Here is a 131,095-nt window from a genome sequence, read left to right on the forward strand (position 1 = left end):
GGGCAAGGCAGGAAAACTCTAGCTACAAACTCCTTTGACCAATGACTAAACACGATGTCATCCATTCCTGGCACTCAAGGTGACATGTTACTTGGTGACATAAAATGTCTTGTTGGGACATTGTCTCCCTCATTATATTGTGACTCCATTTAAATTCTTCTCATGTGTGTATATATTTTAGGGTGCTCCTATGGTAATAAGTTTGCATATGGCTTTTAAAATGGCCTTTAGTGTTAGATGTCCCTCCCCTTATTCCCTCCCTTATCTTGTCTCCCATCCCCCTCCACATTAAATTTTCCTATTCTTGTTTTCCATTTACCTCTTTATAACACTATACTCTTATTTCTCCTTCCTTGGAAGGTCCTCTTGTCACCTCTGGTCCCTTACTAGCTGCTAATGTCTGTTATTATTCAGATTGAGCACTCATGTCTAAAGCTTAAAGCCAACATCCCCATATAGAAGAATTCCTGCACGGTCTTTTGTTGTTTGGGTTAACTCAGTCAGAGTAATTGCTTCTACATGCGTTCATTCACCTGAAAATTCATTTTTTTTTCTTAACAGCTGAATAATGTTCCATTGTGTAAATGTAACAAAGTTCCAGTATCTCTTTACCAGATGATGGACATAGAGGCTGTTTTCAATTTCAGGTGTTATGAATAGAGAAGCAGTGAACATGGGTCACCAAGTGTCTCTATAGTAATACACAGAGCTCTTTGGGTCTATAAACAAGACATTCTAGCTGGATCTTAGAGTAGATCACTTTCAGAGTTTTGATATGGTGCTGGATTCTGGCAGAGGCAGATGTCTTCATTGGCCATGTTTGTATTTTCTGCACTGGGATAAGGCACATGGAATAATGACATCTGAAAAGTTTCCTGATGTAAATATGTGGTCTTGTCTTCATTGGGTGGGTGTTCTGTTTTGTTGTTGTTGTTGTTGTTGGCTGGTGTTGCCAACTCTGGTCCTAGTCACTTGTGGCCAGTGTGTGGGCCATGAGTTCCAGCCTACAGTGAGGGCTGTTCTGAAGGTCAGCAGATACTCACACAGGAACAGAGGTTGGCTAGAAGGAAATACTGACAGTGTGGGTGGAAAGAGTTCTGAGTTCTCTAGGTCATTAACAAAAACCGGAGTCCCTATGGGGGGAGATAGGCTTGGTGAGTGGGGTGGCACATGGGACAGGCTGTAGCAGGACTGATGGTAAGTCTGGAGAGACCAGAATGGAGGACAGGAAGGAGGATGAAGGTCCCCTACCTGAGTACTAGCCTAGTGTGGCAACTGTGGGTCCCTGCTAGAGAGAGTGCGTGGGTCAGCAGGGTCCCAAAGGAATGCAGATGGGCTAGAAGGAACCACAGAAAGGGCCAACAGGAAGAACTATGGGTACACTGAGTATGTACCAAGAACCAAACTGGACTTTTTGTTACATTATGCACTACTTTGTAAGATGTTTAAAAACACCCATATTGCTGATGAGTACTATCCTGTTATGAAATAAGACTAAATGAAGAACTTATGAATATAAATTATGGAAACACAAGGGAACTACAGACATGTGACATTGCAGATACAGCAACTACTAAACACAGCCTGTAATCACTAGGGCTGCAAAGGATCTTGAAACCTAGCTGATCTAGGACTAGGCAAGTATTCCAAGAGGCAGTTTCTATAGATACTGATGTACAAGGCTGGGCCCCAACATCTGTGTCTCAGCAGTATTCCTAAGGAGAGTCTCTTGCCAAATACTATAACACTGAGTTACCCCGGAGTTTAAATGACTTCACAGATCACAGTCCCCATGAAGAGTCACAAGGGCCATTTCATATCACAGGAATCCTGTCTTTTTACTGCAACTATAGTCAAAGCCCCGCCCCCTGTCAAGACTCCTGAGTCATTACATCACCACAGAGAGGTATCCATCTGTCCTGCCTGGTTTTATGACAAGTTGGCACAAGCTAGAATCATCAGAGAAGGAGTCTCAGTTGAGGAAATGCCTTCATAAGATTCAGTTGTAAGGCATTCTCTTAGTAAGTGATCAGTGGGGAGGGCCCAGGAACTGTGAATGGGGCTACCCCTGGGCTGATGATCCTGGCTTCTGTAAGAATAAGGCTGAGTAAGCTATGATGAGCAACCCAATAAACAGTACCCCTCCATGGCCTCTGCCTCAGCTCCTGCCCCCAGGTTTCTGCCCTGTTTGAGTTCTTGTCCTGACTTCCTTCATTGTTGAACAGTGATATAGAAGTATAAGGCAATTAAACCCTTTTCTCGCCAATTTGCTTGTTGGTCATGGTGTTTCTTCACAGCAATAGAAATTCTAACTAAGACACCATCCATAAATTTTATTTAATGAGCTCATGAAAGATGTTTCTATGGTCATTCATTATGTGTAGTTTTCTGTTTGTTTGTTTTTGTTTTGTTTTAAGGTAGAGTCTTTTGTAGCCCAGGGTAGCCTCAAACATACTATCTACCTGAAGATGACCTTGAACTCCTGATGTTTCCACCTCTCAAGTGATGACACTGTAAGCTTGCACCACCACATCAAGTTTATTGATTTTTTTTAACCTTAGAAGTAACATAGGTTTTTATAACATTTTTTAGAAACATGCTTTTAAATTAGAATCCGTACTTATCTGATGTACCAGATAATGACTGAGGATGGATTCATTTGGTGGATGATAGGTTATGTTCCCACTGTGATGATGAAGATGTAAAAACATAAAGAATATAAGGTTTTCTAAGATGAATTTTTCTTTTTAGGTAAAAGAAATTTGATTAATTACCTCTCATAATTATCATCGATGAGATGAACTAACATGCTTTGTTAATAACTTAGTAACATTACCTTGGAGCTTAGACCCTTTTACTTACAATATTGTATGTCACTATGTTGTGGACTTTAAAAGAAAATTAACCATTGCTCATTTACAGCAAAACAGAAACCAAATAGAAAAAAGACTTCATTAGATACTGTACACAAGAAGTTCCTTTTTGTATTTGTAATTTTTATTTTAAAAACTTGACATTCAGCCATTCTTCCTCCCTCCCACCTTTCTGTTTTCCCTTCCAACCCCTTCAAATGCCCCTCTTCACAAGTCCCTTTCTCACATCCACATCTTTGCATTTTGTCTTGTGACCCAAAGAGTTTAACCAGAGCTGTTTGTGTGGCTCTGGGTTTCAGAAATCCACTGGAGCCTAGCTGGCTCTCCTGTGAGTATACATGTGAAATCAGTGACTGTCTCTCTCCCACAATCTACCAGTAGCGGTAGTTCAGCAGAGTGGAGTATGGTCTTGGTGAGTCCCTCTCTGAATCTTGCTGCGCTGATGAGGGACCCAGTCTTGTGCAGGTAGCTGTAGATGTTGTGAGATGGACCATGGTTGCAATGGCTGTGTGTGTCCTGCACACAATAAAGCATTTCCAGCCCTTCCTCTCATCTTGTGGCTCCTGTACTCTTTCCACTCATGTTACACACTGTCCTAAGCTTTAGAGGAGATGGTACACATGTCCTCTTTAGGGTTAAGCACTCAAGTGTCACTTACTCTGTTACCTGGAGCAGCCATGAGCCTCTGCATTCACCACATTTCATTACAGAGGGAATCTTTTCTGGGTAATGCTGATTGTAGCATTTGTCCATGAGTATAAATATAAATACTTAGAAGACAGATTGCAATCACATCTCTTTAAACAACTGTAGAAAATTTCCACCAATGAACCTGAGACCTCTGTAGCTTGAAGTTTTTCTATGTTCTGTCCAGTCCTGCAGCTGCTCAAACCCAAATAAACACACAGAGGCTTATATTATTTACAACTGTATGGTCTTTGGCAGGCCTCTTGCTAGCTAGCTCCTATATCTTAAATTAACCCATTTCTATAAATTTATACCTTGCCAAGTGGCTTGTGGCTTACTGGTACATTACATTTTGCTTCTCCTGGTGGTGGCTAGCAGCGTCTCCTCTCCACCTTCTTTCTGTCTCTCTATTGGCCAATCAGTGTTTTATTTATCAACCAATCAGAATACATATATTCACAGCACACACAATGACATTCCACAACACTTCCTCTTTTCTATCTAATCAAAAGGGAAGGTTTTAACTTTAACACAGAAAAAAATTACATATAATAGAACAGTTATCAAGTAAGAATTACAGTTTCAATATCTAGTCTATTTGTATTTGGCAAAACTAAAGAAAAACCTTACAGGAACTGCCAAATGTTCATGTACAAGCTATCTGAACTCCAGTGGAAATGTTAGGTTTAAGGAGATTTAAAGAAGCTATAGTATCATATGGTATGCATTCTCCATCTGTAAAGCAGATGTTAAACTCATGGTCAACTTGTAATAGAATTATCCCTCAGGACTGGAATAGTCTGTGAGGCTGCATTCTGTGCAGCAAGGTTCAGAGAGGAACTCAACAAGACCATACTCCACTCTGCTGAACTATTGCTACTGGTAGATTGTGGGAGAGAGGCAGTCACTGATTTCACATGTATACTCACAGGAGAGCCAGCTAGGCTCCAGCTGATTTCTAAAACCCAGAGTCACACAGACAGCTCTGGTTAAACTCTTTGGGTCACAAGACAAAATGCAAAGATAAGGATGTGTGAATGGGACTTGTAAAGAGGGGCATTTGAAGGGGAGCCAGTTGCTTTGAAGCTGATTTTGGGTGTTGGATGATATGGGCCATGGTGTCACTGGAGAGATTTCAGGGGGTCTTGGCTGATCAAACCATATTATCCTGGAAGCAATCTACAGGTTCTCATCTTCTGTGGAACCAAAAGCAGAACCTCTTTTCCAAAGCAACATATCCTTAGACAAAAATTTTGAAGTCAAGATACATTTAAAATATACATATTGGTTTAACTCAGCAGCCTTTGCAATCAAATGTCTTTCTGCAGTTAAAAATCCCAAAGATAATATGATCTAGACTCTGTGTGTGATTTCCATCTTTACATGGCTTATTTTTATATTACTTTTAATTTCTCTTTAAAGGTCTTATTTTTTAAAAAACTTTCTATTTCTTTATATAACTGTCTATATACCTTTTCCTCTCTCTTTTAAGCCTACATACATTTTTACGCACATTGTAAACTGTTTAGGGTTTATCCCATCTGAATCTGTCTTATTGTGAATCTATTGCTTTAAACTGCAGAGTGGTTAGGACAGAGAAGCAGCAGCCTTGGTTGCTGACTCCACCCACCTCAGCTTTTCAACATGGCAGTGGTACATTTACTGCCAGCTCTGGGGGAACCATGCTCAAGGATATCTCTGTGAAGCAGTGGTTTGTGGTGGTATTGTGTTCCCCAAAATATTGTACACTCTAATAAACTTATCTGGTGTCAGAGAACAGAACAGCCACAATATTAAACATAGATGTTAGGTAGTGGTAGCACATGCCTTTAATCCTAGCATTCCAAAGGCAGAGATCCAGATCTCTGTGAGTTCAAGGTCACACTGGAAAGAGCCAGGCATGGTGACTCACACCTTTAATCCCAGGAAGGATGGCTGGAAGCAGAAAGGTATTTAAGGCATGAGGACCAGGAACTAGGCTGGTTAAGTTGTTAGGCTTTTGAGCAGCAGTTCGGCTGAGATCTATTTGGATGAGGACTCAGAGGCTTCCAGTCTGAGGAAACAGGATCAGTTGAGGAACTGCTGAAGTAAGGAAGCTATGGTTTGTTCTGCTTCTCTGATCTTCCGGCATTCACCCCAATACCTGGCTTCAGGTTTCATTTTATTAATAAGACCGTTTAAGGATAGACGGGCCCAGCAGCGGCCTGCTGAGGTAAACGGGCCCGGCGGCAGCGGCCGACAGAGACATTCAGGCCCGGCAGCAGCCGGCAGAGACATTCAGGCCCAGCGGTGGTCCACAGAGGTAGACAGGCCAGGCGGCAGAGACAAGCAGACGCAGGTAGGCCTGCGGAGGGGGCCCGTGGAGGTAGACGGGCCCAGCAGCGGCCCGCTGAGGTAGACGTGCCCAGCGGCGGCAGCCGACAGGGACATTCAGGCCCGGCGGCGGTCCACAGAGGTAGACAGGCCCGGCGGCGGTCCACAGAGGTAGACAGGCCCGGCAGCGGAGACAAGCAGACGCAGGTAGGCCTGTGGCGGCGGCCTGTGGAGGTAGTCGGGCCCAGCAGCGGCTCGCTGAGGTAAACGGGCCCGGCGGCAAAGGCCGACAGGGACATTCAGTCCCGGCTGCAGCCTGCAGAGACATTCAGGCCAGGCGGCAGAGACAAGCAGACGCAGGTAGGCCTGCGGCGGGGGCCCGTGGAGGTAGACGGGCCCAACGGTGGCAGCCGACAGGGATATTCAGGCCCAGGGGCGGCCCACAGAGATAGACGGGCCCAGCAGCGGCCTGCTGAGGTAAACGGGCCTGGCGGCAGCGGCCCACAGAGACATTCAGGCCCAGCGGCGGCCCACAGAGGTAGACAGGCCCAGCGGCAGAGACAAGCAGACGCAGGTAGGCCTGCGGAGGGGGCCTGTGGAGGTAGACGTGCCCAGCGGCGGCAGCCGACAGGGACATTCAGGCCCGGCGGCAGCCGGCAGAGACATTCGGGCCCAGCGGCGGTCCACAGAGGTAGACAGGCCCGGCAGCAGAGACAAGCAGACGCAGGTAGGCCTGTGGCAGCGGCCTGTGGTGGTAGTCCGGCCCAGCAGCGGCCCGCTGAGGTAAACGGGCCCGGCGGCAAAGGCCCACAGGGACATTCAGTCCCGGCTGCAGTCTGCAGAGACATTCAGGCCAGGTGGCGGCCCCCAGAGGCAGACAGACCCAGCGGCAGCTGACAGGGACATACAGGCCCGGCGGCGGACTGCAGAGGTAAACAGGCCCAGGGACGGAGACAAGCAGACACAGCTTGGAACAGGGACGCCCCTAACTCCAACATCTGGGGAAGAAGCTATCTCGGTGGGTCAGAACCAGAACGAATCTGAACACTCCGTCTGAGGACAACCCAGGGCCCAGCTGCTGATCCTGTGAAACCCAACAACTTGGAGGTGTTGGTGAGACTACCCTGCTCAGCTGAAACCCTTCTGGGAGAGGATTCAGATGCCTACAGTTTAAAGTCTGAAGAAACAAGATCAGCTGAGGAGTTGACAAATGAACAAAACGTGACCTGGGAACACAGAAGAAGGCGCTACCCAGACACCAAACCAGATCACCAGAATCATAAGTATATAATTCACCGATCGAAATCAACTGCCCCTGAAGAAATAGCCCAATAGCACCAATTTAACCAAGAACCACTACTAAACCAAGACTAAAAATTAGAGCAAGAGAGGCACTCTCAGACACAGACACCACCTGCACCTCACAGAGGAAGAGATGAGTAGACGCCAGTGCAAAAATACAGGCAACAACATAAAGACCTATATGGCAACATCAGAACCTAGTGATTCTACACCTGCAAGACCTAAACATACCATGACAGAAGAAACAGAAGAAATCAACCCTAAAAATGACATTAAGAAGATGATAGAGACCCTTAAAGAAGAAATAAAACATTCCCTCAATGAGGAAATAAAAACTTTCCTTAAAGAAGAATTGAAAAACTACCTTAAAGAGGAAATAAAAACTTTCCTTAAAGAGGAAATAAAAAACTCCCTTAAAGAGGAAATAAAAACTTCAGATCAATCTCCCTCATGAACATTGATGCAAAAATACTCAACAAAATATTGGCAAGCCGAATCCAAGAATACATCAAAACAATCATCCATCACGACCAAGTAGGATTCATCCCAGGGATGCAAGGATGGTTCAACATATGAAAATCAGTCAATGTAATACACCATATAAACAAACTGAAAGAAAAAAACCACATGATCATCTCCCTAGATGCTGAAAAAGCCTTTGACAAAATCCAACACCCCTTCATGATAAAGGTCTTAGAAAGAATAGGAATACAAGGAACATTTCTAAACATAATAAAAGCAATTTATAGCAAGCCAACAGCAAACATCAAATTAAATGGAGAGAAACTCAAAGCGATACCACTAAATTCAGGAACAAGACAAGGCTGTCCACTCTCCCCATATTTATTCAATATAGTACTAGAAGTTCTAGCTAGAGCAATAAGACAACAAAAGGAGATCAAAGGGATACAAATTGGCAAGGAAGAAGTCAAACTTTCACTATTTGCAGATGATATGATAGTATACATAAGTGACCCCAAAAACTCTACCAGGGAACTTCTATAGCTGATAAACTCCTTCAGTAAAGTGGCAGGATACAAGATCAACTCAAAAAATCAGTAGCCCTCCTATACACAAATGATAAAAGGGCTGAGAAAGAAGTCAGAGAAACATCACCCTTTACAATAGCCACAAATAATATAAAATACCTTGGGATAACACTAACTAAACAAGTGAAAGACCTTTTTGATAAGAACTTTAAATCCCTAAAGAAAGAAATTGAAGAAGATATCAGAAAATGGAAGGATCTCCCATGCTCATGGGTAGGTAGGATTAACATAGTAAAAATGGCAATCTTACCAAAAGCAATCTACAGATTCAATGCAATCCCCATCAAAATCCCAACACAATTCTTCACAGACTTGGAAAGAAAAATACTCAACTTTATATGGAAAAACAAAAGACCCAGGATAGCTAAAAGAATCCTATACGATAAAGCAACCCTTGGAGGCATCACCATCCCGGACCTCAAACTCTACTATAGAGCTATAGTAATAAAAACAGCTTGGTACTGGTATAAAAACCGACATACGGACCAATGGAATCAAATTGAAGACCCTGACATTAATCCATGCACATATGAACACCTGGTTTTTGACAAAGGAGCCAAAACTATACAATGGAACAAAGAAAGTATCTTCAACAAATGGTGCTGGCATAACTGGATGTCAATATGTAAAAGATTACAAATAGATCCATATCTGTCACCATGCACAAAACTCAAGTCCAAGTGGATCAAAGACCTAAACATAAATCCAGTTACACTAAACTTAATAGAAAAGAAAATAGGAAGCACTCTTGAACACATTGGCACTGGAGACCATTTCCTAAATAAAACACCGACAGCACAGACCCTGAGCACAACCATTAATAAATGGGACCTCTCAAAACTGAGAAGCTTTTGCAGGGCAAAAGACACAGTCAATAAGACAAAAAGACAGCCAACAGATTGGGAAAAGATCTTCACCAACCCCACATCTGACAGAGGATTGATCTCCACAATATATAAAGAACTCAAGAAACTAGACATCAAAGCACTGAACAGTCCAATTAAAAAATGGGCTAAAGAGCTAAACAGAGAATTCACAAAACAAGAACTACAAATGGCTGAAAGACATTTAAAGAAATGCTCAACATCCTTAATCATCAGAGAAATGCAAATCAAAACGACTCTGAGATACCACCTTACACCTGTTAGAATGGCTAAGATCAAAAACACCAATGACAACCAATGTTGGAGAGGATGTGGAGCAAAGGGAACACTCCTCCACTGTTGGTGGGAATGTAAACTTGTACAACCATTGTGGAAATCAGTATGGCGGTTTCTCAGAAAATTAGGAATCGAACTACCTCAAGACCCAGCCATACCACTCTTGGGCATATACCCAAAGAATGCTGATACATACCATAAAGATACATGCTCAGCTATGTTCATAGCAGCACTATTTGTAATAGCCAGAACCTGGAAACAACCTAGATGCCCATCAACGGAAGAATGGATGAAAAAAATGTGGTACATATACACAATGGAGTACTACTCAGCAGAGAAAAACAATGAAAGCATGAAATTTGCAGGCAAATGGATGGAACTAGAAAAAATCATCCTGAGTGAGGTAACCCAAACCCAGAAAGACAGTTATGGTATGTACTCACTCATTGGTGGATTCTAGATATAAAATGAACAATCAGACCACAACCCATAGATCCATAAAGGCTATATATATATTGAAAAAAAAATAGCCAAATGAATGGAAACACATGAACTATGAACCAAAGGCTGAGGGCCTCCCAGCTGGATCAGGCCCTCTGAATAGGTGAGACAGTTGATTGGCTTGATCAGTTTGGGAGGCATCTAGGCAGTGGGACCAAGTCCTGTGCTCATTGCATGAATTGGCTGTTTGAAACCAGGAACTTATGCAGGGACACTTGGCTTAGTCTGGGAGGAAGGGACTGGACCTCCCTGGACTGAGTCTACCAGGTTGATCACAGTCCTTGGAGGAGGCTTTGCCCTGGAGGAGGTGGGAATGGAGGGTGGGCTGGGGGTATGGGGAGGGCGTGGGAGGGGGGAGAATAGGGGAACCCATGGCTGATATGTAGAACTGAATGGTGTTGTAAAATAAAAAATATATATCACAAAAAAAAAAGACCGTTTAAGATTCATGATACAGTGGTTCTACATTTTCATCCAATAGCGTGTAGCCAAAAAACCTTTTCTTTCTTTCCTTTTTCTTTGTGTGTGTGTGTGTGTGTGTGTGTGTGTGTGTGTGTGTGTGTGTGTGTGGACTAGCAAAAGCTATATCCACCATACACCATGGTACATGACTTAGATACACCTCTGTGTCCCACAGCAGGATTCTGCCATGCTACACTCAAGTACCCGCATGCCTCAAACCCATCATAATGTAGTTCAAGCTCACAGGCCACAGCTGGCCTGAAGGACACACTAGGAAGCTGGTTTTGCTCAGTTTTAGAATTTTGGTTTTTTTGAGGTTTTTTTGTTGGTGGTATTTTTTTGGTTTTTTGTTTGTTTTTTGTTTTGGCTAGATTTACATGGGAAAAAATTTGATGCTATAGAAACCAGACTTCAGCAGGCCAGGAATCAGGAATTGAAGGGAAACCACCCCAGGAAATGAAGGACTAATCACTCCATTGACTTTTCTGTCTGTGACTGTAAACCTTAATTCTCTTAGTCCAGCCAAAAGGGAATTATACATTATACACACACACACACACACACACACACACACACACACACACACACACACCTCCAACATGCCAGGATCTCACTTAGGGTGCTGATGAATGGCAAGCCTTCAGCAGGTCAGAGAAACTGAAGAGGAGATGCAGAGCAGGTGAGCTACTGGACAGACAAACAAACACACTAGGACTTTTCTGAGGGTCAAAGCTTAGTTCTTCATTTTATTATTGTTTCCATTGCTATTGGTGAAGTTATTAAGGCCACTCCATGTAGTTAAAAGGGAGGTTTATTTTGTGGGGTAACTTACAAGTGAAGGGATAGTTTACATGGTCTGGGAAAGGCATGGCGCAGTCCAGAGGTGTTCTCTGGAGAACTCTGCTTGGTCTACCTCCAGCATCCAGGGTCCAGGAACTAAGAGAGCCTGTGCATCTGGAACTCGGGTCTTCAGGGTCCTCTCTCAGCCCCCCCTTGTAGGTGTGACCCTTACCAAAGCCTCAATGGGGGTTAAAGCTTCCAAGTCAAAGCTGGAATGGCTTCCCACTACACATTGCTTATTCTATTATATCCTTTTTTCTGTTCTGTTCTTCTACCCTGGTGTTTCCCTTCTTTCTCTTTCCTAGTGACTTCCTTCTCACTACTTCCTGATGACTTCCTAATGTCTTCCTTCTAAATTCTGTATTTTTTCCCTTACAGCTTATATACCCCAGTAGACTCTTTCAAGAAAAATAAAAATTACAATGTAGTTACAGTGAAAATTACAATGTAGTTACAGTTTAAGTGAATGATTACAATGAATACAAGTTAAAAAAAAAGCATTTTTCCCATTTCCCTTACATGATTAAACATTTTAAGTATTACAAGTGAAAAGCAAATTGTCCCCAAGCACCCACATTTTAAACATTTTTCTTTTAAAACTCTCATAGATCAGGAGCCTTTAAGCCATAACTGCTAACACAGACAGTAGTTTTTACAATTGCCATAAAAAGAGATAACTAGTTTCATTTTTCTTATTTTAGAGTTTGCCCAATTATTTTAACTAACCATCCAATTCTTTGTTTTCTAGTTACATGAAGTATTATTTAAAGCTTTGTTTTAGCTATGATGCACTCCAAACTCCATGAACACATTTTCCAATACCGAAAAGATTTTGAGCTAATTCCTCTGACTCTATTGTTTTCCTTAATCATTCACCTAAACCACAGTCTATAGGCTCCTCAAGAGAAACTCATAAGTCCCAGCTGATGACACTTCCTTGGTCCTATTTTCTATGCTTTGCAGCCCTAATTCATCAGGGGCGAGGTCAACACTATATCTTATGTTTACCTATAATAAATTTCCCACTAAACTAACCTCTATCATAATCCCTTACTACATGTGTTAAAAACCCTTAATCATCAAAATTCTATTTAAACTACCACTACTATTGTATAAAATCATTACTTCAGTTAAACAGTACAGGTCTGGAGGAAATCGTCTTCATAATAATCCACAGTTAAATGCCCAATAGAACAGGAAATTTTCATGAGATAATCACATTACATTTAAGGCAGTGGAGATCCCCCACCACCATTCACACCATGCCAGATGCCAGAGAAATACAGCAGCAGCAAACATGTAAAGGCACAACACTAGCAAGAGACATTCTGAAACCAAAGCCCTCAGGGCCTTGCCTATCAGAGATTCACCCATCAGGCCAAACTCCTGAATTCAAGTGCTCCCTGATGTTCCTTTGACATGGCCGCCAGCATAGTTTTATTTTTTTAAATGTCAGATTAATTCAAAGAAAGGGGAAGAGTGATTTTAAAATGTCTCTTTTTCTTAAAAGCTAATAACTGCACATAGGTAATTGATAAGGAGACAATCATTATACAAGCTAAGGCCACATGATTATTCCAGAAACTCCATGTTGAGAGGAAGACTTCATGGAGATAGAGAGAAACCAGGTGCTAGGAAGTTCCCAGGAATCCCCAGGGAGGTCCCTAACTTGGACTACTAGGAATAGTGGGGAGGGTGCCTGAACTGAACTGCTTGCCCCAGAGATCAGATTGGTGAATACCCTAACTGTCATCACAGAACTTTTCTTCAATGACTGATGGAAGCAGATGCACAGATCCACAGCCAGGTACCAGGCCGAGCTCCAGGAGTGCAGTCAGGGAGAGAGAAGAAGGATTCCATGAGCAAGTGCACCAAGATCATAATGGGGAAACCTTCAGAGACGACCAAACCAAACTAGTGGGAGCTCATGAAAGTTGGGTCAAAGGCTGTGGAGGTGGGATCAGAATCCATCTCTGGTGCCTGAGTGGGCTTTTTGGATCCCACTGCCTGTGATGGGATACCTCTCACAGCCTTGAGGGGGAGGGGCTTGGACTTGCCTCTTCTGGATGTGCCTCCTCATGTGAGGCCTTGCCTTCTTGTGGGGAGGAGTTGGGTGTGGATTGGGAGGGAGAGGTGGGGGAGGTGATGAGGAAGACGGAGATCTTTGATTGGTGTGTAAAAATGAGTGGAAAATTTTTCTTAATAAAAAAATTAAATAATAAATAAATCATACCAAAAAATAATGTCAAATTAATTCAAGGAATGTGGAAGAGTGATTTAAAAATGTCTCTTTTTATTAAGAGCTAATAACTGTACATAGTTAATTGATAAGAAGATAATTGTTATACAAGATAAGACCACATGAGTCTTCCAGAAGCCCCATGATGAGCGATCAAAGCCCTGGATCATCAAAAATTCTTCACCAGTACATCTGTAATTCAACACACACACAAATAATGTCAAAGATTATTCAGTACATTCACTGTTGCTTCTTTTTTAAAACTCATAGTTTCAACACATCATTAAAAATTCCTCTTGGCGGGCGGTGGTGGCGCACGCCTTTAATCCCAGCACTCAGGAGGCAGAGGCAGGCAGATTTCTGTGAGTTCAAGGCCAGCCTGGGCCACCAAGTGAGTTCCAGGAAAGGCGTAAAGCTACACAAGAGAAACCCTGTCTCGGGGGAAAAAAAAATTCCTCTTTATATTCAATTGATGGTAGTAATGAAGTACTTAGAATTTTGTTATATATTATGTCAATCTAACCTACTTGTATTAGGTCACTTTGTTGATATAAAAAACATCCAAAGAGGCATAGCTATCACATTTATTTAAATGCATAGAGGAAGTAGGCTCAGTAAAGTAGGTTGAGTTAAGAGAGTCACACTAAGGTCCAACTTTGTAGTCTTCAAGGTGTCATCCACTTCTAAATCTACAGTGCTGCTCTCTCCTCAAAGGGCAAAGGCATGGGTGAAGTCCACATTTCTCCCGTAGTGGAAAACCTCAGCTTCCTAATGACACACAGACACTCTAAGAGATCAAAGCTTTGTGCAGTTCAGCTGACTCAGTGGACAGTCATGCAATAAACACAGCATCAAATTCTAGACTGAGAACCAGAGAGACTAAGGGTTTCTGACAGGAGTCAGTCCATTCCTGTCAGGCACTCTACTAAGGGAGCATGACAACCATGGATGCTCAGCTATGGAACATCCCCAGCAGCCCATGGCTACAGAGAGAGCCTGGGTAGCAGTTGGAGCACAGCAGGATGCAGGGGCCTTGACACAGGTTAGAAAAGCTGCTATTGCTAAAAGTTCTGAATATAATACAATTACCACCTGTGTATCTCCATCTCTGTGTGTCTCCATCCCTGTGTGTCTCCATATCTGTGTGTCTCTATCTCTGTGTGTCTCTATCTCTGTGTATCTCCATCTCTGTGTGTCTCCATCTCTGTGTATATCCATTTCCTTGTGTCTCTTAGAATTTAACAGTCTTCAAATCTGCTGAAAGGGCAGATTTCTTATTCCTCTTGTAAGGACAATTCTTTTGTGAGTATGAGGTCTGTGGAGGGCCCACCTCTGGTTTCACTTTACCCATCCCCATCATTCTGACAAGAAACTGGTAAGGAATTTGTATTAGAAGGATGGCAGACCACACCAGGAGAGAGGAGATATCAGAAATAAGATGTCCCCGCTTTTTTGTTTTCTTATCAGTAATTCAAACATAATTTGGGTTACTATTATTCATTATTATTTTGAACATCCAAGAGAGATTTAAAACATCAGCATATTCCTCTCTCACTTATATATCAAAATCAAATTAATGAGAGCAATTGTAGAAAGAGAAGGTATTGTAACTTTAGAATAATACACTTTAATTTTATTAAATTTTTTGTTTCTATTTTAATGGTATTAAACATAAATAATATTTCCTTCTTAAGATAGTGAAATATGTGTTTCTTTCATTGTAGGACATGTCCTCTGGTAGGACATTTTACACATACACACACACACACACACACACACACACACACACACACACACACGGCAGCCATTGATTTCTTGAAGTCCTCTAGAGTGTGAGGCAGAGGGAAGACCCTGAATGCTTACAGGCAAAGGTCAGTTCTTTTGGCCCTTGCTGCCCTGATGTCCTTGGGCTCTGCTCACAGGTACCATAGTCTGCTGTGGGATGGTCTGTATGTCAAATCTGTTGCTTTGATTGGTCAATAAATAAAACACTGATTGGCCAGTGGCCAGGCAGGAGGAAGTATAGGAGGGACAAGGAGGAGAAGAATTCTGGGAAGTGGAAGGCTGAGTCAGAGACACTGCCAGCCACTGCCATGACAAGCCACATGTGAAGACACTGGTAAGCCACCAGCCACATGGCAAGGTATAGATTTATGGAAATGGATTAATATAAGCTATAAGAACAGTTAGCAAGAAGCCTGCCACGGCCATACAGTTTGTAAGCAAAATAAGTCTCTGTGTTTACTTGGTTGGGTCTGAGCGGCTGTGGGACTGGCAGGTGACAAAAATTTGTCTTGACTGTGGGCAAGGCAGGAAAACTCTAGCTACAATAGTCTATATATGTAGAAACTGAGTGTCCTTGTTAACTATCAGAGCAGCCTAGGTCAAACTCAAATGTTCTGAAACAAGGAACTCAAAGCCACATTCAAGACACTAAAATCATTTTTAAAAGCCCCCAAAGAACCCTTTCTGCACATTCTACACCATAGAGCAGTGGGATTAAAACACATCCATGTGTGCACTGGTTACAGTGATTCTCTCTGGGGAACTGGGAGAGGACAGAGTGTTAACCCTGAAAGGATCGTTTCCCCTCTAGGCCTAGGATCATTCTATGTCCCCATTATGACACTGAACTCAGGCTTACATTACGTAGTTCTGACATCTACTGACTTCTGCTGTGTTATGTTCTGTACAGAAGTTTTGTCCCAGGAATTCATTGTGTTGCAAAGCCTGTAACACAAACAGGAACAGAGAAAGGCAAATAGTTTAACATTTCCATAAGTTTCCAAAGAATAAAAACAACTATAAAATCAAATTCAATCTTGACTGTAATTTGCAAAAAAAAAAAAAAAAATTTAAACAAACAAAACCTCACCAAGTTCAGTCTGCCCAGCAAAGCAGTGCCCCTCCCTCACACTCAGGAGGTTTAGGATTGAAATGATGGGGCTTCCCAACTACTAAGAGGTGGACTCTCCAACTAGATTACTTCAGGCACCTCCTTCTCTGTGCAGTCCATAACCATGTCAACACTGATATTAAAACAATACCATTGATTTATAGTAACAATATTTCTTGCTTCTTTTCATCAAAACCAGTTGTGATCATGGGAGTGAGAAAGTCTATTAAGACACACTTTACTGCAGAGAAAATTTGGCAAATCCAATATGTCTATGGCTATCACATGGATTCTATAGTTTTAATTTCCTGATATAAACTATATATCTTAGTCCCAGATCCTTTCATTATTACTGTATTGAATAGAGTCACAAATGCATACTTCTCATTATATCATCTATCTTTCCTCTTTACCCTGGGGTTTTTCTCACCCTTTATGTCTCTCAAATAACACGTGACTGGGGAAAACCCCAGATGACTCACTGACCTTTGGCTAGAATTAACAGGAAAGTTCTCATCTTTTGCTCCTGGAAGGAAAATCCTGGACAGCTGCTGGTTAGAGATTACAGCTGGGGAAAGGATTTGGCTGGGATTCATTTCAGTTTCTAAAATTGGAGACCCCAAGTACAGTCACAGAAGGACAACTTACTGTAAATCCATAATGAGGAATGTTGAAGTACTGAATCCATGAGAGTCCAGGTACTAAGCTTTCTGAATATATTGACAGACCTGAGAAAAACTATGAAGAGCAAAACCATGAATTAGAACCAGTCAAGTGATTAAGAATTCTAGACAAGATCCTCCCTCTTCAAGACCCCTATATCCTGCTGACCATTTCTGCTCAGACCAGTTCTTTAAAACATTCTTTCAGTAAACTCTACACAGAATTCTTTACTGTGAAAAGCCAAGGCTCTTTGTGCTTTTTAAAAGAAGGACCTGCCACCCCTTTCTGTAGGAGCTAAAGCTTACAGATATTATGTTGTCTTTAAAATGGCATGCAGCCTATGAACATTCTTTAAATTTTAAATACTTCCATCCTACATAATTAAAATGCTCTTTAGATTCATTGTAATATCTAATTTGTGTAGGGGATGATGATATTCAGAGCAGAAGTGTCATTTGTTTCATAATTTTCAATATATGATTGGTTGAATCTCTGACAATATGACAGGCCAACCGCAGTGACTATACTAATAAAACTCCTGCCATCTAGGAACATATGCTAGAAGAACACGGTCTTGTCTCATTTTATATCAACTTGATACAAACTAAATTCACTGGAGAGTGGGGAACCTCAAGACACTAGAAATGTCTCTAGGGAGGAGCTTGATCCTACCTCTACTTGATGTACCATGTTTTGTTCAAAGAGGCCTGCCCTTTTCTGAATGGGGGAGGAGTAAATGTGGAGGGAGGGAGAAAGAAATTGGGGGAGGACAGGAGAAATGGAGGGGGGAGAAACTGTGGTTGGTATGTAAAATAAATAAAAAATTAGTTAAATAAAATTAAATAAAAAATAAAATGTCTCTATAAGATCATCTGTAGGCAAGCCAGTGGGCATTTTCTTAATTAGCCATTGAGGTGACAGTACCTAGCCTAATTGTGGATGTGACTATCCCTGCTCTGGCCATTCTAGTTTCTAGAAGAAAGAAGGCTGAGTGAGCCATTAGAACAACCAGTATGCAGCACCCCACCACGGTCTCTGCATCAGCTCTTGCCTCCAGGCTCCTACCCATTTGAGTTCCTATTCTGACTTCCTTCAATGATGAGCAGTGATGTGGAAGCGCAAGCCAAATAAACCCTTTCCTCTCCAGTTTGCTTTTTAGTCATGGTGTTTCATCACAGCAACAGGAACCCTAAGTAGGACATGCGCTGGTCATCATATACCCACTTCTACTTCCAAGGATCAGTAAGTCTTGTTATTTATAAGAGTTTTGACTTTCTATTCATGACTTTAGGAATAATTTTTGGATTCAGTTAAAATACCACCTTAAGACAACTTCAAGCTTAGAACAGATAAACCACACAATGTGGTGAAGAGCAGCAGAAAATGTGCCCAATCCCCATTTAAAAACAGTACAAAAGTCAGAACCACAATGGAGAAGACAGAAAGCACTGATGGGGAGGAACAAGAGGCAGTTATGAGGTTCACATAAAACTTGTCCTGACTAAAGTACAGTAGAATTTGCAAAGCAATGACTGTGTGTGCATGCATTCAGACTGCACCTGACAAAATGCTTTAAAAAACATTTGGCATCATAACTAGTTTTTAAAGTTTCATTTAGAAACTTTGTACAATAACCAGTTGTCTTAGTTCCTCTCCTGTGGCTGTGATAAAACACCATGACAAACATAGAAAAGTTGGGAGCTTTTCTAAGTACAAATTACAAACATATGGAAAAGAAATGAAGGAAACAATCTCATTCACAAAAATCTCAAAAGGGGGGATTAGTGGGGGGTCTTGGAATAAACTAACCAAATGTAATACTTGTTCAATAAAAACTTTAAGACACTGGGAAAAAAAGATATTGAAGATACTGGACAATAGACAGACCTCCCATCCTTGTAGATTAGTAGGATAAAAATTATGAAAATACACATCCTACCAAAAGCAACAAACTTTTTTATTGCACTCTTCATCAAAATTTCAATACAATTCTAAGAAATTGAAAAACAATACTAAATTTCATATGGAAATACAAAAGACCCAAGTTAGGGGAACAATCCTTAACAACAATAAAACTGTGAAATAATCCATCCCCCTGTTGTAGGAGAAATAATTCATCTTCTCTATGTATAAGAGACTTTCTGTGTGCCTGCCTGAACATCTGGGAACAAGAGCAACAGACTCTGGCAAACTTGAGCTTAGGGATGTGCTGTGGGATGTCCTTCTGTATGTTGTGAATGTGTGTTGCTCTCATTGTTAATAATAAAGTTAATTGGCTGGTAAGTAGAGAGGAAATATGGACAGGACAACCAAGCTAAGGAAGGAAAAGGGTGGTGGGGTCGGGCAGATGCCAGCCAGCCAGTGAGGAAGACATGTAAAAAATGAGGTAACAAGTCATCAACCATGTGGATAAACATAGATAAGAATTATGGGTTAATTTAAATATACTAGCTAGTTAGAAATAAGCCTGAACTAACAGCCAATCATTTATAATTAATGTAAGCCTGTGGGTGGTTATTCTAGAATTGGTGAGCAGGATAGAACTGTCTGTTTACAGAAATGTTCTGCCATACAAATGTAGCAGTCATTTCTTGGGCACATGTGCTGTACAGTTAACACAGTTTACCCAAGTATTCAAGTCTCTACATCAGTTTAATAAGCACATTATCAAAAGTAAAAACAAAGTGAACTCTGACAACACTATGTCATTTAGATAATGAGGTATAGTTAGGTTCCTTTTGAGAATTAATTTTAAAGATTGCCTGGATGATCCAAAGGGGACAAATTGGGACACATGTACCTATCCATCAGAGAAAGCTTTCTGGTTTTATTTTATTTGTTTGTTTGTTTGTTTGTTTTCTTAGGTCTTTGTTTTATTTGCTGAGAGATGCTGGTAGAAATGGCTTTGCCAGAGGCAATTGGAGTATACAGCAGGTAACAACTAGTATTCAACAGGTTGACCTAGCAGATGAATAACTCTCTGATGTGGAGCCCCACTTGGCAAAGCTATGGAGTCACTGACTATAAATGACTGGTTGCTTCTGTCTGTAATTGTTCTCATGTGCCACTGCATTTCTTACCTAAAAACAAAACAAAACAAAAACACAGCTGTGGGGTTCCTTCCACAGCCCATTGGTCGTGTATTTTATATCTTTTGGGCAGACATACTGCTGTGGATGGTCAGGAAGATGATTTCTCCTTAAGCTGCATAATTCTGATGAACAGAAATAATATCAGAATATTTTTCATAACTGATATAGGAAAGTAACAGTATTCTCAGCTACAAAGAGAGCTAATTTTAGACTTTAGAACAAATTCAAAACATATTAGATGACCCCGCAAATAATAATACTCAAGGACAAATTCCCAAGTGTCTGTTAAACCAAAGTCAGGCTGACATCATTAAGACATAACCATTCTGCCCCTGACTTCCCTTCTGGACCAGAGGATCTTCTTGTCTAGGCCCCCCGGCAGCCCCTGCAATCTCCACGCCCTGCCCCCATGCCCATCTGCCTGAGACCCCAGCCACTTCCTGAAACTCAGAGACCTGTCCCCAGCTCCCATCCTGCCCCTGACTTCCCTTCTGAACCAGAGGTGAGCACCCGGGCCCAGCCTTGACCTCATCCCTTGGCACCAGCCACTCCAGGGAAGACCTACCCAACTTGGCACCAGGTTCTGGCCACCGGGCAGGTCTCTTCTAGCCCCACTGGGAGGGATCCCCTTTTCCAAGCCCCCCCAGCAGCCCCTGCAATCTCTACGCCCTGCCCCCACGCCCATCTGCCCGAGACCCCAGCCACTTCCTGGGACTTAGAGACTGGCCCCCAGCAACCATCCTTCCCTGGACTTCCCTTCTGGACCAGAGAGGGCTCCCATCTTGCCCTGGACTTCCCTTCTGGACAAGAGCTCACATCCTGACCTGGACTTCCCTTCTGGACAAGAGCACACATCCTATCCTGGACTTCCTGTCTGGACAAAAGCTCCCATCCTGCCCCAGACTTCCCGTCCAGATAAGAGCTTCCATTGTACCTGGGACTTCCCATTTGGACAAGAGAGCTCCCATCTGGACAAGAGAGAGAGACTTCCTGAATCTGTCAGCTCTGTCTGAACCAAGTGCACTGATAAGACCAAGAACGAACCACAAGGAGATGGGCAGATGTCAAGGCAGAAGTACATACAACAAAATGAAGAGCAATACATCATCACCAGAACCTAGCCTGCCTCCAACATCTAGACCTGAACATCAAAAATTGGAAGAAGCAGAAGAAAACAGCCTTATGAATAACATCATGAAGAAGGTAGAGGCTTGTGTAGAGGAAAAGACAAAAAAAAATGGGAAGAACACTGTAAACCACTAGAGGAAAGGGCAAACAAATTAGAAGAAAACAATAAAGTCCTGGAAGAAAACAATAAAGTCCTGGAAGAAAACAATAAAGTACTGGAAGAAAACAATAAAGTACTGAAAGAAAATCATGAAAAAGCAATGAAACAAATAAAGGAAACAGTCCAAGACCTGAAAAGGGAAATAGAAAAAATAAAGAAGACACAAACAGAGGGAATGCTGGAAGTAGAAAATCTGAGTAAAAGATCGGGAACTTCAGATGCAAGTATAACCAACAGAATGCAAGAAATGGAAGAGAGGATCTCTGGCATTGAAGATACAGTAGAAGAAATAGTTTCATCAGCCGAAGAAAACACTAAAGCCAACAAAGTCATGAACCAAAATGTCCAAGAATTTTGGGACACCATGAAAAGACCAAACCTACGAATTATAAGGATAAAAGAAGGTGAAGAATACCAACTCAAAGGCACAGAAAATATATTCAACAAAATCATAGAAGAAAACTTTCCCAACTTAAAGACGGAAATGCCTATGAAGATACAAGAAGTCTATAGAACACCAAACAGACTAGACCCCCCAAAAAAGTCCCCTCAACACATAATAATTAAACAACTAAATATACAGAACAAAGAAAGAATATTAAGAGCAGCAAAGGAAAAAGGCCAAGTGACCTATAAAGGTAAACCCATCAGAATAACACCCGATTTCTCAATGGAGACTTTGAAAGCCAGAAGGACCTGGACAGATGTAATGCAGACACTAAGAGACCATGGATGTCAGCCCAGACTAATATACCCAGCAAAACTATCAATCATCATAGACGGAATGAACAAGACATTCCAAGACAAAGCCAGATTTAAACAATACCTATCCACAAACCCAGCCCTACAAAAAGCACTAGAAGGAAAATTCCAACCAAAGGAAGTCAGATACACACTCAAAAACACAGTCAATAGATAAAGCCACAACAGTAAACCCCAAAGAAGAGAAGTACACACACACTACTACCAAAAATAACAGGGATGAACAATCACTGGTCATTAATATCCCTTAATATCAACAGACTTAATTCACCTATAAAAAGACATAGGCTTACAGAATGGATACGAAAGCAGGACCCATCTTTCTGCTGCATACAAGAAACACACCTCAAATTCAAAGACAGACACTACCTAAGAATAAAAGGCTGGGAAAAGACTTTCCAATCAAATGGTCTTAAGAAACAAGCAGGGTTAGCCATCCTGATATCCAACAAAATAGACTTCAAACTAAAATCAATCAAAAGAGATCAAGAAGGGCATTACATACTCATCACAGGAAAGATCCACCAAGATGAAGTTTCAATTCTGAACATTTATGCCCAAACACAAGGGCACCCACATATGTAAAAGAAACATTACTAAAGCTAAACCACATATAAAACCCCACACATTAATAGTGGGAGATCTCAACACCCCACTTTCACCAATGGACAGATCTCCCAAATCGAAACTTAACAGAGAAATAAAGGACTTAACTGATGTCATGACCCAATTGGACCTAATAGATATCTACAGAACATTCCATCCTAACAAAAAAGAATATACCTTCTTCTCAGCACCCCATGGAACTTTCTCTAAAATCGACCACATACTTGGCCAGAAAGCAAATCTCAACAGATACAAAACAATTGGAATAACCTCCTGTGTTCTATCAGACCACCATGGTTTAAATTTAGATTTTAACAACAACAAAAACTACAGAAAACCTACAATCTCATGGAAACTGAATAATTCTCAACTGAATCACCAATGGGTTAAGGAAGAAATAAAAAAAGAAATTAAAGACTTCCTAGAGATCAACGAAAATGAAGACACCACATCCCCAAACTTATGGGACACTATGAAAGCAGTGCTAAGAGGGAAATTCATAGCACTAAATTCCCACATAAAGAAGTTGGAGAAATCTCACACTAGTGACTTAACAGCACACCTGAAAGCTCTAGAACAAGAAGAAGCAAAGTCTCCCAGGAAGAATAGACGCCAGGAAATTATCAAAGTGAGAGGTGAAATTAATAAATTAGAAACTAAGAGAATAATACAAAAAATTAATGAAACAAAGAATTGGTTCTTTGAGAAAATCAACAAGATAGACAAGCCCTTATCCAAACTAACCAAAAGACACAGAGAGAGAAACCAAATCAACAAAATCAGAAATGAAAAGGGGGACATAACAACAGACATTGAGGAAATCCAGAGAATTATCAGGTCATATTTCAAAAACCTCTACTCCACAAAACTGGAAAACCTAAAAGAAATGGATAATTTTCTGGATAGGTACACCACATACCTAAGTTAAATCAAGACCAGATAAACTATTTAAGTAGTCCAATAACCCCTAAGGAAATAGAAACAGTCATTAAAAATCTCCCAACAAAAAAATCCCAGGACCAGATGGTTTCAGTGCAGAATTCTACCAGATCTTCAAAGAAGAGTTAATACCAATACTCTCTAAATTGTTCCACATAATAGAAACAGAAGGAACATTACCAAACTCCTTCTATGAGGCTACAATTACCCTGATTCCTAAACCGAACAAGGATGCAACAAAGAAAGAGAACTACAGACCGATCTCCCTCATGAACATTGATGCAAAAATACTCAATAAAATACTGGCAAACAGACTCCAAGAACACATCAGAACAATTATCCACCATGATCAAGTAGGCTTCATCCCAGGGATGCAAGGGTGGTTCAACATACGAAAGTCCATCAATGTAATACACCATATAAACAAACTCAAAGAAAAAAACCACATGATCACCTCACTAGATGCAGAAAAGGCATTTGACAAAATCCAACACCCCTTCATGATAAAAGTCTTGGAGCGATTAGGAATACAGGGAACATACCTAAACATAATAAAGGCAATTTACAGCAAGCCAACAGCCAACATCAAATTCAATGGAGAGAAACTCAAAGCAATTCCACTAAAATCAGGAATGAGGCAAGGCTGTCCACTCTCCCCATACTTATTCAATATAGTACTTGAAGTTCTAGCCAGAGCAATAAGACAACATAAGGAGATTAAGGGGATACAAATTGGAAAGGAAGAAGTCAAGCTTTCCCTATTTGCAGGTGACATGATAGTATACTTGAGAGAACCCAAAGATTCCACCCAGGAACTGATAAAGTTTATCAACACCTTCAGCAACATAGCAGGATACAAGATCAACTCAAAAAAATCAGTAGCCCTCCTGATGGACAAAGAAGCTGAGAAGGAAATCAGAGATACATTACCCTTACAATAGCCACAAATGACATAAAATACCTTGGGGTAACACTAACCAAGCAAGTGAAGGCCCTATATGACAAGAACTTTAAGTCCCTGAAAAAAGAAATTGAAGAAGATGTCAGAAAATGGAAAGATCTCCCATGCTCATGGATAGGCAAGACCAACATAGTAAAAATGGCAATTTTACCAAAAGCAATCTACAGATTCAATGCAATCCCTATCAAAATACCAACACAATTCTTCACAAACCTGGAAAGAATAATACTCAACTTCATATGGAAAAACAAAAAACCCAGGATAGCCAAAAGAATCCTGTACAATAAAACAACCTCTGGAGGCATCACAATCCCTGACTTCAAGCTCTACTATAGAGCTACAGTAATAAACACAGCTTGGTATTGGCATTAAAAACCGAAATGTGGACCAATGGAATTGAATTGAAGACCCTGACATTAACCCAAACACCTATGAACATGTAATTTTTGACAAAGAAGCCAAAAGTGTACAATGGAAAAAAAAAAAGCATCTTCAACAAATGGTGCTGGCATAACTGGATATCAACGTGTAGAAGGCTGCAAACAGATCCATATCCGTCACCATGCAAAAAACTTAAGTCCAAGTGGATCAAGGACCTCAACATAAATCCAGCTACTCTGAACCTGCTAGAAGAGAAAGTAGGAAGTAGTCTTGAACGCATTGGCATAGGAGATCACTTCCTAAATATAACACCAGTAGCACAGACACTGAGAGAAACAATCAATCAATGGGACCTCTTGAAACTGAGAAGCTTTTGTAGAGCAAAGCGACAGCCTACAGAATGGGAAAAGATCTTCACCAACCCCACATGTGACAGAGGACTGATATCCAGAATAAATAAGGAACTCAAGAAATTAGACAGTCCAATTGAGAAATGGGCTTTAGAACTAAACAGAGAATTCTCAACAGAGGAAACTCAAATGGCTGAAAGACATTTAAGGAATTGCTCAACATCACTAATCATCAGGGAAATGCAAATCAAAACAACTCTGAGATACCACCTTACGCCTGTCAGAGTGGCTAAGATCAAAAACACTGAAGACACTTTATGCTGGAGAGGATGTGGAACTAGGGGAACTCTCCTCCACTGCTGGTGGGAATGCAAGCTTGTACAACCACTTTGGAAATCAATATGGCACTTCCTTAGAAAATTTGGAATCAATCTCCCCCAAGATCCAGCTATACCACTATTGGGCATATACCCAAGAAATGCTCAATCATACCACAAGAGCACTTGCTCAGCTATGTTTATATCAGCATTGTTTGTAATAGCCAAAACCTGGAAACAACCTAGATGCCCTTCAACTGAAGAATGAATAAATGAATTGTGGCACATATACACAATGGAATACTACTCAGCAGAGAAAAACAATGACATCATGAGGTTTGCAGGCAAATGGATGGATCTAGAAAAAAATCATCCTGAGTGAGGTAACCCAGACTCAGAAAGACAAATATGGTATGTACTCATTCATAGGAGGATACTAGATGTGGAACAAGGATGACTGGACTGCTACTCACATCACCAGTGAGGCTACCTGGAAAACAGGACCCCAAGAAAGACACGGAGATCACCCAATGACGGAGAAATGGATGAGATCTACATGAACAGCCTGGACATGAGTGGGAGCAATGAAGGGCGAGGGTCAAGGGAAAGAGAGTGGGAGATCCCAGCTGGATCAAGAAAAGAGAGGGAGAACAAGGAATAGGAGACCATGGTAAATGAAGACCACATGAGAAAAGGAAGAAACAAAGTGCTAAAGAGGCCCACAGAAATCCACAAAGATACCCCCACAAAAGACTGCTGGCAATGGTCGAGAGACAGCCAGGACTGACCTACTCTGGTGATGGGATGGCCAAACACCCTAATAGTTGTGCCAGAAACCCCATCCAAGGACTGAGGAATCTGGATGCAGACATCCATGGCTAGGCCCCGGGAAGATTGCTGGGAGTCTAATTAGTGAGAAAGAATAGGGTTTATATGAGCAAGAATTGTTGAAACCAAGGTTGGATAAAGCACAGGGACAAATAGCCAAATGAATGGAAACACATGAACTAAGAACCAAAGGCAGAGGGGCCCCCAACTGGATCAGGCCCTCTGAATAGGTGAGGCAGTCGATTGGCTTGATCTGTTTGGGAGGCATCTAGGCAGTGGTACCAGGTCCTGGGCTCATTGCATGAGTTAGCTGTTTGAAACCTGGGACTTATGCAGGGACATGCTTGGCTCAATCTGGGAGGAGGGGACTGGACCTGCCTGGACTGAGTCTATCAGGTCGATCTCAGTCCTCGGGGGGAGACCTTGATCTGGAGGGGGTGGGAATAGGGGTGGGCTGGGGGGAAGGGGAGGGGGGCAGGAAGGGAGAGAACAAGGGAATCTGTGGCTGTTATGTAGAACTGAATAGTATTGTAAAATAAAATAAAATAAAATAAAATAAAGAATATCAACCTGTAGGACCCTGTCCCCCATTTTGGGTAGCTGTTGCCTTGTTTGCTGACCTTGACCTTGATATCCTCCCTATGCTAATCCCTTGCAGGTTTCCACCCTCCTGAATGCTTAAAGGAAGTTCCTTGTTTGTGTATCCTGCATATTGGGCTAAACAGCTTAGATGCAAGAATGTAGAACAGCCCAGCGGCAGTGGCACACACCTTTAATCCCAGCACTTGAGAGGCAGAGGCAGGCGGATCTCTGTGAGTTCGAGGCCAGCCTGGTCTACAAAGTGAGTTTCAGGAAAGGCACAAAGCTACAGAGAGAAACCCTGTCTCAAAAAACCAGAAAAAAAAAAAAAAGAATGTAGAACATCTGTCACAAACTTCTGCCCTCCAGGGATTCCCCCATTGTGCTATGAGCCTGTATTTAAGGCCTCCTCCCTCCTTCAATAAACAGCATTCAGCATTCTGCTGAGGCAAATGACAAAAAAAAAAAAAAAAAAGACATAACCACCTGCTGCAGTATTTGACTTTCTGCACCTAATCCCAGCCGCAGTTTATGTTACAGGCTAAAGGTTAAGTCAACTGACCATTTACTTTCTCACTGGCCGCTCAATGTGACCTCGCTAGCCTGAGGAAAACTGTGTGACTTATCACATGTTATAAGCACGTGTTGGACCCAAAAAATAGCATATTGTCTAGAGTTGGCTGCTGGTCCGTGTGTGTGTGTGTGTGTGTGTGTGTGTGTGTGTGTGTGTGTGTGTGTGTGTGTGTAGAGAGAGAGAGAAAGAGAGAGAGAGATGTGAAAGAGCTGCTGCTATGTAGAGGGGCTGTGTGAAGGAACTATGTAAAGAGCTTTGTGAGAGAGTGTGAGGAATTGTGTAAAGTGTTTTATGATGAGAGAGCTATATAAATGAGATGTTGTAACTGTGTATAGAGATGTATGGCCATGTAAGAGAGAGATGTATGTATGTAAAGAGAGATATATAGCTGTATGTAAAGGATGTAACTGTAGAGACAAAGAGATATTTAGAGGGAATTAGAACTTAGAAAGAATTAGAACTTAGAAGGAATTAGAAACTAAAAGGAATTAGAATTTAGGTAGAATTAGAGCTAAAGAGCAATAAAGAGCGTGACCTGAACAGATTGTGTGTGAAGTTATTAAAGAAATCCTTCTACCCTTACTCTTGAGATGTCTTCTCTGACTTGCCCTGGAGAGTGGCTTGGGAGCTGGACTCACGGGCTGCTAAATTTCTTACTTATCAAACTGAACTGTTAGTAGAAAAGCTGATTTAGTTATATTAACAAGTTTTAAATATCATCTTTAAAATAATAAGCAAGACTTTCAAATCTTAATTTTAAAGGTTTTCCTTGTGCTGAGCTTGTCCATTTCCCCTGGGCAATGATGTCAGCAGCCTTTCTCTTGGGTGTGATGTGTCCCACCTCTTTAAATCTGAAGTGTGCACATGGTTAATATCACAGGAAAGGGGCCTTCCAGGTCTGTTTCAATTTGTTTCTGTCTTGTTTTGTTTTTTGACTTTTTAGCAGTATTTGGTATCCAAGCAGGAAAGCACAGGCTGGAAATTTTAGCAGAGGAGTTTGGGTGAAAACTTTGTAACCTAATAGAAAGCAAAATGTAGAAGAGAGCCATAACACAATTGAGAAACTGATTTTAGTTTCCCTGGTGGGAAGGGATGTGGACTCCCTAGATAGGATACGTGTAACATTCATGTGGAGAGAGGCCCTAGCCCTTCTGAGAGCAACTTTAATCTTAAACAAATCTCTTTAGTTCTGAGTTACTCTAAGATAGTCTTCATTATCCTAGCAGCAGCATGGGGAAGGGAGGAGGCCTGTATACATCTGAGATGAAGTGCATTCCTACCAGTGTATATTAAAGTTTTCTTTCATCATTTCATTATAAAGTTACAGAGAAACAGCCTAAGGTTTTAAAACAGCCAACCTTAATTTACCCAGTAATCTACAGGAACTGCCAAATGATACATATCCCCCAGACTATGTAAGAGCTGAATGGACTCCTATATTAGATATATTAGATCTAATATAGATCTGAATATTAGATCTTATATCAGCAAATATTAGATCTGAAGCGATTCAAAGAAGCAATAGTTCCATATGGCATCCACTCACTGTTTGTAAAGCAGATGTTAAATCCATGGTCAACTTTAAGAGAATTATCCCTTGAGACTGGAGAGATTTGGTTACAGCAGTCTTAGAGGCTGGTCCCCAATTACAATGGAGAAGCTGGTGGAAGAATGAGGATAAGACCTCATTCTTGAGGTCTTAAAATCTCCTAAGAACAAATTCTTGGGGAGGGCAATTATGCTGATATACAAAGACAATCTTTATGTGATGACCACACACTTGCTTTGTGCTGCACAGTAGCCTTGAATGCTTGGGACAGAATTGAAGAAATATGAAAGAAAATTGAGTCATTTGCTAAAGTTATACAGGGCCCAAAAGAAACCTTCACTGATTTCTTACAACAATAGACTTCAGCAGTAAATTGAATGATACCAAACTCAGAAGCTAAACAAATAATAATTGAATCTCTGGCTTCTAAAAATGCTAATGCACAATGCAAAATTATAATTAGGCTGTTAAAGGCAATATTGGCACCCTAGGAGAAATGGATTTGAGATACAATCAATATTGAATCTCATGATCATGATGATGTTTGGATAGGAGAGGTTACTTCCAGAGGTTTGAAAAAAAAATTGTAATGTCAAATGTTTCGATTGTGGTTAACCAGGTCACCTAAGAAGGAACTGTAAACAGGGCATCCCTAGAAACAATGTTTTTTCAAGAATAATTCCAACAGAATGCCCCTCCCTTCTGGATTATGCAGAAGGTCTGGTAAAGTCAGACAATGGACTAATAAATGTAGCTCAACAATGGGCAGACAAGGCAATCCCTTGCCTTCGCCATCTTGAAACAGCCTGAGGGGCCTCTTGCAGGCCCCCAGGTCAAATTCCATTTAGTCATTTCCTATCATAATGGAAGAAACTCCCTCCCAGACCAATTAAAGAACTTAATGCCTATTGTAAAAAAAAATGATACTGCATTGAATGATAGAACAGCTATAGAAAAGAGAACAAAAAAATCAGGAGAAACTATAAATCAAAATTGGTAATGATTAGATTGGGAACTTCCTCAAAATTAAGATTGGGGAAGGATTTTGTTTTTGTCTTTTCAGGAAAATAAAAACAACCATCTTGAGGAATTTAAAGACCTTTGTACAAATAAGCATCCAAAGAAGAAGGGAGAACTACCTGGAAAAAATTACCAAGAAAAGAAATAATGTGACCTAATGAGATCTCTGAAGTTTCAATGGTAGAATCCCATAACAATAACTCCACATGGACAATGATAACGCCATTAAGATGACAAACACCACCTAAAGATCAACTTTGTACTACAAACTGCGTGGACAATTGTGAAGTGGATATCTGAGATGATCCAGCCTCACAGACTACTCCAGTAAGGACTTGAGACAAGCACTGCACTTTCCAATTATGCAGAAACTGGAAAACAAATGATACAGCTATCTCTCCCTGGACTTGACAATTAACCCAAAATTTTTCTTTTTAGGATCCCCTAAAGATGCCTTCTCCCCCAGACAGAAGGAAGTAAATTTAAGAACATGATGCCCACATTCCAAAGAGGTGGGGGTGGGTAATTTTTGTCATTCAGTGGGTTACAGATAATTGTCATTGTTTAGGATGGCTGGTTACAAGATGTTAATTGTTAATGGTCAGGAGAAAAGCTAAACAAAGAAGATTAGAATCAAGGTTCTTGTTTGAAAAAAAAGAAAAGAAAAAATAGAGGATATAGATATGAAAAGATAAAAGGTAGACTATTGAGTCTACTCTGAAAAGAAAAAAGGGAGAATATGTATATGATAAGATAAAAAGGTAGATTATTGAATCTACTCTGAAAAGAAAAAAAAAGGAATGTAGATATAAGAAAAAAAGGTAAATTTTTGAATCTACTTTTAAAAAGCAACTACTTGTTTTAAATATTTTACATTGGACTGGATTTTTGTACATTATATACAAATTTTGTATATTGATACAAATTTGAGATTATTTTTGTTAGAACATACTGTATATACATTTCTAATCTTGTTCAAGGTATTGCACCTATACAAATAACTTAACAATGTAATGCAATTTTCTAGTCCTTGAAAGTTAGTATTACCAACTATTTAGGATAATAAAGAAATGAAAGTTAGTAGTTAGTCATTACAATGGAACCTGTAGTCATGTTAGGTATGTTTTCAAGGTCAAACAGAGATACATTTTAGATAGTCTTCAAGCACTTCAGAAACCTGCAAAATATGGCATTTAAGATGTTTTAATAACATAGATTCTTTTTTTATGACAATGAGACATGTCTGCTCCATGCAGCACCAATCTGCTTCAGAGAAGATGATAGGCATTGAAGAAACTCCATATGGAGTTTACTTTCTTTGTGGCAAAAGTTAGCCTGTGGGCAAGAAAATGCCCTTGCTTCAACTGCGGACAGTATGCTATCCAGATGGGACAAGCAGGACACAAAAGAAAGGACTGCTGAACTTTGCCAAGACAAAGTAGGAAGTCCCTTTAGAAAATCCTGCTTCACAGATGAGTCTGTCGGACATGCTAGGCCTGTAGGCTAAAGATGGATGTCCCAACATTATAGAAGACCTAGGGTGACTGTCCAGGCAGCCAGCTGTTTCTGTCATTTCTCACATTTTTTGGAAGTCGCTTGCCTGCACTTCCCATTTACTTAGGTTTCTAAGGGAGTTAATGACTAGATAGTTATAGTTTTCCTTGTTAACAAATTCAGAAAAGAAACTAAAGAGGTATAAAGTGTGTAAATTGGAAAGACATCAATAGTTTTTGGTTGGTAATACAAGTTACAATAGATCGTGAATTAGGTACAACATTTTGGACTCACCAAAATAGGATAAACAATGGAATATTTTCTCTGAATCTGTCAAATGGTAATGGACTGGACATTATAGATGTAATTCTTGGCTTTATACATTGTATATAGTTATTGTACTTATTGTATATAATTTTTCTTATATTAGTTATAACCTTCTTTTGTTATTTTAGACAAAAGAGGGGAAATGTGGTCATACTTTGTTGTACTCTTATAAGTTGCCCGAAGATCAGAGGACAGAGTCAGCCACTAGATTAAATACAACAGTCAGGAAGTGGTGGCACACACCTTTAATCCTAGCACTCCAGAGGCAGAGGCCCGTCTGGATCTCTGTAAGTTCAAAGCCACCCTGGACTACAGAAGATTAATCCAGTCTAAAAGAAACAGAGCAAGAAAGTGGTGATACATAATCCTAGCACTTGAGATCTCATGCCTTTGCTACCAGTATTTGGGAAGCATATACACCATTAATCCTAGCACTAGGAAGGTTGAGACAGGAAGTGATTTGGCTGGGTGGAGAAAGAAATATAAGGCAAGAGAAAGGAACTGAGACCCTTTTGGCTGAGGACTCAGAGGCACTCAGTCTGAGGATTCACAGAAAAAGGATTGGCTGAGAGAAGTTGGCGAGGTGAGAAGTGGCTGTGGCTTGTTTCCTCTGATCTTTCAACATTTGCCCCAATACCTGGCTCTGGATTTTTATTATAAGACCATTTAGGATTTATGCAACAGGTGACTTATGTCTTGACTGGGTGATTGGGTGCTGTCACTATGTTCAATGACCTAGAAATGCTGAAATATAGAGGAAGGGATTCAAGGAGACTTGGAGTGAAGTTACAAGTATGCTCAAAGACAGTGACCACCCAACCTGGGTGTTTTCTGCTTTTCTTTTTCTTGGGGTGAAGGTAATACATGGGGGACACTGGACAGACTGCTATAATGACAGTGACCAGTGACTCATGTTCTGATTATATTTATGACCTGCTCTATGAGATGGAAATCATGTCTGATGCTGTGGCTAATGAGGTCCTCGGTTCCAGAGGAGAATCTACTGTTATTCTTCTAAATGGATATGGTATTATACTGACTTCTAATGAGTTGTTGTGACACCTATAGATTAGTACATCATCAGAGAAGCTTCCTTTTACAGGAGATGGTGATTAACACAGACCCACCACAGGTCAACATACACAGAAGAAAGACTACAGAGAATCCAGCTCTGAATGGACATCTGTATATCACACCCCTCCTCCCAAGGCCAAGGGATCAGATCCTGATGAAAGTGAGGCTACAGATATTGTAAGATTCCTGAGAAATGTCTGGTAAAAGCTCACTAGAAAGTTAACTACATCATAGTACAGACATCGGAGCAGTATCCACAAAGCTTAGGAGGAAAGGCGGTCCTCTCCTACAGACCATAATAAGCTTTAGCATAAGGACTCATGTCCCAAGTACTGATGTGTCAAGCATGTACATGTTCAAGAAGGAACACAAGGAAAATTTCCCTCTCAGAAAAACACAATTCACACTCACCATCATGAACAGAAAGTAGATGGTCACCGACAGTGTTTGCACAGCCACTGCATTCTGTCTTGCCCTTAAAGACAGGGACAGAGAACTGGCAGAATAAGCCAACATCATGATGGTAAAATACATAGTGAAGAGATTCTTCACATCTGTGTTTACTCCTTAGAAAGAAAATAAGTGGTGTTAGTTCATCTACCTAACTCAAGAGAATTGTACATATTCCAAATAATACTTTAATAATCAAAATGACTAGTTACTGCTTCATAGCCACCCAACTTCCCTGGGTTTCCAATCGCTACCCAATCATGTGGATGCTGGGAAACAAATTTGGGGACTTTGGAGGAGGGGCAGCAAGTGCTCTTAACCAATGAGCCTCTCTCCAGCCCCATCATTTGGCTTTATTTTTATACTTGTCACAAAAATATCTTTCCATATAATATCTGTTCTCCTCTATACTTAATTGAGCAAATGAGCAATTTAAGGGATCCTGACATGGAGAGCTACAGGCAACACAACTAGCCAAAAAATGACCACATTCTCTCACAGGAGAATCAGCAATAGAACACCTTCATCTCCTCATTTCCCTGTGTTTATTACAATTGCATTAGTAATGAAATTGGGATCAGGACTATGCTGGTTAGTTTTTGTCAATTTAACACAAGCTAGGGTCATAAGGGAAAGAGGAACCTCATTTTTAAAAAATGCTTCCATTAGATTGGCCTGTAGGCAAGCCTGTGGGGGCATTTTCTTCATGAATTATTTATGTGGGAGGTCTTAGACAGCTGTGGATGATGCCATCCCTGGGCAGGTGGTCCTGGGTTCTAAGAGAAAGCAGGCTGAGGAAGCCATGAAGAGCAAGCCAGTAAGCAGCACTCCTCCATGGCCTCTGCTTCACTCCCTGCCTCCAGGTTCCTGCCCTGAGCTCCTGACCTGACTTCCCTTCTTGAAGTACATTGAACTGTCAGATGAAATAAACCCTTTCCTTCCAAAGTTAGCTCTAGTAATAGTGTTTATTACTAGAAACTAGCACTAGAAACCTAAGGCAAGGATTAAACAACCTTGCAGAGGTTTAAATATCTAGAGGGGAGGAGGTACCTCCAAGTTTAATTTTCTGCTGAGAGTGCATAGCAATGGCTTTGCCAGAGGCCACAAGAATATACAGCAGATGACAACAGATAGTTCAGGTGTAAACCCACCAGATGAATAACTCTCTGATAGAGGGATCTCATTAAGCAAGGTTTACAGGACCACAGACTCTGAAAACTGGGTGCCTCTGTAATTTTTCTCTTGCTCTGCTATATTTCTTCCCAAAAAAACAGCTTTGGGGTTCTTTCCACAGCCCATTGTTGATGGGTTTGTACTTTGGGGGGCACAAAAAGTGGATGGTCAGAAAGATGATTTCTTCTTAAGCTGTATAATTTTGATGAATAGAAATATACTAGGATATGCTTCATAATTAGATCTATTATTCCCTGAGGACTGTAAGTCGCTTAGGCCCTGTTTTCTATCACTAGCTCAGACTGACATAAAGAAAACAGCAATTTCTTCTCAGTTCTAGACAAGTTGCATACAATTAGCTTATTTTAAGCCTCAAAACAAATTCAAACTAGACTAAATGCCTCACAAGTTAAATCTTCACAGATAGTACACAGGGACAACTACCCAGAGGTCTAATCGTAGAACCAAGGTAACACACAAAGAAACTTTGATGCCAGTTATTAGCTTGCTGAGTCTGGCTTTTCAGGACCTACTCCATACAAAAATTCCTCAGCAACTTGTCATGGTTACTCACTTCCTCAGATGTACCTTTTTTACTTTCCATGTGGTGGATATAAGAGCATACAGAACAAAAATGGAGAATGTGGAGGTATTGTGTCCCCCAAAATATTGTGTATTCTAATAAATTTATCTGGGGTCAGAGAACAGACAGCCACTAGATACAAAGGCTAGAAAATGGTGGCACTCACACCTTTAATCCTAGCATTCCAGAGATAGAAATCCCTCTGGATCTCTGTGAGTTCAAGGCCACATTGGAAACAGCCAAGCATGGTGACATGCCTTTAATCCCAGAAAGCCAGCCTTTAATCCCAGGGAGTGGTGGTAGAAAGTAGAAAGATATATAAGGCGTGAGAACCAGAAACTAGAAGGTTTTGGCTGGTTAAGCATTTGGCTGGTTAAGCATGTGGCTGGTTAAGCTTCAGGCTTTTGAGCAGCAATTCAGCTGAGACCCATTCGAGATGAGGACTCAGAGGCCTCCAGTCTGAGGAGACAAAACCAGTTGAGGATCCGGCAAGGTGAGATAGCTGTGGCTTGCTCTGTCTCTCTGATCTACCAGCATGGACCCCAATAACTCGTCTCAGGTTTGATTTTATTAATAACAACTTTTAAGATTCATGCTACAGGAGAAGAAGAACTTGAAAGAAAATAAAGCAAATGGTCTGGTCAATGCACATTTCCCATAGCCATCCCATGGCCCAAATGACTGGTTCTGAATACTAAATCTCTTATAAAACAAAGTCTAAGCTTTATCATTGCTTACCTTAATGTGTGGGAGTGTGTGTGTGTGTGTGTGTGTGTGTGTGTGTGTGTGTGTGTGTGTGTGCATATGTGTTAAAAGTACAGAAATTCTGAACAATAAGTCTGGGGTAAAACTTAACCATATGCACAAATGAATCTGTGCATATATTTCATATAACTATTTATATTATATAATTTCAATAAACTTCAAACTCACTATCCTCTCTCTTTGTGAAATTAGGTAGCATAAAACACTGCATACATTTAAGTTCTGTAAGATATTATCCATTTTTCCATATTTTATTTACATACAGAGACACTTACACAGAAACACAGAGAAAATATACAGCTGGGCTGGAAAGATGGCTCACTGATTAAAAGCATGTGCTGTTATCTCAGAAGCCCTGGATTCCATTCCCAGCACTCACATGGTGGCTCACATCCTGTAACTCCAGTTCAAGGGGATCTGATGTCCTCTTCTGACCTCACCAGGCACTGCATGCATTTAGTGTGTGCATACAAACACACACACACACACACACACACACACACACATGTGCGCGTGCACAAACATACACATACACACATGCACACACACATACACACACACATACACACACACATACACATACACACACACATACACACACATACACACACACACATACACATACACACACACACAAAGGCAAACACACAAAGGAAAAATAAATCTTTTACAATTCCTAGGGATAGATATCTAATAATTGATCTTGCTCCAATAGTACTGCTTCAAGTGGTTACATTATTTCTACATTCATTATAATGCACAGAATCTCTAGTAAATGCACAGTTTCATAAAAGCTTTTGTAGTATTTTGTGAACAAGTCTTGGAGACTTTCCTCACACTCAACACCTGTTTTAGATGGCACACACTGAAGACGTGATTTTCTACTTATGCTTTTCTACTTTAGACTTGCCACAGCTGTACCAACAAAAACAAGCTCACCCAAGAGTAAAGACACACTGTCTTGCTTTGTCACTTACCTGTTATGCTGAATACTATAACAGTAAATATAGTACTTGGCAATAACCTCCTGGGTACCAGCTCAGCCAGCAATTTCCCAAGGAAATATGGTGACACTCTGTAGTATCCACTGGTATGCTCATGTCTATAGAGACAAAGATGACATTATACATCATTAGATTAGTTCAGAAGACACAGGTGAGATGCTGGCTTCACTGACTTCTGCCACCACAGGGAGCCTAACAGGACAGTGTTCCCTGTGTTCCATGTGACTCCCATACACGTCCCCATCTTAGGGACCAGCATCTCTAGGCCAGCATCCTGATGACATTCTCACTAGGATTCTCCCCATCAGAGAACTCTCCCCTGTTATGCCCACTGTGGTCATACTACAGCCGCTCCAGGGAAACAGCCCAATGTGTCCACTCTCCTCAGAGTCTCTGCCCCTCTGAAGCTGGCTCCCTGAGGAGCAGCTCATTCCTACCTCACCTCAGACAGTGGTCATGGAGACTTCTCTCCTTCCAGTTCTCATGAAGAAGGTGACACTGTCACTCTGGGGTCACAGTGCAGCTTCAGGACACTACATCCTTCTCACTTTAGGACAGATGTATTCCTTCAGACATCTCTTTACAACCACGAACTTTACCAGATACCAAACCTAATCCTTTCCCTTCCTCACCCTTCCAAATCCCAAGCTCTTCCACTCCCAGTGTCTTCTTTTCATCTCTGGTTTTTTGTTTTGTGAGACAGACTCACCAGTGCAGGCTGAACTTAAATTCCATATACAGCCAAGAATAACCATCCTCCTGCCTCTACTTTGGCCCCAAGTGCTGAGATTACAGGAATACAGCCATGCTCATGTTTTGTGATACTGTGAATCTAACACAGGGTTTCAGGCACACAAGCAAGCACTACAACTACTGAGTGAGGCCCTCAATTCTCTGATGACTCCTCTCCAGGGTATGTACATGGAGGCAAATCTTGGTCATATTTGAGAGAAGTGAATCCTAAACATAGGCTATCAGGAAAAGGTTCTTTCCTGTTTGAAAAACACAGGAGATAAACAGCCCTTTTATATTCAGCTGCTGTCTGGCTCTTTCCAGCCCCCATCAAGAGGAGACTCTCATTCTTGTGCAGCTGTGCCTCTCCAACCCCAATGTGCTCCTGAACCCACCACACTTAAGCTCTGTGAACCCCTGACATCTTTATTTTGGGGACTGATGAATTTCCTATGATTTTTTCAGCTCCTCCTATTGCGTTGTCTGAAGCACTGAGATATGGTGGTCTCACCCAAATTTTGAAACTTTCTCTGAGCAGCAGACACCTCTGCTCTTGGTTTCCTATCCATTTTTTAGTGAATATTATTACTCTCTTTACATACTTCAAAAATCATGACACCACATGATAAACACAAAATTTCACAATTTGTTTATTTTCAACTAAATAAGTAAGAAAAAGGGGGGAATTACTGGTAATTCGTGAGATAACATTCCAGGCCCAACGATGAATGAAATTAAATGATCACCTGCTCCTGGTGCCTACTTCTGGAGCAGGGGTTACTCACAGAAAGCGATCCTCGTCAATCACAAAGAGATCCCCAGCAGGAACACTAGTGAGGGTCTGGAAGATGGTGACCACGAAGAGCAGGCCAGCTCTGCAAGGACAGAATGGAGGCAAAAACAAGAGTAAATTCAACATTGGGATGGCTTCTTTCCAATACACCTTGTTCTATAGATTAAATAACATTACACAGATTTTTATTTGAAAAAAAATCAGTGCTGGAGATTCGGCTCAGTAGTAAAGAGTGCTTGTTGCTCTTGCAAAGGACCAGGTTTGGTTGGCAGCACCCACATGGTAGATCGCAACCATCTGTCACTGGAGTTCAAGGGGGGCCTGTGCTACCTAGTTTATGTCAACTTAACACAAGCTAGGGTTATCTGAAAGGAGGGAACCTCAATTGAGAAAGATTAAGATCCGGTTGTAAGGCATTTTCTTAATTACTGATGGATGGGAAAGGGCTCAGCCCATTGTGGGTGGTGCATCCCTGACCTGGTGGCCCTGAGTTCTCTAAGAAAGGAGGCTAAGCAAGCCATGGGGAGCAAGCCTGTAACAGCACCCATCCATGGCATCTACAGATTCCTGCCTGGTTTGAGTTCCAGTCCTGACTTCCTTCAGTAATGGAATACAATGTGGAAATGTAAGCTGAATAAACCCTTTCCTCCCAAACTTGACCTATTGTCATGTGCTTAATCAGAGCAATAGTAACCCAAACTAAGAGAGGAAACAATGCCTCTTTGTGATAGTCAGAGGCCTCAGGGAAAACACATGGTACACAGACATACATGTAGGCAAACACTCATACACATACAAATAAAATACGTGTTTAAAAAAGGGAAGTTGGAAAATTTAGAACTGTTCTGGTTAAAAAGGTCAGGAAGTATGAGTCCCATGAGTTATTTTCCTCTCTGTCTCTACAGGGGCATCTATTAATTGAAGTGTGTCTTCTAAAATTTAACAATTGGATAATGTAATGTAATGATTCTAGAGTATGTAATTTAGAAGTCAATTGGTTTTAGATGAAATGATGAAAGTGGAGCCCCATAATGTCATCTGTGTCCTCATCATGGGAAGAAACAGCAATGCAGTGTCTGCCAGGAGAGGGCTGAGAGAAGGTGGCCAGACAGGAAGAGCCTGGGAGACAATCCTCATCTCAGACTCTCCCATTGCAGTGTGGAGACACATTTGCTTTTAAATTTACTGAACCTGTGGTATTTAGTCATGGCAGCCCAAGTTATCACTCCAATTTAACTAACAAAATTGGTAAGCATCATTCCTAATGTATAAATAGAGGAACATAAAGATTAATAAAACTCTCAGGAGTTTTCATATTCAGTTGGCTGTGTTGATTTACAGAAGAGTAAGAATGAAAACATGAAAGAGTGGGTGGAATCTCAACTCAACAACTTACTACAGACATGGACTGAAGAAACATCTTTAAAGACTTGATGGTTATCCATAAAATAGCCAACAACTTACTGCATTGTTTCCAAAGAGCTCTAAAAATGAATTCAGTCATGCTTATTTATGAAGATGTAATTTGTGTTCCTATGATAGGGTAAGGTAAGCAGGAAGAAGGGGAATAAAAGGCCCTCAGCAGTTATCTGTTTCCTGGACACACATGTCAGGTTCCTCAAGACAGATGCATGATTGGGTCCTAACAGCCAGCTGCATAACACCTTCTCATCTGAGAGTAAGAGGTCAGTGACTCTCTTTATCTAGGTACACAGTGATGGTTAGATGTCCAGATCAGATGAGGGACACTTTGTTGGAGACTAGTTCCTCCTACATTAAAGAAAAATTCCATTTTATAATCTACCAAAGGCCAGATTAAGGAAGGAAGGAAAGGAAAAAGACAGCCTAAGAATGGGTAAGAATCTGAGAAGGGCAGGAAGCAAGACCTCCAAACTCCTGGACTTGGGAGACAGAGGCATGAGGACTGCTGCAGACTGAGGCCAGCCTGGGCTACTTGACAAGTTCTGGGCCTGTCAGGTCACAACTGTGACCCTGCCTCAAAGGAACAAACAAGAGCAGAGGACGTGACCTGAGTACCCCATAAACAACCACAGAGCATAGGACCTGAGCACTTCATGACCAAGCATTGAGTGGAGGAGCTGGGTTTCTCCTCTTCTCCTAATGAGTCAGTTTTGCTTTCAAGGCTTAACTCTACTGAATGCACAACTCTCTCATCTTCCATTCCCCCTCACATCCGTTCCCTGGTGCTCAGGGCATTTTCCCTCTCTCTGTTTCCAATGAATTGTCCTCAAGTTCCATCTGTGTTTACTTTCATATGTTTTATCAACAAATGCAAGAACTTAGAAAGGCAACCTTATGGGCCTGGTTATACTTAACCATATATGCTATATCTACTTTCTAATCTGAGTTTTTAGATATTATCATTTAGATTGAAAACCTATAGCTACACATTTAAGGTAAAAAATTCATATGATTCATGAACAATTCTGTAAAATAGGTATATCAAATTTAATTAGGTTATATTCATCACTACAAATATACATCATTTTAAAGGTAATGCATTAGAAATGTAGTCTCAGGAACTTTGAAATGTGTATTAATATTTGCTGGATGAGATGTGTTATACAATCTGTCTCAAAGGGGGAAAAATCCTACTTCTTCTATTTAACAGATTTTACACTCTCAGCCCAGACGTGTCTCCTCACTCCCCCCTGCCCTGGCAAAGTGTACACTATGCCTGGAGGTCAATTGCTTTATGATCCACATGTAAGTGAAACACGTTTGGCTTTCTGGGTTTGCATTACCTATTTGGCATGATATTCCTCAAATCTTCAATTCTGTCCATGTTGCTATAAATTCCCATTTTTAAAGATAAGCAGCATTTGAGTGATATTTTCTTCATCATTTATATGTTAATAGACAGTTCAATTCCTTAACTTGGTTACTGTGTCTAGTACTCCAATGAACATCAGACTTCACATGCATTTTGGGTAAATGATTTTAAACAGGCATGTAAGTGTGCACAGGATAAATGTCTGTGTCAATTGTTTCTTTAATGCTTTCTCCTTAATGTTTGGCTGCCACCTCAACCCTATAATGCTGTTGAGCCAGAGGAACTCACATGCCACAAAATTCAAACCCAGCTCCTAGTTATACAGTTGGACAAAATACAAAGGCTTTGCTGGATCCAAACATGAGAAGCATCTCTGACCGCCTGAACATTAAAGATGAAGAGAATATTGATATTAACCCTGAAAATAATTTAGTAGCTTTATTCTATAGATGATCATGAGGAAGTGTTTTGAACTGTCCTACTTAGGTTTCTGCTGCTACAATGAACACCCTAACAAAAAGCAACTTGTGGAGAATGAGATTTATCTGGCTTACATACCCCAGGTCACAGTCCATCCCCAAGGAAAGTCAGACAGGAATTCAAGGCAGGATCTCAGAGGCAGGGATAGAAGCTGGGGCCACTGAGGCATGTTCCTTACTGGCTTGCACCTTATGACTTGCCATCTGGCTTCTTTATACAACTCAGAACCACCTGCCCAGAGGTGGCACTGCCCCCAGTGGGCTGGCCCCTCCCACATCCATCATTAATCAAGAAAACGTCCCACAGACTTGCCTACAAGCCAACCTGATAGATGTGTTTTCTTAATCAAGGTTCCTTCTTCCCACATGACTCTGGCTGTTGCCAAGTCGACAAAAAACTAACCAGCACATTAACCAAAAGAATCAACCACTAATCAGGACGACTGAAATAAACGACACACAAAGGCGATTGTCACACAATACAACTTCTTATACAATATTGGTATCAGAGGAAGTTAAAAATACAAATTAAGAGCATTTTGCAATTTCTAAAAAGAATATGAAGAAACAGCTATTAAAGCTCTTCTTTATGTCTGCATTTTCCAAGATCATTTCTGAGAGAGCAAGATAAACTCTATTTTAAAGAAAACTTCATTTCTAGTAGTACTAAGATAAAAGCTGAACCAAGTTCCAGAGACATAAACACCCAGTTAAGACTCTGGTCAAGGAGACCGCCCCACCCTCAGGGTGGGTAGGCTGCTGGCCAAGAAATAGTTATGAAGCTAAAACAAAGGCTTAATCCATCAAAGTCTCCAACAGTACTGGGAGAGTCTCCAAATGTATTTTGTCTTCCGTAGTTCTTCTCTTGGTTAAATATTTTTTTTATTATTTTAATTTCATTTTATTTTCCAATACCATTCAGTTCTACATATCAGCCACAGGTTCCCCTATTCTCCCCCCTCCAACCCCCTTTCCTTACCCCCAGCTCATCCCCCATTCCCACCTCCTCCAGGGCAAAGCCTCCCCTGAGGACTGTGATCAACCTGGAAGACTCAGTCCAGGCAGGTCCAGTCCCCTCCTCCCAGACTGAGCCAAGTATCCCTGCATAAGCTCCAGGTTTCAAACAGCCAACTCATGCAATGAGCACAGGACTTGGTCCCACTGCCTAGTTGCCTCCCAAACTGATCAAGCAAATCAACTGTCTCACCTCTTCAGAGGGCCTGATCCAGCTGGGGGCCCCTCAGCCTTTGGTTCATAGTTCATGTGTTTCCATTCATTTGGCTATTTTTTTTTCAAAAATTGAGTAAAACCGAAATTTATTATAAGCCACAGTCATCCTAGGGACCTCCATGCTATATATATAGCCTCTATGGTTCTATGGGTTGTGGTCTGATTGTTCTTTATTTTATATCTAGAATCCACTTATGAGTGAGTACATACCATGACTGTCTTTCTGGGTTTGGGTTACCTCACTCAGGATGATTTTTTCTAGTTCCATCCATTTGCCTGCAAATTTCATGCTTTCATTGTTTTTCTCTGCTGAGTAGTACTCCATTGTGTATATGTACCACATTTTTTTCATCCATTCTTCCGTTGATGGGCATCTAGGTTGTTTCCAGGTTCTGGCTATTACAAATAGTGCTGCTATGAACATAGCTGAGCATGTATCTTTATGGTATGAATCAGCATTCCTTGGGTATGTGCCCAAGAGTAGGATGGCTGGGTCTTGAGGTAGTTCGATTCCTAATTTTCTGAGAAAACGCCATACTGATTTCCACAGTGGTTGTACAAGTTTACATTCCCACCAATAGTGGAGGAGTGTTCCCTTTGCTCCACATCCTCTCCAACATTGGCTGTCATTGGTGTTTTTGATCCTAGCCATTCTAACAGGTGTAAGGTGGTATCTCAGAGTCGTTTTGATTTGCATTTTTCTGATGATTAGGGATGTTGAGCATTTCTTTAAATGTCTTTCAGCCATTTGTGATTCTTGTTTTGTGAATTCTCTGTTTAGCTCTTTAGCCCATTTTTTAATTGGACTGTTCAGTATTTTGATGTCTAGTTTCTTGAGTTCTTTATATATTGTGGAGATCAATCCTCTGTCAGGTGTGGGGTTGGTGAAGATCTTTTCCCATTCTGTTGGCTGTCTTTTTGTCTTATTGACTGTGTCTTTTGCCCTGCAAAAGCTTCTCAATTTCGAGAGGTTCCATTTATTAATTGTTGTGCTCAGGGTCTGTGCTGTTGGTGTTTTATTTAGGAAATGGTCTCTGGTGCCAATGCATTCAAGAGTGCTTCTTACTTTCTTTTCTATTAAGTTTAGTGTAACTGGATTTATGTTCAGGTCTTTGATCCACTTGGACTTGAGTTTTGTGCATGGTGACAGATATGGATCTATTTGTAATCTTTTACATATTGACATCCAGTTATGCCAGCACCATTTGTTGAAGATACTTTCTTTGTTCCATTGTATAGTTTTGGCTCCTTTGTCAAACACCAGGTGTTTATATGTGCATGGATTAATGTCAGGGTCTTCAATTTGATTCCATTGGTCCATATGTCGGTTTTTATATCAGTACCAAGCTGTTTTTATTACTATAGCTCTATAGTAGAGTTTGAGGTCAGGGATGGCGATGCCTCCAAAGGTTGCTTTATCGTACAGGATTCTTTTAGCTATCCTGGGTCTTTTGTTTTTCCATATAAAGTTGAGTATTTTTCTTTCCAAGTCTGTGAAGAATTGTGTTGGGATTTTGATGGGGATTGCATTGAATCTGTAGATTGCTTTTGGTAAGATTGCCATTTTTACTATGTTAATCCTACCTATCCATGAGCATGGGAGATCCTTCCATTTTCTGATATCTTCTTCAATTTCTTTCTTTAGAGATTTAAAGTTCTTGTCAAAAAGGTTCTTCACTTGTTTAGTTAGTGTTATCCCAATGTATTTTATATCATTTGTGGCTACTGTAAAGTGTGATGTTTCTCTGACTTCTTTCTCAGCCCTTTTATCATTTGTGTATAGGAGGGCTACTGATTTTTTTGAGTTGATCTTGTATCCTGCCACTTTACTGAAGGAGTTTATCAGCTGTAGGAGTTCCCTGGTAGAGTTTTTGGGGTCACTTATGTATACTATCATATCATCTGCAAATAGTGAAAGTTTGACTTCTTCCTTGCCAATTTGTATCCCTTTGATCTCCTTTTGTTGTCTTATTGCTCTAGCTAGAACTTCTAGTACTATATTGAATAAATATGGGGAGAGTGGACAGCCTTGTCTTGTTCCTGAATTTAGTGGTATCGCTTTGAGTTTCTCTCCATTTAATTTGATGTTTGCTGTTGGCTTGCTATAAATTGCTTTTATTATGTTTAGAAATGTTCCTTGTATTCCTGATCTTTCTAAGACCTTTATCATGAAGGGGTGTTGGATTTTGTCAAAGGCTTTTTCAGCTTCTAAGGAGATGATCAGGTGGTTTTTTTTCTTTCAATTTGTTTATATGGTGTAATACATTGACTGATTTTCGTATGTTGAACCATCCTTGCATCCCTGGGATGAATCCTACTTGGTCGTGATGGATAATTGTTTTGATGTATTCTTGGATTTGGCTTGCCAATATTTTGTTGAGTATTTTTGCATCAATGTTCATGAGGGAGATTGGTCTGTAGTTCTCTTTCTTTGTTGCATCTTTGTGTGGTTTGGGTATCAGGGTAATTGTAGCCTCATAAAAAGAGTTTGGTAGTGTTCCTTCTGTTTCTATTGTGTGGAACACTTTGAAGAGGATTGGTATTAGTTCTTCTTTGAAAGTCTGGTAGAATTCTGCACTGAAACCATCCGGTCCTGGGCTTTTTTTAGTTGGGAGACTTTTGATGACTGTTTCTATTTCTTTAGGGGTTATTGGTCTATTTCAATGGTTTATCTGGTCTTGATTTAATTTTGGTATGTGGTATTTATCCAGAAAATTGTCCATTTCTTCCTGGTTTTCCATTTTGGTGGAGTACAGGTTTTTGAAGTATGATCTGATGATTCTCTGGATTTCCTCGTTGACTGTTGTTATGTCTCCCTTTTCATTTCTGATTTTGTGAATTTGGGTGCTCTCTCTTTGCCTTTTGGTTAATTTTGCTAGGGGTTTGTCTATCTTGTTGATTTTTTTCAAAGAACCAACTCTTTGCTTCATTGATTTTTTGTATTGTTCTCTTGTTTTCTATTTCGTTGATTTCAGCCCTCAATTTGATTATTTCCTGGCATCTATTTCTCCTGGGTGAGTTTGTTTCTTTTTGTTCTAGAGCTTTCAGTTGTGCTGTTAATTCAATGCTATGGGATTGCTCCATCTTCTTTATGTGTGCATTTAGAGCTATGAATTTTCCTCTTAGCGCTGCTTTCATAGTGTCCCATAAGTTTGGGTATGTTGTACTTTCATTTTCATTGAATTCTAGGAAATCTTTAATTTCTTTCTTTCTTTCTTCCTTAACCCACTGATGTTTCAGGTGGGCATTATTCAGTTTTCACGAGTTTGTGCGTTTTCTATAATTTTTGTTGTTGTTGAGGTCTAACTTTAAGGCATGATGGTTTGATTAAAATACAGGAGGTTATTCCAATTTTTTTGTATCTGTTGAGATTTGTTTTGTGTGCAAGCATGTGGTCATTTTTTGAGAAGGTTCCATGGGGTGCTGAGAAGAAGGTATAGTCTTTTGTGTTAGGATGGTATGTTCTGTAGATATCTATTAAGTCCATTTGAAACATAATGTCTGTTAAGTCCTTTATTTCTTTGTTAAGTTTCAGTCTGGTAGATCTGTCTTTTGGTGAGAGTGGTGTGTTAAAATCTCCCACTACTAATGTGTGGGATTTGATGTGTGTTTTAAAATTTAGTAGTGTTTCTTTTATGAATGTGGGTGCTTTTGTATTTGGAGCATAAATGTTTAGAATCGAGACTTCATCTTGGTGGATTTTTCCCGTGATAAATATGTAATGTCCATCCTGATCTCTTTTGATTGATTTTAGTTTGAAGTCTATTTTATTATATATTAGAATAGCTTGTTTCTTAGGTCCATTTGCTTGGAAAGCCTTTCCCCAGCCTTTACTCAGAGGTAGTGTCTGTCTTTGAAGTTAAGATGTGTTTCTTATATGCAGCAGATGGATGGTTCCTGTTTTCTTATCCATTCTGTTAGCCTGTGTCTTTTTATAGGTGAGTTGAGACCATTGATATTGATGGATATTAATGACCACTGATTGTTAATTCCTGTTACTTTGTGGTTGTGTTGTGTTGTCCTTCTTTGATGTATGTTGGTTTGGGATTATCTATTGCTTGATTTTTCATGGATGTGTTTAGCTTCTTTGGGTTGGATTTTCCCTTGTAGTGCTTTCTGTAGGGCTGGGTTTGTGGACAGATATTGATTAAATCTGGTTTTATCCTGGAATATTTTGTTTACTCCGCCTATGGTGATTGAGAGGTTTGCTGGGTATAATAGTCTGGGTTGGCATCCGTGGTCTCTTAGTGTCTGCATAAGATTTGTCCATGATCTTCTAGTTTTCATAGTCTCTATTGAGTAGTCTGGTGTTTTTCTTATGGGTTTGCCTTTATATGTTACTTGGTCTTTTTCCTTTGCAGCTCTTAATATTTTTTCTTTGTTCTGTGTTTTTAGTGTTTTGATTTTTATGTGGCGAGGGGACTTTTTTTTTTTTTTTTTTTTTTGGATCCAGCCTATTTGGTGTTCTGCAAGCTTCTTGTATCTTCATAGGTATTTCTTTCTTTAGGTTAGGAAAGTTTTCTTCTATGATTTTGCTAAATGTATTTTCTGTGCCTTTGAGTTGGTATTCTTCTCCTTCTTCTATCCCTATTATTCTTAGGTTTGGTCTTTTCATGGTGTCCCAAATTTCCTGGATGTTTTGTGTTACAACTTTTTTGTCTTTAGTGTTTTTTTTTGACTGTCGAATCTATTTTCTCTATCGTGTCTTCAGTGTCAGAGATTCTCTGTTCCATCTCTTGCAATTGGTTGGTTATGCTTGTTTCTGTAGTTCCTGTTCATCTAGTCAGGATTTCTATGTCCAGCATTCCCTCAGCATGTGTTTTCTTTATTGTCTCAAATTCATTTTTCAGATCTTGGAAAGTTTCTTTCATCTGTTTAATTGCTTTTTCTCGGCTTTCTCTGATTTCTTCCCATTTTTTTGTTCGTTTTTTCTCCATTTCTTTAAGGGATGTTTTATTTCCTCTTTAATGGAGTTTTTCATGTCCTCTTTAAGGGAAGTTTTTATTTCCTCTTTGAGGGAATGTTTTATTTCTTCTTTAAGGGCCTCTATCATCTTCTTAAAGTCATTTTTAGGGTTGATTTCTTCTGTTTCTTCTGTCATGGTATGTTCAGGTCTTGCAGGTGTAGAATCACTAGGTTCTGATGTTGCCATATAGGTCTTTATGTTGTTGCCTGTATTTTTGCACTGGCGTCTACTCATCTCTTCCTCTGTGCGGTGCAGGTGGTGTCTGTGTCTGAGAGTGCCTCTCTTGTTCTAATTTTTAGTCTTGGTTTAGTAGGGGTTCTTGGTTAAATTGGTGCTATTGGGCTGTTTCTTCAGGGGGCAGCTGATCTCAGTCAGTGAAGTATATACTTATGATTCTGGTGATCTGGTTTGGTGGCTGGGCACCACCTTCTTCTGTGTTCCCAGGTCACGTTTTGTTCATTCGTCAACTCCTCAGCTGATCTTTTTTCTTCAGACTTCAAACTGTAGGCATCTGAATCCTCTCCCTGATGGATTTCAGCTGAGTGGAGTAGTCTCACCAACACCTCCAAGTTATTGGGTTTTGCAGGATCATCAACTGGGCTTTGGGTTGTCCTCAGAGGGAGTGTTCAGATTCGTTCTGGTTCCGTCCCTCGGAGATAGCTTCTTCCCCGGTTGTTGTTAGCGTCCCTGTTCCAAGCTGTGTCTGCTTGTCTCCATCCTCGGGCCTGTCTGCCTCTGTGGCCCGCCACCAGGCCTGTATGTCTCTGCCGGCTGCCGCCGCGGGTCTACCTACCTCTGCTTGTCACTGCTGCCAGGTCAGTCTACCTCTGCGGGCCGCTGCCTTGGGCCTACCTGCATTTGCTTGTCTCCGCTGCTGGGCCTGTCTACCTCTGTGGGCCGCCACCGGGCCTGTATGTCCCTGTTGGCCACCACCGCTGGGCCCGTCTCAGTTAAATATTCTTAACTAAAGTATGACCCTGAAACACAAAGGCTTGTACCTCATAGCTCACAGCTTTTCCTTTTAAAAAACCCTTCACTCTGAGAGCTCAGGGCCATCCTCCTTCACCTGGCTAGCCCAGACCACGCCCAGGCTTGCATGTTATTAATAAGCCCCTTTGTACTTGCATCGGATATTGGCTCTGTGGTGGTCTTGCTTGGGGGTCTCACAACATGGGCACAACAATTTCTACATTAGGTTTTTTTGGAGTTTGTGTCTGAATGCTTCCTGTGACAGTGTCTACACCATCTATATTGTTATCTGTGTTGTCTGTTGTCTGTGTGTCTGTCTGTGTCTGTGTTAAGATGTGCTGTCTACACAGGGCATAAACCAAGTACTAGCAGATTTGAAAAGCATTCAGACCTTGGCCTTCAGGAAGGTGAAAAGAAGACAGATGGAAATAGATGTAACAATCTGCAGACTAACTCCTGATCCACACAGAAGACAATTCATAGAAGAACTGATTTTTATGTTTCTTCTTATCTTCAAAACTAAATCAGTGTTTTCCATACATCAAAACAGATTTGTACAGCTATGGAGCTGGCCCATTCAGCAAAGTGTCTGCCATGCAGCTGTGAGGATCTGAGTTCAAATGCCTACAACACATGTAAAAATACCCAGGCACAGTAGTTCTCATCTGTAACTCCAGTGATGAAGGGTACAGAAGTGGACACTTGAGCTCATTAGCCAGCCAGTCTGGCCAAGCCAATGAGTTCTAGATCCAGTGAGGGACCTGCCTGGAAAAAGAAAGTGGAGAGTCATCAAGGAAAGCCTGGCATCAACCTCTGGCCTCCATATGCAGATATATGCATGCTCACCAACATGCACATGACCACACTCACATACACATGAGTGCACCCCACACAAACCTGTACATAACACCTCTCTTCTGTCTCTCTCTATGTCTGTCTCTCTTTATCTCTCTCATCTCTCTGTCTTTCTGTCTCTCTCTATCTCTCTCTCTCTGTTTCTCTCTGTGTGTCTGTCTGTCTCAAGAGAAGCTTCCTGAAGTTCTTAGTCATCTTTCCATAATTGTCAAGCCTCTCTGGCTATAGGGAAGTACCCTGAGGCTATGGGTGTCAAGCAGGAGGCCCAGTTGAGGAAACAATTTTATGCCATACATAAATTACAGTGAAAATGCTGAAAATCGTGATTCTGATGAGACACTATGTTTGGAACATGCTATAGTCATTTTAAAAAGTTTAATATGAAAGGGTATCTTTAAAGCCACATTATAGCTCAAATTAGACAAGGACCACAAAGGTGACATCTATAAGACAAGTCAGGAAAAACTGAGTCCCATTCTATTACCCCACGGTCACATTCAAACAAAGCAAATATGCTCAAGAAAATTGGCACCAAAGAAACAAAAGAAGAATAAATAGGTAAACTAAAACATTTATGTACCAAGGCATTATAAACAGAATAAAAAGGCAATACACAGAAGAGAAGAAATGTCTCTGTATCATGTATCTGGTTTGGGATTCTCATCTCAGAAACAAAAATCACTGTAACTAAATAGCAAGGAAAAGTTAAGGGCCAGTGAGATGATTCAGCAGGTGAGATGACTACCGCCATTCTTGATGACCTTGAGTACCTGAAAGCCATGTGGTGGAGGGCTTGCTCTTGTAAACTGTCCTCTGACCTTCTCGTGTATTCTGTAGTACATGCATGCCCACACATATACACACACTAAAGAAATAAATAACTTTGGAATGAAAAGAAAACTTTCTTATTTAAAATGGGAAATTGCAGTCACTTCATAAAACATCCAGTGAAATATCATTTATTTTTTCTTAAATATCATATTCAAAACAAGAAAGAACACAAGTTTAGGTGAGGATGTGGACAGTTGGAGCCCTTGGGTTGTGCTGGTAAGGATATATAATAGTATAGTGGAGTTGGAGACAGGACAGCAGTTCCTCCAACAATTAACCCAATAACCTATGATTTGGCAACTCAAGCTTTCTACCTTAAAGAGCAAAAGTCCAGAGCTCAAAAAGATGTACTTGCACACACAACAGCACATGTCATAGTAGCCAAAGTTGAGAACAAACCACATTTCCAGCCACAGATAAATGGGAAACAACACAGCAAACACATACAATTGACTATTATTCTGCCTTACAGAGCCCAAGAAATCCACACACATGCCAAACTTTGATGAACCTGAGGACATTAGACCAATGGAAATAAGCCAGCCAAAACAAACAAAAACAAAACCCCTAAAACAGGAAAACACAGATAATTGTGTGATTCCAATTCAGGGTTCCCATATTAGTCACATTCAATGACAGAAAGTAGAATGGTTGATACCAGGAATTGGGAGTGGGCAGTATGTGGAGTCTTCTTTCAGAGCTCTCGGGTTCCATTTGGGAAGATGAAAAAATGTCCTACATTTAGAGTATGATGATGGTCATATAACATGAAGATACTCCATACACAAAAACTGCTGAAATGTGAAGTGTGTAGTGTGTATAGTTTCATATTATCTACACACAAACATGTGAAAAACTGAATTCGTCCACTCAGGCTTCAATGTACCAACACACTCTATCACATCATAAAATGATTACGCTGTTCTTGCCATGAATTCCAATTCTTAATGGATTTACATAAGTGTGAACAAAGTGACAGCATTTCTCAAAATCAAGATGAGAGTTTGCTTACCTGATATGGACTTCATTACAGTCATTTCTTAGGACACGGTAAATGGTACCCACAGTCACAGACAGTATGGCTATGATAAATGCCTTTCAAAAAGAAAACAGGAAAATGAACAAATTTCCATTATGAATAGAAAGTATTCTATATATTGTCAATTATTTAATATATATGGTTTCTTAATCAGATCTCTCCAGTGAGGTAAACACTATAATTTGGCCAGAGTCCCTGAAGAATATGAAACACACATGTTAACAGACTGCTTGTGTGTTAAACTGAAAACTAAGGTCTCTGCAATCTGAGGCTCTGACAGCACAGACCCTGGAAAAGCTAAGACTTCTCCCAGTCCTCCACCAGGAACAGCCAGTGAAGGGCTCAGTTCAGGTTCTGAATCATGGATGACACAGGGTGGAGAGAATGCAGGTACCTGGGGAGGTTACGGGACAAACTAAAGTAAGTGACAAAAGTGTTCACCTAAACTGAGATCTCAACTCTGGTGCAGCGAACATGTGCAGTTTCTACTTCAAGTGGTTTGAAGAACTCCATCTTTCTTTACTCTAGTTAGAAACAAGTTCACCCCAGGCCAGGGGACAGCTCAGTGGCAGAGCCCTGCACAGCATACACTAGACCTAGCCCTGATTCCCTCAATGCAAACCAAATAACAAAACTGAAAATGACTCACAACCCAGTTCCTGGCTGTGGGATCTTGTGTGCTAAGAAGGGGTGAGCTGGTCCTCACCTGTGTCACCTCTGGGAAGTCTGTGCCTGTGTGGAAACGAGCACTATTGCTGTCACCACAGTGTTCAGACAGCGTCCTCTGGGTCACCTGATGCCCCATTGCCCCTCATCTCTGTCACTGCTGCTCCATAAACCTCAGCCAGAGCAGCCTGTGCTCAAGTCTCATCTAAGCTGCCAACTCCTCCAGACCGTCATCTACCTCCATCCACTCAGTCCGTGCAGACAGTCACAAGGCCCTGCACTGCTTTGGTTTGGGGTTAAAATGGCTTTAAAAGGTGCTTTACTTAGGAAAGGAGTAAGGCTACATGATGTTGTAACTTATTTAAAAGATTCTGTTATTCCTCTGATGATTTTTTTTTTTTTTTTTTTTTTTTTTTTTTTTGGTTTTTCGAGACAGGGTTTCTCTATGTAGCTTTGCACCTTTCCTGGAACTCACTCGGTAGCCCAGTCTGGCCTCGAACTCACAGAGATCCGCCTGACTCTGCCTCCCAAGTGCTGGGATTAAAAGCGTGCGCCACCACCGACCAGCCCCTCTGATGATGTTTTAAAAGTAGAATATTATGGTCTAAGGGAAAGTATCCTACCACGTAACTTAACAAATTAGAACTCAAAATACTAGGACTTGGAGATGAGGCTCATCAGTTAAGATCACTAGCTGCTCTTGCAGAGGGCCTGAGATTCAGTTCCCAGCACCCAAATGGCCCCTACAACCTTCTGTAACTCCAGTTTCAGAGGATCTGATGTCTTCTGCTGGCCTCCATGGACATGCCTATGATGCATAAATATAGATGCACTCAAAACAGCCATACATAATAAATAAATAAATAAATAAATAAATAAATAAATAAATAAATAAATAAATAATTTAGAGATTTAGACCTCAGTTCCTAACATTCCTAACACACACACACACACATACACACACACTTCTTACCTCATGATACTGCCTCACTGTTGAACAATGAGTAACACAATTTGATGAATGTAACTCACTTTTTCCAGTCATATTGAATCATTTATTCCAAAAACAATGGATATAAAAATGTCTCTTTTATGACATAAATAAATGGTAACTGAATAAGCAGATAAAATTATAGAAAAGACCAAAGTGTCTGGAGCAACAGACAGTATAACTCAAATGGTAAGAATATTCACATACATGCAGAGAAGGAAGCAACATTGAAATATGAAAGCACACATGTTAGGAAGTAAGTGGTGTTTCATTACAGCCAACAACATAGGAACTTCAGTATTCAACAGAAACTGAATGCCTGACAATAAAATAACAACACACTATCAGCAGAACTGACTGTAAGTTCTGGTTTACAGGGACAGGGATGTAGGTCCATGGTAGAGTGATTCCTCTCATAGCTGAGACCCCAGGATCAAACACTAACACAGCAGAATTCTCAACATCATGAAATAAATATAAATGAATAAGTGATGGCCCAGTGAGCTGGAAGAACCACATTTCTGTGTGACATTCATGCTAAAATAACAGAAAATTTTAAGGCATGATGATCCTTATTACAGAGCCAGTTTAAAGAAAAGTGGAACCTCACTTCCTCCCAGTTCCCAGTCAGCTGACAGGGAAGAGCACTGTTCAGTCCAGTCACTATCTGTGTGTGAACTGCACTCTGAGTGACTTCTGCTTTCACACTGGACTCCAATAAGGAACAGCACTCTGCAATGGGCTCATCTCTCAGGCAGTGCATGCACAGGCTCCCTCAGAGGGGATCAATGGCCCTGTTTCCCCATTCAATGATTTCAACTACAGATCAACCCCCTTTCGCTCCCCAGTTACCTCCACCCTTCCTACTTAAACTTTCTCCAAAGTCCATTCTGTCATCTGACATGCTACAGTTTTATCTGTTTATTCAGTTACCATCCATCCACCCCATGAAAAGTTACAGCAGGACAGAAGCCTTTGACTCCCTTACTCATTCCTGGACTTTGAACTTGTAGGATGCACTGGTGAATTAGACAGGTGTGAGGAACTCCCAGGTGTGCTGAATTTCTTGTTGATTTCCCTGAATTAAATTTCCTACTGAGATTAGTCATTATAGTTCCTCTAAATACAAAACAACCACTAAAAATGTTGTCTGTAAGTAAAAAGTTAATCATGTTCTACTTGCTTTATTGAATATATGCCGAGTGGAAATGACAAATACATGGAACAGAATAGTAGATAAATGTGACCTGAAGTAGACTGACTCAGAAACAAATTGTTCCCACTTGATTTTTTCACAATACAATTACAATAGTTCATCAGATTACCTGAATCACAGTGACCTGTGTAAAACCACAGTAATTTTTGAATGACCGACAGATAATCCACCAAAGCTGATGCCAGAAAGGGGTGACACACGTGATCTGCTCCAAGGCTGAGCTCCTCCCTGCCCTCTGTTCCCCCAAGAGTAGATCCAGTTCAGTTCTCATTTCTCTGTATAAGGAGGACTGGGCATACATATTGTCTAATTTTTCTGTGACTTGGTGCCGTCTCTCAGAAAGTTCTGTATATTTGTCAGCTTTGGGATAAAAGTGAATAAAGACAAGAAGCAGACAGTAATTTAACTGATTTTTCTGAGACACTTTTCATGAATAACACATACATTATGTACTAGTTTTTCTCTGAGACAGTCTCATATACCCTAGGATGTAGCATGAATCTTAAAGAGTCTTATTAACAAAAATAAACCCAGAGCCAGGTATTGGGTGAACGCTGGAAGATCAGAGAAGCAGAACAAGCCACAGCTACCTCACCTGGCCAACTTCTCAGATGATCCTGTTTCCTCAGACTGGGAGCCTCTGAGTGCTTATCCAAAGGAATCTCAGTTGAACTGCTTCTCGAAAGACTGAAAGCTTAACCAGTCAAAAGCTTCTAGTTTCTGGTCCTCACGCCTTATATACCTTTCTGCTTTCTGCCATCACTCTCTAGGATTAACGGCTCACTTTCTGAGATTAAAGGCATGAGTTACCATGCTTGGCTATTTCCACTGTGCCCTTGAACTCAAAGAGATCCATGCCTCCAGAAGGCTAGGATTAAAGGTATGAGTGCCACCATTTTCTAGCCTCTGTATCTAGTGGCTGTACTGTTCTCTGACCCCAGATAAGTTTATTAGGGTACACAATATTTTGGGGAACACAATACCACCACCGTAGACTTGCCTCAAATTTTGCTAAAAAGCCAAGGGTGACCTTAAAACTTCTCCAGGTCCTCCTGTGTCTGTCTCAAAGGCTAAGATGACAGACATGCACTTCACACACAGTTATGTGGTGCTAGGAACCAAAGGCTTGGTGCATGCAAGGCAATGATGCTACCAGCTGACGTACATCTTCAACCCACCAAATTTTGAGCATAATAAAATTACCCCTGTGAAGCCAGGCGGTGGTGGCACACGCCTTTAATCCCAGCACTCGGGAGGCATAGGCAGGTGGATCACTGTGAGTTCGAGGCCAGCCTGGTCTCCAAAGCAAGTTCCAGGAAAGGCGCAAAGCTACACATAGAAACCCTGTCTTGAAAAACCAAAATTAAAATAAAATAAAATAAATTTACCCCTGTGTAATTCCTTAACAGATTAGAAGAGCGTCCCTCACTGAACTGACTACTTATATTATCCCATGGATACAGCAAACTGAATGACCTCTTCCCATATGGACCCCAAGTCTTAACAAAGTCTTCCTTCCCTTTGTAACATAAAAGACTGGTGCCTGCTTTTTGCCACATGTGAATGTATATGCAAATGTAAAAACTGCCAAGTATCATGTTTTTTAAATGTTATAAACAAAGCCAGGCATCATGACATAACCCTGTAATACCTATATTTGGGAGGTGAGGTAGAAAGAGCACACATTTAAGGCCAGCCTGGCTACATAAGCAAACCACATCTAAAACAATGACAAGGACAATATGACAAACAATAAGTACATTTACTTTCTAACAGAAATTTCCTTTACAACTGACAGTATCATATAAATGGTCTATTATAATTTAAATATAAAACACCAAGCACAACAGACAGAAAACACTATTAGCTAAGTTTAGGACACTGAATTAACATATAAAGCTACTATCCAAAGAACCACACTACTGTGTTATAATGAAATCAGTTAGGCAAAAAAATCTGACTCTAAAAGATTCACATACCATCATGGCCTTCTTCCTCTGTGTTTAATATAGCTGAGAAACCTCCATTAATGATGTCCAGGAAGAAGTCTGCAGGGTTGTTGTGGGAATCATATTCGTAACCTACAAAGAAGTTGGCCAAGAACACAAACCTGAGGACCCTCTTTCAGAGAGTGGGATGGGGAGGGGAGACAGAATCTAAGAGCTTCTTCCTCTTCTTGCACCTTCCCCATTAACTTATCCTTTCCTCTTGCATATACACTCATAATATTTCAAAAATATCTGCTCCCCAGTACAACATAAACATATATGTACATACACATTTATGAATATATATGTATGTTGATGTGTATGTTCTACATACATATGTGAACTCTTTCTATGAAACAATCATTTGAATTTGGCCTAAATTTTTATTGGACTACAAAGACTCACATACGTTTACACTTTCAAATGACAAAGATTAATCAAAACCAAAGAGTGATACTGAGAGCTGCTGGTACAGTGGCCTTTACAGAGGCCACAAGAATATACAGCAGATGGTAATTAATAATTCAGGTGTCAACCCTCCAGGTGAATAACTCTCTGATGGAGGAATCTCGCTAAGCAAGGCTCATGGCCCCAGACTCTGAAAGCCAGGTGCGTCTGTCTGTAATTTCTCTCATGTGCCACTATGTTTCTTCCCTACAAACAGCTGTGGGTGTTCTCCTCAGTGCCTGTGGACACGGTTGTGTCTGTCTGTAATTCCACATGTGCAAAAACATCTGTGGTATCTCCCCAATACCTGCACTGCAATATGTGATCTCATACAGTATGTACATGTGATGTCATGATCACATCTCAATCTTATGGTCACTTATATCTGTGGCCTGCCTGAAGATGACCCATCATTAAGCTGTATAATTTTGATATGTAGAAAATACACTAGGATATGCTTCAAAATTAGATCTATTATTCCGTGAGGACTGTAAGACATTTAGGCCCTGTTTTTTTATCACTAGCACAGACTTACATAAAGAAAACAACAATTTCTTCTCAGTTCTAAGACATGCTACATACAATTGGCTGATTTTGAGCCTCAGAGCAAATTCAAACTACACTGAATGCTTCCTAAGACAAACCTCCACAGAAAATACACAAGGAAATATTCCCAGGTGTCTATTTGTAGAACCAAGGCCAGGCACAAAGCAACATTGGTGCCAGTTCCCTGCTTGATAAGTCTGGCTGATAAAGACCTACTCCCTAAAAAATTCCTCAGCAGTTTGTCTCACTGGGCTGTGCCCCCGGACTCAGCTCACAGCCTGAACCTTGCATGTGGGCATTGCCATGGTTACTCATGCCCTCAAATGTAACTTTTTTTTTTTTACTTTGCATGGATATAAGGGGAGACAGAACAAAGAAAGAGGGAGAAGCTAGAGAAAAATAAAATTCCTCAGTACGTGTGTGAGTCTGATTCCCTCAGATAAATAAGAGTTATCCCTAAGTCCTAGTACTCTGAAAGCATTCTTTTTGCAACCCTGGTTGGAGTTCAAGGAGCTGGTCTCTCAGGCTGCTAGAGAGTAATGAAAATCAAATATTTAAACCTATACTTGGAGATGCAATTATCAATAACTATATTCGTATTTCGCTAAAATGAAACTGACAGCATGAAACATTAAAAAAATATTTCATCATCCAATCTGACTATGAAAAAAAAAAAACAGGCAGGCAAAAACATGAGTCCACAGAAGCCAGACTTAAGCCAGTCTAGCCCCTAAGCACTGCATAAACCTGAAATGCAAAGTTACAACTGACTTAAGTAACATCTCCACAGCTCCTCAGAGTCAGATCACACTAGGGGAAAACTGAAAACCACCATGTGTTAAGTGAGCCAGAACAGGATGATGCTGGGCTTTCCAAAGCTGTTCCAGTGACAGATAACTGGGCCTGAGGCCAGCATGTTAATTAAGAGGGTCACCACAACTGGGATGCAGAACAAGAAGCTCAGGAAAAATACTGTAACCCAGGCGTGACACAGGACGGCAGAAAGAAAAGAGACCTGAACCACAAGACCGTGCTGCACAGCTAACAGAATCCTGTCACCAAACTAACCAAAGGTATTTAAAATGGAGAAACCCACACACAGTAATTCTGAAGGAAGGTCAAGCAGTACTCCTGGGAAGCCCTGTTCTCTTCCCAGATCCCTTGAATGAAGGAGCTCTCACAGCAAAAGCCAGCCATACCTGCGGATTTGAAGTACTCCAATGCCTCTTGTGCAGGGCCGTGATACATGACTTTTCCTGAGGCCACTAAGGTGAGGCTATCAAAAAATCGGAAGATGGAGTACTGAGCCTGATTAATGGAGAAGATGACTGTCTGTCCCCTCATAGATATCCTAAGTTTAAAGAGAGAAAATCATAAGTCACTGGACATCAAAAACTTGAAATTCCCAACAAAATATTTTATTCCTGAAGTTATACTCTCTGTTCCCATTTCAGTTGAATTTTCCTTAAAAACATCTCCTCTCACTTGTATTATGCACTCGATAGATGTAGACGAATTTCTAAACAGTCTTATTAAATAAGAAACACAGAGCCAAATACAGGGGTAATAGCCAAAGACATCAGAGCAAATAGCCACGACTAGCCTTAGCTTACCACCACACAGTAGCTTCCCCAGAGAGAGCTTCTTCCTGTCTGACCTGTGCTTTTATTGCCTTCCTGTTCTGCCTTGTCATTGGCTCTAAGCCCAGCCACAAGACTTCCTTATCACTACCTGTCTGTACAGACCTCCTGGTCTCTATGGTTGGTGCTGGGATTAAAGCCGCATGTCACCACGCATGGCTGTGTCCTTGACCACACATGGACTCTATCTGCCATTTGATCAGATTAAGGATGTGTGTTACCACCACCTGATCATTGGTTTAGTACCTGAACCACCATTTTAGGAAGTCATATCTTCTGTTAGGAGAAACAATAACCCAAAATACTGTTTATAACTGATTTGAAAATATGTTTATAAAAGCTAGGTATGGTAGCATATGTGTCCTGGACTGACCGGCTCATCTACCACCCAGACACACATCCAGGGCTTTGAGTTTGCCCAACCCATCATCTACCCCATCTGTGACCTGCTGTACCACATGTAGGGAATAGTGATCCTGCAGATCCATAGCTGCAGGATCTCCATGACTCAGGGTAGCAGCAGGATATCCCAGAGGAGTTTCAGTGAGGGTCCTGCATTGACGGTGTACCAGAAGCCAGAGGCCTTGAACCTCACCAACAACTGGTTACACAATGAAAGCTGTTTGGACAGAAGGGTCTGCTCCATGACGGCTGTGGCTCCCAGTGCCACTAATACACATGAAGGGGTGATGGGGAGGGGAGAGAGAGGAGGGAATGTTTGCTTCTGTTTCTTTTATTCTCAGCAGGACAAGTGGTTGGTAGCAACAAGATAAGGAGCAGAATAATGGCATAACAGCTGATTGTTTTCCCTGTCAGACTGTTAATGAATCACAAAAGGAAAAATTGTAATTTCATGTGACATAACCCAGAACCACCAGCATGATTAGATGATCAAGATTCAAACCAGGGAAGTGAGATGGATCATTGGGTAGAGACACTTGGTGCCAAATCTATAGAGACACTTGGTGCCAAATCTAAAGACCTAAGTTCAGTTCCCAGAACCCTGCTGGTGGAAGGAGAAAGTCAACTCATTGAGTTGTCCTCTAACCTCTACAGGTATGCTACACATGTACACACACACACACACACACACACACACACACACACGACACACACAATAAAAAATGTTTAAAAAAAAAAGTATCCTACCACTAGGATGCACTTCCAGGAGTGTTGGGGACCAAGGAGAACACAGCATATCAGGCCTGAGTCTGCTGCAGAACACTGGGAGGAACCACACTTAGGATGACCCCATGCAATGCACTAAGACTAGCCATGACATGAGACACAGGGACAGAGAGAAGTGTTCCATACTGAATATGACAAGAACTTGATCTTAGAGTGTCCTGAAGCAGACAAGAGAGGGACAGACAGGGAAGGTGTGACACATGAGGAGTCTACAGACTGGAAGGTGACAAGGCCCCAGGTGTTGACTTTCTCACTGGGAAGGTGCAATGGTGGATGATGTGGTTCTTGGAGGGACAGGCAAGAGCATTTAGGGTGATGGACCACCGTGATGTCAGATCAAAACAAAGAACAAGGGGAATGAAGGACAGACAGAGAGTGCAGTAGAGTTCAACAAACAGCCAGGAGGCCAGGTCATGGGAATGGGACAGTCCTTGTACAGTTCTTGGGGTTATTCAGTGTGAAACTCTTATTAATTTTTAAAATGAAAAAAATCTGTTACATTTTTACTATAAATGTTTCAGCTGCAGACTTCTTTCTTGAGAGAAGAAATGCCATTTCTTTTAGTTCATTCTTCCCCAGGTTCAGGACCCAGACCTTAGGAATCATTCCCTGAGCCACCACATCAAGGGCTAATCCCCAAGATAATGCTATGTATTCCATCTTCAAAGCACTCCATAACATACCATTCCCTAACTAAGGAACCCCCACCTCTCAGCTTCTTGCTAACACTTTATATCTCCATGATGATTCTGCATAACCTTCTCCATGGTACATGCTCTGCTCTAAACTCAGAAGCCTTCCCACATCCCCTGCCATGGAAACCTTAGTCCTTACAGTGGCCCCGGTGGTCCAGGCAATCTACACCCAACCCAAACAAACCCCTCACTTCAACTGTGAATGTGGAGGGCTGAATTGTGTCCTTCCAAAGACTCATTGGTTGAAGTCCTCACATCTAAGACAAGAGTTTTTAAAATGGTAATTAAGTTTAAATGAACTTACTAGTGTGTACTAATGTAACTGGTGTACATTTAAGGGATCAGAGAAAAAACACATGAAGAGGAAGGAGACACCATCCAGAACTCAGTGACCGAGGCCTCAGGAGACACAGCCTGCAGATACTTTAATATCTGGCTTCTGGGATCCAGAACTGTAAATTTAACTTCTATCAAGTCACCCAGTTTGGAGTGTCTAGTAGTACACTAGCAACTTTCCATCCACTCAGGCCACCGGGTCTAGTCAAGTTAGGCTATTTAATGTTCCAGACACATCAAACATACTTTGCTTCGGAACAAATGCATTTTCCATCTGTACAGCACTCTGATCAGATCTCAGTCACTCACACCCAGCTCACTTGTCATATGCTTGAGGGTTATGGGGACATTTATGTAAAGCAGTGCTCCACCTTCACCACAGCCATCTTTCCCTATGCTCCTGTCTCATTGTTCTTGATGTGTGTTCCTTGTTAACTGAAGTTTCCCTCCAATAAACAAGGAAGAAATTCTGATGCTTACTTCTGAATCTCCTGCACCAAAAACACACACAACTGACCAGGTATTAAGTGAATAAAACTTAACGTTCCTTCAGCACTTACCTTCTCAGGACCAAGATGACATCTGTTGTAGTCCTCAAGTCTAAGCCAGTGGTGGGATCATCCAAGAACAGAATGGGATGCTCGGCAACCAGCTCCATTGCTATACTGGTCCTTTTCTTGAGCTCCTTAGATCTAGGCTAGAGCACCAGCAACCATCATTATCAACAAGAACAATCACAGTCATTGTCATTTGGTGAACTCGCCTTTTCCAGCAATAAAAGGTTTTGTTATGTCTTTATCCTGAGGAACAGAGTATGCGCACCTGGGAGAAAAAGGACTTTTCTCTTTCCCAAGTGAGTAGAAAGAGGCTCAGGTCAAACTTGACATGAAGCCCATGCTAATGACAGTTACTGTTTGTTCTTTATCAAGTCACATGTTCTAGGGTAATGAGTTATCACACTCCAAGTCTGGCACAGTGAGATCTCTGTCGTAGGAATGAGGAAGACGGGACAGGAGAAGATGACTTATCTCTAGTAATTTAGTTATCATTTAACACCCTCCCAACACACACAGGACACACAAGAAAGGCACTCTACACAACACACAGGCACATACACACACACAGGCATATAAACACACAAGTGGACACACACACACACTATTACTTTGATAGTTAAGAATAGAGTTTATAGGTAAGCAGATGTCCTTATTTTTATGGATGAAAAGTAATTAAGTACTCGGGAGTAAGATACTCCCTAAAGTTGTTTTAAAATGCCGCAGTGAGAAACAGCTTTAGTGAGCATGCTGTTGTCAATATTCATGGGCCCAGGAGGCTGGTATTAGCAGTGTACTATAGTGCAGGCTACACAACAGTCAATCTTTTGGAGTAATGACCTATTGCCTCTACATTTCTTAAATCAAAATCTGATTAAAGGCTGAACAGAAGTCTTAGCAGGGAAAAATCACTTGCCACACATACCTGAACCCTGGGTTCAATCCTTGGAACTCATATATAAAGCTATATGCAGTGGAATGCATCCATAATTCCATCAAGATGTAATTACAGTGAACTGGGAGGCAGGTCAGGAGCATCAGGCATGCGTGCAGAGCATCAGCAGAAAGAGACAGACCCTGCCTTACAAAGAAGGTGGGAGGAGAGAAAGGACCTTTGACAACAGTGTCCTATGACCTCCATGTGTGTGCTATGGCATGCAAGTGGCCGCCCGCGTGCATGTGCACACACACACACACACACACACACACACACACACACGTATACAAATGCAGGCATACACACATACACATTTTTTAAAGTAATCATAAAAATTATATTAAAGTTCTTGCAATATATTACACGTCATAACTTCAAGAAGTTAATAAATATCTTCATATGCTGTCCCTAAAAAAAACAAGTAAACACCTTAGGGCAATGACTAATTATTGTTAAAAACAGAACAATATGATGAAGTTTATTGTAGACATAAAACTATGTAAATAAACAGAGCCAAAGCAAACAAAATTCCATCACTCAGGAAAAAGAAAGCGTGGTGTGAGCTTTTCTATTGTTCTTCCCAACAAAACCAACAACATCTCATAAACGACTGTGGAGAAGCATTGTGGGAATCAACAGCCAGTACCTTCCTGTTCCTCACTGCCTCTAAGGAGGAACCACCACAGGAGTTAATCCATGAGAATCATATTCTGGGGAACCCATTTCCATCCATACCACCAAATGTCTGCTCAGCAGACATCTATATATAATCTTCTCGATCAGTTGACGTCATTGTGAGAGACAGGATGGTATGGAGGACACAAGAAGAGGGAAACAACCCCGATGTTGAAAAACTCTAGGCATATAATAAACTAAATGCCTAATCAAGTTCAGTAAACAATGTAATCATAACGATCTAGGGACTGCTAATGGTTATAGACCTGACAGGCTGAAGATATCAAGATTTTAGCTAAGAATGGAATTGTTAAATCAGCAGATATCTGTAGATGTAACCAACAGTCTTATTAAATAAGAAACACAGAAACAATGTAAAAGAGAAAACCGAGAGGTCAGAGCTCAGAGCTAAAATCTCACCCTTCCTCCTGCAGTGTCCCAGCTTCCCGAAAGAGAGGATATCCTGTCTGTCTGTCTTTTTATAGTATTTTGTTCTGCCTTCTCATTGGTTGTAAACCCAAACACGTGACTGCCTCATCACTGTCTGTATGTACAGACCCCCAGGTCTTAAAGGCATATGTCTCCAATGCTGGCTGGATCCCTGAACACACAGAGATCTATGGGATTAAAGGTGTGTGCCACCACAGCCACACTCTTGCTATGGCTCTAATAGCTCTGACCCCCGAGCAAATTTATTTATTAACATATAATCAAAATCACATTTCAGTACAATTAGAATATCACCACATTTCCCCTTTTCTATTTTAATAAAAAGAAAAATAAGCAAAAGGTTATAACTAACAAAAGAAAAACTATATAAAAAAGTACAATAACTATATACAATATATACAAGTAATAAATACGTAAACAGGTATTTGACAAATCAGAGTAAATAATTCCATTACCTATCCTATTTTGGTAAATCCAAGATGTATCTAATGCACTTTCTATCCTAATTAATTTTCAACTATAACTAACTAATCTTAAACCATAACTAACTAATCTTCAACTTCCTCAGAGACCCAAGAAGGGAATAATATTAGCTAACAAAAATAAAAACAGGAAGTGCATGCAAGCAACTTCCAAAAAATTTGTGAGTTGACAGAAACAGTCAGCTGCCTGGGCAGTCACCTGAGGTTTCTCTGCAGTGTTGGGGCATCATCTTCAGCCTATAGGCTTAGTGTATGTGACAGACTCATTTGTGAAGTAGGATGTATACAAGGTCAACAGTTCAACCTCACATTGGGTGAGAGCAGTCCATGTACCAGAAACACCTGAATTCCACTAGTGTCCTGTCATGATTCAGGATTTTAAATTCTGGAAATTGTTGACAGTTTTTTAATTCAGCTGTCCATTCTTCTTGGCTGTGTATATATGGCTTCATCTCAGCATCCCCTTCTTCTCCACATCCCTCTATTAAATGCCAGTCTACTATCAAGAGGTGTGAGCTTTCAGCTGCTGTTCCATTGCACAACAGAAGCCATCGTCCCTCTGCCTTCTAAGAAAAGGGCACTGTACCTTTTCTGGATTGCGAAGGCCACTTCAGGGATGGGGCCATATTGTCCTGGCCTCAGAAGATGTCTTTTGATAAAGCCATAACCACACTTGTTTTGGCAAGAATCAGTAGTCCTTTGTTTCGTGTTCTGTCTGTCCATTTTGTTCTGTTGATTCGAGGATACTTTATTGTCCAGTGGCTAACTTTTGCCACAATGAAAGTTGACTCCATATGCCGTTTCTTCAATGCCCATATTTTCTCTGAAGTAGATTGGTACTGCCAGGAGCCGACATGTCTCAAAAGAGAAAAATTTTCTAAGTTTTTAAAACATTTTAAATGCCATATTCTGTGGATCTCTGAAGGGTTTGAAGATGACCTGTCTAAAACATCTCTGCTCAATTTTTAAAACATATCTAATATGACTACAAGTTCTATTGTAATGTCTAACTACTAACTTTCATTTCTTTATATCCTAATAGTTGGTAGTAATAACATTCAAGGATCAGAAAATTGCATTACATTGTTAAATGAATGTTATAAATACAATTAGAAATATACATATAGCATTTTCTAACAATATCAGTTTCAAATTTGTATACAATATAAAACAATCCAATCCAATGTAAAGTATTTAAAACTAGTAATTGTCTTTTTCTTTTCTTTCTTTCTTTTCTTTTATTTTTTTTTAAACAAGAACCTTAAATCTAATCTCCTTTGCTTAGCCTTTTTCCTAACCCCTGACAACAACTTGTAACCAACCCCCCTAAACACTGAAAGTTATCCCAGACACAAAACCCATTAAAAAGACCAAAAAACCACCCACACTACACCACCTCTTTGGGAATGTGGGCGTCGTATTCTTAAAATTGCTTCCTGCTGGGTATGGGTGAAGTTTTCTTTATCCGGAAAGAAAAATTTTAGGTTAATTGTCAAATTCTAGGAGAGGTAACTATATCCTTCATTATCCAATCTGTGTATAATGCCAAAGTTCAGGATTTATCTCAAGTCCTTAGTCAAGTAGTCTTTGAGACTGGATCATCTCAGCTAGTCATCTCAAAATTGCTCTGAGCACCTTGTAGTTCAAAGCTGATCTGTGAATGATGTTTGTCAGCTTAATGATATCATTATTGTCCACGTGGAATTGTTGTTGTTGTGGGGCCCCATCTTCTTCCTGGAGACTTCAGTTGATGTTAGGCCTGGCCATGATTTCCTGCAGAAAACTGATAAGAGACTTGAACACAAAGACATATATATGCAGGTAATTGAAGCCTTTTTTTTTAAAATCTAGAATTAGTTAGTACTCTATATGACCATTCATATCTTAACAAAGTTTAAAATGTATATATATATATATATGTTAATCTTGTAAATTTTGATATAAAATTGAGCATTATGCAGTCTATTTCTGGGGGGTTTTGTTACCCATTTCTGTTTATTTAGCATATCCTTTAGAGTTCTGTTTTATCTTTCTATAACTGCTTGACCTGTAGGATTATGTGGTATGCCTGTAATATGCTTTATATTGTAATAAGCAAAAAAACTGTTTGATTTTAACAGAGACATATGATGGAGCATTTTAACAGAGACATATAATGGAGCATTGATTTGTGCAGGTATACCCATGATGGCCATAACTTCTAGCAAATGAGTGATTACAGAATCAGCTTTTTCAGAACTCAAAGCAGTTGCCCATTGAAATCCTGAATAAGTATCGATGGTGTGGTGTACATATTTCAATTTTCCAAATTCTGCAAAGTGAAACACGTCCATCTGCCAGATTTCATTTCTCTGAGTACCCTTTGGGTTACATCCTGCTGGTAATGGCGTTTGATTGTAGAAGAAACAAGTAGGACATTTCTTTACTATTTCTTTGGCTTGTTGCCAGGTTATGGAAAAATCCTTTTTTAAACCTTTACTATTGACATGATGTTTTTTATGAAATTCTGAGGCCTCCAGCACATTTCCTATCAATAATTTATCAATCTCATTATTGCCTTGTGCTAGAGGGCCTGGCAGACCAGTATGGGATCGAATGTGAGATATATATAAAGGATGATTCCTTTTCCTCATTGTGTCTTGTAATTGAATAAATAGTGAAGTTAATTCTGAAGCATCAGGGATAAATTCTGCAGTCTCAATATGTAACACCACTCTTTCAGCATACTGAGAGTCAGTTACTATGTTGAGAGGTTCTGAAAAATCCATTAATACCAACAGAATACCATACAATCCTGATTTTTTTAACTGAATTATACGGATTTTGAACCACTTTACTTAAATTTTCTGATTTGTAACCTGCCGTTCCTTGTTTGTTGGCATCTGTATAAAATGTACGAACTCCAGATATGGGGTTTTGCCATACAATTCGAGGCAAGATCCAGTCAGCTCTCTTTATAAGATCAATTCTATCGCTTTTGGGATATTTGCTGTTAATTTCTCAAAAAAAAAAATTACTGCAAGCTCTTTGCCAAGGTTCACTTTCTGTCCATAATTTTTAATGTCCTCCTTAGTTAATGGTAAGACAATTTCTGCTGGGTCTATTCCTGCTAATTGACGAAGCCTCAATTTTCCTTTGCAAATCAAGTCAGAGATTTTTTCCACATAAGTTTTTAATTTTTTATTTGGTTTATTTGGTAAAAATATCCATTCCAATATAATATCTTCCCTCTGCATTAATATTCCAGTAGGAGAATGCCTAGAAGGCAAAATAACCAAAATGCAATCCAGCTTTGGGTCAATACGATCCACGTGCCCTTCATGCACTTTCTTTTCTACCAAGGCCAATTCTTTCTCAGCTTCAGGTGATAATTCTCTTGGACTATTTAAGTCCTTGTCACCTTCTAAGGTTTTGAACAAATTAGTCAGTTCATCATTTTTTACCCCAACAATAGTTCTTAGATGAGAAATATCTCCAAATAATCTTTGAAAGTCATTAAGAGTCTGTAGTCTATCTCTCCTAATTTGCACCTTTTGGGGTCTAATTTTTTGTAGCTCTATTTTATATCCTAAATAATTAATAAAATCTCCTCTTTGTATTTTTTCAGGGGCAATTTGTAATCCCCAGCAAGGCAAAATTTTCTTTACTTCTTCAAACATTCTTTCTAAAGTATCTGCATTTGAGTCAGCTAGTAAAATATCGTCCATATAATGATAAATTATAGATTTAGGAAATTTTTTACATATCACTTCCAATGGCTGTTGTACAAAATATTGGCACAGAGTTGGGCTATTCAACATTCCCTGTGGGAGGACCCTCCATTGAAATCTTTTAACCGGTTGAGAATTATTATAAGTAGGCACTGTAAAAGCAAATCTTTCTCTGTCTTTTTCTTGTAAGGGTATTGAAAAGAAATAGTCTTTTAAATCAATAACTATGAGAGGCCATCCTTTTGGTAATAGAGTAGGCAAAGGCATCCCAGATTGTAGAAAGCCCATTGGCTGAATTACTTTGTTAATTGCTCTAAGGTCTGTTACCATTCTCCATTTACCATATTTCTTTTTAATAACAAATACAGGATAATCCCAAGGGCTGGTTGATTCTTCAATATGCTGAGCATTTAACTGTTCTTCTACCAGCTCTTCTAAATCCTGGAGTTTCTCAGTTGTTAAAGGCCATTGCTGGACCCATACAGGCTTGTCTGTTAACCATTTTAAAGGTAAGGCTGTTGGTGTCTTTGGAAGATCATCAGTTATTGTGCCCTGTTCTTGTATAATATGGATGGCTGGTGACCACTCATTAGAACAATACCTTCTAATATTTCTCTCAGTAACATGTGCTAGTTTATGATTTGTTTCTGAGATTGGAGGGATGTTAATCTGAGTATTCCATTGTTGCAACAAGTCTCGACCCCACAGGTTCATAGTTATGTTAGCCGCATATGGTTTTAATTGTCCTCTCTGTCCTTCTGGACCTATACATTCGAGCTATCTTGCACTCTGTTTCACCTGAGATAATGTCCCAATTCCTAACAGTTGAACGTTTACATCCTGAAGAGGCCAAGTTGGATGCCAAAATTCTGGTACAATTATGGTAACGTCCACATCTGTGTCTACCAGAGCAGACAACAAAACACCATTTATTTTTATCGTTAATTTTGGTCTTTGTTCATTAATAGAAGTTTGCCAAAAAAATTTTTCTTTATGTTTTCTCCTGAATTTTCTATTCTCTCTGTTTCGTCATCCTGAGCAGCATGATTTATTCCAATAGGCATTTGGTTATTTAATCGCTCAGAGCAGGGATTTCCTCTATGGCTGCAGGAAAGGTTTGAACTGGATTTGCACTGGGGGCCTGCGCGAGGCCCCTCTGGGAGTTTCCGGAAGACTGAGGCAAAGGATTACCCTGTCTGTCCTTTGTTGATCTACATTCCTTGGTCCAGTGTTTTCCCTTACCATACCTTCTGCATACTCCAGAAGGAAGAGGCATTCTGTTGCCATTGTTCCTTGAAGAAACATTGTTTCTAGGAATGACCTATCTACAGTCCCTTTTCAAATGTCCTTGCTTTCCACATCCAAAACATCTAATATTTCTCAAACCTTTTGAAATTGCTTCTCCTACCCACATATCATTATGCTCATCAGCTTCAACATTAACTGTGTCTCTAATCCAATCTTCCAAAGGTGCAGATCTTGCCCTTAATGGCCTGATTATTCTTTTGCATGCTGCATTCACATTCTCAAAGGCCAAAGATTCAATTGTTGCCTTACTAGCTTCTGAATCCAAGACCATTCTCTTTACTGCTGAAGCCAGTTTTTGTAAAAAATCTGTAAAAGACTCTTTTGGGCCTTGCATCACCTTTGTAAATGACTCAGATTTTTTTCCTGGTTCCTCAACTCTGTCCCATGCATTCAAGGCTGCCATTTGACATAAAATTAGGGTTTGGACATCATATAAACATTGTGTTTGTACTGAAGCATATTGGCCTTCTCCAATAAGCTGATCCTGGCAAACTTGTATTCCTTTATCCCTCCATTGTTTTTCTATGTTTTTCGCCTCATCCTTAAACCAGGTCAGAAATTGAAGTCTCTGGCTGGGTTCCAAAACAGCTTGTGCAAGGTCCCGCCAGTCTTGTGGTACAATCCTATTATATGTTGACCAAGAGTTTAACATTTGCTTTACATATGGGGAATGCATGCCATAAGATACTATTACCTCCTTAAACCTTTTTAAATCCAACATTTCAATTGGAGCCCAAATATTTTGTGTAGCCATTTGATCAGGCATCAGCTGTACGGTTACAGGATAAATTAAGGGTGACTGTGTGAAAACAGGCTTTCTTTCTATAACCTTATGATCCAAACTTGAAACAATTTTGCTGTTAATTTCTTCGGTCTGAATTTTTACAGGTTTAACAAGTTGTTCTAAAGCTGTCATCCTGGCAGTTAAATTGACTATCTTTTTAAATAGTAAAATGAGGATAAGCATGGTAATAAACTGCATAATTTGATCAACATTAATCTTCTCATATAGTTGTTCCATTGTCAGAATGTCTAAAATTTCAAACAAAACCCAATTTTCTTTCAGTGTACACATAAAACCCATTTTCTTTTTAATGTGGAAAAAATTTCTCTTTTAAATAGTTTCCTTTAAAATATCTGATATGTTATGACTTACCAAATTTGCGTAGAACAGTAGAAATCCGAGGGGATTTTCAAAACAGCCACCTAGTGTCCGAGGTGTAAATCCAGAGAGAGAGAGAGAGAGAGAGAGAGAGAGAGAGAGAGAGAGAGAGAGAGAGAACGCACAAGAAAGCATAGCCGGCTAAAGCTTAAATCCAGCCATGTGTTCCCTTTTGTGCCGAGTCAAGGCTTGGGTCTGGCTTCCTTAAGCTCCGACCACGTGTGCTGGCTTTACAGGCAGGGCCCTGTTTGGTAGGGCAGGTCTGAGTTATTTGTAGCACCGGCTTTAAGCAAGCAGCTCACAGTTAGTCCGGCCTGAGGCCAAGCAGACCTAGGCCCGGGCTAGGAAACCAACCGCTCGGACTAGGGGGCCGCCGCTCTGACTAGTAAGCCGTCCGCCCGGCCTGCTGCCCTTGAGGGAAAGCGGACCTGCCGCCAAGCCAAGAGGTTTTTGATGGATTCTTGTCACGTTGGGCGCCAGATATAGATGTAACCAACAGTCTTATTAAATAAGAAACACAGAACCAATGTAAAAGAGAAAGCCAAGAGGTCAGAGCTCAGAGCTAAAATAACCCTTCCTCCTGCAGTGTCCCAGCTTCCTGAAAGAGAGCTATATCCTGTCTGTCTGTCTTTTTATAGTATTTTGTTCTGCCTTCTCATTGGTTGTAAACCCAAACACGTGACTGCCTCGTCACTGTCTATAGGTACAGCCCCCCAGGTCTTAAAAGCATATGTCTCCAATGCTGGCTGGATCCCTGAACACACAGAGATCTATGGGATTAAAGGCGTGTGCCACCACCGCCACACTCTTGCTATGGCTCTAATAGCTCTGACCCCCGGGTAACTTTATTTATTAACATATAATCAAAATCACATTTCAGTACAATTAGATTACCACCACAGATATCACTAATTTTTAAAGACTAGGAATAATTAAGTATTTATGAGTAAAGTATTACCTAACAGTCTTTTAAAATACGTTAGTAAAAACTAGTTAGCTATGACATAGTTAGCTGTGAAGTTCACCACTTCTCTATTACCCCTCCTGATCCTACACAAATCCTCACAGGAGTCACCAGGTCCACTCTGTTGCTCTTGCTCAAGTTTGTATCATTAAAACCTAACACAGGAGCTGGGAATAAATATTGACAGAAGATAAAGAAGGAGGGAGTGGGGGCAAAAGCTATCCTAGGTTTCCATCCAGTTACAAAGATAAAATGATCTTGAAAAAGTAAACAAGGAGTGAAAGGTTTTATTTCAGCATAAAATTTAAAAGTACAGTCGACCATTGCAGAGAAGTCCAGGCAGGAAGCCGATGCAGCCGGTTACATCCAGTCAAGAGCACAGAGAGGATGAATGCATGCAAGCCTGTCAGTGTTCAACTCACTTTCCCCATTCTCATGACACCCAGGACCCAAACCCAAAGAATGGTGCTGCCTAGGTGGGCTGGGTCTTTCCACATCACTTAACCCAATCAAGACAGTCACCTACAGAAATGCCCACAAGCCAACTAACTACAATTCCTCATTGAGACTGTCTTCTAGATGATTCCAGGTGGCTCCAGACTGTGTCAAGGTGAAAGCTGACACTAGCCACCAAAGACAGGATGAAATAAAAACACAGAAAGGCTACAGAAAATAACAAGCACTGAACAAGTCAGAACTAAATGCTAAAGAGACCAGGTACCACACTGGAGGGAATAAATGCAGAGTGAAACACAGAGCCAGAGTCCTCAATCCCACATCATGTGTCAGTCCAGAAAGCATTCTGAAACAGCAAAGGGACAAGTCCTCGGGGAAGAGACAATCAACAGAAGAAAGCCCTTGTCAGATTCTCCATGAGTCAAGAGTTTAAGTCTGAGGAGGAGGAGGAGGCTCTTGTGAGTAACTTGGAAATGGCCATGTGAGGAACACTTTTCCCTCCTGGATCACACTCCATTCCCAGGTTTAACCATTGTAAGAAGGCTTCCCAGCTCAATCTCCACTGTACATCATGTAACCAGCCACTCATTAATACAGAGAGCAGCCACCTGGACCACACACATTCTAGGAAACTGATGACTGAGGGTCTTGTTATCAACATGGGATTTGGGGTTTGTTGTTGTTGTTGTGTTTTGTTTTATTTTTGGTCTGAATTTATCAAGATTTTTCTTCATGTTACCTTGACATTTGACACTTCATCCAGATGCAGAAGTTCAAGGACCTCATCAATTCGTCTTTTTCTTTCATCTCTTGTTATAGTCATTGGAAGTCGAAGAGCTGCTGAGAACTCTATATTGTCTCTCACAGTCACCGAGCACATCACCTCGTCATTCTTAAGGTTAAATAGTATTTAAATTAAATATGGTTATCACTAAGACAAACATTTTAACAAATGTAACATAATTCTCATATAAACCACACACAATGTAATACTCTACTGAAAAAAAAAGCTTTCAGTGTTACTAATCTCAAGTCTAGAGCCTGAAGAAATCATTTCACACACACACACACCATCTTATTTGCCTTCCAAGAGATTTAGCAGGTGACTGCTACCTGCAATTATTTGTAGAAAACAGCTTCTAAGCAGTGGAGAAAGATGAGGAAAGGGCAAAATCAGACAACAGAAATCCTTTGTAGAAATAAATCACAGCTGTAGTTACTAATGCTGTTCTACAGCTGTCAGACTCCAGTCCTTCCTCATCTTCCTATTTAATAATGTCAGCCTCAGGCTAATCAGTCATTAGGAAATGCTGGTGTAGAGAAAGTTGGGACTGTATTCTGTCATGTAATTAATTGGAAGCACACAAATCTATAAGCTGAGCATCTACCCATACAGAAGCAGGGGAAATATAAAATTATAAACCCACCAACACTTACTTGTGGTACATAACCAGAAGTACATTTGAAATTAGCAGGTCGAGGTTTCCCATTTATCAAAATATCTCCTGATAATCCACGTGGATCTTTCCTTGCAGCTAAGACATCTAGTAACCTACAAAGGGTTATATATGTTGTATAGTTTATTTTCTCCCTTCAGTAAAAGCTATCAACTTTTAACTACTCAAAAAACAAAAATTCTGCATATCATAAGCTTAACTGAAATCACTCACACACACACACACACACACACACACACACACACACACACACACACTGCTTTCTGCTCATTGTGTGCTCTAACACAGCCCAGACTTATGAATGCAAGACGTGATCCTCATGCCTGTCCATCCCTGCAATCTGACCTTGGGACTCAAACTCATAATGAGCTGTTGGATTTTGAGAATTGGGCCTAGTGATGATTTCTTGTTCCCAGAAAACTTTGCTCCATCTTCTAATTTTAATATTATCTCCCCGAAATAATAATATGACCCAACACCATATACAATCACTCTTTCATTTCCTATCAGTAAAGTGGACCTAGTAAGACTTTCTGTTCTTGGCAGAAAATTAAATGCACCATCCTGCACATTTTCCACAGCATGTGGGACCAGACTCACACATATATACTCACAGGTACTCACACAATATTTACAGACTCACACATACATACAGATATACTCACACAATACTTACAGACTCACACATATATGCTCACATCTATACTCACACAATACTTACAGACTCAAAATTACATACTCACACAATACTTACAGACTCACACATATATACTCATGGGTACACTCACACAATACTTACAGACTCAAACATATATACTCACAGTTACACTCACACAATGCTTACAGACTCAACATACATACTCACAGATATATTCACACAATACTTACAGACTCACACATATATACTCACACAGTAGTTACAGACTCACACATATATACTCACACATATACTCACACAGTACTTACAAACTCACACATATACACTCACACAATACTTAAATAACGCCTGTGGAAGTGATTTTACAGCACAGAAACTGGATACAAAGGGCTCGCATGTGCTTTCCGTTATACTCACCAAGATCTGCTCCCATCTTCAGGTCCCATGATGGCATTGAGGCCAGGTCTCATGATCCCACTGCAAACACAAAGTCATACTGGTTGATTTTTCTATTTAAAGAAGTTATATTAGCTTAGTGTCTACACTGAATATTCTATTGAAAGTGGATGGAATTGTACACACATAATTAGTACAAACTCAAAGGAAAAAATTTAATGTTAATATAAGTATATTGTTTATGATGAGAGATGTTGGATGCTAGTGGAGACTCATCAGAAATATGCCTCACATATCACAAAATCCTTTTTGTTTATTATTTAAATGGCTTCTCTTATTAAAACATGGTGCATCTAAGTTCAGTGTTCCTTGAAGCAAGCAGTAGGTTCTCATGAAGTCTCTATTACACATATGGGCTTTATGTGTCAAGTACACAACAGCTTCTTGCTCATGTTTGATGATCAGTGTCTTCATACAGCCCTGATTACTGCCTCGTAAACCTCATCACAACAAACCAATGATTCATGGGATATCAGTAGCAGTGTCATTACTATTAAAATAGAATCAAATCAAAATCAATGCATCTTAAATAGAAATCCAAAGACTAGAAAGAAGTTCTCCAAAGGACAGGAGAGAATTACCAAGTTTAACATTCAAAACAAAACAAATCACCACCTTAATGAAAATAGGAAAGCTAAATACAAAACCAAAAAAAAAAAATGATGACTTCCTTTCCTGATAATGTGAATAGAATACTCTCAGTTTAGAATTGGGAGACTCAAAAAAAACCAAAAAAAAAAAAAAAAAAAAAAATAGAATTGGGAGACATCCCTCAAGTAGAGGACATTCTTCATGGATGTATAGGTACAGCACAAACACAAGGTATGTCAGAAAACTGATTGATTCACAGTAGTGAATATTCAGATTAAAAAGGCATATTCTTATAGAAAACTTAGCTACATTCCTATTTCTTATTTCAATCCAGATAATGTGTCAATCCTTTGCCCTGCTCATTCCCCTCTTAGTAAGAAAATGATGGAAGTTCTGGTGGAGGAGCAGAAATGACCAGTGCCATAAAACAGAGGCCATGGTTGGGGTTGGGAGGAAGAGTCTATGCAGACTGAGCAGGGAATCTTGGTGTGTGTGCTCTGTCCTCAGAAATTTGTCGGAACCATGCCTTCTCTATGTTATGGAACAATGTGTGGAATCTTGGTTTTAGCTCTTCTTAGCTCTTAATGAATTTTGACCAAATACATGAGGATCCAGACTTCCTGCTGTTGGGACTTCCTCATTGCTTCCATCTCATCACTTGTAACTGACCCAGACAGCCTGTCAGAAACTCTCAGTTCAGCTATAAGAGTGCATGTGTGGACAGACATATACAATTCTTTTATATATTCAAATTTCTAGGTATTATATTTTCAATATTTCCTCATCATACTTTGATTTTAATAGTGTCTTTGATATTATGTTTTAATCCCTAGTTGAATTTTATTGAATTAAAATAATTTCTCATGGTGTTTTTGGTGTGTAATATGTCTAAGGGATTGTCAAGCTTGTTTGTGTTTTCAAAAAACCAACTTTTGTGTCATTAATCCAATAAGTTGTTCTTTTAGTCTCTATCTCATTAATTTCACTGTGATCATGAATCTATCTGCATATGACAAAGTGAGGCTGGGGGATGTTTCATTGGGTAAAGCACTTGCTGTGTGAGGGTGAGAACCTAAGTTAAACATCCAGAATTCACATGACCTTCGGTGCAGTAGTGGCCACCTGTAACTCCATGCTCTATGGAGAGATGGAGACAGAGACAGGAGAATCCCAGGACACTTGAAGACTGCTAGCCTGGGGCACCCAGCAGTGAACAGTGAGAGACTGTGTCTGCAACATGATAGAAGGTGAAGACCAATGCTCAAGGTTGTCCTGTGATGTCCTTGTGCCATGGGTGTGTCATAGTGTCCTCACATCTGCACATGTGAACTTGTACACACACATACACTTACACACACATGTAAACAGATATAAGGATATATACTTACACACCCATATAAACAGATATACACACATACACTTAAACACACAATAAACAGAGATATACACTGAACACACACAAACACACACACAGCTTATGATAATAGACAACTTGTTGAAAAAGTTATAAAATATGCTGATATCTTTAGTTCATGCCCATACTTGACATTAGATAGTCTTTCTTTCTCCTCTGTTTTTTTACAAAATGGAAAGCCACTCTGCACTGTCTCTCGATAGCTGATGTTATGAAAACTCAACACAGCCTCTCCAGTCAATGTGTCTGGGTCACTGGAGTCCATTCCAGGAAGGTCACTGGGATTTCTTTCTATCATTGGGATTGCAACAGGGTCATTATTGGAAGACATCTCAAGAGGTTCTTCCTTCCTGTAGAAGGAACAGCAATAGTGAGTTGATGGTCTACACACACATCATTATTACACAGCACAGCACACTTCAGGATTGTTTTAGACTATGAAGTCATAGGCAGATTCCTTCCTGATTAACAGTCCATATGGCTATGATTACCTAAGGACCCAATGAGAAGCAGACGGAACTGAGTACATAGACTCCCCTTAGACACCAAATTCCTAAGAAACAAATGAGCCCTAATGAGCAGAATATACATGTGATTCATAATTCATAAAGGAAGAAGGGGACAGACGAGTGGGCAGATTTGCCTTACTTGAAAAGCATATTATGATATAATGTAAGTTCAGATGTAGACTACATGACCACATTACCACATGTGTGTGCATGTATTTGTGTGTGTGTGTGTGTGTGTGTGTGTGTGTGCATGTGTGTGTCTGATTATGGGGTATAACATAATAATAAGTTGCCCTTGCACAGTGATCAGGAGAAATTTCTGGTATTTCCAGACTCAAACTGTACCTCTGGTCATTAGGCATCTTCAGAAGCCGAGAAGATGAACTGGTGACAATGACATCAACATTGCTGGAATGGGAATGTTGAAATTCTAGCAAGACTTAGATTTTAAGATGACAATAATTAGGGACACCAAATCAGTAGCTAAGCAGCTTAAGACTTTCAAGGAAAAAGAATACAAATGAAATTTAAATGTCTCTTTTCACAGGTTATTAATGTCTGCTTTAAAGTAAGACCTTTAGTGAAATGAGCTTGTAAAACAGTTTAAAATACCATCTTCAACACAGCTGGCTTTCCTTTCTAAGAGCTGACATCTTGGTGGTCAGCTCCTGCCTGTGAGGGACCAGCCGCTCAGGCAAGGCTCCTCCAGGAGCCACCTTAAAGCAGACAGGGTGGGAGCAGCTGTGTGAAGAGCTCTGATGACACCAACCAAAGCAGCCAGGGCTGAGGGACAGCAGCACTGGAGCCAACCCAGCCCCCTCCTGCCTTCCCTCCTGCCATGAGCACCTAAACCCTCAAAAGTACAGGGTGACTCCAGGAAAGGCAGGAAAACAAAACCTGCTAAACACATCTGGCATATGCCCTGTTATTCCTGGGAAAACCATTAGCAATCTGTCACCAGGCAAACCTGGATCCTCAGAACAATGGCATGCTCTAAACCCTGTGCCTTGAGGTCCAGAGGGCTGATGAGGCCTTGGGAATTCAGACAAACCAAACTATGGGGCCAAGCCTCTGCCACATCAGTGTGCTCTACTCAGACATTGCTGGAAGAATGTAAATCTTTCCTGTTCAAAACTGTTATCCAAAATTTCAATTACAAATTTCTAGGCATGTCAATAAACAAGATTAAGTATTCCTGAAGTGAGATCATAGAAAAAGGTTCTCAAGTAATCTAGACTGCAATTAGCAATCATAAATAATAGGGCAATTGATTGCTACACTCAAAGATAGAAAGGAATTACAGATTTCTCATCACAGGACACAAAATCTGCTTTAAAAACAATCATAATTAAGATTTCAGAAATGCATTTAGCAACCACCCAAACACTGATAGATTAGGAAGGAGAACTGGAAAAATACACAACTGATATTGAAATGAAAACCATTCTGGATGAGAATTATCATAGGAAAAAAGAAGCTCCAAGTTGGAAAGACAGAGAGGTACATGAGAGCATAAGAAGTCTGCAGGACTTGACAACAGGGTCTGAAGTAATTGAACAAGATCTCCTGTGAGGGGGAACCTGCGGAAGACAACCAGCACATAGAGAATCACTGGCCTGGGCCTGAGAGGACAGGACAGTGCATGTGCAGCCTGTGTGAGGCCAGGGCAGCAACTCCAAGGTCAAAGAGGCTGCCCTGGTGACAACAGGCTGTCAGGAGGAACCCATCACTCTCATGAGCCTAAATCCAGCTCGGGTATTCCACCTGACACTGTCTCCTCCTGCATGGCAGAGCAGTACTGAGATAAATCATTGAATCAATCACTGTCATGGGGATGCCATGGGAAAAACATGCATGGATACACTTATGTCGTTCACATGTCAGATTATTGAAGAACAATGCATTCACAAGCTGCATCAACTTTCTTGCCTTTCATTTCACAGGCACTTTTGTTTTTTGTTTGTTTGTTTGTTTTTGTTTGTTTAGTTTTGTTTTGTTTTTGAGACTTGTGCTTTTGGCAAGTGTAAACTGGTTCCTTCCCATCTGAGTGACCACTATTGCCTCTCAGATCACAGACTGTATTGAACACAGTGATACACAGTATCAAGAATGGTTACAGTGGTGCAAGGTTAAAGCAGAGTTGTGGAAGAAAAAACAGAGTTGATACACATGCAGCAGAGAGAGCTGTTCTAGAACAGGGTGGCCAATAAATACTCAATTGGTTCAAGGCACAGTGTCAGTTCAAGATACAGAGAGGGTTCAAGGGGCAGATTGCTCCACACCTCAGAGCTGACTCCAGGCATAAGGGGTCTGAACAAATGAGAGCTCAAGTGAGCCTCTTCACTTATGTGGTCATGGTGAGCAGAAGTCCTGGGGTCAGAGTTGAGAGTCTGTTGCCTTGTGTCTAGTTATGCAAACCTCAGGTGGCCTGATGATGGCTCAGTGGATATAATCCAAGTGAGGGCATGACAGCGCTTATTGCTCTGGTGTTCTGGACAAGGACACAAGCTTGATTTCTTAGGCAAGGTCTTCAAACATCCATGGGTCTAGATGTTCCCAGCTTGATATGCTTATAGGTAGGTATTTGTATTAATAAGTTATTTATCAATCTATGTTTTACTATCTGTGCTGGACACTTATACACATAAGTTACAGAGTCATTTTGTATCAGCATTTGCTTTCAAAATGAAGCAAACCACTGCAGTACAAAATAGAGTCACTCAAGGCAAGGCACACTCTGAAAACTACTGTCCTATGTAATACAAAGGAACATGGCTAGGCACAGCCCAAGCTCTACACACTTGGTCTCTCACAGTGCTAGAACCAGGAGCTTCTGTTCTCTGAGTTTGAGCTGTGGTGGGGATCCAAAACCATCAAGCACATGTCACGGTGCCCTGGGATGCACTGGGTGGTGGGCAACGATGAGGCACAGCCGTGCAGGTGGGAGTGACTGACAGACACACTCCTGGCTCAGGCTGTGGAGGCCTGAGGACAGGCAGCCCTGCCTCCTGTACTGGGAATGACATGGCTCCTGTGGATGACTGCTGAGCCTGAGAGTTCTGAGCAGGTGGCTGAAAGATTCTTTGGTTTGTGAAACTGCCTCATGCTGCAATTTGTGTGCAGTAGACAGGGGCTGAGAACTCGGAACCCCAGTGAAAGGATGACTCCATTTCCACAGACTCTTCCTTATTGCATGGTGGTTTGCTGTAACATGAATCTTATAAGGGGTGAATGCTGAAAGATCAGAGAAACAGAACAAGCCACAGCTAACCTCACCTCAACAACTCCTCAGCTGATCTCAAAGTGGAAGCCTCTGTATCCTCATCCGAATGGATCTCAGCTGAACTGCTGCTCAGAAGCCTAAGTCCTGGTCCTCACTCCTTAAATACCTTTCTGCTTCCTGCCATCACTTCCTGGGATTAAAGGCATGTGTCACCATGCCTGGCTGTTTCCAGTGTGGCTTTGAACTCACAGAGATCCAGATGGATCTCTGCCTTCAGAATGCTAGGATTAAAGGCATGTGTGCTACCATTTTCTGGCCTCTATGTCTGTTCAGCAGCTGTTCTGTTCTCTGACCCCAGATAAGTTTATTAAGGTGCACAATATATTGGGGAACACAATATCACACAGTTTACTGCCAGATAGGATCTGAAAATGCTTAGGCACACAGCTCAGCTCCCAGGACTTCTCTCCATTGCAGAACTCCATGCTCTGTTTGGGATCCCCACTTCCCCCAAAGCATCCGGGAGACAAGGCTTTGTTTAGACAAACCCACAAACAGTGCCTACCTGGACTACAGGCTGCAAAGACCTCTAGGGCTAGCAGTGGCAAAGAGTATACAAAAAAGTTCTTTAGTGTGAATGATGCTCTGGTACTATATTGTTTTTAATCTCTTGCTCTTTTCTCTTATTCTACTTTTTGTTTTTCTAATCTTATTTTCTACACCTTTTTGTTGTTTATTTGAGACAGAGTTTCTCTGGGAAGCCCTAGCTGCGGGGGGAGGGGGGGGGACACGGGACATGACACACACTACACTCATTCTGTAGACCAGGCTGGCCTTATATTGCCTCTGCCTCCTGAGTGCTGGGATTAAAAGTGTGCATCACCACCTCCTGTCCATATCTCATTATTGTGGGAAATTTGTGCCGGTATTGTTACTGTGGTTTATTTCCTGCACTGTGGCCAGTGCTGGGAATTAAGTCCTCTCTAGAAGGAAGCTTAACAATAAATCCTCACATTGATGTGTAAAATAGATTCACTCCCACAGGTGCACAAACTCCAACAACAAAACACAAGAATGTGAGGAAACAAATGATCACAACACGACAGCAACAGAATGGAAACATTTAATTAGGTAAAGTGCAGAAGAAATCTTTCAAGAGTTAACATTAAAAGGATTGAAACTTCAAAAAGATACACAGCTGAAGGAAATAAGCAAAACAATATAGGATATGAGTGATAATAGAAAATTTTTAAAAATGAAAATTTTGGAAAAGTGCAAATAAATTTTTTAAAATTCAGGAGAAAGCATCATCAACAGACTAAATTAACTGAAAGATAAAATATCAGGGCCTCAAAGGTTAATGAGTTATTGATTTCAGAGAGGAATAAAGAAAATTATGATGACCTCCAGGACATAACAGACAGACCAAACAGAAACATTATTTTGAACAGAATACTAAAGTAGAGACTAAATATATGGAAAACCTATTCGTTTAAGCAATATCATAAAATGTTCTGTATCTATTGAAATATTAGGACATCCAGGTACAGAGGTAATGCAATATCATAAAATGTTCTGTATCTATTGAAATATTAGGACATCCAGGTACAGAGGTAATTTAGACCACCACATAACTATAAACAGAAAATAATCTTAAGATTACTATATAAGCCCTGTATAACCGAGTATTGCTTTCATGGGGGGAGCACTGAGTTGAGGGAGGACACCGTGGCGAGAGAAGAAATCAATCACAAGACTATAAAAGCAGGAACAACTATTAAAACAGCAGAACACAAAACAATAACCGGAATCAGCATTTTCTTACAAGGACTCAACTTGTGGAAGAAAAACTTTAATTGACATTGCATAAAACACCTGTATGAAGTAAAAATTGGTCTTGAATAACATTAGTAGAGAATATGCTCTAGAAAGTGGAGGTAACTGGATGTAAAAATTCTGGCAGCAATTGAATAGACCAGTCACAGATGGTCAGCTGAGGCCAGCATCTAATGAGGACGAAAGCCTTGTCTGTGGCAGATTTTGGACAATGCCTGCAAAAAAATTACACTGTGCATAAACCAAATAGAATCATTTTCACAAGTGTCGTAAGGATTCATACAAAGTCCTTTTCTACATGCACTTCAATTCCACAGCAAGAGTGGCACAGAACACCTAAACACAGAGGAGAGCATTCATGCAAGATACCTAACTCCTTGATCTAATAATGCATACACTTCAAAATGATCACACTATCAATAGACCTAGGGCTTTCTGCAACTACAAGGTGGTGGTCATGGAGAACACAGCCCCCAGTGTCAACAGAAAGCAGCCACCACCTCCTGTGTGTCTTCTCTTTTTGTGTATTTTCTTCTTCATTTTTCTTAATCAACTCTGCTGCTGTTGCTGCTTCTTAGCAAAACTGGTAAAAAACAAAATTGTAATCATTGAACATAGCACTGGCAATCAAGACGTTTATTATACCAGGTGGGATTTTTAGATGGTCCCTGGCGTAATCTTTTTTAAGACATAAGAATGTGGCCTCCTTATTGGCATGAACTGTGGACGATAAATGACAAAACTGAATGTATTACATGAAAAGAATTCAGTCTCAGTAGACGGACCCAGCGGCGGCCTGCAGAGGTAGACGGGCCCAGCAGCAGCTGACAGGAACATACAGGCCCGGCAGCAGACCGCAGAGGTAGACAGGTCCAGGGACGGAGACAAGCAGACGCAGCTTGGAACAGGGACGCCCCTAACCCCAACACCTGGGGAAGAAGCTATCTCCGTGGGTCGGAACCAGAATGAATCTGAACACTCCGTCTGAGGACAACCCAGGGCACAGCTGCTGAACTTGTGAAACCCAACAACTTGGAGGTGTTGATGAGACTACCCTGCTAGCTGAAACCCATCTGGGAGAGGATTCAGATGCTTACAATTTGAAATCTGAAGAAACAAGATCAGCTGAGGAGTTGACAAATGAATAAAACGTGACCTGGGAACACAGAAGAAGGCACTACCCAGCCACCAAACCAGATCACCAGAATAAGTATATAATTCACCAACTGAAATCAGCTGCCCCTGAAGAAATAGCCCAATAGCACCAATTTAACCAAGAACCCCTACTAAACCAAGACTAAAAATTAGAACAAGAGAGGCACTCTCAGACACAGACACCACCTGTACCTCACAGAGGAAGAGATGAGTAGACGCCAGTGCAAAAATACAGGCAACAACATAAAGACCTATATGGCAACATCAGAACCTAGTGATTCTACACCTGCAAGACCTAAACATACCATGACAGAAGAAATCAACCCTAAAAATGACTTTAAGAAGATGATAGAGGCCCTTAAAGAAGAAATAAAACACTCCCTCAAAGAGGAAATAAAAACCTTCCTTAAAGAGGAAATAAAAACTTCCCTTAAAGAGGAAATGAAAAACTCCCTTAAAGAGGAAATAAAAAACTCCCTTAAAGAAATGGAAGAAAAAACAAACAAAAAATGGGAAGAAATCAAATCAAGCCAAGAAAAAGCAATTAAACAGATGAAAGAAACATTCCAAGATCTGAAAAATGAATTTGAGACAATAAAGAAAACACATGGTGAGGGAATGCTGGAAATAGAAATCCTGACTAAACGAACAGGAACTACAGAAACAAGCATAACCAACCAATTGCAAGAGATGGAACAGAGAAACTCTGACACTGAAGACACGATAGAGAAAATAGATACGTCAGTCAAAGAAAACACTAAAGACAAAAAAGTTGTAACACAAAACATCTAGGAAATTTGGGACACCATGAAAAGACCAAACCTAAGAATAATAGGGATAGAAGAAGGAGAAGAATACCAACTCAAAGGCACAGAAAATATATTCAACAAAATCATAGAAGAAAACTTTCCTAACCTAAAGAAAGAAATACCTATGAAGATACAAGAAGCTTACAGAACACCAAATAGGCTGGATCCAAAAAAAAAAAAGTCCCCTCGCCACCTAATAATCAAAACACTAAACACAGAGAACAAAGAAAAAATATTAAGAGCTGCAAAGGAAAAAGACCAAGTAACATATAAAGGTAAACCCATCAGAATAACACCAGACTACTCAATAGAGACTATGAAAGCTAGAAGATCATGGACAAACCTCATGCAGACACTAAGAGACCACGGATGCCAACCCAGACTATTATACCCAGCAAAACTCTCAATCACCATAGGCAGAGTAAATAAAATATTCCAAGATAAAACCAGATTTAATCAATACCTGTCCACAAACCCAGCCCTACAGAAAGCACTACAAGGGAAAATCCAACCCAAAGAAGCTAAACACATCCATGAAAAATCAAGCAATAGATAATCCCACACCAACATATACCACAGAAGGACAACACAACACAACCACAAAAAATAACAGGAATTAACAATCACTGGTCATTAATATCCATCAATATCAATGGTCTCAACTCACCTATAAAAAGACACAGGCTAACAAAATGGATAAGAAAACAGGACCCATCCATTTGCTGCATACAAGAAACACACCTTAACTCCAAAGACAGATACTAACTCCGAGTAAAGGGCTGGGAAAAGGCTTTCCAAGCAAATGGACCTAAGAAACAAGCTGGTGTAGCTATCCTAATATCTAATAAAATAGACTTCAAACTAAAATCAATCAAAAGAGACCAGGATGGACATTACATTTTTATCACGGGAAAAATCCACCAAGATGAAGTCTCGATTCTAAACATTTAAGCTCCAAATACAAAAGCACCCACATTCATAAAAGAAACACTACTAAAGTTGAAAACGCACATCAAACCCCACACATTAGTAGTGGGAGATTTTAACATACCACTCTCACCAAAAGATAGATCTACCAGACTGAAACTTAACAAAGAAATAAAAGACCTAACAGATGTTATGACTCAAATGGACCTAATAGATATCTACAGAATATTCCATCCTAACACAAAAGAATATAATTTCTTCTCAGCACCCCATGGAACCTTCTCAAAAATTGACCACATGCTTGGACACAAAACAAATCTCAACAGATACAAAAAATTGGAATAACCTCCTGTATCTTATCAGACCACCATGCCTTAAAGTTAGACCTCAACAACAACAAAAATTATAGAAAACCCACAAACTCATGGAAACTGAATAATGCCCACCTGAAACATCAATGGGTCAAGGAAGAAAGAAAGAAAGAAATTAAAGATTTCCTAGAATTCAATGAAAATGAAAGTACAACATACCCAAACTTATGGGACACTATGAAAGCAGCGCTAAGAGGAAAATTCATAGCTCTAAATGCACACATAAAGAAGATGGAGCAATCCCATACCAATGAATTAACAGCACAACTGGAAGCTCTAGAACAAAAAGAAACAAACTCACCCAGGAGAAATAGATGCCAGGAAATAATCAAATTGAGGGCTGAAATCAACGAAATAGAAAACAAGAGAACAATACAAAAAATCAATGAAACAAAGAGTGGGTTCTTTGAAAAAAATCAACAAGATAGACAAACCCCTAGCCAAATTAACCAAAAGGCAAAGAGGGAGCACCCAAATTCACAAAATCAGAAATGAAAAGGGAGACATAACAACAGACAACAAGGAAATCCAGAGACTCATCAGATCATACTTCAGAAACCTGTACTCCACAAAAATGGAAAACCAGGAAGAAATGGACAATTTTCTGGATAAATACCACATACCAAAATTAAATCAAGACCAGATAAACCATTGAAATAGACCAATAACCCCTAAAGAAATAGAAACAGTCATCAAAAGTCTCCCAACCAAAAAAAGCCCAGGACCGGATGGTTTCAGTGCAGAATTCTACCAGACTTTCAAAGAATAACTAATACTAATCCTCTTCAAAGTGTTCCACGCAATAGAAACAGAAGGAACACTACCAAACTCTTTTTATGAGGCTACAATTACCCTGATACCCAAACCACACAAAGATGCAACAAAGAAAGAGAACTACAGATCAATCTCCCTCATGAACATTGATGCAAAAATACTCAATAAAATACTGGCAAACTTAATACAAAACACATCAAAAGTATCATCCACCATGATCAAGTAGGCTTCTTACCAGCGATGCAGGAATGGTTCAACATATGAAAATCTGTCAATGTAACCCACCATATAAACAAACTGAAAGAAAAAAAAATGCATGATCATCTCATTAGATGCTGAAAAAGCCTTTGACAAAATCCAACACCCCTTCATGATAAAGGTCTTAGAAAGATCAGGAATACAAGGAACATTTCTAAACATAATAAAAGCAATTTATAGCAAGCCAACAGCAAACATCAAATTAAATGGAGAGAAACTCAAAGTGATACCACTAAATTCAGGAACAAGACAAGGCTGTCCATTCTCCCCATATTTATTCAATATAGTACTAGAAGTTCTAGCTAGAGCAATAAGACAACAAAAGGAGATCAAAGGGATACAAATTGGCAAGGAAGAAGTCAAACTTTCACTATTTGCAGATGATATGATAGTATACATAAGTGACCCCAAAAACTCTACCAGGGAACTCCTACAGCTGATAAACTCCTTCAGTAAAGTAGCAGGATACAAGATCAACTCAAAAAAATCAGTAGCCCTCCTATACACAAATGATAAAAGGGCTGAGAAAGAAGTCAGAGAAACATCACCCTTTACAATAGCCACAAATAATATAAAATACCTTGGGATAACACTAACTAAACAAGTGAAGGACCGTTTTGATAAGAACTTTAAATCTCTAAAGAAAGAAATTGAAGAAGATATCAGAAAATGGAAGGATCTCCCATGCTCATGGATAGGTAGGATTAACATAGTAAAAATGGCAATCTTACCAAAAGCAATCTACAGATTCAATGCAATCCCCATCAAAATCCCAACACAATTCTTCACAGACTTGGAAAGAAAAATACTCAACTTTATATGGAAAAACAAAAGACCCAGGATAGCTAAAAGAATCCTGTATGATAAAGCAACCTTTGGAGGCATCACCATCCCTGACCTCAAACTCTACTATAGAGCTATAGTAATAAAAACAGCTTGGTACTGGTATTAAAACCGACATATGGACCAATGGAATCAAATTGAAGACCCTGACATTAATCCATGCACATATGAACACCTGTTGTTTGACAAAGGAGCCAAAACTATACAATGGAACAAAGAAAGTATCTTCAACAAATGGTGCTGGCATAACTGGATGTCAATATGTAAAAGATTACAAATAGATCCATATCTGTCACCATGCACAAAACTCAAGTCCAAGTGGATCAAAGACCTAAACATAAATCCAGTTACACTAAACTTAATAGAAAAGAAAATAGGAAGCACTCTTGAACGCATTGGCACTGGAGACCATTTCCTAAATAAAACACCAACAGCACAGACCCTGAGCACAACAATTAATAAATGGGACCTCTCGAAACTGAGAAGCCTTTGCAGGGCAAAAGACACAGTCAATAAGACAAAAAGACAGCCAACAGATTGGGAAAAGATCTTCACCAACCCCACATCTGACAGAGGATTGATCTCCACAATATATAAAGAACTCAAGAAACTAGACATCAAAGTACTGAACAGTCCAATTAAAAAATGGGCTAAAGAGCTAAACAGAGAATTCATGAAACAAGAATCACAAATGGCTGAAAGACATTTAAAGAAATGCTCAACATCCTTAATCATCAGAGAAATGCAAATCAAAACGACTCTGAAATATCACCTTACACCTGTTAGAATGGCTAGGATCAAAAACACCAATGACAACCAATGTTGGAGAGGATGTGGAGCAAAGGGAACACTCCTCCACTGTTGGTGGGAATGTAAACTTGTACAACCACTGTGGAAATCAGTATGGCGGTTTCTCAGAAAATTAGGAATCGAACTACCTCAAGACCCAGCCATCCATACTTGGGCATATACCCAAGGAATGCTGATTCATACCATAAAGATACATGCTCAGCTATGTTCATAGCAGCACTATTTGTAATAGCCAGAACCTGGAAACAACCTGGATGCCCATCAACGGAAGAATGGATGAAAAAAATGTGGTACATATACACAATGGAGTACTACTCAGCAGAGAAAAACAATGAAAGCATGAAATTTGCAGGCAAATGGATGGAACTAGAAAAAAATCATCCTGAGTGAGGTAACCCAAACCCAGAAAGACAGTCATGGTATGTACTCACTCATAGGTGGATTCTAGATATAAAATAAAGAACAATCAGACCACAACCCATAGAACCATGGAGGCTATATATATAGCATGGAGGTTCCTAGGATGACTGTGGCTTATAATAAATTTTAGTTTTACTCAATTATTGAAAAAAATAGCCAAATGAATGGAAATACATGAACTATGAACCAAAGGCTGAGGGGCCCCCAGCTGGATCAGGTCCTCTGAATAGGTGAGACAGTTGATTGGCTTGATCAGTTTGGGAGGCAACTAGGCAGTGGGACCAAGTCCTGTGCTCATTGCATGAATTGGCTGTTTGAAACATGGATCTTATGCAGGGACACTTGACTCAGTCTGGGAGGAAGGGACTGGACCTCCCTGGACTGAGTCTACTAGGTTGATCACAGTCCTCAGGGGAGGACTTGTCCTGGAGGAGGTGGGAATGGAGGGTGGGCTGGGAGTTAGGGTAGGGGGTTGGAGGGGGGAGAATAGGGGAACCCATGACTGATATGTAGAACTGAATGGTATTGTAAAATAAAATATATATATATAAAAAAAGAATTCAGTCTCCAGGGGTGGTTAACAGAGAGAATCCATAAAATAAAACCTTGATTGAACTGGTCGGCTGTGCCGTGCACTTTAATTAGCTTTAATGGAGGACCTGCCATGCCTTCACTGACTTATTAAGTAGTGACCAGAGGAAGTCCACTAAGTCAAAGCAGATATTTAATCCTAGACATTCTGACCTCAGTACGTGCAGTCAACTTTTAACCTATTGCCACCAATTTCTACTAAAAGAATATTTGACTCAAAGGAGAGTATGTGGCATTTCCATCTGTGACTTACAAGTTGTATATTTCTTTGTGATGTATGTGAGCTGTTCTGACTTCACCTGTTCCTGTGTGGTCTTCGTTCACCATGGTGTTCACATGATCCAATGAACGACTGCCCAGAGTGAGGACTATCCAGATTACTCAGCCAGGTAGTAAATGTATGAACACAAAACAACACAAGAGTTGAAATGTTTAATGGGATAGAAATGCAGGTTTTCAAGAGTTGGCATGTCAGTGGCATTTGCAGCTATTTTGGGATTTAAACAGTTGGGAGAGGAGCAAAATGAACTAAATTTTTCTCTTTATTGCCTTCGTACTGTTTTCTTGGTAGTTTCTGGACTGATGCAATGATGTTCTGTTCCTTCCGTATTTATAACGAAACATTTTTTTAGCGTTTCTAAACATAGAATCTACTTGGTTTGAAATTAAGTGGTTGGAACACTGTCTGGATTGTTACTTTAATCATGATGTTGATTGAATGCTTCATGGGGGAAGCCTCCAATCAGCTTTATCAGTCTGACTGTAATGAGCGCAGCATCTAATGTTTGAACTGCTAGTTGGAAAACCAGTGCTTATTTAAGCTCGATTTTGTAACCCAGTAGACTTTGTTGGTTTGAGGTCTGATTCCCTCATCTTACAGAATTACAAATGCTAATGTTGAAATTTGCATATGTTCTTGTGGGAAAAGCCTAGAAGACCAACAGTAGATCAAATAGTGATCCTAGTGTGATTGCAGAAGAGGAAATTTGGGTGCCATAATTTCTTTTCATTGGTGTTGGGCTTTGAATCAGTTGAAATGTATTTCTGTACCACAATGTAAGCTTCAACAAAAGTTTGCTTAATTGTCTAGTAACATCCAAAAAAAGGAAAATAATCTTTTCATATTACACTCTTGGTAAAATGTAGAGAGTGCAGAACAAGAAAAGAATGCTGGAAGATACTAAGAGAAAAGCCAAGTTATTAACAAAGTGCCAGTCTGGCAAACCAGTCAGAACAACAGCACATCCCTTCACAGAAATGCTAAAGGCCAGAACTTGGACCTATGTATTTTGAGCACTCAAAGAAATTAGCTGACAACCAATGTGCCTACAGCAAATTTGTCCTTTATAAAGACCTTCAAGATGAACATAACTAAAGCAATGCTGACCACTGAGGCTGCCATGAGGAAAACACTCACAGGAAAATAAAATCACAAAGGGAGAAGACAGAAAGCTACAATCCCAAGAGCTCAGGAGAAAATAACTCCTGCAGTTCTCAGGAATCAACAGTATTGACTCAGTAAGTGTGCTGGTTAGCTTTTTGTCAACTTGATATACACTGGAGTCATCTGGGAAGAAGAATCCTCAGCTGAGGAATTGCCTCCATCAGCTTGGGGAGTATGTGGGGCATTTTCTTGATTGATGATTGATATGGAATGGCCAAGCCCACTTTTAGGTCCTGGAATGTTTAAGAAAGCAGGCTAAGCAAACAGTGAGGAAAAACTAGTAGCCATAATCTGTGGTGGTATTGTGTTCCCCAAAATATTGTGCACTCTAATAAACTTATCTGGGGTCAGAGACAGAACAGCCACTAGATACAGAGGCCAGAAAATGGTGGCACACACACCTTTAATCCCAGCATTCCAGAGGCATATATCCACCTGGATCTCTGTGAGTTTAAAGCCACACCGGAAACAGCCAGGCATGGTGACTCACACCTTTAACCCCAAAAAGTGAGCCTTTAATCCCAGGAAGTGAGGGCAGAAACCAGAAAGGTATATAAGTCGTGAGGACCAGGAACTAGAGACTGGTTAAGCTTTCAGGCTTTTAGGAGCAATCCATTCAGATGAGGACTCAGAAGCTTCCAGTCTGAGGAAACAGGATCAGCTGAGGAACTGGCAAGGTGAGGTAGCTGTGGCCTGTTCTGCTTCTCTGATCTTCCAGAATTCACCCCAATACCTGGCTTCAGGTTTGATTTTATTAATAAGACCGTTTAAGATTTGTGCTAAAGTATTTTTCCAGTGTCTCTGATTCAGTTCCTGCCTTAGTTCCCACCTGGCTTCTTTCAGGGATGGATTGTGATGTGGAAGTGTAAGCCAAATAAACCTCTTCCTCCCCAAGTAGCTTTTGGTTATGATGTTTTATCACATCAGTAGAAAGAAAACTGTGAGTCAGCAAACTTTTAAGATGAGAGAAAAAGAAAAGAACACATAGCAATTGAAACCAAAATGGAAAATTGAAAGATGAACAGAAACCTGCTAAATTATAGGATTTCATTCAGTACAAACATTTCAACACTAACCTATATATAAACGGTCTCAATGCTGGATGAACCTGGCAGGCTGCATAGAAAAGCAGAAAACAATAACCAATTGTTTATTGCAGCAGGAAACTCAATCAGCTGGCAACTCATATGAAGACTAAAAGGTCAAGGATGGAAAGTTGCATTTTAAGCAAACAGACTCCAAAAGCTATGCTCCTACCTGACAAAGCAGATATCCAGCCAAAGTTAGGAAAAATAAAGATAACTACATATTAATAATTGGAGCAATCTACCAAAAATGACTATAGATGTATATGTAATGAAAATCAGTATAGCAGACTCCATAAATCAAACCGTACTAGACAAATGCAGCTGGATAAAATAATGGTGGGTGACTTTGGTTTTTTATTTGTTCTTTAATATTCTTTAATAGTATACATTTAATGAGGGAAGTCATGTCTGTGGATGAATATTTACTGTTCTGTGCCATAATCACTGATGCCTTCTCTTCAGTGTGTGTAGAGAACTCAGTAGTCCATCTCTGAGCCAGGGAACTTGGTCTGGACTTTGATTTTCCATCATAGAGGAAGTGCATTTGGGTCTTTGTGTGTATGAGTGTGTGTGTGTGTGTGTGTGTGTGTGTGTGTGTGTGTGTGTATTTTGGGTCTCTCTGTGTGTGTATGTGTGTTTATGTCAGTGTGTCTGTGTATGAGTGTGTGTGTGTTATTATTTGATTTGCTTTTTCATTCTCTTTCCTTTTCACTCTTATCTAGTTATGGTAAGAGCTGTTTTCTCTAGTGTAGTTATTTCAATGATGGGTGCTATTTTATGTGTATAAGTGTTTGACATATATATCTGCAAACACATAAAAAAATACCTTCTTCTCAGCACCTCATGGAACCTTCTCTAAAACTGACCACATGCTCAGTCACAAAACAAATCTCAACAGATTAAAAAAAAATTGGAATAACCCCCTGTATCTTATTGGATCACCATGGCTTAAAATTAGAATCCAACAACACAAATTACAGGGAGTCAATAAACTCATGGAAACTGAATAATGTTCAACTGAATCACCACTGGGTCAAGAAAGAAATAAAGAAATAAATTAAAGACTTCCTAGAATTCAATGAAAATGAAGATACAACATACCCAAACTTACGGGACACTATGAAAGCAGTGTTAAGAGGAAAATTCATAGCACTAAATGCACACATAAAGAAGTTGGAGAAATCTCACACTAGCAACTTAGGGCATACCTGAAAGCTCTAGAACAAAAAAAAAAGCAAACTCACACAGGAGGAGTAGATGACAGGAAATAATAAAACTGAGGGCTAAAATCAATAAAATACAAATACAGTACATTAATCAATGTACAAACAAAAATAAAGTACAAAGAATCAATGAAACCAAGACTTGGTTCTTTGAGAAAATCAACAAGATAGACAAACCCTTATCCAAACTAACCAAAAGACAGAGAGAGAATATCCAAATTAGCAAAATCACAAACAAAAAATGAAACATAACAACAGACACCAAGGAAATCCAGAGAATAATTAGGTCATATTTCAAAAACCAGTACTCCACAAAATTGGAAAATCTAAAAGAAATGGATGATTTTTTGGACAGGTACCACATACCCAAATTAAATCAACACCAGATGAACAATTTAAATAGACTTATTACCCCTAAGGAAATAGAAGCAGTCATTAAAAGTCTCTCAACCAAAAAAAGCCCAAGACCAGATGGTTACAGCGCAGAATTCTACCAGAATTCCAAGGAAGATCTAATACCATTACTCCTCAAATTGTTCCACACAACAGAAACAGAAGGAACATTGCCAAATGCTTTTTATGAGGCTACAGTTACCCTGATACACAAACCATACAAAGATGCAACAAAGAAAGAGAATTGCAGACCAATCTCCTTAATGAACATTGATGTAAAAATACTCAATAAAATACTGGCAAACTTAATACAAAACACATCAAAAGTATCATCCACCATGATCAAGTAGGCTTCTTACCAGCGATGCAGGAATGGTTCAACATATGAAAATCTGTCAATGTAACCCACCATATAAACAAACTGAAAAAAAAATGCATGATCATCTCATTAGATGCTGAAAAAGCCTTTGACAAAATCCAACACCCCTTCATGATAATGGTCTTGGAGAGATCAGAGATATAAGGAACATGTCTAAACATAATAAAGGCAAGCCGAGAGCCAACATCAAATTAAATGGATAGAAACTCAAAACAATTCCACTAAAATCAGGAACAAGACAAGGCTGTCCAATCTTTCCATATCTATTCAATATAGTACTCAAAGGTCTATCTAGAGCAATAAGACCACACTATAGGATCAAAAGCATACAAATTGGAAAGGAAAAAAATCAAACTTTTGCTATTTGCAGATGATATGATAGTATACATAAGTGACCCTCAAAATTCTACCAGGGAACTCCTACAGCTGGTAAACACCTTCAGTAATGTGAAAACATATAAGATTAACTCAGAAAAATCAGTAGCTATCTTATATACAAATGATAATCAGGGAAGAGAAAGAAATCAGAGAAACATCACCCTTTACAATAGCCACAAATAATATAAAATATCTTGTGGTAACTCTAACCAAACAAGTGAAGACCTGTATGAAAAGAGGTTTAAGTCTTTGAAGAAAGAAACTGAATAAGGTAAAATAGAATAGAAAGATCTTCCATGCTCTTGGATAGGTATGATTAAAAAAGTAAAAAATGTCAATTTTACCAAAAGCAATCTACAGATTTAATGCAATCCCCATCAAAATCCTAACACAATCCTTCACAGACCTAAAAAGAACAATACTCAACTTCATATGGAAAAACAAAAAATCCAGGATAGCTAAAACAATCTTATACAATAATGGAACTTCTGGAGGTATCACCATTCCTGACTTCACGTCTACTATGGAGCTAGAGTAATAAAAACAGCATAGTATTGATATAAAAACAGACAGGTGCATCATTGGAATCAAATCAAACACCCTGACATTAATCCACACACCTATGAAAACCTGATTTTTGACAAAGAAGCGAAAATTGTCCAAGGGAATAAAGAAAGCATCATCAACAAATGGTGCTGGCATAACTGGATGTCGATGTGTAGAAGAATTCAAATAGATCCATATCTATCACCATGCCCAAAACTCAAGTCCAGATGGGTCAAAGACCTCAACATAAATCCAGTTACAATGAACCTGATAGAAGAGAAAGTGGGAAATAACTCTGAACATACTGGCACAGGAGATTCATCCTGAATAGAACACCAGTAGCACAGACACAGAGATCAACAACCAATAAATGGGACCTCCTGAAACTGAAAAAGCTTCTGTAAGACAAAGGACATGGTCAATAAGACAAAAAGACAGCCTACAGAATGGGAAAAGATCTTCACCAGTGCCACATCTAACAGAGGGCTAGTCTCCAAAATATATAAAGTTATATAAAGAGCTCAAGAAACTAGACATCAAAACACCAAATAATCCAATTAAAAAATGGGGTACAGATCTAAACAGAGAATTCTCAACAGAAGAATCTCAAAAGGCCGAAAGAAATTTAAGGAATTGCTCAAAATCCTTAGTCATCACAGAAATGCAAATCAAAATGATTCTGAGATACCATTTTTACACCTGTCAGAATGGCTAAGATCAAAAACAATGATGACAGCTTATTTTAGAGTAAGGGGAACAATCCTCCACTGCTGTTAGGAGTGCAAACTTGTACAGCCACTTTGGAAAACAGTATGGTGGTTTCTCTGAAAAATGAGAGCCAGTCTACCTCAAGACCCAGTGATAACATTCTTCAGCATAAACCCAGAGGATGCTCAATCATACCACAAGGATACTTGCTCAACTATGTTCATAGCAGCATTATTTGTAATAGCCAGAACCTGGAAACAACCGTGATGTCCTTCAACCAAAGAATGGATAAAGAAAATATGGTACATTTATACAATGGAGTATTACTCAGCGGTTAAAAAAAAGAAATGACATCATGAAATTTGCGAGCAAATGGATGGAACTAGGGAAAAAATCATCCTGAGTGAAGTAACCAAAACCCAGAAAGACAAACATGGTATGAATTCATTAATAAGTGGATATTACATGTAAAGCAAAGAATAACCAGGATAAAATTCACAGCCCCAGAAAATCTAGGTTACAAGGAGGACTCTAAAAAGGATGCATGGATTGCTATGGGAAGGGGAAATAGATGAGATCTCCTGGATAAAATGCAGATGGGGAAGAGTAGAGAGGAGAGGATGCAGGATGGGATATGAGGGAATGGGATGGTCCAACTGAGGGAGAGACAGAGTGAGAAAGCAATGAAAGAGAAATCTTAATAGAGGGAGTCATTATGGAGTTAGGGAGAAACCTGGTGCCAGAGAAACTCCCAGGAATCCACAAAGATGACTTCTAGCAATAATGGAGAAGGTGCCTGGACTGGCCTTCTCCTGTAATCAGATTGGTGACTACCCTAATTGTCATCACAGAACCTTCATCCAGTAGTAACCCAGGGAAGCAGATGCAGAGATCCACAGCCAAACCCTGGGTGAAGTTCCAAGGAATCCAGTGGAAGAGAGGGATAAGGGATTATATGAGCAAAGAGGGTCAACATGATGATGAGGAAACCCACAGAGACAGCTGACCCAAGGTACTGTGAGCTCATGAACTCTAGAATGACAGCTAGGGAGCCTGCATGGGACCAACCTAGGCCCTCTGCATGAAGGTGACAGTTGTGTACCTTGGTCTATTTGTGGGGCCCCTAGCCGTGGGACCAGGATCTGTCCCTGGGTCAAGAGCTGGCTTTTTAGAACCCATTTCCTATGATGGATGCCTTGTTCAGCCTTGAGGCCGGGAGGAGGAGCTTGGTCCTCCCTCCACTTGATATGCCAGACTTTGTTGACTCCCCATGGGAGGCCTTACCCTTTCTGAGCAGTAAGTGGGGGGTGGGGAGGGAGGGGAAATTGGTTGGTATGTAAAATAATTTTTAAAAAGAAGACTTGATGCCTCTACTTTTTATTAAGAAATGTGCTCTTTTTGTTTTTCTTCTGTTTCTTTGAAATTGGTAATAGAAAGAAAGGTCGTAAAAGTCACAGGCTTTGGTAATTGAACCGCATGGCATTCTATGGCCAATAAACCTTGGCTCCTGCATGTAGGGACTTATGGTACTGGTACCTCAGTAGACTGGTACCTCAGCCCTCAGGTGGCCACTAAGAGCACACAGGCTGGAGAGGACAGGAGCTCTCCTACAGGCATTTCTAATCAGCCTTTGCCTTCGTGTGCTGCTTTGTTTAATCATTGTCAGAGGTCAGAGTTGAACAGCTAAAACCCTAGATACCTGTGGAATGTGTGCCTGGGTGCAGTTACTCATTCTTGGGGTGTCCTTTCCTCCCCTGACACAGCACTCCAGTGTGCCTGTGGACCTTCTGCTGTCGACATCCTCCTACCCAAAGGAAACACTGCAAACATCTTCAAGTGCACTTCCTGTGTGTGCACATCAGCCTTGGGTCAGAAGTGAATACTAAGCCAGCAGCCTGGACCAAAAGTGTTCTCTGGCTGTCCTGCCCAAGAAATGGACTGGAGCAAAATTGCTTTTTTTAATATTAAGTCTGAAGTTGTTAAGTGTAGAGAATTTATTTCAAATTGTAAAGCTATAACTAACCACCCTTGGTACTCTTAGGGTGGTTAGTTATAGATTTACAATTTGAAATAAAACAAAAAGAAAGGTCAAGATCCTCAAGATGCAGATAGTTCAAAGAGAATTATTATTCTGTACTTAGTTCATGAGAAAATATGTTGAGATAAATAAGACATAAAGGGAAAAATACACAAGTCCCTAACATAGTCACTGAACTACTTTCTATTTTAAAAATTAATTATCTTTCTTTTCAGTTCCAGAAGAAACATAAGGTAGTTTTGTTTGCATAGAGTTTAATGTTTTGTAGATGTGTGCCTGTGATGTCATCATTCGTGTTTACCTGCAAAAAATGAAGCCAGTGCTCCCCTGGGCACTTGACTTCCACTTCAGAAACAGTGACAGCTTCTGGAGAGCCTTTGCTGAGGAGCCAGGTTTCCAGAGAGAGCTGTGAATGGGGGAAGTGTTGTGCTGACTGTCTTTCTGGGATTCCTAGTAATGTCTCGGTTTTCAAAGGCAGGGAACCGGACCCTGTGTGACTTCCCATGCTTTGGAGTAAAGCTTCCTAGTTGTACCCAGGCTGACAGTGTAGTTTTTAATCCCTCTGGAGGAGTGTGTGAGGAGCCAGTCCAGACACTGTGACAGTCATTCCTTCAGGCTTGCTGTGTAATCACGATTGACATCTGTCTGTCACTTCTTAAAGGTACGTTAGAGACTTCAAGGTTCATTCTTGTTAGAGACTCTTTCCCATCTTGTGTGGATAAATTCTGTAATTCCATTTGTGAGACTAGAGGTAGTCTCTGCCATGGTGATTTCATGACTAAACAATACAAGTTTAGATTCTATTATTTCTAAACATGATTTAGTTCTGAAAGAATTCACGTGCTGTGCATCTTTAAGTGTTCAGTGTAGATGGATTAATATATGTTTATGCGACTGTGTATTTTACATTCATTTGTAGACAAAACTCTTCAGTGAATTTTTAAAGTACAATGTTAGGTGGAATGAGACCTTGGTGGCCTTCATTAACTCAAAAGAAGTGTGAATCCTAGGGTCCTGGGAAGCGAGGGTGTTCTACTATACAAGGAAATCTAGACCTCTTTTCCAAAGCTTTGTACTTTTTTTCATGAAATAGTTTATTTTTCTCTCTAAAAAAATAATAGAAAGAAACATGCTCTTAGAGAACATTAATCTTTAAACTTTACTGTTACTGAAGTTTCTTGGTCCCACCAGGTCCTGCCAGGGTAGCAGCTGTTTTTATAAAATAATGACTCAGAGGTTTAATATTAATTACAAACTTCTGGTCTATGACTCAGACTTATTGGTAGCTAGCTAGCTATTACCTCTTAAATTAACCCATTTCTTTTCATCTATATTTTGCCATGTGGCAGTGGCATTGCCGGTCTGCTGGCAACTTGTTCCTTGGGCAGCTGGATGGTATCTCTCCCGACTCCACCTTTCTCTTTCCTGTCTCTCTCCTCAGATTTCCTGCCTGCCTCTAAGCTGCCTTGCCATAGGCCAAAACAGCTTATTTATTTATTAACCAATGGGACAACATACATCCACAGCATACAGAAAGACATCTCCCAGCACTTTACCAACTATCAATTTGCTGACTTATTTTGTTATTGTTGTTGTTTATTTCTGAAATTGTATTTTAATTACAACATCTCTCCTTCCCTTTCCTCCCTCCAAACTCTCCCATATAGCCCTCCCTGCTCTCCTTCAAATGCATGGGCTCCTTCCAAATATAACCTGATAAATACAAACAATGTTAACTGTCATGGTTTCAGGGCAGACCATTTGGCTCCAAACAACGAATTGGTGTGCTCTTCCATGGGGAAGACCGCCCCTCCTTCTCCCAGCTTTCCTCAGTTGCCCGTAGTTCTTTGTGTAGGGCTGAGGCCCCCTGGACTTTTCTCCATGCAGTTGGAATGTTCACAGCTGTCCTCCTCTTTAGCCCATGTTTGGGCAGTTGTTTTGATGAGACTGTATGGGTGTAGTTAGTAGGACTTCCTTGTCAGACTTTCTTGGAACAATAGTCACCAAATAATTACACAGACTTACTATTAATTATGAAAGCTTGGCCTTTAGCTTAGGTTTGTTCCCAATTAGCTCTGATAACTTAAATTAACCTGTTTCTAGTAATCTACAATCTGTCACATGGCTTTTTACCTCTCTTCCATTCTCTATGTCTGACTTGCTCAGTGTCTCTCTAGTGTCTCTCGCTCACCTAGATTCATAACCCTAAGTTCCTCTCTCTACCCGGAAGTCCAGCCTACTCTCTCCTGCCTAGCTAGTGGTCATTCAGCCTTTATTAAACCAATCAGAAGGCACCTTTAACACAGTCTGATCAAACATCCTGCACCATCACAGCAAACTCCCTGACCCTCTTCCTCTTACACTCTTTCTATTTGCTTGGTCTTCCACAGTGTTCCCTGAGCCTTGGGGGAGAGAGTGTTTTGTAGATGCTTCCATTGGAGCTGTGTCCCCAAACTGCATTTTAATTGGTTGTGGTTTTCTGCAATGGTCTCTATCCATTGCAAAGAGAAGTTTCCTTGATGAGAGGTGGACTACACTTATGGGTGTAAGTGGGACTACACTATGTGACTGACACTATGGGTGTAAGGACAAATGTTTTCAGAGTGTTGTTGAGGATTATACTGCTTTAGTAAATTAGAGGTTATAGGTTCTCCTCCAATAACCATGGCTTCACTAGTACTGGTTAGGTATCTAGGTTTCTAGTACCAAACTCAATTAGAGAGTTGTTGGTGATTGCCTTAGTTAGGGTTTCTATTATTGTGAAGAGACACCATGACCATGGCAATGATTATAAAGGAAAGTCATTTAATTGGGTGGCTCACAGTTCAGAGGTTTGGTCCATTATCATCATGGTGGGACATGGCAGCATGCAGGCAGACATTTTTTAGAGAAGTAGCTGAAAGTTCTACATCTTGCGTGTGCAACAGGAAGTGGTCTGTCTCACTGGGTGTGCCTTGAGCATACATGAGGCCTCAAAGGCCACATCCGCAGTGACACACTTCCTCCAACAAGACCACACCTACCCCAACAAGTCCACACCACCTAATAGTGCCAATTCCTTTGAGGGTCATTTTCTCTCAAACCACCACAGTTACTGGCAGGGCTTGTGTACCACTACTTCACCCACAGGGCTACTGGACAGGTCATCACTGATATGGTTCATGATGTCATTGCTAGGGAGGACTGCTGTGTCTCTCTCCTTTGGAAGCTTTCATGTGCCTTCTAGTATCTTTAAAGATAGTCCTCAGGGCAGGGTGGCAGGGAGGGGGTCATCCAAGTCAGTGACAGCTCAGGGGCCTCTGTGCCCTGTGTCTGAAATGCATGGTGTCTTCAGCAATGGGGAATTACCTTCCACCTCTGGGGGAAAACTAAGGGCAATAGCAATAGAGTGTATGTTTTAGGAGTCTCTTAGACCTGGCCACAACTCACAAGAGGGCTTCTCATATCTGGTACTTGCTTTTTTGTTAGGTGGTCTTTGGGAGCTCCGTCAGCCCAGGTGAGAAAGATTCAGTAAACTACATATGTATATGTATACACTGAATTGTAGGCACTAGAGGTTTTATTGTTTTAAGCAATAGTTGATAGTGTGACTCCTTGAGGCTTTTTCATCCATCCATATTGTTATTTTATGTGCTTCTCTCCTCCTGTATTTACCTCCCTCCCCTTTCCTAAGGAGAACCCTTTTCTCTATCAAATCAATTTCATCCTAAAACTATGGAATGTTTCACCAATTTGTATGTTATCCCTGCACAGGGGCCATGCTAATCTTCTCTGTGTCACTCCAGCTTTAGTATACATGCTGCCAAAGTGAGCATGGGGTTGACTTTAATACCCCATTCCCACCGATAGACAAGTCAACAAACTTCAGAGTTAAACTGTGCCATGATCAAATGGACTCACAAGACTTCTACAGAATGTTCTATACAGTCACTGAAGTCACATCCTCCTAAGTAGCTCATGGGTCTTTTGCCAAGACAGAAATCATTTTAAGCTGTAAAAATCAATTTAAGCTGTAAAGCAAGGTTTAACAAATAAAAAGGTAATTTTTTTATCCTACCAGGTCATAATATTAATAGATGGAAAAGTCTTTGATAAACTAAACTCATTTTTTTAAAGATTTATTTATTATGTGTACAGTATTCTGCCTGCACATGTCCCTGCAGGGCAAAAGAGGGCACCAGATTTTATTACAGAAGGTTGTGAGCCACCACGTGGTTACTGGGAATTGAAATCAGGACCTCTGGAAGAGCAGCCAGTGCTCTTAACCACTGAGCCATCTCTCCAGCCCAACTAAACTCATTCTTAATTACAGCCCTGAACAAGCCAGGAAGAGAATGCTCCTACCTGCACACAATAAAGGCCACTGTGATAATCATGCCAAGGCATTATACTGAATAGAGAATGACTTAAGACAGTTCCTCTAAATATAGGATAGCATCAAGGGTAACCATTCTCTCAACTATTATTTCATACAGAGCTTGAATCCTCAGAGAATTAAGATGACAGAGATTAAGATGACAGAGAGAGAGGGAGAGGGAGAGAGAGAGAGAGAGAGAGAGAGAGAGAGAGAGAGAGAGAGAGAGAGAGAGAATATCAGGAAAGAAAGAAGTCAAATTACCCCATTTGTGGATGAAATGTTTCTGTTTAAAATCCCACCAGGTTGACAGAGCACCTGCCTAGCTTATAGAAGGCTCTGGACTTGATCCTCTGAACCACATACCAAGAAAAAGGCTCTGAAAATCATCCAGTATACAGCAAGATGTCTCTGCAGGTAAACGTGCTTGCTGCACAGACTGGAGATCTGAGTTCAATCCAAGAACACCATGAAAAGGGGAACACAGTGGCATGCCTTTGGAATCACAACACAGGGGAATCACCTGGGAGCTGAAGGGCGAGATAACCTGGAGGACCCAGCATGGAAGCAAATACAGTGGAGATCTCATCACAAGTTGGAAGAAAAGAACTGACTTTCAAAAGTTATCCTGTGGTCTCCACACACAGTGTAACACACACACACACATACACACACACACACACACACACACACACACACACACACACACTGAAAAGACCAAGAGAAGTTATGTATGGTAAAGCATCTCTGGATTTAAATAAGCAAGTTATGTTATGGAAATATGCTTGCACACCTCTGAATATACACATAGCCACAGAATTTTGTACTGTAAACTGTTGAGGAGTATGATGTTAATTATACTACAATAAAGCCATTCCTCAAGAAAAAAAGCGTGAAGCCAAAGTCATCTGGACTATTAATTTTTATTTCACATCCTGAAGGGAGCTGGGCAATAATCTTTGTGAAGAAGAAATTTTAATTTTCTATGTACCAATGTAGCTTGTGTGTGTGTTTGTGTGTTTGTGTTTGTGTGTGCATGCGTGTAGAAGGTAGGTTTTCCAGTTCTTTGATTTTTATAATCCATCTTAATCCTAATGAATTTCCCCAAGCAGCTGATTCTGGGACTTCCTACTTTATAAGGTTTTCATATACAACCAAACTTAAATAAAAAATAGTCAACAGAATGTCTGGGGTGCCAGGAAAACTGCCCTGAGATGATCATACACTGTGTTCAAATGCACTGAAATGTCAGATGGTGCTCCCAAAATATATGCAATGTGGCTATAAGGTAAGTATTTACCAAATAGTTGAAGAACATGAAATTCACATAACCCATATAAAATATTGGTTTGCCTTTAAGTAAGACCTGTTTGTTCGTCAAGGGTGTCTGTGACAGGGTAAGGAACATGACATCTACAGTTTCCTTTACCAGAGGCTCTGCTGCTGGCATTATGGGATGGTTCTAGGCACAGCCTTCCTTTGAGTCTCCTCAACATCCCAGATTAACACACACAAGAGATGGTCCCGCAAAGGCAAAGGCCAGGAGAAGCTTCTCTGAAAAGGCCACTATGTTTCCCCTTCTCATTCCTGAGTTGTCAGACTGATGGGGCCCCTCTTGTTATGGTCTCAAGGATTCAACTTAGGTTCTGCACCTGCAGAGTTCCTGGCTTCCATTCCCACCTTCCACATGGGGACTTCAACTGTCTGCAACTCTAGTTCCCGGGGATGTAGTGCCCTCTCTGGCCTCCGGGGACACCAGGTATCCAAGCAGTGCACTTACATACATGCAAGCAAAGCACTCATACACAGTAAATAAAAATGAATAAATCACTTAAAATGTAACTTAATTCAGCTTTGAGGGCCCCTAAATGTATTGATGTCGATTCCAATGTTCTTTCTCACAACAATTCTCCATTCTAGTTTGTATTTTATTTTCCTCTCATCCTTCCAAATGCTCCACAGATCCTTAGACCCAGTTATGTGCAGAAAAGGTTCTGCATGTGGGTGCATTTTAACACAGGTTGATTGAAGAGAATGCACTGTTGGAGAGGCCTGTGTTAAAATCACAGGAAGGGCTCTTCTGTGCAAATGCCCAGGCCTGGACACATGGTGCTCAATAAATATGTGTTACTGTTAAACTTTATGTGTTTCTAAAACTAGACCACCGATTACATTTCTGGTGTTACACAAGAAAAAAAGATAGCATTATAGATACAAAGTCACTGAAAGGTTTACAATCTAGTTATTTGGCCTTTAATTATTCTGTCTGTTCAAACTTTTCCCACACTATCTGATTAAGAGTTGTAGGAAGTTAGTGACTATCTGTATAGCAAACTAGAGATTTCAGACAAATTTTAAATCGTGAGAGAAAGAAAAAGAATAAATTGTTTCGGTTCCTAAAATACCAGTGCTAACAAATTCCTTTTGCACTGCTTGACAAAACTTTACCCACTCAACATCAACTTTATTTACCTTCACACATTTGGAGATCAGAGGTTGTACATAATCAGTCTGCCACTGTGGACACCATACCCTCTGCAGACAGATGACATGGTCAGTAGTCTGCATTTCACACTTGAAATGAAGCTGCAAAGGATTTCCCAGCCCTGCCTGCCCACACTCACCAGGGTCAGATGCAGGGGCCCAGTCTGCTTGTGCACAGGACGGGAGGAGAGCTGCAACTTCTCCCTGAGGCTCTGGCTTCTGCCCCTCAGCGTCCTGGAGCCTCTGCTTCTTGGCCACCTTTGCAACCCTCCTTTAGGGGCCGCGACCTGGGCGGCTCCCAAAGAGAGGACAGGAAGTAGCCTGCCGGGACAGCACGGGGTGGGATCAGGGGGCGTGGGGGAGGCCGGGTTGAGGGAGGGGCCCTGTAGGGCCCTGGGATTGGGGCTCCCCAGCTCAGGGCAAGCTTCCAGAGAGCTGGGCAGTCTGCACAGAGCCGAGGGTCGGGCCCACACCAGTGCAGGAGGATGAGAAATCAGCATCCAGAATCCCAGGGGATACAAAAAGAAAGTAACTGTTTCGGCGGGGGCGGAGGGGGGCGGGGCGTGTTTAGCAGAAGGGGAGGAGTGCGGCGCGGGGAGGGAGCAGGAGGCGGAATATATGCTTAACACAGAAAGGGACAAACATGGGGTCAGGACAGCCCAGGATATGGCTTGTTAAGCGCCCAGTCTGTGTGCTTCTTGTGTTTGTATGTGTTTAGTGTGGGTCTGGAGAGATAGATAGCTCACTGCTAAAAGCACTGGCTGCTCCGGGTGGTGGTGGCACATGCCTTTAATCCCAGCACTTGGGAGGCAAAGGCAGGAGGATCTCTGTGAGTTCGAGGCCAGCCTGCGCTACAAAGTGAGTTCCAGCAAAGGTGCAAAGCTACACAGAGAAACACTGTCTCGAAAAACACACTCACAAAAAATTTCTCTGAAATAGTAAATGTCTATTATTAGTGTGTTACATACTATGAGTTTTCCAGAAAACAGCTTTCCTATTTCATGCACAAATGCAATATTTATAAAGTAGAGAACATCAGAAAGGGTTTACCTGGGGTCACTGTGCTACATTCCTGAGGATCCCAGAGCTCTGATGTCAGAAATAAGATGTCTGAGCTGAATGTCTATGAGCTCACTTGATGGTTTAGATTAAACCTGAGCCTCCTCCCCAGATAACAAATGGAACCCAGTCTCTTACCTTCTACACTATTGCAAGGTAAACAGGTCTTCCCCACAGTGAGACATCCTCCTAGAGTGGGGAGAGGTCAAGGCTGCCCTGTTTTTAGGGCTAATCTGGACATCATGTGTCCTTAGAATCAAGCTGCAGATTTAGCTCATGATAGAAGACACTAATTAACCACAGCATTCATGGAAGGCTTCACTACTAACAACTTATCCCAATCAGCACTTGCTTCAAACCCTTCCCTTGGAAGATTCCTCCCTTAAAGCACCACTCTTAAAAATGTTTGCCATCCTGTCAGCCCTATCCTTACAGCATGCTTTCATTCCCTTTTTTAAAGGTTTATACTCTATTTTTTAAATATTTATTTATTTTTATGTTTTTGGGTATTTTGCCCGCATTTATGTAAGTGCACCTGTAGCTAGAGTTTTCCTGCCTTGCCCACAGTCAGGACAAATCTTTGTCACCCGCCAGTCTCACAGCCGCACAGACCCAACCAAATAAACACAGAGACTTATATTGCTTACAAACTGTATGGCCGTGGCAGGCTTCTTGCTAACTGTTCTTATAGCTTAAATTAATCCATTTCTATAAATCTATACCTTGCCACGTGGCTCGTGGCTTACTGGCATCTTCACATGCGGCTTGTTATGATGGCAGCTGGCAGTGTCTCTGACTCAGCCTTCCACTTCCCAGAAGTCTTCTCCTCCTTGTCCCGCCTATACTTCCTCCTGCCTGACTACTGGCCAATCAGTGTTTTATTTACTAACCAATCAGAGCAACACATTTGCCATACAGAACATCCCACAGCATGCACCATTTGTGGGCAGTGCCATTGAACCCAAAAGAGGGTGTCAGATCCCCTAGAACTTGGGGGGTGGATCTGTGACAGCTGGGAGCCAACATGTGGATGCTGGGAATGAAACCCAGGTCCTCAGGAAGAGCAGCCAGTGATCTTAATCACTGAGCCATTTTCCAGACCCATCTCAGTGTGCTTTTATAAGCAGGTAGTTATCAAACTAGAATAAAAATACATCCGTCCTTATATACTCACAGTCAGCAGCCCAAACTGGATCTAACTTAAGGGACATCTGACTCAATTTTTTCCCTTTTTTAAAATTAATTTTCTTATTATACTAGGCATAGTGGCACACACCTTAAATCCCAGCAATGTGGAGGCAAAGACAGGTGTTTCACTGAGTTTGAGGCCATCCGGTCTGCAGAGGCAGTTCTAGAACATCCAGGGCTACACAGAGAAACCCTATTATTGAAAAAAAATTAATAAAATATGTTCTACTCATATGCTTTCTGCTCTTCCAAATCCTCCCAAACCCTTACTACCTCTGTACCCACTCAACTGCATTCTCTCTCTCTCTCTCTCTCTCTCTCTCTCTCTCTCTCTCTCTCTCTCTCTCTCTCTCTCTCCCCCCCATCTCTCTCCAAAAAACAGACAAAAAACAAAACTCAGACAAAAAATAACAAAACAAAAGGAAAATTACATGCATACAAAAACATGGAGTCCATCTGTATTGGTCAACTACTCCTGGGCATGGGACTTGCCCTGGAGAGTGGTTGATATTCCATTGCAGAAAACTGACATACCCCAGTGACATTCCACTGGAGAAAACTGACTTTCCCTCTCCCAGCAGGTATCAAATGAAAATATCTTCTTGGTAGGGGTGGGATTTTGTGTTTCCTTCCTCTTCTCAGTGCAGAGATTTTGTCTGGCTTGAGCTGTGTAGGTCTTGTGCATGTTGCCACAGTCATATGTGAATCAGTCCTGTTGTGTCTGAAAGACATTATTGGCTTGGAATCATACACAACTGTTGGCTCTTACAATCTTTCTGCCCCCTCTTCCGCATAGATCCCTGAACCTTGAGGGGTGGGGTTTGATGAAGACATCCATGTAGGACTAGTGCTCCCAAGTCTCTTACTCTGCATATTGTCCAGATGTTTGTGTCTAGGTGATGTCACTGTATGAGAAAAATGATTGACCTCATTCTCAAAGAGGAAAAAAAAACAGCATTAAGGGGGCCATGGTGCAACATGCCTTTAATTCCAGTACTCAGGATGCAGAAGCAAGTGCGATACCCATGATTTAGGGCTTTGTTCAGTCCATATAAGGGGAGCTTTCTCTTACAGTCATTGTAAACTGACACAGAGTTCCACAACTGGACAATGTACAGAGTGAGAGACTTTGGAACACTCAGTACTAAATGGATTTCTTCATCAAACCCTTCTGCTCAGGGTTTATGTAAGAAGCAGGGAAAGTGTAAGAACCAGAGATGATGGACAACTCCAAGGACACAGTTCCTCCAGACACAGCAGGAGTGACACACAGAAAAACTCACAGAGACCATGGCAGCACTAACAAGGCCTGCACAGGTTCAAGCCAGACAGCGTCACAGTACTGAGAGGGGGCAGTGGACACTGGTCCCCACCCCCACCAAGAAGCTATCTGCAATTGATACTCACTCGCAAAGGAAAAATCAGTTTTCTCCAGTGGATACAAACCACATGTAAGGGTAGGTCCCATTCTCAACAGTGGTTGGCCAACACATACAAACCCAATGGTGGCTTTGCGCTTTTTGTCTGATATTGCTTCACTTGACCCTTTTTTTAACTGCCTGGACTTTTTGTTTATTACCGTTTCTGACTTTATGTTTTTATAGGGAGTGTGTGCTTATTATGGTTTTGTTTGCTTGCTTTTGTTTGTTTCCTAAAAACAGAGAGGAAGAAAATGTAGATGTATCCAACAGTCTTATTAAATAAGAAACACAGAAACAATGTAAAAGAGAAAGCCGAGAGGTCAGAGCTCAGAGCTAAAATCTCACCCTTCCGCCTGCGGTGTCCCAGCTTCCTGAAAGAGAGCTATATCCTGTCTGTTCGTCTTTTTAAGTATTTTGTTCTTGCTTCTCATTGGTTGTAAACCCAAACACGTGACTGCCTCGTCACTGTCTGTATGTACAGACCCCCAGGTCTTAAAGGCATATGTCTCCAATGCTGGCTGTATCCCTGAACACACAGAGATCTATGGGATTAAAGGCATGTGCCACCACCGCCACACTCTTGCTATGGCTCTAATAGCTCTGACCCCCGGGCAAATTTATTTATTAACATACAATCAAAATCACATTTCAGTACAATTAGATTACCACCACATTTCCCCTCTTCTATTTTAATAAAAAGAAAAAAAAGCAAAAGGTTATAACTAATAAAAGAAAAACTATATACAAAATTACAATAACTATATACAATATATACAAGTAATAAATACCTAAACAGATATTTGACAAATCAGAGAAAATAATTCCATCATCTATCCTATTTTGGTAAATCCAAGATGTATCTAATGCACTTTCTATCCTAATTAATTTTCAACTATAACTAACTAATCTTCAGTCATAACTAACTAATCTACAACTCCCTCAGAGACCCAAGTAGGAAACAATATTAGCTAACAAAAATAAAAACAGGAAGTACATGCAAGCAACTTCCAAAAAATTTGTGAGTTGACAGAAACAGTCAGCTGCCTGGGCAGTCACCTGAGGTTTTCTGCAGTGTTGGGGCATCATCTTCAGCCTATAGGCTTAGCGTATCTGACAGACTCATTTGTGAAGTAGGATGTACACAAGGTCAACAGTTCTACCTCACATTGGGTGAGAGCAGTCCATGTACCAGAAACACCTGAATTCCACTAGTGTCCTGTCATGATTCAGGATTTTAAATTCTGGAAATTGTTGACAGTTTTTTAATTCAGCTGTCCATTCTTCTTGGCTGTGTATATATGGCTTCATCTCAGCATCCCCTTCTTCTCCACATCCCTCTATTAAATGCCAGTCTACTTTTGAGAGGCATGAGCTTTCAGCTGCTGTTCCATTGCACAACAGAAGCCATCGTCCCTCTGCCTGTTAAGCTGCCTTCGAAGAAAAGGGCACCGTACCTTTTCCGGATGCGAAGGTAACTTCAGGGATGGGGCCATATTGTCCTGGCCTCAGAAGATGCCTTTTGATAAAGCTATAACCACACTTGTTTTGGCAACAATCAGTAGTCCCTTGTTTCCTGTTCTGTCTGTCCATTTTGTCTTGTTGATTTGAGGATACTTTGTTGTTCAGTGGCTAACTTTTGCCACAATGAAAGTTGACTCCGTATACAGTTTCTTCAATGCCCATATTTTCTCTGAAGTAGATTGGTACTGCCAGGAGCCTACATGTCTCAAAAAAGAAAAATTTTCTAAGTTATTAAAACATTTTAAATGCCATATTCTGTAGATCTCTGAAGGGTTTGAAGATGACCTGTCTAAAACATCTCTGCTCAATTTTTAAAACATATCTAATATGACTACAAGTTCTATTGTAATGTCTAACTACTAACTTTCATTTCTTTATATCCTAATAGTTGGTAGTAATAACATTCAAGGATCAGAAAATTGCATTACATTGTTAAGTGAATGCTATAAATACAATTAGAAATATACATATAGCATTTTCTAACAATATCAGTTTCAAATTTGTATACAATATAAAACAATCCAATCCAATGTAAAGTATTTAAAACTAGTAATTGTCTTTTTCTTTTCTTTTCTTTTTTTTTTAAACAAGAACCTTAAATCTAATCTCCTTTGCTTAGCCTTTTTCCTAACCCTTGACAATAACTTGTAACCAACCCACCTAAATACTGAAAATTATCCCAGAACCAAAACCCATTAAAAAGACCAAAAAACTACCGACCCCACACCACCTCTTTGGAAATGTGGGCGTCGTATTCTTAAAATTGCTTCCTGCTGGGTATGGGCGAAGTTTTCTTTATCCTGAAAGAAAAATTTTAGGTTAATTGTCAAATTCTAGGAGAGGTAACTATATCCTTCATTATCCAGTCTGTGTATAATGCCAAAGTTCAGGGTTTATCTCAAGTCCTTATTCAAGTAGTCTTTGAGACTGGATCATCTCATCTAGTCATCTCAAAGCTGATCTGTGGATGATGTTTGTCAGCTTATTGATATTATTATTGTCCACGTGGAATTGTTGTTGTGGGGCCCCATCTTCTTCCTGAAGACTTCAGTTGATGTTAGGCCTGGCCATGATTTCCTGCAGAAAATTGATAAGAGACTCAAACACAAAAACATATATATGCAGCTAGCCTTTTTTCTAGAATTAGTTAGTACTCTATATGACCATTCATATCTTAACAAAGTTTAAAATGTATATATATATATATTATTAATCTTGTAAATTTTGATATAAAATTTATATTTTAAGAAAAGTTTAAAGAATCAGAATAGAATCAAAGAGTTGAGATTAGTAATAGAATAGTCCCTTAATTAATTTTGTTTTTGTCCTGTACCATAGCAGAAGATGGCTCTTTTATTCTGGCATGATACAGGAAGTTTGCATTTTCCTTTTAACAACATGCTTGAGTTTTAAAGAAGGAGAGAGCCATTCTCCAACTCCAAAGTCAGCTTTAAATTTTAATTGAACTGGGACTATTAGAAGACCAATAGTGTTAAATCTTTAGAGAAAAGCAGAAACAAACATTTAAGAAGACATAAAATTTTTTTAGATTATACATACCCATATGCCGTTTCACTCTGTTTCCTGGGATAGATGATTTGTCCCTTTTCTTCAGTTGTCTCATTTGTCTTGTGTTTTTCAGATTCCTTAACCTTCATTCTCCTAAAAGACAAAAACAAAAACCTTTCCCCAAGACTAATTTTGGGGATGTTTCCTTTTGGCAAGTTATTATCTGATTAAATGAAAAGGCAGGTGTTACTGGTACAAGTTAGTTTAAACTGGATGTTCATGCTGGTTGATGAACTATCACCTCCTCTAATTAAGAGGTCTCTCTTGTTCAAATCAAACCTTTATCAATTTTGATGTTACCCACAGCTTATCTTCTCCTGTAGAAACAAAGGCAAAACCTTGTCCCCAATGTAATATATACCCTGGTTTCCATTCTGAGGTCAGCACATCCTTAAAGTATATAGGCTGATTTAATTCTGTAGTTTTTTCTATTATCCAATGTCTCTCTGCAGCTGTTGTTCCTTTCTCATTGGCATTCAGAAAATTCAAAGTTAGAAGAGCATTATGGCCGGGCGGTGGTGGCGCACACCTTTAATCCCAGCACTTGGGAGGCAGAGGCAGGCGGATCTCTGTGAGTTCGAGGCCAGCCTGGGCTACCAAGTGAGCTCCAGGAAAGGCGCAAAGCTACACAGAGAAACCCTGTCTCAAAAAACCAAAAAAAAAAAAAAAAGAGCATTATGCAGTCTATTTCTGGGGGTTTTTGTTACCCATTTCTGTTTATTTAGCATATCCTTTAGAGTTCTGTTTGATCTTTCTATAACTGCTTGACCTGTAGGATTATGTGGTATGCCTGTAATATGCTTTATATTGTAATAAGCAAAAAAACTGTTTCATTTTAACAGAGACATATGATGGAGCATTGTCAGTTTTGATTTGTGCAGGTATACCCATGATGGCCATAACTTCTAGCAAATGAGTGATTACAGAATCAGCTTTTTCAGAACTCAAAGCAGTTGCCCATTGAAATCCTGAATAAGTATCGATGGTGTGGTGTACATATTTCAATTTTCCAAATTCTGCAAAGTGAAACACGTCCATCTACCAGATTTCATTTCTCTGAGTACCCTTTGGGTTACATCCTGCTGGTAATGGCATTTGATTTTAGAAGGAACAAGTAGGACATTTCTTTACTATTTCTTTGGCTTGTTGCCAGGTTATGGAAAAATCCTTTTTTAAACCTTTACTTATTGACATGATGTTTTTTATGAAATTCTGAGGCCTCCAGCACATTTCCTATCAATAATTTATCAATCTCATCATTGCCTTGTGCTAGAGGGCCTGGCAGACCAGTATGGGATCGAATGTGAGTTATATATAAAGGATGATTCCTTTTCCTGATTGTATCTTCTAATTGAATGAATAGTGAAGTTAATTCTGAAGGATCAGGGATAAATTCTGCAGTCTTAATATGTAATACTACACTTTCAGCATACTGAGAGTCAGTTACTATGTTGAGAGGTTCTAAAAAATCCATTAATACCAACAGAATAGCATACAATTTTGATTTTTTAACTGAATTATAAGGACTTTGAACCACTTTACTTAAATTTTCGCATTTGTAACCTGCCTTTCCTTGTTTGTTGGCATCTGTATAAAATGTACAAACTCCAGAAATCTCCCCCCCCCATACAATTCAAGACAAGATCCAATCAGCTCTCTTTATAAGATCAATTCTATCACTTTTGGGATATTTGCTGTTAATTTCTCCCAAAAAATGAGTCTGTCAGATACGCTAAGCCTATAGGCTGAAGATGATGCCCCAACACTGCAGAGAAACCTCAGGTGACTGTCCAGGCAGCTGGCTATTTCTGTCAACTCACATTTTTTTGGAAGTTGCTTGCATGTACTTCCTGTTTTTATTTTTGTTAGCTAATATTGTTTCCTTCTTGGGTCTCTGAGGGAGTTGAAGATTAGTTAGTTATAGTTGAAGATTAATTAGGAGAGAAAGTGAATTAGATACAATAGGATTTATTTTCTCTGAATTTGTCAAATACAAATGAACTAGACATTGTTTAGGTATTTATTATTTGTATATATTGTGTATAGTTATTGTACTTTTGCATATAGTTTTTCTTATGTTAGTTATAAGCTTTTTCCTTTTTTCTTTTTAATAAAATAGAAAAGGGGAAATATGGTGATATTTTATTTGTATTAAAATGTTATTTGTATGTTAATAAATAAAGTTGCCCGGGGGTCAGAGATATTAGCAAGCCATAGAAAAGCAGGGCAGTGGTGGCATACTCTTGTAAGCCCAGCACTTGGTAGGCAGAGCTAGGTAAGTCTCTGTGTGTTCAGGGATACAGCCAGCATTGGATACACATGCCTTTAATCTCAATACCAACCATAGAAGACTTGGAGGTCTATACAGACAGGCCATGACGAGGTGGTCATGTGGTAGGGTTTACAACCAATGGGAAGGCAGAACAGAAATTCTATATAAAGACTTTAACACAGGAAGTAGCTCTGGTTTGGAGAGGTAGGACCACCGCAGGAGGAAGGGTAAGGTTTTAGCTCTTAGCTCTGACATCTTGGCTTTCTTCTTTGCATTGGTTCTATGTTTCTTATTTAATAAGACGGTTGGTTACATCTACAAGAATATATTGTATGGAAAAAAAATTTCAATAAAAATATTTTTTAAAATAAAGAAAGTGCTACAATTTTCAATGAGCCTGATGAGCTTCACAATATAATCTCAGCTCCCCTCACAGAGTGTTCTGAGTTTTCTATTTATGTGCCTGTAGAGAAGATGATAAAAGAGACATGGAAAATGGTTACAGACTCAGAAGCACAGAGGTGGTTTACCTGCAAGGTGGGTGGCAGCCATCATCAGTTGTAAGACTTTACTCCACATTGCTAACAAGTCAGAGCACAGGCCTCCTTTTGGCGTCTAGGTCGTTACCTCTGTATATTCCCCCAGCATCCCTCTTCCTTAGGCATCTAGCCCTTGTGTATTTCCCCAGCATCCCTCATCTCTAGGAAACCAAACACAACAAACAGCAAAAACAGAACATCCTCAGCATACATGTCCTGAGACTACACTCAGCCTTTTGCTCCATCTTATTCCCGGCGTCCTGAGTGTCCCAGTCCCCTTGTTCACAGAATATTTTAGGGCCTGGTTCTTCTTCCTCTGCTGTTTCTCTGCTTCCATTGTTTAGGTCTCTTCTTATTTTTATATTCCTATTTATGCCCCCACCCTGCTCCTAAGGTATGTCAGGAGATTTTATAAACACTAGTACAACCTTTATATCAAGAATTTTCAGGTTGTGTCTTAACATAAAGAGCTTCTGATTTTGCCTTTTTACTGTGTTTTCTGTGGCTGCTCTATGACAGGTGACAGGGAGGCTGTGGGAGAGCACAGACAGTTGAAAATAACACAGCTCCCCTGGTTTCAGAAGCCCTGTGGAGACAGGTACCATGGAGGGTAGTGGAGACAGCAGATGTTAAGGGACACATTGACCGTTGTGAGGCTTTGGTGAAGTTCCCAGCCAAAACCAAAACCACTGGCCATGAAAAGAAGCTGTTCTAGACTGTGAACATAGATATGCCAGTGGGAAAATGTGGTTTCTAAATAGGTTCCACAAATGTACCCTGGAGTGTGGAAACATGACTGGGTCTGTAGAGCCCTTGCCATTCAAGCGTGAGTGCCCGAATTTGAATCCCCAGAATCCATGGGAAAGCTCATGCTGTATCGTGCATATGCTGTCTCAGTGCTAGTGTGGCAAGGCAAGTGGCAGAGACAGAAAAATACCCAGAAACCTGTGGGCCAGCTTGCACACCTTGTAACAAACAACATGGGGAGCAGGGACGTCCACAGCAATGTGGCACACACGACCTTCCCTTACACACATAGACAAGCACTCACACAAACATGGACACACACATCATGAGAGAGACAGACAGTTTTTAAAAAAACAAGAAAACTACAACAGAGCTAAGGGGTTTAATTGCCTTTGTGCTTTAATTTTGTAGTTGCAAACCTCTTTAGAGCTGAAAAGAAACCGCTTTCCTGTTTTGCTACCACAAGAAGCAACCGAGTTCCTAGAAAAGCCCCAGTTATAGAAGAGGCTCAGCTGCTTTCAGTTTCCAACAGAATTACACCCCAGGAAATGCCTTTTCAGGAGCCGACTTTGGCAGCAATCCTGCAAGGCTGGAAGTGTGTTCAGTGGGGAGAGAGAACCCGCATAGGTCAGATCCCCAGACCCATCACCCTTTCTTGCTGCCTTTCATAACAAGTATAAGGCACTCTTTTAAAACCTTTCTGTAATCAGACTATACATAAACAGACCTGCTGCCAGGGCCAGGCAAAATGCTAAGAAATGCCAATCAACATTTTTTTGTTATCTCTAAAATGGTGGCAAAAACCAAAACACACACAAAAAAAAATCCACAAACTTGAATCATACCACCTGCTCAGAAATCTTAACCACTTCTATTGTCCGGGATATGCACCATCTCCATACCACCCTCTGTGGCATCTTATGTACTCTGACCCCTGCTGCCCTGTTCTAAGCCTTGTCTAACTCTGCACAGTCAGATTTTCATTCAAGACAACTAGACTCATGCATACACATGCACATACACATGCACACACATGAAAGGTTGATCTGGGGTGGGATGTTTGGACAGCATTGCAAGGCTCTGATTTTGATCTCCAACACTGAAAAGGAGCTAAAGTTCCTTGACTTCCTCAGGCTTTATTATTCCTTTCAAGTGGTGCAGCATGCTCACACCCATGAGACTCCTCCTCATGCTCTCTTCAATGTCCCTGCTCCCCCTGTCCATATTTCCTGCTCCTCACCCTCACCCCTGTCCTGTGCTCCATGCTCCTCACCCTCACCCCTGTCCTGTGCTCCCTGCTCCTCACCCTCACCCCTGTCCTGTGCTCCCTGCTCCTCACCCTCACCCCTGTCCTGTGCTCCCAGCTCTTCTCCTTCACCCCTTTCATGGACACCCACCAATAGTCATGCTCAGTCTTCTCCTGAGTGACCTCCAGCATGGAAAACATGGAAGCTGACATACTTTCTGTTAGAGCCTCCAAAGCTGAGTCAGCTCTCCAGCAGTATTTCACAGGGGTCTCTTCATTCTTCTGCACAAATCCCCTTCTTTGCTATGGATTCCTGCAAGGAAAATGTGCAGAGATGTGACCAAATGGGAAGAACAGAGAAGCTTTCAAAGAACCCAGTAGAAAGTCAGTTTGACTATTTCTCATGAGAAGAGTATTGTGATGTAAAACTTGAAATAAGTCAAAAATCAGAAAACTTGACTTATTCCCGACTAAGAAGAGAGCACTGGCTTCCTCCTCACAGGCTGTGTGCACACCCAGCAGCTCCTGGAGCGTGTCTGTGGGGAGCCTCAGTCGCTGGGCCATCTGCTCACTGTAGTGGTCAGCTGCCTTCTGCACAGCTGCTGAGTTCTCACACTGGGCCAGAGTTGTCACGGCATCATCCAGACAAGGCACAGAACCACTGCTGATGGCATCCACGAAGGTCATCACCAGAGTCCCCAGTACTTCAGGAACCATGAAGTGTTCTACAATGAAATATAGCCAGTCTATGAAGTGTTTGAAGATTACCTATCTATCTGACATATATCTCTGTGTATCTAGAAAACCTAACTAACATGGCTATAAGTGTGATAAGCATGAGTGACCAAACAATTTAAAGACTAAGGTTTCACATTATAAAAATGAATAATCTGTAGACAGACTGACAGTATAAGGACAATGACCTCGAATTTGTTATAACATACAAAAATACCTTAATCCGAGGTAGAAATGTATAGTGCAATATGACAACAATACCTTAATTTGTATCAATATACAAAATATCCTAAACAGAAGTAGAACATACATACAGTATAACAAATACAATTTAATTTGTGTCAATATACAAAAATATTTTAAACAGGAGTAGGAACATATATACAAATTACAAATATAGTTTTGTATTTGTATCAATATACTGTGGGGCGTTTACCCACCAACCCCACAGTTCCCCAGAGTTTTCTTGAGTGCGAGCAGTAGGAAATATTAGATAGAAGGATTTATTGTGGAGAATATTGTGGAGATAAACAGATAGAAATTAAAGGATAGCCTCGAGAGGGCCTAGAACCTATTCCAACAGGCCCCGACTGTCTCTGGCCCAGGGTTTTTATAGAGACGCCAAGGGGTGGAGCAAAAGACCTCCTCCCCCAGCACAGCCAAGTGCAGACCATCTCAGACACCTGCACTCAAGCCCGTGGTCCTGATCATCCTCTATTCGGACCTGCTGGGTAAAGCCACGAGGAACCCAAGAACAGGTTCCCACAGGTCCCCCCTTCTTAATATATAAAAAAATAACTATTGATGGCTTACAGCAATCTTCGTAGCTGTTACACCTCCCAGTATGGGAGTAGAGGATGATATAGATGGCATTTCTCTTTTGAATTAGATCCAAGGTGACTACAGCAGTCTTAGCTGCCTCAAGCCCTTTCTAAACAAAAACTCTTAAGGCAACTACAAACTTAAAGAATCTCTTAGCTTCATCATTACCAATAACAGGTTAACATAAATATCGCTATACATAGTCACAATTCTCTCAATCTTACAACTCAAAGAAAACTCTTAACAGAACCATTTGAATTAGCATATATGGTGCCATATATAGTTAACAATTTTCTCTGTCTTACAACTTTAACTCAATCATTTGAATTTTCTTGTTAACAGAACACAGGAAAAACTTCGATGTATCCACATTGAATTTAAATATTTCCTTAACTCCACAAAACCAGGGTGCATTAATATCAATAGGTTTCTGCGAACATAATTCAATCTCATAACTCCTCCTTTTCTTTATAATTTTTTAAACAAAATCTCAAACCTAGTTAGAGGAACCCAAACTTATACAATTTCTACAAACCCATATTGAAAAGCAATATTTTCAATCTAACCATTAACACTTTGAAAACTTTTAGCAAAACATCCAAAAGCAGTTTCTTAATAAAACTCTTTACAAACTTTAAAAGTAGTCTCTTAGTATACCCCATTTGCATTTCTTACTAACAAAACATGACATTAATCCACTCAAACAACAATTTAAATTAAATAGACTAAGGAATATTAACTCTCCCTTTTCTTTATAATTTTAAGCAAAATCTCAAGCCTAGTTAGAAAACCCAAACTTCTGTTTAAACAGTTCAATTTGTAAGGAATATTAACTCTCCCTTTTCTTTATAATTTTAAGCAAAATCTCAAGCCTAGTTAGAAAACCCAAACTTCTGTTTAAACAGTTCAATTTGTAACACAAAACCAGTTCCATAAATAATTCCATTTTTACATAAACAGTTCCACAAAACAATTCATGAATCACCAGTTAATAAAGCATATACGCATATACAAAACTGCATCTTGATTCTAGGTAGAAATAAATTTCTTCATTTAAACAGTTCCATTTTTAACCCAATTCCAGAAAACCGTTCCTAGGTCATTACTCAAAACTGTCCCATTGCAATGAAATCTCTATTGTTTATTTCATTTAAGTCTTAACATTCAAATGATAAATTCTGGTACTAGCCTTCCAAATATGAGAAATCCATAACCAAATCTTTTTGAAAATTTATCTCATTTTAAGTTCAAAAAGTGCAAACAAGAAATAAATTCTGGTATCAGGTTTTCACTTCCAAATATAAAGAGACGTTTTTCAACCAAAACTTTTTGCAGTTAACAATTTTTGTTCAAACAAGCATCTCTGAACTTTTATTCTCAAGCCAGAGACCTTTTTCAGTACAGTAGTATTCTAAACCGCACTGTTTTTGATGTTAGCTCAGGTTTTTCTGTGTTGCGTCGATTTTCCACGGATCTCAGCTGTGGATGCCTTGTTGTGCTGGTTCTGGCGTCCACCACTCTTAGCTTCTTAGCGGCTTCTGGAGCTTTTGAAACCATCCAGACTGCCTACTTTGCAGTCTACTAGGACACTACCTCCTGTCTCAGGGGTTTTCACCATATACATTAATAGACTCACACTTAACATTTACACTTTTTCACAAACCCACATATAACATATTTTGCCTTGCAAAGCATTTAGACTCATATTCAACATTTACACATTTTTACAAACTCACATACAACATATTAACATCTACTTATTTATACTTCTTAAGAAAACTATAGGAGTACTTTAGCAAATATATTTATTTACTTCTTATATACTTCATATCTTATTTCTTATTTAAACTTACATTTACAACTAGTATCTTTACTTCTTACAAGCTTATTACTACATGTCTTAAGACTACCTTAGATACTTCTTGCAAGCTTATATTCTTTTTTTTTTTTTTTTTTCCGAGACAGGGTTTCTCTGTGTAGCTTTGCGCCTTTTCCTGGAACTCACTTGGTAGTCCAGGCTGGCCTCGAACTCACAGAGATCCGCCTGGATCTGCCTCCCGAGTGCTGGGACTAAAGGCGTGCGCCACCACCGCCCGGCCCGCAAGCTTATATTCTTAAAAGAACTCTGTAGATCTATTTTACAAACTTATATAGGGCTACCATTTGCATGTATCTAACTTAGCAAACACCTAAAGATTTCTTAACACAGATCTAACAAGACAATTTTTTCTACAAACTCACATCTTATTTTTGTCTTTCTACTTCTTACTCTTAATTATTATCACCATCTCTATTAGAAAGATTCTCTTAACTAGACAGGAAGTACGTACATCATTTCTAAAGTTTAGAGTTTATAGTCAGCTTTGTTATAAAGCGCTGGGATTTAGTGAGTGTTGTCATTATAGAGTTGCGATACTTGTTGCTAGGGGGCTGTAACATTCTCCGGACAAAGCCACACCCCAAAGTTGCTGAGTTTTCTCAGCCTTTTTGGAACTGGCAGAGATGCACTGTCAGTGGTAGATGGTCTTTAACTAGAGGCTGTCCCTTCACCCAAATTCATAATAGTCCCACTAAGTACTTCAATTCAGACAAACGTTTCTATTACAGCAGTACTTTTGGTTTGTTCTACGGAAAAACTTAACTTCACGCTGAGCGTGAAATTACCTTATTTAGCTGCTGTAAAGCTCTTCGTCAAATACTGCACAGCTATTAGGTGATATAAAGTATTTTTCTAAAGAAGCTAGTAAAGCCAAAAGCGGCACTGCTCCGAACTCTATTTCCCCACTGTTTGCATTAACCAGTGACAAAACCTCAGAAACACTAATCGAGCCACTTTCATTCTGGTTCCTTTATAGGAACCTCATTGGAGCTGACCTTTCTTAGTTCCACGCTCCTTTCCAGATGCTCCGGTAACCACCGAGTTTCATTCTCCTCTTGTGAAAAAACAAACATGTCCTCGACCCCATATTAACACAGGACCAGGACCCTTCCATAATCCCGAGCAGGGATCTTTCCATCTTAAACTTTTGCTATTTTGATGAAGAGCATGTGACTGTTGAGCCATTTCCACTTGGGATAATGCTCAGCCATTGCATTACCCTCAGCTAAAGGACCAGGAAGATTGGAGTGAGCTCTAATATGGCCCACAAAGCATGGCAGCTTTCTTTTGTGGAACAGCATCTTAAATTTGTTGAAACATTTTGCCTTGATTGTTGTCAGTTCCAATATTTCCACCAAAACTGTTACTATTAAAAGGAGTCAAGAACATAGATGTTATTTCATGAAACGTATCCTTCATTAGCTTACTTTGAGAAAAAGCATTTTCAGAATTTAGTATTTTCACTTCATTAGCTTTAACTCCTGATGTTATTATTAGCAGCGGTGATATTTAGCATTGATTTCTTATAAGGAACTTTCAGGTGAAGCAACTATTTTGTAAGACAGCTAGATTTTCAGAAGTTTGTTTCCCATCTATAAAGCAGTCATTTCTTTTTTGAATGTCTGTTTCCTTGTCTCCTTATTAGATTTGCAAAGGAATTACTCATTGCAGGCAGTTTGTTCAAAAGGCAAAGAACTTTTTTTAATTTCAACATAAGTTTCTTCATATCTAAGACAACGTTCAGTGTATAAACTGCTTCCCTTTGTTTTAAGGATTTTAAAGTGGCTTGTTTGCTCTTAAAGGTAGCATTTTGTCATCCAGCTACCATAAAAACTTTGCACAGCTATTACGGTAAATAAGGCATTTTACTAATGGAGCCCCAAACCGCGAAACACCTAGTTCCGTATCCTTTCAATTTTTCATTAGAACTGACACTTAAACTTAGACGATTTTCCTCCTTATTCTTTTAAAAGCTGTATTTTAATTTTAGAGCTGACAAAAGCGTTTCAGGGCAATGTCGCCATCTTTAGCGGAAAAACTACCTTTCCCAGAATGCATTTCCCTTATATCAGTCCATAATAATATCAGTCCCTTATATCATTTTCCTTATATCATTCATTTCCCATAGTTCTTTTCAGGTCAGAGAGTCAACTGGTTCTCTTTTACTAGACTTGCCTGGGAGGTTTGAACAAAGTCTCTTGCCTTTGCAACGGGAGATTTGAACAAACATTTTACATTTTCAGCTGTGGGACATTGGGAGGTTCTGGTCTCTCCTCAGCTGGCTTTAACAGGTGTCTCTCCTTCATTTGACACTGGCCCCGGATCAGAACCGCACCTGCCTCATTAGCCAGCATTGAGGCTGGCATTTCTGATAGCAACTTTCCTAGGGGCTTGTGCTTGCCTTAGCCAGTCAGTGAAAAGCAAGATCATTTACAACAGCTTTTCCATAGCTCCTTCAGAGAGATTTTCTCCCACTGATCTATCTCATTTTGCTTACTCCTTCCTTCCCCAGATGCAGAGCTTCAGGTATCTGTCTGCGGCTCTGTACCTCTGCTAGCTGCCTTTGGAGGTAGGGGCTTTTTTTTGCTCCCCCAAATCTGCCTCAAATTCTAGCAGCTTTTTCAGGTCATATATTTTCTGGGGAGGATTATGTCCCTTCTCTGTTTCTTCAGAGTCTTTCTCCCAGACAGTTCCCAGTTTGGTCTCAATTTATCTCCTCTACCCCAGAAACAGTTTCCGACACTACAGTGGCAGCTTTCCCTGCTACTGAAGGTAGGGGCTTTTTGTCCGTTTCTGTTTTCAGAGTTTGTGTGGTTTGCATACAGACTGAAAATCTAACAAGGGAGGTTTTTGCCATTTCTAAACTCCCATTAGGACAGGTGTTTTGCCTCATCAGGCCTTCACCTGGCCCAGTCCCCCAGTGGGTTCCGTTTGTTTTTCTGGGTGCTCAAGGACAGAACTTATGCCAGAGGCAATCACCCCTTAGGGCTACATTCCCTCATCTCACTGGGAGTCAGTTGAAACAAAGCTTTTCTCAAAGAGGTGCTTTCTCTGACAGAAAAGAAAGCTTTACTCCTGGACAGTTCTGTTCTGCCCTGGCTGGGCTCTTTCCCCAGACAGCGTTCTGACTCGGCAGCACGACTGCTTCAGACACAGTTCAGCTTTACTGTTTTCCCAGAAAGGTCCCTGATAGGAAAGCTTTTTCTCAGATTTCTTTTTGTAGCTGTGGACCTATCAACCCGGGACTCGTAGGAAAGCAGACAACTGTGCTGTTCCCACCGGCTTTAGCTTTGTTTGTTCATTAGCAATCTTCCCCTGGGTCCTGCACCTTCCTGGCTCAGCTCTGTGCTCCAGGAAGTTTACAACTGTAGGAACGCTAGTATCCCCAAAATGCACTCCAACTCAGAGACACTGGCCAGTCGCCTCTGGGTTTTTGGTCAGAAGCTAGGGTACAATGCTAACAGTTTGCATTGCTTCAGGGGATTCTTTGCATTAGGACGATTAGGAGCACCTTTTCATTCTGAAATGCTCACTCAGAAACAATACCCTTGATGCCTCAGCTCCGCTGTAACTGAAAAGCTTGGTTTTTCTGCTTTTCTCAGGTAAAGTTTCCTGCCCTTTTGGGCTCTCTGTAGCTCTTCACCCACACTCTCCCAAGCGTTTCCCTCAGGGTACTCTGACCCACTGTCTATTACTAGCTTGAAGAGATAGAGCTTAGAAGAGTTTTTTAGGAACTTGTCCCTGCCTTCTGCATTGCAGGGATGATTTTTAAAGGTTGAAAGAACTTAGGTTTTGCTGTCTTAAATGTGTTGTTTTCCCTTAGAGCTAATCACAGGTGGTCCCCATGCTAATATCTTCAGGTGATTCTAATTTTTGCCCTTCTGAGAGAGAGAGAGTTCTGAAAGGATTTAGTTTTTAAGTTTCTTAAGAGAGAAAGGTTAAGGCTTTTTAGAGAGATTCCCCCCCCCCAAATTTTCCAAGAAAAGCTTTATAGTTTAAGAGAAAGATTTTTTCCCCAGTAGAGAGACCAACTTTTCCCAAAACTTCCCAACTTTAAACTTTGACTTCTTACACCCCCATTTTTGCCTCAGGGAGAAAACACTTTCTCCTGCCGCTTGGACTTAGCATTTCAGCTGTCCCCTGGTCAAAAGCTTCCTTGGGAAACTTTTTCTTCCCCATAAGCTCAAAGAAGAGCTTTTTTACTACCCGTAAAGCCCAAAGGAAGATTTTTCCCCAGTTTGCGTGTATGGCTGCCAAAGTGAGAAAATTGGAGAGTTTTTCTGTCTAGTTGCTTTACTTATTTTTTCCTACACAATCTTACACTTCTAAGTTTTTCCTAAACTATATTACTACCTTATACCTTATACTTATTTTTCACAGATAGAAATTGAGAAAGGAATAGAAGATAGAAAATTTTGACAGAAGAGAATTTCGCTGCAGCATCGGACATCCTTCCAGTCCGCTTTCCTTTTCTCTCGAGGATAAAACCCCTGCCTCCCAAAAGTATATATAAAATATATTTTTTTCCATAACACCAGCATGCCTTTCCACTGGCAGGGCTGACAGCACTTTCACCAAAAACTCTATAATAAAACTATTATTTTCCTTTATGTTTAGTCCCTATTACTTTGTCTTTAGTCCCTGTTCATTTGCCTTTAGTCCCCCCTTTTTTGTTCCCCCTTTTTTTCTTTAGTCCCTTTTTTTTCTTTTTTCTTTAGTCCCTGTTCATGGCGCCATTCTGGGGGGCGTTTACCCACCACCCCCATAGTTCCCCAGAGTTTTCTTGAGTGCAATCAGCAGGAAATATTGATAGAAGGATTTATAGCAGAGAATCTTGCAGAGATAAACAGATAGAAAATAAAGGATAGCCTCGAGAGGGCCTGGAACCTATTCCAATGGGCCCCGACTGTCTCTGGCCTAGGGTTTTTATAGAGACGCCAAGGGGTGGAGCAAAAGACCTTCCTCCCCAAGCACAGCCAAGTGCAGACCATCTCAGACACCTGCACTCAGGCCCGTGGTCCTGATCATCCTCTCTTCAGACCTGCTGGGTAAAGCCACGAGGAACCCGAGAACGGGCTCCCACAATAAACAAATTATCTTAAACAGGAATAGAAAAAATAACTTTACATTTGTATCAATATACAAGAATCCATACCAATGCACACCATCTAAAGCTGATAGTTTTTAAGTTAGTTTACAAGTAGATACAATAATGTACCTATTATCCTATTCTATCTATTCCCCTTTTTTCTTTTCCAAAAGAGATTCATGTGTCGAAACTTTATTGTTCCACTGACAAACCTATTACAACTTATAACCAACCCCTAACAGATGACAATTATCCATAACCCTGAGAAAACAAAACCTCTTGGGAGAGGGTCCCTTTCTTAGAATTGCTTCCTGCTGTCTAGGAGGCAATGGTTTCTCCGTGGGATCCTGTAAAATAAACTAAAACGATGGTTACGTCTCATTAGTACTAGCTGTAGCACTCATAGCCAGTCTCAGAGTGAAATAAGATGGTGGACCATCTCAGCTGGCCACCTTCGAGCTGTGCTGAGCAGTTTGCAGTCCGAAGCCTATCTTTGTGTGGTGTTTATCGGCTCAATGGCATCATCATGAACCAGGCAGAATCGTTGTTGTGGGGCCCCATCTTCCTTCTGGAGACTCCAGAAATTGCTAGTAGGAAAACTGATTGTTTACAGTGGAAAACGTAAACATTATTAATATCAAAATGGAAAGTTTAAATTTTAGGATAGTACGATATACAAGAAAGTTTCCAAAGAGTCAAGAATAAGAATGGGGAGAAATAGAATTTTGACAATAGTTCCTAGATTTTTGTTTTCTTCTGTCCCACACCATATCTTCTGATATGAGACAGAACTCTTAATTTTTTTCTTTTGACAGCATGGATTTAGGTTCTCTCTCTCTCTCTCTCTCTCTCTCTCTCTCTCTCTCTCTCTCTGCCTCACAAAATAAAAAAATAAATAGAAACTAAAGAAAATCAGTAAGACAATAAATACTAAAACAAAACAAAAATTACACAAAAAACACAAGGATTCTGTTCTGTATTGGCCAATTAACAACACAAAATTATCAACACATAATAATCCCTGAGTGGAGCTGATATTCCCAGTGACACTTTATTGGCGAAAACTGATTTTCCTTTTCCCAGCAGACACCAATCACACATACCCTCTGGGTTAGGGGTGAAAGATTGTGTCCGCTCCCCCTTTTCAGTGCTGGGATTTTGCCTGGCTTGAGCTGTACAGGTCTTGTGTATGATGCCACAATCTCTGTGAGTTCCTGTGTGTGTTAGTCCTATAGTTTCTGAAAGATCCTGTTTCCTTGGAGGCATCCACCACCTCTGGATCTTAAAACCTTTTTACCTCTCCTTTTACATGGACCTCTGAGTGTCAATGGGAGGTTTGATGAAGACATTCCGGGAAGGCCTATGTGCTACAAAGTTTCCCAGTCTCTATACATTGTCCAGTTGTGGACCTCTTTGTAAAATACCATCTACTGCAAGAAGAAGCTTCTCTGATGGGGGTTGAGCAATGTTCTGGTTGATAGGTAGAGCAATATGTCATCAGAAATCATCATATGCTTGTTTGGCTCCAAGTATTTACAGGAGCACCCAGTCAGGGGGATCGGGATCTGTCCCTGGTCTGTGGACAGGCTCCTGGAACCCAGTGCCTGTGGTGTGACACCTTGCACTGCCTTGGTGCAGTGAGAAGGGGCCTGGACCTGCCTAGGCTCAGTGTGCTGGGCTCTGTTGACTCCCCATGGGAGACCTCGATTTGGGGGATGTGGGGATGCGGGGTGGTGGCTTGGGAATGAGGGCTGGGGGGTGGGAGGAGGGGGATCTGTGGATAGTATGTGGAGTGAGTAGAAAATTTCTTAATAAAGAAAAATGAAAAAAAAATGAATAAAAGAAAAAAAAACTAAATCACACAAATGAAAATGTTCAAAAAATGTCACCAAGAACAAAAAAAAATCACCGTATGCTGTGTTTCTTTGGACAAATAGTAGCAGCAGGTTTTCCCCTAAGCGCAGGACCTGTCTAGTCTCAGGTTCTTCTCCACTTCACAGTGTCAGAGAGAAGCGTCATCTCATGTAGTGACCTTCAACCCATTTTTAAGGTGGTTGGTCACAACCGTCACATCTGTGCCGCTATTGTACCTGTCTATCTTGCAGGCGTGTTTCTGCTGGGGACACAGAGTTTGTAGCTGGTGACACTGATTACTCTTCTCCTCTAGAGCATGCAAAGTGCCTTCAGGTACCATGGATGTTAGCAGTGGGGGTGAAGATTCTAATGGGTACCTGCTTGATTTCTCTGTGTTCAGTGACATAAGTAAGTGGGGTCGTCAGTAACAGGGTCCTTCTATCAGGTTAAGGATGGCAACCAATGATAGCCTTTGAAATAATCTGTGATGTTTGAGGAGATCTATAGGAACTCTTGCTGTGGGATGATCTGTATGTTAAATTGCTCTGATTGGTCAATAAATAAAACACTGATTGGCCAGTGGCCAGGCAGGAAGTATAGGCGGGATTAACAGAGAAGAGAAAAGAAAGAACAGGAAGGCAGAGGGAGACACTGCCAGCCGCCACCAGGACAAGCAGCATATGAAGATGCCGGTAAGCCACAAGCCACGTGGCAAGGTACAGATTTATAGAAATGGATTAATTTAAGCTATAAGAACAGTTAGCAAGAAGCCTGCCATGGCCATACAGTTTGTAAGCAATATAAGTCTCTGTGTTTACTTGGTTGGGTCTGAGCGGCTGTGGGACTGGCGGGTGACAAAGATTTGACCAATGACTAAACACGATGTCATCCATTCCTGGCATTCAAGGTGACATGTTACTTGGTGACATAAAATGTCTTGTTGGGACATTGTCTCCCTCATTATATTGTGACTCCATTTAAATTCTTCTCATGTGTGCATATATTTTAGGGTGCTCCTATGGTAATAAGTTTGCATATGGCTTTTCAAATGGCCTTTAGTGTTAGATGTCCCTCCCCTTATTCCCTCCCTTATCTTGTCTCCCATCCCCCTCCACATTAAATTCTCCTACTCTAGTTTTCCATTTACCTCTTTATAACACTATACTCTTATTTCTCCTTCCTTGGAAGGTCCTCTTGTCACCTCTGGTCCCTTACTAGCTGCTAATGTCTGTTATTATTCAGATTGAGCACTCATGTCTAAAGCTTAAAGCCAACATCCCCATATAGAAGAAAGCCTGCACGGTCTTTTGTTGTTTGGGTTAACTCAGTCAGAGTAATTGCTTCTACATGCATTCATTCACCTGAAAATTCATTTTTTTTCTTAACAGCTGAATAATGGTCCATTGTGTAAATGTAACAAAGTTCCAGTATCTCTTTACCAGATGATGGACACAGAGGCTGTTTTCAATTTCAGGTGTTATGAATAGAGAAGCAGTGAACATGGGTCACCAAGTGTCTCTGTAGTAATACACAGAGCTCTTTGGGTCTATAACCAAGACATTCTAGCTGGATCTTAGAGTAGATCAGTTTTCAGAGATTTGATATGGTGCTGAATTCTGGCAGAGGCAGATGTCTTCATTGGCCATGTTTGTATTTTCTTCACTGGGATAAGGCACATGGAATAATGACATCTGAAAAGTTTCCTGGTTTAAATATGTGGTCTTGTCTTCATTGGGTGGGTGTTCTGTTCTGTTGTTGTTGGCTGGTGTTGCCAGCTCTGGTCCTAGCCACTTGTGGCCAGTGTGTGGGCCATGAGTTCCAGCCTATTGTGAGAGCTGTTCTGAAGGTCAGCAGATGCTCACACAGGAACAGAGGTTGGCTAGAAGGAAATACTGACAGTGTGGGTGGAAAGACTTCTGAGTTCTCTAGGTCATTAACAAAAAACGGAGTCCCTATGGGTGGAGATAGGCTTGGTGAGTGGGGTGGCACATGTGACAGGCTGCAGCAGGACTGAGGGTAAGTCTGGAGAGACCAGAATGGAGGACAGGGAGGAGGATGAAGGTCCCCCACCTGAGTACTAGACTAGTGTGGCAACTGTGGGCCCCTGCTAGAGAGAGTGTGTGGGTCAGCAGAGTCACAAAGGAATGCAGATGGGCTAGAAGAAACCACAGAAAGGGCCAACAGGTAGAACTAGGGGCACACTGAGTCTGTACCAAGAACCAAACTGGACTTTTTGTTACATTATGCACTACTTTGTAAGATGTTTAAAAACACCCATATTGCTGATGAGTACTATCCTATTATGAAATAAGACTAAATGAAGAACTTATGAATATAAATTATGGAAACACAAGGGAAATGCAGACCTGTGATAGTGCAGATACAGCAATTACTAAACACAGCCTGTAATCGCTAGGGCTGTAAGGATCTTGAAACCTAGCAGATCTAGGACTAGGCAAGTATTCCAAGAGGCAGTTTCTATAGATACTGATGCACAAGGCTGGGCCCCAACATCTGTGTGTCAGCAGTGTTCCTAAGGAGAGCCTCTTGCCAAATACTATAACACTGAGTTACCCCGGAGTTTAAGTGACTTCACAGATCACAGTCCCCATGAAGAGTCACAAGGGCCATTTCATATCACAATATCAGTAATTGAAGGGAAGCCACCCCAGGAAATGAAGAGCTAATCACTCCATTGACTTTTCTGTCTGAGAGTGTATACCTTAATTCTCTTAGTCCAGCCAAAAGGGAATCACACACACACACACACACACACACACACACACACACACACACACATCTCCAACATGTCATCTTCTCACCTAGGGTGCTGATAAATAGCAAGCCTTCAGCAGGTCAGAGAAACTGAAGAGGAGATGCAGAGCAGGTGAACTACTGGACAGACAAACAAACACACTAGGACTTTTCTGAGGGTCAAAGCTTAGTTCTTCATTTTATTATTGTTTCCATTGCTATTGGTGAAATTATTAAGGCCACTCCATGTAGTTAAAAGGGAGGTTTATTTTGTGGGGTAACTTACAAGTGAAGAGATAGTTTACAGAGTCTGAGAAAGGCATGGCACAGTCCGGCGGTGTTCTCTGGAGAACTCTGCTCAGTCTACCTCCAGCGTACAGGGTCCAGGAACTAAGAGAGCATGCACATCTGGATCCCGAGTCTTCAGCGTCCTTTCTCAGCCCTGCCTTGTAGGCATGGCCCTTACCAAAGCCTCAATGGGTGTTAAAGCTTCCAGGTCAAAGCTGGAATGGCTACCCACTACACATTGCTTGTTCTACTCTATCCTTTTTCTGTTCTGTTCTTCTACCCTGATGTTTCCCTTCTTTCTCTTTCCTGATGACTTTCTTCTCACTACTTCCTGATGACTTCCTTCTCACCACTTCCTGATGACTTCCTTCTCACTACTTCCTGATGACTTCCTAATGTCTTCCTTCTAAATTCTGTATTTTTTCCTTACAGCTTATATACCCCAGCAGACTCTTTCAAGAAAAATAAAAATTACAATGTAGTTACAGTCTATTTTTAAGTGAATGATTATAATGAATACAAGTTAAAAAAAAAGCATGTTTCCCATTTCCCTTACATGATTAAACATTTTATGTATTACAAGTGAAAAGCAAATTGTCCCCAAGCACCCACATTTTAAACATTTTTCTTTTAAAATTCTCATAGATCAGGAGCCTTTCAGCCATAACTGCTAACACAGACAGTAGTTTTTACAATTGCCATAAAAAGAGATAACTAGTTTCACTTTTCATATTTTAGACTTTGCCCATTTATTTTAACTAACCATCCAATTCTTTGTTTTCTAGTTACATGAAGTATTATTTAAAGCTTTGTTTTAGCTATGATGCACTCCAAACTCCATGAACACATTTTCCAATACCGAAAAGATCTTGAGCTAATTCCTCCAACTCGATTGTTTTCCTTAATCATTCACCTAAACCACAGTCTATAGGCTCCTCAAGAGAAACTCATAAGTCCCAGCTGATGACACTTCTTTGGTGCTATTTTCTATGCTCTGCAGCCCTAATTCATCAGGGGCGAGGACAACACTATATCTTATGTTTACCTATAATAAATTTCCCACTAAACTAACCTCTATCATAATCCCTTACTACATGTGTTAAAAACCCTTAATCATCAAAATTCTATTTAAACTACCACTACTATTGTATAAAATCATTACTTCAGTTAAACAGTACAGGTCGGGAGGAAATCATCTTCATAATAATCCACAGTTAAAATGCCCAGTAGAAGAGGAAATTTCCATGAGATAATCACATCACATTCAAGGCAGTGGAGATTCCCCCCCCCTCCACATTCACACAATGCCAGATGCCAGAGAAATACAGCAGCAGCAAACATGTAAAGGCACAGCACTAGCAAGAGACATTCTGAAGCCAAAGTCCTCAGGGCCTTGCCTATCCAAGATTCACCCATCAGTGCCTTGCATTCTGATGGACCAAACTCCTGAATTCAAGTGTTTCCTGATGTTCCTCTGACATGGCCACCAGCAAAGTTTTATTTTTTTAAATGTCAGATTAATTCAAAGAAAGGGGAAGAGTGATTTTAAAATGTCTCTTTTTCTTAAAAGCTAATAACTGCACATAGGTAATTGATAAGAAGACAATCATTATACAAGCTAAGGCCACGTGATTATTCCAGAAACTCCATGTTGAGAGGAAGACTTCATGGGGATAGAGAGAAACCAGATGCTAGGGAAGTTCCCAGGAATCCCCAGGGAGGTCCCTAACTTGGACTACTAGGAATAGTGGGGAGGGTGCCTGAACTGAACTGCT

The 131,095-nt window shown here is 40.4% G+C and overlaps 1 protein-coding gene and 1 non-coding gene across 5 annotated transcripts; both read right to left on the minus strand.

The window, feature by feature from the left end:
- Positions 1 to 13,459: 13,459 nt before the first annotated feature.
- LOC114691797 (ATP-binding cassette sub-family G member 3-like) lies at positions 13,460 to 104,878 on the minus strand. 4 transcript variants are annotated; one of them, XM_037209256.1, is made up of 17 exons: positions 104,478 to 104,878; positions 104,326 to 104,388; positions 76,905 to 77,126; positions 74,733 to 74,792; positions 73,638 to 73,752; positions 72,940 to 73,092; positions 62,063 to 62,199; positions 58,843 to 58,994; positions 56,642 to 56,743; positions 54,772 to 55,022; positions 51,763 to 51,845; positions 38,619 to 38,708; positions 37,075 to 37,199; positions 33,538 to 33,692; positions 16,971 to 17,060; positions 16,071 to 16,156; positions 13,460 to 13,618 (listed from the first exon to the last, which is right to left on the minus strand). In XM_037209256.1, the coding sequence occupies exons 3-17, from the start codon at positions 77,105 to 77,107 to the stop codon at positions 13,465 to 13,467; spliced, it is 1,956 nt and encodes a 651-aa protein (XP_037065151.1). In that variant the 5' UTR covers positions 77,108 to 77,126; positions 104,326 to 104,388; positions 104,478 to 104,878; the 3' UTR covers positions 13,460 to 13,464. The 4 variants fall into 4 exon arrangements, with proteins under 4 accessions (XP_037065151.1, XP_028723157.1, XP_037065153.1 ...); XM_028867324.2 differs by lacking the exon at positions 104,326 to 104,388; XM_037209257.1 differs by lacking the exons at positions 13,460 to 13,618; positions 104,326 to 104,388 and adding an exon at positions 13,821 to 14,680.
- LOC114691887 lies at positions 101,208 to 101,314 on the minus strand. The gene has a single exon (XR_003734288.1). It is a non-coding gene; the product is annotated as a U6 spliceosomal RNA (small nuclear RNA).
- Positions 104,879 to 131,095: the final 26,217 nt, after the last annotated feature.

This window comes from Peromyscus leucopus, chromosome 10 (genome assembly GCF_004664715.2).
Source record: "Peromyscus leucopus breed LL Stock chromosome 10, UCI_PerLeu_2.1, whole genome shotgun sequence".
Classification (NCBI taxonomy): Eukaryota; Metazoa; Chordata; class Mammalia; order Rodentia; family Cricetidae; genus Peromyscus; species Peromyscus leucopus.

What these genes read in the sequence shown, in the direction of transcription:
- LOC114691797 (XM_028867324.2), bottom strand. Translation starts at nt 77,107, where the DNA reads ATGTCTTCCAATAATGACCCTGTTGCAATCCCAATGATAGAAAGAAAT. An exon ending in GTCATCTTGGTCCTGAGAAG is followed by an intron (nt 58,995 to 62,062) that starts GTAAGTGCTGAA and finishes CTTTAAACTTAG; the next exon opens with GATATCTATGAGGGGACAGA. An exon ending in TCTACTTTCTGTTCATGATG is followed by an intron (nt 17,061 to 33,537) that starts GTGAGTGTGAAT and finishes TGCTCTTCATAG; the next exon opens with TTTTTCTCAGGTCTGTCAAT.